Genomic DNA, 126,196 nt, shown 5'->3' with positions numbered 1-126,196 from the left:
AACACAAAGCGCGGACCGCTGAAACATCAGAATCAGCGAGCTGTCGGCTTTCACCCGACCGTGTCCGTGCAGTTGTTGTGCCAGAAAGTGATTGCCGTCCGCGGGAGCGCGCACACAGCCGCTTAAAGCTGCAGCGCCCGTCGGGTGAGAAAGGCGACATCTCACTGATTCTGATCCGCGTAATCGCGCTGTGTGTTTATGTCCTCTCATTTACTGTCTTAGCTGTTTGGTGGTTGTTGAAATTTTGTGAGGTTTCACCTGAGATTCTGGCGTTTCAGGCAAAATAAATTTATATTAAAAAATCGATTCAGGATTTTAATGAATCGATTTCACGTTATCCAAGACAGAATCAATTTTAATCGATGAATCGATTATTAAAACCCACCCCTAGTGCCAACGTAGTGGAGCTGTGTTTGCTCATTGGTAAGAAGTCATTTCTACGCAGTGTGAGATTATTATATTATCTTATGCCATGTTATATCCCTGATTAATGATTGTGAAATTATTATGTAGTTTTAGTTTGTTTTATTCTCCTGAAGAGGTGATAACTATTAGATTTATTAAACTGATTTGTATTAGATTAGACTGCTGATTTATTGTGAATGAATGATATTGTTTTATGATGCATTATACTGCTGAGTTATAAGAAATACCGTTTTCAGAGAGTCATGGCCTTATTTGTCTGATTAGAAGAGAACAGAACATACCGGAGAGGTTTTCTACCCCATCTCATCAGGAGATAAAACAAGGAGCCGAGGTCATAACTTAGGCGCCGTGTGAGAGAAAGAATGTGAATGTTTAGATTTTTACGACTAGGTGGGGGCCACTAGAGGCTATAAGAGGCTGAGTAACCCTCCACCAGTTTGAGACTTGCTGTGACCCTCTGCAGGCAGGTCTCCCCATCATGATGGTTCTTATGCTCTTAAGTGTTGAATTGTATGGAAATAAAATATTGTTGATTGAGCATTTATACACCGAGTATTGTCCTTCCTTCAGCCCAAAGATTAAAAGAACTGGGAGATTTTAACAGCAGCTTAGCTTTGATTTTGTTCCAACTCTGTCTGCACGACCTGCTCAGAGAGGGATTTGCTGGCGTTAATGTAGCTTACTCACTCGGCAAGATGTCGGGGCAACGTCGCTAACCTCCGCTTCACTGAAGCTTTCTCTCTTTGTGCGACTCTACCTGGGTAGCATAAACGCAGCGAATCCCCCTCTGAGTGGATTTATGAGGAAGGTGAAAGGTAGTCAGAACTGTGACAGCGAAACAACATCTTACTGATGAGTAACCACATGTCTCCGCTACATAGTGCCTCGCACTACAGCAGATATACATCAGCAATATGTCAGTGAGCTGCATGGTCACAATCAGTGTTGGTCAAGTTACTTGAAAAAAGTAATCAGTAACTAATTACTGATTACTTCCCCCAAAAAGTAATCCCGTTACTTTACTGATTACTTATTTTCAAGAGTAATTAATTACTTAGTTACTTAGTTACTTTTTAAAAACACGATTTACCACCTGAATAGGTGATAAAGCGATAGATCTTTCAGCCCAATTCTACTTTTTCTGCATAATCCATCATACAAAATGTAATCAAATGGAAACGTCTCTTTTTAAAACTTGTTTTATTAGTTTTAATCTTTTAACTTTATGCATCAAGCAAAAATTAAATTATATGCAACATTCTCTGACTGGAAGAAATTTGTTCAACATTTAAACCTATTTTCTGCACATTCCAGCACATAAAATAAAATATTTTTTGTGTTTACACTCACTCTTTCAAATAAATGCAAGTAAAACACAGAAAATAAATAAAATCAAAGACTAGCGGTCCTGTTGCTCTATTTTCACCTGTATAGCAGGCGGATGTTTGCCCTGGTGCAGGTGTGCCGCAGCGGTCAGTGGAAGAATCCGCGAGTTTCTCTGTGAATTTCCCGTGGCAGCGCACTCGGTGTTTGCTCGGAAGTTAAGGGGTTTTTTCGCTGTAAAAAGAAGTTTTCTTCCCACGCAGTGAACAGCGGACACTAATGTTTTTGTCACTTTTTACGGAATCAAACTCAAAGTAAGGTCAGTACTTCCTCGCTTTAAACGCTGCACGCTCATACTCTCTCCACACTCGATATATTATCCATTGTTGGTCTGCAGACAGCTGTTGCCACGAACGTCGCACTCGCTTACGTCACTGTCATGAGACACTCTCGCAAAAAAATCACGGTTTTAGTAACGCAGTAACGCAGCGTGCTTACGGGGAAGTAACGGTAATCTAATTACCTTTTTTGGAATAGTAATCCCTTACTTTACTCGTTACTTGAAAAAAGTAATCTGATTACAGTAACGCGCTACTGCCAATCTCTCGTCACAATGCCAATCAAATCAGTGGTAATAAGTTTATAACAGGCACTTAAATGAAATTTAGTCTTTGTGTTAACTAGAATATTTGTTCAGCCCACTCTCAGTTCACTTTACTACAATAACGCTCTGTAATACCCAGAAAGTATTAAAGATGTACAAATACTTCAGTGGTTAGTTTTACTGTTAGCATATCCACTCAGTGTTACATTAGCAAACTTGCTAGTTAGCTAACTTACAGCCAACTGGCTATGATGGTCAGTGTTGGTCAAGTTACTTGAAAAAAGTAATCAGTTACTAATTACTGATTACTTCCCCCAAAAAGTAATCCCGTTACTTTACTGATTACTTATTTTCAAAAGTAATCGATTACTTAGTTACTTAGTTACTTTTTAAAAACACGATTTACAACCTGAATAGGTGATAAAGCGATAGATCTTTCAGCCCAATTCTACTTTTTCTGCATAATTCATCATACAAAATGTAATCAAATGGAAAAGTCTCTTTTTAAAACTTGTTTTATTAGTTTTAATCTTTTAACTTTATGCATCAAGCAAAAATTAAATTATATGCAACATTCTCTGACTGGAAGAAATTTGTTTAACATTTAAACCTATTTTCTGCACATTCCAGCACATAAAATAAAATATTTTTTTTTTGTGTTTACACTCACTCTTTCAAATAGATGCAAGTAAAACACAGCAGAAAATAAATAAAATCAAAGACTAGCGGTCCTGTTGCTCTATTTTCACCTGTAAAAAGCAGGACTGGGGTAGGCGGAGGAGGTTTACCCTGGTGCAGGTGTGCCGCAGCGGTCAGTGGAAGAATCCATGAGTTTCTCTGTGAATTTCACATTACGTCGTAGTACACTCGGTGCTTGCTTGAAGTTTTGGAAGTTTAGGGGTTTTCGCTGTAAAGAAGTTTTCTTCCCACGCACAACGGACACTAATGTTTTTGTCACTTTTATGGAATCAAACTCAAAATAAGGTCAGTACTTCCACGCTTTAAACGCTGCATGCTACACTCTGTCCCGCACTCGATATATTATGATCTGCAGACAGCTGTTGTCACGAACGTCGCACTCGCTTACGCCACTGTCATGAGACGTTCTCGCAAAAAAAATCACGGTTTTAGTAACGCAGTAACGCAGTTCCTACGTGAAAAGTAACGGTAATCTAATTACCGCTTTTGCAATAGTAATCCCTTACATTACTCGTTACTTGAAAAAAGTAATCAGATTACAGTAACGCGTTACAAGTAACGCGTTACTGCCCATCTCTGATGATGGTTAATTCATAACTGTACTTTCCTGTGGCCTCACAAAGAGAAAGCTCACAGCTCATTCTGCAGATCCTTTTCACCAGTCTAACATTAATGACGGAGTCCATTAAACAGAAATCAAGTTTATCTGAAAATCTGTCCCAAACTGAGTTAAAGACTTAAAACAAGTCAGTTAAAGTCACGACTGAGTTCTCATTAAAGTGTGAAAACTTTTAGTAACACACACCGAAAACATTAGGATTCAAAGATAGTTTTTTAAAATTCTGATTTACAAATTCTGAGTTTTCAGATGCAGTCAGAAGCTAAAAACGTAAAAAACAAAACAGAACAACATAAAAGTCATACTGACATCTTTAGTGTCATACAGACGTTTCCAGCATGCCGACCATCTGTAAACGCAGCGCTGGATGCAGGTGAACTCACCTGAAAACACACTGTGTTTTGAAGACATGCAAACTGTGTCTTTGTTCTCTAAGAACTTAACGTCGTTGGTGTGAGTCAGGATTCTCCGAAGTACAAAACTATTTCCGGCATTCGTCCTACAGTTCCAGGAAGAAACTTTGTAGAACTGCGTTAACGGCAGACATTAAAGTCACGGAGAGGAATCTGATCTGATGTTATGAACTCGACCACACTGTTATAGGTGTTTGTTTTCTTTTACCAACTGGTTATCTGTTTTTCTCGCACCTTCAGGTGCTTTATACTGACATGACAATAATACAGCGAACACCTCAACAATCAGACGACCCCACCGAGCAAGCATTTGGTGACCAAGGACAAAGTCCCTTTGAACAGGAAGAAGCCTCCAGTAGAAGCAGGGAGGGGCGGGCACTGGTTGGGTTTAAATTAAAAATGAAAAGGTCCTGGTCATTTAACCCTTTCACCATAGTGGTCCCTACAGTGCACGGCTATTCCAAGGCTGTTTTCTTGTATTTGTGTCAGTGTTGATGGTACACCTGCACATAAACCACTATATTGGACACTGATGGGTCACTCCATACTCTGACACCTGCTGGACATTTAATGTTACTACAGATGTATGACGTGTTTCATTGTAATTACGGTTATTTAACCCTTTAAGTATTTTTATTTATCTTTTCCTGCCTAAAGATGAATAAAAATACGATACGAAAAGAATCCTGATTGAGGTTGTCATAATTCATGCATGACAGGGTTAAATGGTCAGACTGTCAGAGCCACAGCGTTCACAGGAAAACTCTTCTTTCCAGTGCAGTCTCCCCAAAACCAGCAGATCCAACCTTTATGATCCAGAAGCATCTGAGACAGACGAGTGTCCTCAAACCGCCCTTTAACTTTGACCCAGGAGTTTTGGAGCAGAAATGCTGCGTTTCTTTTTACCTTGCTTCACCGACACATCTGTAACACCTGGAAAAGTGAAACCACAGCGCTGTGGACAAACAGCCGGGACACTGGTGATTTTTAAAGCAGGTGGACACCTGTTGAAACATCATCACCATGGTAACCTTAAAGTGGTGTTATGAAACCGTTAGCGGCTGTCAGCTGTTAATGGTTTCACTCAGTTGGCATCAGCAGGCTTCCGTAGATGCCGCTGCCCAGCAGGAATGATTTGCGATCAGTGTCCACGAGTCATGTGACCTTCTTCAAACAGGTTCAGAGTAAATAAAAAGCAGATTTGAGACAAATGTTTATTATTTCTTACATGAAAAACAGAATCAGAATATTTATGTTTCTGCTGAAGCTTCACACCAGCGTGCGTGTCAGAAGTAGCTCTGCAGCGGCTCTCCCAGGATGTTCTCCATCTCCTGGATCACCTTCTGGACCTGCAGCTCCACCTCTTCACACTCGTCTGCAAAACAAACAGCAGGTTTGAGGCTACGGCGTTTCCTGGCCTCACAGGTGGAACAAAGCTCCACTGAAACATGAACGTAATATTTTACTGCAGGTCTCACTCATTCTGTTTGCATTTTATCGTCTCTGATGTCCTATTTGATTTGAACCTTTACTGACATTTCTCCATGATGGTGAAAATGCGTTTCATCTGTCATGCTTTTATTCTGAAACATCTGGATCTAGATGTTTTCTCTTGTCAGAGATGTGCTGCCCTCTTGTGGCCGACAGCTACATTACATCTTAGAGGCAACAGTTAATACGAGAGGTGTGCATGAACAGCTGTCTGTGTGTGCGCCTCACCCTCCATGAGTTCAGCCAGGAAGGGGATGGTCTCCGGCAGCAGCACCATGTAGTTCTCCTTCAGTTTGGACGCCACCTCCATGAGCATCAGCAGAGAGGAGAAACGCACCTGTGGAGGAGGAGGAAGCTGCTGAGTCAATAACTAACACCAACTCAGAGTCTAATTTAAAACTCCTTGCATTACCATCAAGAATCGATTAACTCTGCCTGGCTGAGATCAGACAGCGTCACAGAGTGAAGCTTGACCGACTTCTCGGGGCTCAGGGGAGCCCGTCAGGTGTGCAGGTGAGCTTACCTTGGCGTCAGAGTGCCTGGCCTTCAGGAGGATCTGATAGTTGAGGGTCTTCCACTGCGAGTCGTCGGCCATCGCCACAGCAAACTGCCCGACGCAGGGCACCAGGTGCTGGGTGACGCGCTGCTGGTATCGCTGCTCGCCACCGATTCGGTTCTCCAGCTGGACACAAACACAGAAACCGTTAAAGTTCGATGTCACTGATGAAACCACGCCCAGCGGGTGGAATCATGCAGGTTAGGACAAACATTACACCCTCTGAAGTGTCACCTGGTCTACGAGCGGGCTCAGCAGGGCGTCGGCTCGCTCGCGGCTCAGGAAGCGCTGCGAGTCGTACAGGAAGATCTTGTGGAGGCAGTCGAGGACGTACTGCAGCAGCAGGCAGCTCTTCTCCTCGCCATCGTCATCGGAGTCGAAGAGCAGCGACTCTGCAAGAAAGAAGCAAATCCACCGTCAAAGTTGGACAGCTGGGAAACGGCTGCTTTACCAACAAACAGCTGTTTAAATATTAACGTTTACATAAACATAAATGTAACAATTTACAGTTAAAAATCAATTAAGAGAAAAAGTTGTGGATGAGGTCAGACCTGTGCTGGAGCTGTTGGTTTGTCTCAGCAGGTCTGCGAATGGTTTCACCAGGTTTCCTGCGAACAGCACGAAGAGTCCTTTGAGGCGGTCGGCGATGTGGTCGGACAGCCGGTAGAAAGTCAGCAGACGATCTTTACGCTCTGATTTGCTCCAGTCGAAGAGCTGCGGGACAGACGCACAGACACACAGTTATTGCTGCACGGGGGGAAACTGGGGCGGCGGTTGAATCCTAGGCACGGCGGCGTTACCTTGAAGAAGAGCGGCCTGAATGTGACCTCTGACAGCTTCATCACCATGGCGATCAGGCAGTCGATCACGCAGCCCTCAACCTGCGCCGTCTTCTCCAGATCGCCCTGAAGACAAAAGAGACGAGTGAGAAAAGTAAAGTAATCTAAGTACATTTACTCAATCACCAGCTGAGCGGACCTGGCAATGCTCGGAGCGGAAGTCGAGTGCGGTGAGGAAGAAGGTGGTGAGCTCTGATTGGTGGAAGCTGAGTTGGTCTTTCTCCATGTGAGCGATGTGCTCCTTGAGGATGCTCAGCAGCGCCCCCAGCTGACTCTGCGGGGAAATGACAACGAGACGTTAACAGCTGAAAACCATCGGGAATCTCACAGAGCGGGACTCGACTGGACGCCGATGATGCTTGACCGATTATCACTGATTTCTACTTTTAACGTTTTTTTCTGGCTTGAAGCACAAAAACGTTAAATTACAGGATATTACTGCTGCTGTTTGATTTTAGACATTTAACAAAGTTCAGCGTGAGAATTTGGAATTTTAAGTCCCTGATTCCACTTTTCGGTGGATGTTTGATTTCTTTTTGTGGAGCCATTTTAAACAACTGAATCCAAAATTAAGCATATCTGTCTTTGGATCATTCTGGAAAACTTTAAGCCAAGGCGCACACACAAACTTTGAACTTTACCGGCTTCAGTAGAAAACAGTAAGCACTCCTGAAGCTCGACTCTCACCTTCTTATCGACCACCATAGTGTTGTAGCACCTGCTGATGGTGGACAGTAGGACCCTGGGGGGCAGTTTGGTGGCAAGGGTGCTCCTCAGGGAGGCGAGACGGATGGAGAGCTGGGCAAAGGAGGAGGAGGAGGAAGAGGAAGTCTCCATCAGCCGGGTCAGCCGACACACCTGCAAGAACGAATAGGAATAATGAATAATAGTTGGAGTCCCTGTGATGCTCGCGTCGCACCCCAGGTGACCTGGGACCAATCAGCACGTCCCATCAAAGCAGCAGCGACATCGAGCCGTACCATTTCAGATAAAAACTGAGGCGCTAGGAAGAGCGCACAGCACGATCCAATCAAAGCACAGCTCCACTACAATCCTTTATAGCCTTTGTTTTGTTTTTCTGACGCACTCCGGTGTTCGCGTGGCAGCGTTACCTGTAAGGTGGCGTCGTGCAGGTATGGGCTGATGAAGTGTGGCAGCGTCTCTGCGACCCGCTGCAGGGCAGTGACAGCGCTCAGCAGGTAGATCTCGTTGATCAGAAGCTCCTTCCTGTTTGTGAGCGCGTGCAGTACGGCTGGCATCAACCTGTGGAAATAAACACGAGTCAGCTGACTGGCGGGCGGCTTCCCCACATGGTCGTGTGAAGGTGAAGGATGGGCGTGACAGACCTGGGTAACTGCGGGATGGCGAGGGCCTTCAGTGTGCTGACCACCTCGGCGATGCAGAGCAGAGCGCTGCCCGTCACGTTCTTCTCCTCCTCTGCCGCCGCGACGAGCTCCACGGTTTGCAGCAGCACGGGCACGAACGTCTCCTGGTGGTCAGAGCCGAAAGTGCGACAGAGCAGCTTGAGGCTGAAGAGCGCCGTCTGGCGGTTGATGGCCTGCTCCGCTCCGTCCGCAACCTTCCTGTGATCTTTACCCACAATGTTCAGCAGGTCGCCGATCAGCTGGAGGAGCACGGTAACCTGAGGGCAGACAGGAAAAGTTGATGTCATCGTTTCATACTGAAAACATGCTCGGCAGAGAACGCTGACATCACTTCCGGTTACCTGCTGTGCATCCCACTGTGTTCTGTGCTGCAGTTTGTTGTTGAGCAGGTCCATGGCCTTCCTCCTGACCGATGCCAGCTCGTTTCCCATCAGGCCCCTCATCACCGTGATGAAGGTGTCCGTGGGCAGCAGCGCGTTCACCTGGACAAAGGTGAGCAGGTTAGAGCGCCTCTGCAGGGCGGCTTTCACTCCAGCAGCAGAAGAAGAAGAAACTGAGTTTAACGGTGGATGACCTGCTGTTAATGTTAACGAGAGGAGTTTAAATATAACTGGATTCAAACCTTGTCCAGGACGTCGTAGGCTTTATTCAGCAGAACTCGCCAGAACTTGGCGGTGGGTTTGTCGGCGTTCTCCTCCACACAGCGAGCGACGCTGTGGATGTAGCGCAGGATCTCCTCCAAGAGCCTGAAACACAAACATGACATCACCTTCAACGCCACCAAACGCTCACATAACAACATGACATCACCGCATCACTCACCTCTGCTGTAGTGGCTGCAGAGATGCGTCCATGTCATCGTCACTGTCCACGACCTGAAACAACAACAACAACAAAAAAAACATCAAACATTTACTGTTGTCGCACTCCTTACCACCTGACCGTCAGTCGCCCACCTTTGCGATGAAGCTCGCCGAGCCGAGCAGCTGAGCCGCGAATGACACGGACAGGAACTTGAAGTGTCGCAGCTCTTTGCCACTGTGAGCGTCCACGCTGAAGATCAGCTCCTCCACCTTTTCCTCCTCCTCCGTCTTCTTTGCTCCTCGCCGGGCGGCAGGCCGTTTCACTGGAGCTACACAAGACAAACACCCAGAATTCCATCAGACTACGGAGGACCAAATACGCCAAAACTCTTTATACAGAATTAATGACTGATGGGTTCAAATATTTATTTCAATTTGGAGTAACTTGTGTACTTTCTACAAATTAGTTTATGTTTCAATTTAAATACTACATTTTAAATGAAAGACAAATTTAAACTGTTACAAAAATTAACCATATTTACTTTTATGTACATGTTTTCATTGTCATTGTCCTTTGTGGTAACATTTCTGTTTCCTTTCTTAATAATTTACCTGTTTTTTTTCAAGTATTTTCAAGTACAATATTTTACTTTATTATTTATTTATTTGTTTATCTATATCGTCCTGCCTTCTTAAATTTAAAATAAATGTCCAAAATTTGAGTCAGAAATAAAAGCAGCAAATAATTTAATTTACCTTGATGTTCATTATTTTAAACATTGTATTTTTAATGTATTACTTTAATGAAAGATGATTGGCTCCTGGGTCTTTCATCTGTAACAGTAAAAATCTGCCAAATGAAACACTCGGAGCGTCTTGTGATAATATGCGATTCTCATTAATATTAATTAAAATTTAAATTAAGTAAACTGATAGAAGAATCATAACAAAAGAAATAAATCTTAAATCAGTCTGTTTTACATTTCAAAAATACGATTGTTATCACTTTTTTTCTTTAGATTTGGCACTTACAGTCCTCCATACCAAAAAACATGATTATATTATTGATGATTTAAAACTTTTGTTTTGTTTTACTGTCGTCTTTGTCGTCTGGCAGCTGCAGCAGGAAGTTCAAGATGTTGATGAGCGAGGTCAGCTGATCGCTGATGTCAAACTGACAGCACAGAGAAATCCAGAAGTCCACGTCTCGCTCCAGCGCCGCGTCCTGCTCACGAAAACACAAAATAAACTACGTTAAACACGCAGAGACGCGAAACAAGGTGGTAAGCTCTGCAGAAACAGAAGCAGGCGATTGTTACCTTCTCACTGGTGGAGCCGGCGCTCTGCGTGGCGTGCAGTTTGAACAGGAGGAGCATTAGGACCCAGAGGAAGCGGGCGGGACCCAGCGTGGTCACCAGCTGACACAGGATTGGCAGCCGCCGGTGCTCGGGCACGTGAGGCAGTGCGTCGCCAAACACGTGCATGATCTTCGTCACTACGGCCATCACGTGAGAGGCGGAGCTTCCATCAGAAAGCTGCTGGGCCTGTTGGGAGGAGGAGCAACGAGGGTTATCGCCACGCCACTCGTGTAAAACGGGCACGTTTGTCGGCTCCGACGCCGCCTCACCTGGATCAGGGGAGGTATGACCATCTGCACCGTCTTGTCGATGACTCTGAAGCTGTAGGCGTCGTCCAGCCGCATGATGCTGGCGCCCATGAAGGTGAAGATGGGCATGATGTTGTGGAGGACCTTCTCCTGCAGGAAGAACACGAACGCGTTTGTTTTCTGGTTATTAAATAAATCTTTAATTCCCGTATTTATGTATTATTGATTAATTTCTTTCCTTTAATTCTTCTCTTCTAAAACAAATCTGATATTAAACGTATAAAATATTAAATTACTACTTTATTTCATTTATTTGTATCAGTTGCTGTAACTACATCACCAACTGCTTCTCGTGTTTCCTTCTTTGGGTTCATTAAACTACAATTAAAAGTAAAAATAAACAAAATCAAAACAATCGTCTAATATTTGTTTAAAATGTCGGCTGCATTGATCCTCCGTATCCATCAGGACATCGATATTTTTACGTTTGTTTAAACAAACACTTCTGCCGCCATGATGTCATCACAGATGCACAGAGGGGCTTCAGTCTCAGGGGGCGGGGCTTAGACCGCTCTTTGTATCAGTGACATAAAACTCTCAGCTGCAGACAGACAGAGGAGGAAGAGGAGGAGGAAGAGCAAAGGTGGTGATGGACAGACGGAAGAGGAGGCGGAGCTCTCACGGGGAAGATGGCGGCGGCGGTGCCCAGCAGCAGCAGGGCGTGGTGGTGAGTCTGCGGCATGTCGGACGTTCGGATGCACTGAACCACGAGCTCCACGCTGAACTTGTCTTCATCCAGGATGTCTGCACAGAGCAAGGAGAGCACAGTGAAGCAACACACACAAACACACACCTTCATCATCATCCTCCTCCTCCGACACCCACCTGCAGCCACAGCTCCTCCACCTGGAGCCAGTTTGTGGCAGATGTTGAGCAGACAGCTGAGCAGCAGCTGCTTGGTGTACTCCATGTTGGCGTTATCATCGGAGCACGGCTCCATACTCCTGACGACAGACGGAGTTATTATTACTCAAATGTTTTTGTTTTTCTTTTGTTATTTCAGTTACATTTCCATGTTTGAAATAAAATTCTATCAATCGATTTTTCATCTTTTTGTTACTTCTGTCTTAAACAAACAGAAGAAGAAATAATTTCATGCAGCAGAAGCTCCACTTTTAGACTGGACCTCTCTGCAGCCCGGAGTCACAAAATCCTGCTTCTACTTCCACACGAGTCCAAACACGGATCAAATCCATGATGATGATGATGATGATGAAATCCACACGAGGTCTTAATGAGGACTTTTACTACAGCCTTCATTCTTCTTTCAGTTTAAACAAAATCACAAAACATCAGAAACTTGACGCGCTGTAAAACGTGGCGTTTCCTGTCATGTTACCTGGCGAGCAGAGAGAACAGAACCGGCACCAACACCTGGGCTCTCTTCAGTTTCTTCTTGTGCTGCAGCAGCTCCAGGATCAGCGCGACTCTCTGCCACGACACAGCGCCCCCCGCTGGAGCCGCATCGCTGCTCTCCTGAGGTTTCCTGAACACACAGCAGCGGTTCACACCGATCACTCATCGTGGACACTCCACACTTTCAGACTCTGAGGCTGCTTCTGGAAAATTGTGGCTCATTTTTTAATTTTTTGCAACTAAAAGCTGAAATGTTCTGTTCTGAAACTATCAGAAGGAAATCAGATCTGTTACAGTGTGAAAGTGCTGATCAGGGCCTGCAGGCTGCACGGACGTTAAACAGGTGACGTCAACCTGTTTAACCGATTTCTATCAACTTCTGTTCAATAATTACATCAATAAAATGGAAGAGAAACAAGACAACAGCGCCACCATCAGAGTGAACTCTGAACTACAACTTTGTTTCAAAATAGATCGTAATCAAAGATCTGTAAATAAACACAGGAGCAAATCATTCATATTCATTCATGTCACGCTGCACAGAATAATCACAGCCTACAATTAATTTGATTGTTTTAAGCTGCAGAAATCCGTTTTTGTCTGAAGGGAATCTCCTGCAGATCCAACTGGTCCGATCACGTGACCTCAGCAACGTTTCAGGGCGTATATACCTCTGCGACAGTCGGCTCCGCCGGGTCTGCTGCACCGTCACGTTGACTTTGGGTTTTTCTGGAGGAGCGAGCTCATTGGCCAGCAGCTGACAGTCAACGACGACCTGAGGCAAACGCAAAGGTCACACGTTCAGCGATTCATCCCGAAACAAACGACCGTTTCATTATCAGTCATTTTTCTTCTTTTACGAGAAAGAAAAATCTCCATTTAAATGTTGTGCAGACGATCTCGGCTCACCGCTTTGAAGACACTGCTGATGGTGTTGGCCACCGCCGGACTCCTGCTCTCCACCAGCAGGTCAAACATGGTCGACAGCAGCTTCTGCTGCACCGCCTCGTCCCCGAGGGCGGAGAAGAAGGGCTTCGTGATCTGCAGAGACACGCAGAGACATCTGAACACGTTAAATCATCACCGGTCACTCAGACTTTAATCTGGGTTTTAATTAAAGACTGTCAATCAAAGATGCACAGCATGACTGTGAGTGTGCACTCGGGTAGGGTTAGTCCCCGTCCCCCGATTGGTGGATTTGTCCTCCTGACCTGCTCCAGAGCGATGATCTGGCAGCTCGGGATGCCGGCGTGCTGCTGCGTGGAGGTCTTCAGAGCTCTGATGAACAGGTCCAGGCAGTTCTGGTCTTTGGCCAGCAGGGGCGCCGACGCCTCATTGTACTTCCCCACAACGAGCTGCAGGAGCTGTGCCTCGGCCCGCAGCAGGGTGGGCGTGTCGGGGCCGGTCTCCAGGAGGCGATCGAGGACAGGAAGCAGGCTGGAGAGCGCCGACTGAGAGGAGGAGGAGGAGGAGGAGGAGGAGGTGGTCAAACGAGACACAAAGCATCGATCTTTAGACGAGGACGACATTTAACCCGATCAGACTGGAGTGTAAGGTTAGATAACGGATTAGCACAGGAATCAATGATCTGATCGCTGCATGAACACCTGCACCAACAATGCGTCACAGCGCTCACGACAACGCCGCTATCAAACACGACACAACAGGAAATGGAAACTGTTCAGCTTCAAAGATCTGAGACTGACTCTAAAACAAAGACGTCCTGTCAGCGGTGAACAAACAGGCGAATCCCCCGTTTCAGGTTCAGACGCGTTCCCGCCCGCTCACCTGTCCGTTGACCTCGCTCAGCGCTCTCAGCAGGGCGGCAGCGATGTATGACGGGCAGCTCGGAGTCTGAACGCTCTGCAGCAGCAGCTGCATCGCCGCTGCCAGCTTCTTCTGCTGCGGCTTCGCTTTACTGCATGATGACTCATTGTGCAGCACGCCGAGAACCTGCAGGCAAAACAGGAAGTCAGAACAACAAATACAGGAAGTCCAGATTCAAACCAATCAGCTGGTTCAGAGTCCTCACCGTCCTGAGGTAAGACGGGTCGGCGACGATCTCCTCTGATGTCGACAGGAGCTTCTCTGTGATTGGCTGGAAGGGGGACGTGTTGGCTGCCGATAGGCTCTGCAGGACGCTGAGCGCCGCCCTCCGGACCTCCCGAACCGGAGACGTGAGACAGCAGAGCAGAGACGGGACGACTGAGGCGCACACGCACGCACACACGCACACACACGCACACAAACAGGTGTTTTATTAACCTCGTAAGGAAAATTATTCTTAACGTTAGTTTGAGGTTTGTTTACGTTACCCTTAATTTTTAAATGATTTGTTACATTTTTGTGATTTTGTTTTTATTTGTTATCTTCTATACTTGTAAATATTTGTAATATTTGTATCTCACCTGGTGAGTTGGCGGCCGCAAGCTCCTTCAGCTTGGAGGCGGGTTGGGTGCTCAGCAGAGCTCCGCCCATGTACAGCACCTGCGTCTGCAGGACGGCGCCCACCTTCACATCCAGCTGGTCTCCATGGTTTCTGGTGTATCCCCACAGCATGCACAGGAACCTGAAGAGCACGTTCGGCTCGCGCAGGTGGACCTGAGGTGACGGTTTCTCAGGTTAGCGGCTCGTTCCATCACGCTGAAACATCACGTCTGCTTACAGGAAATGATGTCATACCTGGACGAGCAGCTTCATCAGCTCTCTGAAGCTGTCAGCCGTCGCTCCCTCGGCGGCGCCGCTCATGATGATGCCGAACAGGCGGCAGATCAGACCCAGGTAACAGCAGGTGTTTGTGTCGAGCTTCTCCGGGTTCCACCACGCCGCCCCTGGAAGACAATCATGTGACCAGTCAGCTGACTGGTTCCCTGTTCTACCTAAGCTCTCGCCTGCTCTGGGAGTTTTTACCTTTGAAGGAGGCGTCGTGACACTTGAGGCAGGAAATGAAGTCTCGGAGCAGAGCGACGAGGACGAAGCCGTACTCTGAGTCCGGCTGCTGTCCCTGAGCACACCTGCTCAGGTAGAGCGCCGCCGCCTCAGAGAAGGAGGTAGGCACGGAGACGGGACGCTCAGCTTCCTGTTCAGAACCAACACAATCCATCAAAACCTGCTGCTGACATTACCCACAATGCAAGTGGGCGGGAAGCGGGATGTTAAAGGCCGACCGACCTGTGACGCGTCGCTCCTTATGACCTCCAGCAGGGGGCGTTCCAGGAGCGCGTAGACCCTCTGAGCGGTGAGCAGGTGCTGCGTCTCGCTCAGCTCGCCCAGACCAAGCAGCAGCGTCCGGGTAAGGACCAGGAACGCCGCGCGCTCCCTGAGGCCGGAGCATCGCTGCTGCTCCACCAGCACGGCGAGGTTCTCCAGCTGAGTGCGACACACACGGAAACCATCAGCTGACACACTCACAACAGATCAATCCGCTGCTGAAAGTAGTCCCAACAGTACGGCTAACCCGCGACTCAGACACATTCACGCTTGAAAACGTTCACGTGAGCGACACGAGGAAAGGCGTTTGCACTCACCGCGTCGCGCCTGGAGAAGTGCTCCATGTTCGCCAGGTTCTTCGTCAGCACGGAGACCAGCCGCTCGTTAGCCACACCCACAAAGTCGGGCTCAACGCTTCTCTTCATCACGTCATCGAGCTCTGTGTGACGCAAAAAGTTTCAGACACTGACGAAATGATGGACAGCACTGCTTTTATTATGAAAGCGCCACAGGAAATGGGTGTGTTACCTCGGGCCCAATTCAGGGTGAGCGGGTGTTTGGCGAGGAGGGGGGACCGGGCGATGCAGCGGGCGAGGTCGAGCTGGGTCGAGGTGACGACCAGGAATGGCAGCAGCCTCCAGCCCGTCCTCGTCACCAGCTCGCCGTCCCCATTTCCCATCCGCGGGTCGGACAGTAAACGCACCACCTCTGTCAGCACGGGAACCCTGGAGGAAGGAGTCTCAGATTTACAGGAGGTTCATGAAGGCATCATTAACAGCAGGGAAAATAAGCTTTCACTGACCATCGCTCAGACTCCGGCAGATCGGCTCTGTGCAGCAGAGACAGCAGACACGAGACGGCGTCCTCGCGGTCTACAACGTCAAACACCACCTGAAACACAACGAAACACCGCCATTAACCACAACGCCATCAAGCAGAACGCCATCAGACCCGTTAACCATTGTCTCACTGACCCCCAGGACTTGGAGAGCGGCGGCTACGACCTCCGGTGAGTCGTCCTTCAAACGCTCCGTGACGGCGTCTTTCAGGAAGTCCTCATCCAGACTCTGCTGCTCAGAGGAAACACGACCACAATGTGTGGTTAAAAATGTCAGCCGGCTCGTTTACACGCTCGTGATTTCAGGTGTGTCCTCATCAAAAAAAAACAATCACGCTTCACAGATTTAAAGCCTCCCTGAAGAGAAGAGGACCCAGAGCAGAGCCCTGAGGTGCACCAAAGCTACACAATTACCTGCCTCAGAGGTCAAAGTTCACCTGAATGAAACAGACACAGAGGATTAAACAGGAAGTCTACCTGTCCAGCGGCGATGACGTCCTTCAGGTGCTCCATGGCCGAGACTCTGACCGACGGCTGAGGGTGTTTCAGGCTGAGCAGCAGCGACGTGTCCGAGTCACCTAAAATCTGTCGACACAGATCGAAGACTGTGAGCTCAGAGAGACGAAGACCGCCACAGTTCACCTGAGCGACGCCGTTTTGTAGCTCACCTGATGTTTCCCGCTGCTCAGCGACAAAGACAGAAACCGGTGGAAGAGCTGTTTCTGCTCCGTGCTGCCGATGTCGGTCACATGACCTGCGAGGACGCTGTCCAAAGCTGCACAGTACCTGATGGAGGAGAAAACTTAAGCACGGCTCCACCCTCTGTACCCCAGAACAGCTGTGGCTGGCAGCCATGTTTTCACTGCTGTTTGCGTGCAGACTCGTTTACCTGAACACGTTTCTATGACAACTGCGCTAAACGACATAATATTTACTCGTACGTACTTGGACTCGAACAGGCGCACCAAAGGCAGCAGGCGCTGGTCGAGGGCCGACAGCTCTTCAGGTGAGCGCTCGCTCTGACTCAGATACTCGTCCAGCAGCAACCTACGGGACAAACACGGCAACAGTGAGAAGACGTGTCGTGTGATTGGCTGCATGATTGGCTGAGAGGAGGTTTACCGGGCCGCGGTGCGGTCCAGGTCTTTGGTCAGTGGGACGGATTCCAGGATGGACTCCAGCACTGCGAGCCTGTCCGTCTCACCTGTAACACAAACACTCAGGTAAACTCCACCTGCGACGCTGTAAAGCATTAGACGTACATGCTGCAGGCCTCACCTGAGCTGCTGATGAACACGCTTTGGACCAGGGGAGGCAGCAGGTAGCGGAGCAGAGGGCTGACATCGTGAACCGCCGCCATGACCTGCAGCGTCGGCACCAGCGCTGCCATTGAGCAGAGACGGCTGGCGGCTCTGAGCAACAGACAGAAAGAAACAGACAGGTGAGAGGACGTCACGCCTGGACAGAGCGTGTCCGAAACATCACGACCAGGCGGCGTCGGTCCTACCTGGGCCCCACGGCGCCCTCCTTCTGGTTCTGCAGCAGCACGATGAGGCACCCCACGCCCTCCTTGGCGAGGACGGGCTCTTTGATCAGAGACTTGCTGATGTGCACGGCGATGCTGTCCACCAGACTCGCCTCCATCACCACTTTCACCGCCAGCTGGCACACGATCATGTAGGTGGCGGCTTTGTAGTCCGCCAGCGACGACTTCAGACCCTGAGGAGGCAACGAAACGTGCGAGGTTAAATCTCACGTCACCTGTCGGGTCGGGGTCATGTGAATAATAGCGCACGTTACCGTCTGCACGTATGGCAGCAGCTTGGAGATGATGGTGTTGGACACTCTGTCCACGGCGTCCAGGGCGGGGACGATGGTGGAGGCGTAAAAAGAGAAGATCACTCTGAGCTGGGAGCAACTTCCCGAATGTCCGGAATACGCCTGAAGACGAGAAGGAGAGCAGTGAATGCAGGTAACTGTCCAGGTGTCCCGAGAGCCTCTCTGGGACGTCGACAGGTAACAGGAGGGGTCAGGGAGGTCACCTCGATGGACCGGGTCACCAGGCTGCAGATAAAGTCCATGAAGCTCAGGTCAGTGTAGCAGTGAGCGATGAGAGTTCCTCTGGATAACGGCACGCCGGGTTTCTGAACAAACAACGACAAATAAAAAGATTTCACGTCACTCTGATCAGCAGACGGACCTCACAGGCGCTCCAGTTCAGGCGAGTCACCGACCTGCAGGCCGTGCAGCCAGTTCCAGCGACTCGTGGCGTCGCTGATCTTGAGGAGCTGCAGGACTCTGACGAACACGTTGGTGTCGTGATACGGCAGCGCGCAGGCCAGCAGGCTGTCGGCGTTGTACAGCTGGATGTGGAAGCTGAACACGGGAAAACACGGGAATCATCACCGGAGTATAAAACAGGAAATACAGAGTGTGAAGGAGCGTGCACATTTAAGGTTTGCTGCTTCACAGATCACATCTGTTTAACTAAATAAATATGAATAATAATCGTCAGCGTTGATATAAACGTGTTAATGAAGCGTCAGCGCCTTAAAGCTGCCGTTTCCTGAAGGACTATTTGCTCCATAAATCAGCTCCACACTAGGAAATGACCAAATAACAGGTTATTGTCATAATTCAGTGAAGAAATATCATCGTTAGACAGCAGGCTGATGGAATATGACAGTGCTGCGTTTAAAAGGGGACCGTGGTCCATAAATTAGTTCCTGATTACAGCCAGATTTCAACTTCATACAAAAGTAGCGTAAACACAACATCGGCACACAGTAATATTCCAGATCAGCAGGAAAAACTTAAATCTGCTGTTTTCTGAAAGGACTTTTGCATGTAAATCAGCCTCAGACCAGAAAACTAAAGTGAAAAGTTAATGAGTCACGTTTTAAATTCAAGACATGTTAATATCTGATGATTACAGAAAAACTGTCTGTTTGGAAAGGCAGAATGAAAATCTGTAGTTAAATGACAGCCAGATGGAGTATTTTCATGCTGAATTTCAAAGTGGATCCTTCTGACTTCTGAAGTGTTAATGGTCCCGTCATACAGACGTGCCATTCATACACAGTGAAATCTTAAATCAGAAGTTTTCTGAATGGAGTTTGGCTTGTTTTCCATTTCTCTAATGATTCACTGTTCAAACACAAAGTGTCATTTTCTGTATTTTTCTTGAGAGAATAACTGAGCTGCGACGCCTCAGCGGCGTACCGGTGAACGAGCCACTCGATGCACTTATGAGCCGGTTTGAGAAGGAAGTATGGGCAGAGGCGGGTGAGGAAGAGCGAGATGCCGGCGTCCAACTTCTTGTTGACCTCCTTGGATTGGATGCTGCGCTCCAGGGTTGTCGAGGCGGGACTGAACAGGGTGCTCTGAAACTCCAGGAATGCTGGCTCGATTCCCAGTAGCTCCTCCAGCCCAGTGCATCCTGCACGAGGAAGAGGACAGACAGGCTGAAGGTCAGGGAGGAAACGGGCTGGAACAGGAGACGAGGAAGAGGAGGGTGGGACTCACCGAGGGCGTAGAAGGTGCTCCTGTCCATGGACGCCGCCTCTTTGGGGTCGAAGAGGAGCGAGGCGACCTCCCTACGGGTCAGCAGGTTGGCATCGCTCTGAGGCAGCGCGAGCCTCTTCAGCTGGTGAGCTAACGACGTCATGATGTACGATTAATCTGACAGAGACACAAAAACAGCCAAATCCTGGCATCAGTCTGAGGCCTCTGCACAAAACTTTATTTAAACAGCAGGAAAACAGACAGTTAGATTAATCTTTAATAAAAAAAAAAAAAATCAACATCAGCTCCTTTTCCTCTGTGTTTGTCTCAAAGGGGGGAACGTTAAATCTGCAGATTTTTAAAGGGAGTTTGGAATGTAAATTACACAGAAGATGAAAAAGGTTCACACAGAAATTCAGAAACAGCAGGTTTGAAATGTAAATGTTGGCTCAATATCACGGTACACGCGATCGAACCAAAATAGCATAATGAACAGCAGCTGTGCAAAGAGACATCTATTAAAACCAAACAATTAAATAATAACTTTTTTCCTCACGAATTTCAGAGTGACTGCGCTTGGAAGAACTGGAAGTTAAGGCCACTTTTACACGCGGTACACTGTCTTTTAGACAAGAAAACCTTAAATCTGAAGTATTTTTAACGAAGTTTAATAATCAGGGAAACGTGGTTCCTCTGCAGCTGCGCGTTAATAACAGAGTTTCTACACCATTTAACTTTTCAACATCAAAGCCACAAAAACTCCGGATTTATTTATTTAAAAGTCAGAAAATCATATTTAAGCTGTTTATTGACTAACTCGTTCACAGCCGACATTAAAAGCAGATGGTTTCTGTTAAAATACAGAGTTTAATTAAATGTTTACATGGGTGGGCACGTCCTGACATGAGCGGAAACGTTAAATCTGCCGTTTTCTGAATGAACTTCTGCATGTAAAATAACTCGAAACTTAAACGTTATCTCGCCTCCTGAGCACTGTTTTCGGACTACGATCCAGATTAAATGAAGCTCATAGAGAGTTTAGACTTATTCCGCCCGCAGTAACACGCGGAGCTTTTATCGGGTCGCAGATGGACCCGCTGTGACCTCTAAGGCTGCTCTGACCGGAAATACGCGTCACACTTCCAAAGAGTCTCAAAGGCTCTCCAACACTTTCAAACATTTCAACATTTCACCGAAAAAACCCAAAACTCAAACCTGAGTCCTCAAACTGCACCGACACACGTGCGTACGGTGCTGGACGTGACCGGGATCCTTCTACATCCGGTTCACTCCGGATGTTTTCCTTTTTTTCTCAATCTTTGATGACGACGCGAGATGATTCACCCCATCTACTTCCGTAAACTTGTTTTTAACAATCCGAAGAAAAACGCTTTAAAATCAAATTCAAATATATTGAATTAAATAAATAAAACTGAATCAATTTTCATGTAAATTTGACGGGAAATAATCAGAGAAAAATAAAATGATTCTATAATTAAACCAAAATTATATTATATTATAAAGCTCTACATATATCACAAAGCAAATCATTATAATGACATAATTATGTTATTATTAATTATTATGATGTAAATAATAACAATATTATATTATTAGTCTTTAATGATTTGATTTGATTTTAAAGGTAGGTTTGGATGACTTCCGCACTGAAAGCGTCACTGAAGATACTTTAAATGTTAAAAACATTTTGCAGCTAAAACCTGATTAGAAGAAGAAAAGCTAAACTTGCTGCCACTTCCTGTTCCACTCGGCGTCTTCCAGCGTGTTCCCACACAGACGAGCAGAGATCAGGTAAATAAGAAGTGCTTTATTTACAGATAAATAACAGAGGGATCAGAGAAAAAACAAACATGTTTCCAAATGTTCTTCAGTGGACTCATGCCGTGGTGAAGGCGGTTCCCTCAGTAACAGTCGGCGTGGATACGTTAGAGCAGTTTCCTCTTTCCTGCTCCGCGTCCTCAGACGGGGCTCAGGTCGGCGGGGACGGGGATCCGTTTGAGTTCGTCCACGTAGGTCGAAGGCTCCTTAAAAACTTCTTCAAACAGGAGCTTCATCAGCTCGCTCACATATTCTGGAAGACATGGAAGTCACTGTAAACCACACTGGTATCAATAAAGTTTCAACACAGGAGCAGTTCAGCTTCTCCTCTGTGTGTGTGTGTGTGTGTGTGTGTGTGCGCGCGCGTCACTCACTGGGTTTGGGCTCGCTCTGCTGAGTCTCGGCGGTGACCTCTGAACTCCTCTCTTTGTGTCTCTCTGCGTCCTCGTTGAAATGCATGGCGGCCAGGTACAGCCTGGAAACAAGACCTACTGTCACACAGGTGTTTAAGGCTGTGACATCAGAGCTAAAGCAGCAGCGTTTACCTGCAGAGCACGCCGACGAACGGGAAAGCGACGTTCTTTGGTGCGAAGTGGCACACGAGCCGGTGGAAGCGCTCCAGCGAGGACGCCTGGTGGTCGTGACTCAGTTTCCCGACGTCGGCGAGAATTCGCTTGTTGAGCAGGAGCTTCTTCAGTTTGTGCAGAGCCACCGAGTCTGCAGCAACACAGGTGAGCACAGACACACCCACAGGTAAACAGTCAGCCAATACCAAGGCAGCAAAGAGCAGCAAAGAGTTAAGCCACGCCCATCATAATAAATCAAATCATTAAACAGTTTGTTAATTGCCCTTTTAACGCCCCTCCCCCTCAGCTCTGAACAGCGAGTGGGTGGAGCTTGTGTCTAAGCTGACTGTATCAGGGGCGTGCTCTCTGTGATGTCAGCAGGGTCTGCAGGGAAGACTCATCTAAGCGCTGAGCCATGATTGGACACTGAACAGCCTTCAGTGTTATGAATGTGGACGTCACACCCTGCTGGACACATTGGAAAGGCCAGCAGTCACATGACGTGACCAGAGGTTTATGACATCATTATGTGCAAGAGGTCAAAGGTCAACTGTTTACAGCAGGTTAATTTATTCGTCTTTTCTCTGCGTCTTTGGAGCTGAGCTGAGTCATGCTACGTCAGTGTCTGACTGCCCGCGTTATCGTGGACACCGCCGCTGTGATGTCACAGGCTGGTTAGCCAGGTAAGCTGCTTCACCTGTGATAAAGTGTCAGCCAATGACTGGACTGTTTAATAATCATACATTTTATTCGTGGGCACCTTCCTAAAGCCCAGACTCTCCACCTGAGGTCCACGTGCACAGGTGTGACTGGCTCTGATTGGCTGACACTCACCTGGCTGGAACCACTTGCTGGGATCCACGGACACGCGGTTAGGATGCGCGCACGTCGGGAACAGCGGGTCGTCGTGAGTGTGGACGTTCTGGATGTGGTTCACGAGGGATTTCCACTTCGCCACCTTCTCGGGCGCGGACGTGGAGGTCGTGGCGCTCCAGTAGACGTGGTTCCTGATGCTGGGCAGCCACCGCCGCACCAGCAGGCACTCTTTACTCTTCGCCAGCTTCTTCAGCTTCCTGGACAAACCTGCGGAGAAAAACGTGTTAGCGTGTGTCTGACGGCTTATCGTCACGTGACCGCGCCGTACCGACCCTTCTCCAAGTGCTGGATGTTATAGTAATGGCAGACGTTTCGCTCCCTCAGGTATTTCTGCACGCGCGTGCGGCGGTCGGTCACGATGTGGTCCACGCTCAGGCGGTTGACCTGGAGGAGGTCAAGGCCTCGCCGCAGAGCCTCTGTCTCCACGTGCGAGCTGCCGCTGACCCCGGCGCTCTGAGAGGATAACCACAAACAGTCACGTGATCGGCTCTTACTTCCTGTTGGCACAGAGCGAGCGTTACCTGAATGAGCTGGATGTCGATGACGCTGCTGCTGTTCAGGTGCATCAGGGTGTAGCTGCCCAGCTTCCCGCAGTGTCCTGTCAGAGGAAATGACATCATCAGGCCAAAGTAACCACAAGGTGACAAAAACAAGACACTAATGATGGCGTTCGCTCACCCAGCAGGTCCGCCCTCATCCGCCCTCCCACCGCCACGCTGCCCTCACCCCTCAGGCGCTCCATCAGCACCTGCTGGTCCCGCTTCCACTTGTGGTTGATGGCGGGCTCGAGGAACATGCGGGCGTGCCTCCTGAAGGTGTCGGACTGGAACACCTGGAGGTTCATGGCTCTGCACACCTGCAGGTGACGCACAGCAGACACGCGCCGTCATGGAGGACGTCTGCACGTGCGCACACTCGGACAGTGACGTCAGAGTTTTACTGTCACGTGTGCTCAGGTCAAAGGTCAAAGTTACCTTCTCCACCTGACTGAACGAGCCTCCGGTGAAATAAATGGCCGCAGACATCTGCAGGTTTCCTAGCGGCGTGCTTCCCGCCACCGGCTGGCTCTCCCACTTCCTGCTGTAGTCACAGCTGGGGCACAGCTGGCTGAAGTACACAAAGGTGCCCATCCGCCCCCGCCGCACCTCGCAGCTCAGCCCGCACACGGGGCAGGTGAGGAAGAGGTCTCTGAGGCAGCTCTCGAACACGATGTATTTGGGGTCGTTGTAGTGGGAGGGCGTGGCCTCCGCCTCGCTGTGTGGGTGGAGAATAACAGGTCCCAGATCAGACGTTTGCTGCACAGACAGACAGAAACCTGCAGGAGGCGCCGGCACCTTACCGGCTGTCGGGCGGCTCGCTTGAGGACTCGTCCGGCTCATATGGCTCGCAGATGGGGTCGTACTGGTCGGACGCTTCAGGGAGATCTGTTTCCTCCTCTGGCTCCTCCCCCTCCTCTTCTTCCTTCATTTCCAGACGTGGTCTCTTCGCTGGTCTGACACCCGGCTGAATCCCCGTCTCTGATTGGGTGGTCACCGTTCCCACGTTACAGTGCGACACCGAGGCCTGTGTGGCTGAAACGCACAAAACACGTTTTACACTCTTTAAAACTGAACAAAGCTTCCTCTTCATCACCAACAGAAACTATTTCTGAATCTCAGTCCAAAACCTGCAGTTCCTCCACCGACCAGCAGGGGCCAGCAGTTAATATGTGGCCATCTTTTAGTAACAGTGCGTGGCTCTCATACCCACCTTTGCTTCTCACGTGCTGCTTCAGCGTGTTGTAGGACAGCTGGGTGGCGGCGCACCTCGTAGATGGCGAGTAGGACGTCTGCGTGCCCACCGACACCATGTAGTGACAGAACTGCGTCGCCACGGAGACCTTGGGTTCAGGGTCGGTCTGACAGGCGGTGTTTCTGAAGCGAGTGAGGGGCAGCAGCACCGGACTCTGCTCACGGGAGAGAGGCCAAATGATATGTAATGCACTACGGAGGACACAAGGTGCCAAAATAAGTAAATGACTCCATAATGATTCATGGAAAATTCGATTACAACTGTAGACGTTAATTTTATAAATATAAAGGACTCAAAGGGGAAAAAAAAAAATCAGAGACACTGGCCCACATGTTGATGGCGGTGCATAAAACAGTTTTGGCTGTCGTCCATATTTATGAATTTCATGTGGCTAACTGTTCAGAGGAGGCGCCACGAGGAGCTGAAAATCTTTAAAACAGCTCAGTTAATGTTTCTATTTTTTATAATTAGAATGTTGTTGTTTTCCCTCAAGCAAAAGCAGAATACATTACAGTAACGTAAACAAAAATAAATATTAATATTATCATTACTGTCAACCGTTTATTTTTAAATTGATCGGCTTCATCGCAGATTTCAAATGTGTAACTGCTGACATGATTCCTGCTGATTCCAACTTCTTAAATTGAGACTTTCCCCCGCACTGCAGGAGGTTCCAGGAGCTCTGCGGGGCACAGGTAGAGGTAACGGACAGCAGACGAGCCGCTGCACGCTCACCTTCACCTTACAGGTTCAACCTCTGCACACAAAAGCAGGAGCAGCAGATTCATTTCAAACAAATAGCAATGACTTCCATCATTCCCCAGCATGTTTAAAACATCAGCAGAGAGCAGGACATCCACCTTTCGCTCTTCTTCACTCATCTCCATAATTTTTCCTCTTCTCCGATCCTTTCACTGCTCATACCGAGGCTCAGAACGGCTTTGTTCATGTTTGATGATGTAACTGAGACCCAACCGAGCTGACAGACGAATGCTCAGAACGCCTCACCCTGCAGGTGTGACTTTGTCATAAATGCTGATACTGATATATCGATACAGTGAAAGTATCGGTCAGGCTCTAATAGCACTGTACTGATGTCCAGCAATGATTATGCAAAATATTATGATACTACCACTGTACTACATTTTGTTAACTTTCTTGTGAAGCACTTTGTGACATGTCTGTGAAAAGTGCTATATAAATAAACTTTTACTCACTTACCAACTCTAAATATTAAAATAATTAAAGGAATTTTGTAAAAAATATTTAGTCGTTTCTGTTATTTTGGCCGTTTTGGTGTTCCATATAAACTAGCTGCTGATCAGATCAGATGTTGGAGTATTTTTAAAATTAATTCTGTTTTTTAAAGAAAAAAGTTGAGGTAATGCAGCTCGCTGATTTACTAACACTTATAAGGTGGCGCTTTTATGAAAGGATGTAATGACACTTAAAGGTTTGTTTGACACCAAGTATGGCCAATAAAATCATAGCTTACTGTAGCAGTATACGAACATTTACTGGTCTTCAACAATACAAGCTTATTTACGGAGTAACGGTCTTATTCTTATTATTAGTTTTTGGCATGTTTAGACCTCCATACAGCGGTTACGGTTTAGCCGTTTCTGTCGTTATTTTCAGGCTTTTTCTGATAAATTCGGTCTTTATTTTGTTTTTTTACACGTTAACTGAGACCGTTAGCCCGGTTAGCCATTTTTCTTTTGTTTTGATTTTTAATCCCGCCGGTGGATTTAAACCGTTTCTACCGTCCGGTGATCCGGGACTCGGCAGCTACTCGCGGCGGAGATCCCCGGGTTAGATTGAGGCTCACCGCCGCCGCTTTGGACTCCTCCACGTCCCCGTGGATGAACGGCAGCGCCCCGTCCTTCAGCAGCAGCCTGGCCGAGAAGCCGGCGTCATACTGGGCTTTGTTGACGAACGAGTCCTCGGAGAAGTGGCGCGAGCAGACGTACACGGTGGCTTTGGGCGGCCGCTGGTCTGAGAACAGGTACTGGATCCATTGCTGCCGGATCCGCTCCTCTTTGGGCAGCGCGAACAGGTTCAGCTTCCCCTCGCAGCCGAAGATGCATTTCTTGGGAGACATCCTGGTCCGAGTCCCGCTCCTGCACACGGAGCTGGAAAACTTCCCGAGTCCGAGCGCGAGGAGGAGGAGGCGGAGCCCGCTCCCGTGACCATATAAGGAAATCCCCGCCAGTTAAGTCCACGCCGCCAAGAGGGAAAAAACGGTCGGAGCAGGCGCAGGGAGTACTCAGATTACTCACCTACATGTTACTGATCTCGTAACTGAGATTCAGGCCTTTTTTCATGTTCCCGCCACCACTTTAACACTGTGAATGTGACAGCAGCTCAGGCTGAATATCCAAAAATGTATTTTAAAGTAGTTCCGTTTAACAAATGATAACAGGAGAAATCATCTGTTAATGTGATGTTTTCTGGAAAATTTTTTTTCTGTTTTCTAACGTTCACTCACTGCAATAAAACAACATTTTAATGAAAATGTCTCGGCATTGAACTAGGAGTGAACCATCTCAAATCAATATATCATCTTTGTCATAGAGCGGGTCGCACCTCCGGCCACAGGGGGGCGAAAATCACTGCTGGCGCTATAAAATGCCCCCACTGTAAACCGCTAGTGTTAAGTCTCCTGCCTGTTGTTAGTGTGAATGTGAGTCCCTGAGAGGAGCTTTCGGAGTTTGCGTTCATCGCTACGCTGCTAACCGGCGAATTTATAACGGGAACACCTTTTAACTGTCTCCGCCAGTTCTATCTGACGCCCGCTGGCTGCTAATAGCTAGTGGCAGCTTGTGGCCGGCGTCTCTCCCTGTCTGCCCCCCGCTGCGGGTGAGCACAGCGCTTTTTCCTCTCTGTACCGTCCTGATTAACTTTTATTTTTTTACTGTTATATTCTGTGAGCACTAACGCTGACGTTAGCAGAGCCACGGTTCGTTTTTCGCGGGGGTCCGCCCACTGCGGGATTTGATTGGTCACGCACAACGTCATTTACGTGAGCTGACCGCGGATTGGTTGGAAGCTGACAGCTTGCAGTTAAAAGACTGTACATGTGGGCTCAATCGCAAACAAACAGAGCGGACACGCGCACGCGGGTGTAGAAGGGCGATTATATGTAAGTAGAGTAACGATGGTGATGGAAGGAACAATAAAGACACAAGAATTAAAATGTTGGTTTGTGTGTTTACGTGTTTCACCCCGCTGTGCAGTTTATAACCACCTAAAACACACGATCTTATTTTCCCATCAGCCTCTCAGGTGAGGGCGCTCTCAGCAGGTGAAGGGGGAGCACTGCAGCGCCACCTGACAGCTCAGCAGGAAGTCGGCGTTTACCTGAAGGTGAGGGCTGCTGGGTAACTGAGTCTGAGGTGGCAGCTGGAGGTAATAGATGATCCTCCTTTGTCTCGTCCTCGCTCTCTGTGCAGCTCCTCATTTCATTCTCTGACGCGCTGTTTTAAGACCGCTTTCTTCTAACTGGCAGCTCCTCTCAAACAGAAGGTTTGAGGGGTAGGTGGGTGGGGCTCTACAGTGAAATAATGTCCTCCTTTCTAAACCCACTCTCTTCTGATTGGCTGACGTCTGGACTCCAGCACCCAGTTTGACCACATAAAGAGATTTTTTTTTTTTTTTCTTAGTTTTGGAGTAACATCCTGGTTATTGGGGGGGGGCAGCAGGCTGAACACCATGTGGCGGGAAATATCTGACTTTGATATTTTTATTGAATTAAATAGTGTCCTCACAGAGATAGAGGTGTGCGTGCGTGTGTGTACGAGCAGCTGACTGACCCCAAGACAGGAAGTGTAAGCAGGTTAAAGGTGAACTTCAGCTGCTGGCTGGATCTGTGTGTTTGTTTGTGTGTGCGTTAGAGTTGGTGTTGGTGTGAGTTGTGTTTGTGGCAGCGTTGTTGGCGGCTCTGCCGGCTGCCATGAGTGACGAGGACCTGCAGAGCTGGGGCTGGACGGACCTGTGTGTATGCTCGGCTTCTTTCTCTGCGCTGTTGTATGTAGGTCAGGTGTCTGATAAGGTCGCAGGGATTTAGTTTGTGTGTGAGTGTGTGTGTGAGTGTGTGAGTGTGTCTTCCTTCAGTATTTCAGGAAGAAGTGGTTTCTGTGTTTCTGCTGAGTTGCTGCAGCGTGTCTGCAGGTTAACACTCGAGTTTAATCATTAAGCTGAAGCTGCTTTTAATTCAGAGTTTAGTGAAGGAAACGAGAGCGAGTATCTGCAGCTCGCTGTTCGTCTGGTTAACACGACCCCAGACCTCCATCAATCTGCCTCCATATCACAGGAAATGCATCTCGGAATTCTAATAACATTCCTCTGTACATGCTGCCAACTTTAACATTTTTAATTTTATCAAACTGCATTCTATGGTTGATTTAGTGTTGTTGTGTGTGTGGTTTTTTTTTTTTTTTTTTTTTTTTTTTTTTTTTTTTTACCAAAAACGTGTACTAAAGTTTCAATGTTTTCTCTTTATGTTCTTATACATTTTATATATTTCTTAATATATTCTGTTTAAATGGTTTTGCAGGTTTATTTGATCAGGTTTAAAGTTTTCTGTCATGTAACATTTTCAGAATTTGTTTTCGTAAATGAACACTCCTCTTCCTGTTCCTGCTCCCTCATCTTCCACGCCTGTCTCCTCAGCTCCACCTACTCCTCATCGGACTCTGAGAAGGAGCAGCAGGTCGTCTCCTTCCTTCGGGCGAGGGTCATGTCGAGACGCAGCCTGCGGCTCGATGAAGGCCTGCTGGACCGAAGTCTTCCTCGTGGCAGCGCTTCCTTTAGTGCGGGAGGAGGCGACTGGAGGAGCAGCAGGTCGGTGTAGACGTCTGCTGGAGGTATGTTCTGTTCAGGTCTGCTCCTCCTTCACCTCCTGCCTCCTTCTGCAGGTCGCTGAGGTCCCGTCGTTCCCAGCAGCACTCGGTCTCCTGCTCTGAGTCGCTCCTCGATGCGCCGCATAAACCTGCCATCATGGCACTCCACAACAGCAGCCTCCACAGCGTGGCGTCCGACGCCTCCCTGCTGTCCTCCCTGCAGAACGAGTCCTCCATCCAGGAGCAAACGCAGGTTGATGCGTTCTGGGGTACGATGCCTCCTCATAGATTTATGATGATCTGTTTACAGAGCGCTTTCTGTGGTGCTTTTCCATGGCAACAGCACAGGTCATCAGATCCACGGATTCAGTATTCTTACTTTGATTACTTTGGTCTGATGTTTTCAGTCTAAGGAAATGACCTGGGTTCAGTTTTGGACTCGTTACCCTGCTATGTTGAGTTTGGAGCATCTGTGAACACAAGGCTCGCCTTGTTGAACGGACCTGCTCCGCCTGAGGCAGACTCTAGTTTAATGTTGATCTTCCTCCTCAGGTTTGGACCACGACTCGGATTCCAAAGGTGAGCCTGCGCCCCCGCCCGCCTGCGCCCCCGCCCGCCTGCGCCTGACTCATACAGGCTTTGATAAGGGGACATGATGAGTCAGTTTCATCGTGTCCTTGTCTCTGTCTGCAGAAAGCACCATCATCGCGGAGCAGAGCAGCGTCGCACTGAACAGCACTCTGATTGGTCTAGACGCCCTCTGCACCAAACACCCGGGCCAGGCGCTCAGCAGGGTTTACTGTAAAGACTGCAGCGCTCTGAAATCTGAGCCGCCGCTGGATGAGGAGGCGGCCGGCTCCTCTTCCTCCAAATACACCACAGACACCTCCTCAACACTAATGGTACCGGGACCCTCAGAGTGCGAGGAACCAGAACCTTCTACCATCTACTACAGAGACAGAAGCCGCAGGAGGAGGACGGGTGAGGCAGACGGGCGTGACGGTCTTTACTGTGTATCAAAATGACCACATCAGACTCTTTTTCTTTTTTTTGTCTGTAACAAGATTATAATGACAGCAAAAACGTTCTCGTATTCAGAAAGTAACAAAAACAAATCGATCTGTAGTAAAAATCTTTTCTCGTCATTCCTGAAACATTTCAAATCTCCAGAATTAAGACAAAGCAACACTTGAGTTTGTTCCTCTCAGTCACATTTTAATCAGTGTTGTTACAGATTAAACCACGCAACCTTCTCGATCAGTGCAGCACAGGTTTGCCGCAGTCACTGCTCTCCATAGCACATGCTTTATCAGGACGGGGCACCGTCTGCTGCTACCAGTGTGTCCAGTTTGTCTTTGGTTCTGGTTCCGCACAAACGTAACGCTTTAGAGCCTCCATCAGCTCCTCTCTGCTGCTGACGCCTTCCAGGAGGTTGGGGTTGCTGAGGAATTTGATCTGATAAGTTTGGAGTGATAAACATAAGCGCTGAATGTAAATCAGACTGATAAAGTTGAGGGTTGGTTTATATGCAGACGATTTATTGCCACCCTCAGCCTGTGAATACAACCTTACCCACCACTATGTGACCCTGGAGTGGGACGAGAAACAAACACTAACGTTTGGTTCTGCAGTGAGGATGTGACGAGGTTTCATGTACAGCCGGATATTTGAGGCTTAATTCTGATTATTGTGTCACTAAATTATCTGCCATTTTAGGCATTTAAAGGTTTTTGAGCCTCAGCGTTTGTCTTTACATTTTCTGTAGATTTCACTGTAATTACTCATTTAATGACACAGAGTGAAGCTGCGTTTGGTGCTGAGGTGATCGGATGGCTGTTTCTTTGACCTGCCTGTTTTTCAGCAGGTGTGAATCTCGCCGCTCGCTCTGCTTCACCTTCAGCAGGTCGAGCAGCTGACGGTCACTTATCAACTTTTGGGGGGGGGGACGAGCGCGAGCAGAGACTGACTGTTTGCTCTGAGGCACCTGGGCAGGTGCTGGGGGGCGGGGCTCGTGCAGGCTTCCACTTTCATGAAGCTGTGGTTTGTTTCCTGGATTTAAGAATCAGCTGAGCATCACTTCCTGTTCTGTGGCTCTGCTGGCGTGTTTGTGTGCGGCGAGCTCGCTCACAGGTGTCGGGGTGAAGGTGCTGCTCGTTGACTCGTTGTGGTTTGGCTCTTCCAGATGTGCTGCAGCTGTGGCTCGACTCGTCTTTGCTGCGTATCAGGAGAGTCGCTGCCTGCTGCGTGTCTGCGCTGATGCACACCTGGCAGGTGTGTCGGGGGTTAAAGGTCAACATACAGGCTGATAACAGAGGTACTGACTGTCTGTTTACAGCAGGTGGTGGAATTAACCTGTGCACCTTTCTTCTTCACACACTGGTGTAAAACACATCTGCTTCACCTGAGCGGGGCCACCGTCCAATGAAAGCACCCAAAATCACCTCAGTGACCAAAAGACCCCGTCTGAGTGGTCAGCAGGAACCAGACTCCCAGAATCCCCTCAGCTCCCTGTGAATGACCCACAGCCACCTTTACCTGCAGAGGCAGCATTGCGTTACCTAAAGTGGTGCTCTTATGAGGAGGTGGTGTGAACGCTGTCCTTCAAGCTTCAGTACCTTTGACCTTTCTCACCCTTCACTTAACTGCGTTAGCTCCGCCTACACGACCCCGAGGATTGAATAAGATCACTTTTTAGAACTTCTTAAAGGAGAATCTGCCAAAGTAGCCCGAGATCAAAGATGTCTACCAACGGCCTTAATGTTGTTTGGATCTTCAGGAAGAGGGCCTAATGTCCTCCTCGAAGCACAGGCAGGCTTCATTAAACACAGAGGAGGAGCTCCTCCACCCTCACGTGTCTCTTCTGTGGTCATTAGACCTCAAAGGGTTTATTTCCATTTATTTTTAGTCACCTGACGCCTCCTCGCTAAACATCCCTGACTACTCATGAGACCAGAGTGTCGTCTGGATCTCTGGACCTGTCCTACAGGCTGCAGCGCTGGCACCACCCTGCAGTCGCTGTGCTTCTTTGCAAATAAACAAATGGGCTGCACCTCTTCACTTTGGCTGTTTCCCTGGCAAAATGCAAATCTGCCCTCCGCCTGCTTGCAGCGAACATTCAGGCCTCGGCTCGGAGGTCGACGGTGGTGATCTGCTGTTCTCGGTGAGTCCTGACTCTGTTTCCTCTGTTTCAGCTCGACCCGGCCGCGGTGGAGCCATGAGCCTGACGGAGTCCAGCCAGAGGGAGCTACAGCCCAACGGATCTCTGTGTGAGCAGCACACACACCTCAGAGGGTTTAATCAGCCTGCTCTTCACTCATTCATGATGCTGATTATCATTTACAAGAGAGAGAGAGAGAGAGACACACACACACACACACACACACACACACAGTATTTAATGTTGGACTTGTATGTGATGATGTGCATGGCAAGAATCAGAAGCTGAATGAAGGGTGTAGCGTGTACAGACAACAGTCAGTGTGTGTGTGTGTGTGTGTGTGTGTGTGTGTGTGTGTGTGTGATGATTATGTTGAGGAGAGAAAAGATTCAATTGAACTTTATTTATAAAGCACCAAATCACAGCAGGGTCCAGATTTTTCTCTCAAGCCGACTCTGTCTGTAAATGTATCGTCTCCACCTGCTGGTTGCCGTCTCTGTGCAGGCAGCAGGTGGAGTCTCACCAGAAAGCTCCGCTGCTGCACCAACACTGCCTCTGAAGTGGGCGGTGCTCATGTTATAAAAAAGCTGTCGCCAAACCCGACCTCGCCCTTTAACACTAACGTTGAAACTGTGTTGGTGGAGTCGGCTCTGAGCAGCTTTGCTGCAGCAGCGTGTTGGGAAGAGTCGGTGTGTGACTGAAGGGTCACAGTGATCACCTGATACAGAGGTCGCCGTGTGCACGCTCAGGTGTTCTCCGTAAACCTCGAGGCTCCACAGCCGAACTCGGAGCTTCCTGTTTGTAGCAGCGGTCACATGGTTCCTGTGTAGATGTGTCTCCTGTGTTTCGTGTGTCGGTTAAATGCTCTGCTGACACCTACAGGTAACGACTGCAAGGACAGACGGCGCTCGCCGATGGATGCGGTCACGTCTTCTTCGTCCTCGTCCTCGTGGTCCTCCCTGGTTTCCTGTTTGTTGGGGTTCACATGGAGCGCTGCTCTTTTCACAGGTTCAATACCCGCTCCAGCAGTCTGAGCTGCAGGCGTCCCATCGGCCCGTGCAGATCGTTTTATTCATGTCCGCTCCGAGCCGTATGTGTTCAGTCGCAGTGTGAGGCCACAAAGTGATTCCCAGTATGTGTAAAGAATCGTGTTGGCCTGTGAACAGCAGCACCGTCAGTCTCTTCTGTCTTTAAGTGTTTCTGAGCAGCGCAGCGGAAATACGAGTCATAAAGATGCTTCAAAACACAATTTATACATCCTGTTGACTTCAAAGGCAACACACACACACACACACACACACACACACACACACACACACACACACCCCAGCATGAACAGAAAGCTGTGACGGTTTAAATTTGAATCTTATTTAAATCAAATAAACGCGCTCCTGAGTAGATTTGACTTTGTGTTGCCGTGACGACCAATCGGACTCAGCAGCAGGATTGATTGGCTCAAAACCCAGAAACTTAGTGATGTTAACAGACTGTATATAAAAGATGGGTGTAATATGATGTCACTTGATGGTTTTTTTATTTTTTTTTTATTTTAAGATTTATTTTATTTTTATTTATTTATTTTTTTTTTTTCCTCGTCTCTGCCATTTGACTAATTATAACAAAGTAATTTATAGAGAAAATTGTATGTATTTATTTTGTGATGAACTAAACTTGAATTGGATATCAAATGTTTACGTTTCCTTATTAATGACTCGGTCATTTCTGTTGCTGTTGTAAAAGTCGAACTCAACATTTTTTCCAGATTTGTTCGTGTTGCATAACGTTTGAATCGATCTGCGTTGAAGAAACCGTGACAGAAGCGACCGGTAATAACGGCGTGCGAGCGCAGCGCCGTGTGGACGTGCTGCGGAGTCTCAGGCGCGTCCACACGTTCTGTTTTTTAAGGACTGAGCTCACCGGAGCGTTCGCTTTGGTCAGGCCTTAAAAACCAGACTGACTTTGGCCAAAATGGGCGTGGCCTGAGAGCATCCTTAGCCGCTTCCCACCGTGCTGACTGACCTTCCTCCTCTCCTCCTGCAGCTTCGGTTCTCTTTGACCTCGCTCAGCGAGCGGCTCAGGCCCTCGGGCCTCTGAGCAGGAAAGCTGGTTCTGCTTCCTGGAGCGCCGCACGGTCTGCAGGTTAACGCCGCCGTGTGTGCGTTTGATTTGTCGCGTCTTTGCTCCCTGACCCGACCCCCAGCTCTGTGTGTGTGTGTGTGTGTGTGTGTGTGTGTGTGTGTGTGTGTGATAGCTGGTGAATAAAAATCCCTCCCTTCCCCCTCCCATCCATCTGAATCTGTGTTCTGATTGGTTTTATCGTTCTGTGTCTGCAGGTCGGACAGCAGGCGATGCCTTCAGGTGGCTCGACACACGGTGGCGTCACATGACCACAAACACACAGCTGAGTTGGCAAGTTTGAGCTGATTCATTACGGGTTTTTTTTTTTTTTTTTTCATTCTGGAGTAACTCATCATCAAACCTGTTCGACCGCTCAAATACATTTAAGCTTAAATGAGTGGAAGGAAGGCTCCCTGTGATTAAAACATGGCTGATGTCTCTGCAGGTTTCCTGTCCTCCTGGTGGTTCTTTCTCTGCTGTTTCTCCTGGTCGGTGAGTTCATTGAATTCAATAATCTTAAATTAAATCACCGTTTTAACGGCAAACGTGGACAATTCTCCTCGGATTCCTAAAATGCAGCTTCTGTGCGGCTGACAGTTGGATTTAAAACACAGTCCTGCAGAGTCTGGTGCTCAGGAGTAGACAGGAAACCCAGCAGTCACATGATCACAGCTGACTTTCAGGAAGTGATGTAACTGGACTCCTCCCTCCTCAGGTCTGGGCTGGTTTGGTCCAGCTGTTTTACAATTGCTGTTTCCAGCTGTTAACGTCACAGAGTGGAGGCCGGCGGTCTCCAACGTCCCCGCTCTGTCCTCTAACAGCTTCCTGTCCTCTGAGAGCCAATCAGGAGAGGGCGACGTAGATGAGTCAAAGGAGGCGGGGCTGCTTCACAGCGAACCTCCACCAGTGGAAACGGCAGCAGGAGAGGAGGTATGACCTCGGGCACCGTAACCAGAGGCTTTCAGCGGCAGCAGATGAGGTTTACGTTTGGTGGTTTATGCATTTCAGTGAATTTAGGGGCGATAACCAAAACATTTGTTTTCTGTAGGGCGCCGTCACGCTCTCTCTCAACCAACCTTCATCTTCTCAGGCGTTACCATAATGTCACTGAAAAGCACAGTCACTCCTTGATTTACAGGAGTTGCGTAGGGCTGCCACGATTAGTTGACTATCAAAATCGTTGACGACTAATTAAATAGTCAACGCGTCGTTTGAAGCTTTGTAAGATCCCAAAATACTCATTAATAAGTAGGATTTAAGAGTGTAATAGCGGATTGAAACAGCAGATGGCAGCACTGCATGTACAAGGATGCCAGCTGCCGTTAAACCCCGAAGGCGAAGAAGCTGTGTCCAAATTCAGGAACCGCATCCTCCTGTGCCCGCATTTGTAGGCCAATTACGTTACAGCGACACGACGAAGCCTGTCCAAATTCCAAGACTCCTCCAAATGTGCCCTTCATTTCCCCAGATTTGAAGGATGGGTCGGGCGTATACTTCGTGCCCCAACCTATCCCAGAATTCATAGCGCGGCCCTGCTCAGTTTCCAATAATGGCGGCAGCTAGTTAGTTTTAATATTACTCTTACTATTATGTAGCTGTGTAAACTTCAAATATCTGCTCAGTTTATCAAGACACCACATATTTTCAAAAGCGCTCCGACGTTTTTGGAGACGTCTGTTACCCACCAGCTCGATAGCGAGCCGGGGTTCAATGCTCACTAGAGCCGGCGAGAACACCGGACTCCCGGCAAATCGTTTTCAAACCCACCGCCGTCTTTCGCTACTCAGGTTAAACATGATATATAAGTCACTTAGATAACTTAAAATGTTATTGTTTGGCTTTTTTTTTTTTTTCTGTGTTTTATTTGTTCCTGAGTAAATCGGTTTGGCTGAGATTAAAGTTATAGTTTTTACACAGCTGAATAAACGTCAAGCAGACAGCTGATTATCAGAAGTGTGAGATGCTCGAGAAAATACTCCGGTGTGCTGTTATATTTTAGATAGCAAGGAGCAGACGGCTGAGTTTATTAAAGTCCACCGAAACAATCTGCAGATTTCATTAAAATTTCATAAACTATCATCTCTTTAATTTTAGTTAGCACATACCTTAAACACTTCAAGCTGTAAGCTAATGATAGTTATATAAGAGCAGATGCATGCTGGTGCAATAAGCTGTACGTTTTACGTCCAATGGATGATGATCTGATTAGTCGACCATCAAAATAATCGTTTGTGGCAGCCCTGGAGTTATGCATGTTTATGGGAGGGAAAAAAAAAAAACTGCAACAAAACACGTACCTGATTACAAATGTGGTTGTTACAGGAAGTGGGGGCGATGTCAGAAGATGCTGAGCGGCTCATTCGTCTGGAGCAGAGTCTGATGGTGCTGTGGGAGCGTGTGGAGGCCGGAGGACGGCGGGCAGAGCAAAGACACAGAGAGCTGCTCCGGCTCTACACCGGCCTGCAGCAGCTCTCGTCTGCTCAGCGCGACGGCGTGGAGGCGTCGCTGAGTGCTCTGCTGGACCAGCAGCTGTCCGAGCTCAGGAGACAGCTGGACGAGGAGAGGCAGCAAAGGGAGGAGGTGAGGGTCTGCAGCACCGACACTGTGCAGTTAGCTGAGCTGAAGCTAGCACGCAGCAGTAGCACCATCCACCTGTCAGTCAAATAGGCCACACCCCTAATGATCCAAACTAACCCTTACTACAATTTAAACAGTTATAAAATGCAGATGTGATGGAGGCCCTTATCCAGAGACCAGAACAGTTTCTGTATCGTGCTGTGAACGTTTAACACGGACTCACTGGAGCCCCCGCTGGACGCTGGAGGAACTGCACTTTACCGAAACCTTTGTTAAGTTGTCTCGTGTTTGCAGGTTCGCCGGGAGGATTTGTTGCAGCAGCAGACGCAGACGTCTCGTCTGGATCAGCTCGAGCTGCAGCTGCAGAAACTGGTGGCCAAAACGAAGGTGAGTCACATGACCTGAGACGAGCCTGGCATCGTGTTTCACCTGTAAAAGCTTCAGAAATAAAACTTCACTAAAACTGCAGGAGGTTCAGTGGAGACGTGAAGCTGCTGGATCTCTCCTCTCACCCTCGCCGACCACGCTTCCTGCTGCTGTCAGGTAACCTTCGTCCTCTTCATCATCACCTTCTTCAGACCACTGTAGGTCTATCTGGACCAAAGAGAAGCTGATGCTGGTGCGACTCCTTCGTGGCTGACGTGTCTTTTTCCTCCTCCAGTGTTGACCGGCAGTCCCATGATGCCTTGCTAGCGGAGGTGGTTCGGTTGGAGGCGGCTCTGGGGGATGTCAGGCGGGACGTCGAGCTTCTGTCCAGATGTCAGGACAGCTGCCAACAGCTCGCCACAATCCAGCAGGCGGTGAGACACTCGTTTTAGCGGTCTCCTTCACAATAAAAGCCTCACTGAATGGTTGCTTTTAATGTGAAGGACCAGTTTCCTGTTCTGACTGTCCTTTTCTGTAGATTCTGGGTCAGGTCTCTGCTCAGGTGCGAGAGGAAGTTCAGGCGCTGCTCTTCAGCAACCAGCTGACAGGGGGCGGAGACGCCGCCGCCCTCCCAGAGTCGCTCCTCCAGTGGCTCTCTGAGCGCTATGTGAGCGAGACGGACCTGCAGGCGGCGCTGGCCTCTCTGGAGCTCAGCATCCTACAGAACGTCAGCCTGCAGCTGGAGCAGCGGCGCGGCGAGGAGACGGTCAGAGAGCCCGTCCTGCATACTGCCGAGGGCGTCGGGGCCACGGTCACCCAGGAGGTGAGGAGGCGGGCCTAAATGTAACACCTGAGGATGAATTTGATAAACCTGTCTAACCTTCTGAGTAATGACCTGTCACGTCTGTGGCTGGTATTCAAAGAGACTGTTGCTTATTCACGCTGTAATAATCGCCACTCACGCCTCCCTCGTATCCTCAGGATGTCCGTGCGGCGGTGAAGAACGCTCTGCGGCTGTTTTCTGAGGATCGAACCGGCCTGGCAGACTACGCTCTGGAGTCTGGAGGTCAGAATCCAACACTGACCGTCTGTGATGTCATGAACCTGCTGTAACGATTTACCCAGTGTGGTTTCTGTGCTCGTCCTGCAGGGGGCAGCATCCTGAGCACTCGCTGCTCGGAGACATACGAGACGAAGGCGGCGCTGCTCAGCCTGTTCGGAGTCCCGCTCTGGTATTTCTCTCAGTCTCCCCGAGCTGTGATCCAGGTAACTCACCTGTACGGAGCACACAGCATCTCCTCTTCCTCGTTTTTGACTCTGTAATAGGACTTTGTCCTCCTCTCAGCGCTCCTCCAGATGTTTTTGCTCAGACTGATGAAATCGCCTGATGTGAAATCTGTGCTCTCTGCTGCAGCCTGACGTCCACCCGGGGAACTGCTGGGCCTTCAGAGGCTCCACGGGCTTCCTGGTGATCCGGCTCTCCATGAGGGTCCTGCCCTCGGCCTTCACCCTCGAGCACATCCCCAAAGCCCTGGCCCCGAGCGGGATGCTGCACAGCGCCCCCCGAGACTTCGCCGTCTACGTAAGAGAGCGATGGCGTGCGTTCATAAAGCCGCTGCTCTGTAGTCTCTGTGTAACCTGAACGCTCTTTCAGGGTCTGGATAATGAGAGCCGGGAGCGAGGCAAGCTGCTCGGCACCTACACCTACGACCAGGATGGAGATGCTCTGCAGACATTTGCAGTTTCAGTGAGTCATGGGGCGGGGCTTGTGGTTGTAGCCTTCCTTAATGTTGGCAAGCCAGTCTGTCACAGTCATTAACACTCAGCTCTCTGAGACAGTCCAGCTGCAGAGGGCGACAGAAGCCTCTCAGATACCAGCTGCTTCACTTTGTTTCTTTAAATTTGTTCTTGTTTTTAAAACCGCAAGAACGAGACGGCGAGGCTGTCACATGACTGCAAAATATGACCTCACAGATCTAAATCTGGACACTCGACCCATCAATGGGGAAAAAAAACCCACCAAACGAATAATCACAGGCAGGTTGGGGGTTAGTTTTGCAGAGCTGCTGCTGAGATGAGCAGAATAATTAATTGATCCAAATTTAAGTGTTTTCTCATCCGAGGCAGAAAACGAGTTTCTTTTTCCTGAAGTTCTCAAATATGCCGATGACGCTCTGTTTGTGTCCCGTCAGGAGGAGAACGACGAAGCCTTTCAGATCATCGAGGTCCAGGTTTTATCTAACTGGGGTCACGAGGAGTACACCTGCATGTACCGCTTCAGGGTACACGGGACGCCCAGCGACGTCTGAGCGCGCTCATACAGTCGAACTATTAGAATCGCGAGCGGGGTGGAGGCAGCGCAGAGGACGTTGTCATCGTAGCTCTGGTTCAGACTCGCCTCCTGCCCTCGCCACAGACATTTCCATCTGGAAGTGATCAGAGTGTTTCCTGTGGAAAAACAACAGTGTGTCATTTTTCTGTCAATAGTTAATATTTTTCTGTCAGTGTTTTTGTTTGAAGTCCTGGTTGGCTTTCCTGTTTTATGTCTTTTATTGGTCCCTCGAGCGTCTCTACTCTGAGCTCAGGCGTTCTCACAGGGCGACCCGTGGACAAGCTGCCATGTTGATGCAGCACATGAACGATTCATGGTCCTGAAAACGGCGCCGATCCACAGCGACGCGTTTACGGTCTCCTGGAAAAGCAGCGAGTCGATCCGTGCGGCGCAGGCGACGTTCCCGCTCGAGCAGAATCGTTTAAAAGGGAATTTGAGCTTTTTTTTGCACAGACTGACTGAAATGTTTGAACCTGTGAAATCCAGCTGCTGTAATGTTCTTCTCATTTTGTCTTCAGGTTAATTTGTGTTTTAATTTGTGGTTTCATATTGGACGCTTCTAATAAAGATTTTCTTAATATACACTGTTTGTATCAGATGTTTATGTTTGAGAACGAGCTCATCACAGCTGCCATCAGCGGTTCCCTCTGAGCCCTGCAGCTCCCAGTGAAGTGTTGGTTTCATGTCTGAGCTGAACCTGATCTTAGATGGAGGAATACTAAAATAAATGGTAAACCTAACCTAGAGACCAACTGAGTTAACGTTATTCTGAACTCTGAGCTAGTTTTGTGTGTATCTTCAGGAGTACTTTTCCAACCTTTGGATGTTTCTGCCTTCTGTTCTGTCGGGATGATCCCACACTGTTTGGATGTGACTGTGAGGAGTTGTCTAGTAATGATCACCGAGCAAGCAGTGTATGCTCCAACTGTACGACGAGGCCCGTGTGCAAAGATGGATTTATTCAGCTTTTTGCCAGAACACCAGGGAGTACCTGGACAAGGGTCACCTCACAGAGATCATGAGGAGATGGTTACATTTACTGCAGAGTACCAGACCATGTTTTATTGAGGCTGATGCTGCAAAAGCTTTGCACAACGTGCTGTGAGATGCTGATGGAGGACCCCACGTTTATGACTCCTGGCTCATATCATGTTGTATGGACAAGTAAAAATTACATTAATATGTAACCTACAGACAAAGCACTGTAATCAAACATGCATGCTGAAGTAGCGAGCAGAAAGTGGGACCATGTTTTGTGGATGGATCTGACAGCTCCAGTGGAACGTCTTTGCTGTCATGCTGAGAATGAACTTGATGAGAACAGTGTCCTGTGGGGAGATCCACCTTAAAAGGTTTAGTTCACCTGTGTCCAACCACAACACCAGCTCACACCTGCCCGACGTGTCTGATACCATCAAATGTTAAACTTTTTTTTCTTAAGAATATAATATAAACGCAAAACTAATAATCACAACAATCATCACAATCCCGATACAGCATAAGCAAAAGTATAAATGATACTGTGGTTGTTCTTCATGTTCACACTGTGGTGAAGGATGCAAACACTTCCTCCACCATGTGGAGGCGCTGCTGAGCTGCCTGCCTTTCTGGACACTGCCAGCTTTAACCATCCAGCTCCTGGTCCTCTGGTGGGCGGGGCTTCTGCCTCCCGGTGACCTGCAGAGACACAGCAGCACACAGGTGTGAGTCAGCGAGTCGCCGCTCTCTTCCAACGGGCCGAGCGCTTCGTTCCACAGCGTCCTCTGATCAGCAGACGTGTGCACGCTACCTTATGGCTGAAACAGACGGCAGAGATGAAGAGCAGCAGGCTCAGCAGCAGGAGCAGCAGTCTGATGACAAACACTGTTGGATCTGATGAGACACATTCAGCCGTCACATTAGATGTTAGGAGAACAACAGCTGGCATCAAACACAAACATCAGGTAGGCCCCGCCTACATCTCTGACTCCATCTGAGCCTACGTCAGGTGGGACCTGCTGCTGTTTCATACTTGAGCTCCACTCTGCTTCAGCTCACCTGAGACAGTGAGAGACAGCTGACGGCTCTCAGAGGAGAAGTTACGAGAAAACACGAAGACGCGATAAACACAGCTGTAGGTTCCTTGGTGGGCGGGCTCTGCAGCAGGGAACAGGAAGTGGGCAGAGTGATTGACAGCTGGCTGGGTGTAGTTGTTGGTGGTGCTGGAGGAGGTGAAGGTGAGCTGGAAAGAGCCTCCTGGGTACTGAGGCTGGATGGAGCAGCTGATGGTGAAGCTGGAGCCTTTTAACACCCAAGAAGACTCCTGCTGCTGGACCTGGGAGTCCCGTCATTGGACGAGAAGGACGCTGAGATGATTGGCTGAACCAGCAGGTCTGTAAACAGACAGATGATTGGCTGAACTTTACTCGACTCCTTTAAGGTTAAACTCCGTTGGCTCACAGCGACTCCCTTACCTGAGCAGATGAGCTCCAGGACGGTGGGTGACTGGGATGATGTGGCACACTCCCTCAGTGTAGATCCAGATTTAACACAGGCAGGTTTGATCTTCCACGTTGGTCCATCCCAGGATGCATTTCTGCTTCCTGTTAAAACAGCAGAGCCACAGTCCAGCTCTCTGCAGGCTACAGCTGCATCCATCAGGGTCCAGCCTGAGGCCTCCACAGATCTCCACAGTCCCTGTTTCACCTCCAGTGTACCTGCACAGCGACTGGCTCCTCCCACCAACCTGACAGGCTCTGACAGAAAGCAGAGAGTCATCAGTCACAGAATAAAGTGAGTTTGAACCAAAGCTGCAGCTCCTCTTCTACCTGAGCAGGTGAGTCCAGCAGCTTTGCCAGGTGAGCAGCTGCTTCTCACTGAGCCTGAGCTTCTACAGTCCAGGAGAGCAGACTCATGGCCTCCACACTGGAACTCTCTGCTCCACACTGGAGCCTCCACTTCTCCATAGAGTGCCCCTGGAGGAGCGAAGGGAGGCCCACAGCCAAGCTCCCTGCAGACCACCTCTGCATCCTGCAGGTCAAAGTCATCTTCACACACTGAGGACCATCTCTGGTTAGACTTCACCTGCAGTCTGCCTGAACACAGACTGGAACCCTTCAGCAGCCTGACAGAGTCTGCAGAGAGGTAGAGGACAGAGAGCTTCATCACAGGGTGTGTAGCTCATGTGCTACTGTATATGACTGTAGGCTTGTATTTAGTTAAACATGTATACTTATTTGTTATATGTCAAACTCTGAACATTGATTTGCAAATTATAAAATTTGAAATGAACAAATTAGTGTAAACTTCATCTTTTACAGATGTAGATTTATTCATGACAACTTGTCTTTACTTTGTTTTTTGTGTTTAAATGTTTTTTCTTGTTATTTTAGTTATATGTACAAGTTCAAAATAAAATCTATTCTATTGTATCCTGAAACAAACATTATAAAATCATCAGCATGTGTCAGTCGTTTCTTCTCTTTCACCTCCTCAACCCTTAAATCACATCTTCAGTTAATCCATAAAGACTAAAGTCAGAAAGTAAATCCATACTTAACCATCCTCACAAAAATCAACATTTAAAAGACGACTGCTGCTGCTGACCTGAACATGGTCTCCTCCTAAAGTAATCTTTGCTTTAATATTAGCTCAAATTTGTATCCTCCGATCTGCTGGTTCATGTCTTTGACAGTGAAAAGAGGAGCAGGTCTGGTTATTGATGAAACTTGAACAGGGTCAGGTGATGGTTTAAGACCTCAGCTGCATCCTGAGATGGACGAGGTCATAAAAACAAAGCCGAGCGTGTTCAAAGTTTCCACTGTGGAGCTGTTTCTGGAGACACAGCTAAAGCAGGAAATAACACAAAGGTGGTTTATTGGACCTTTGCAGGTCTTTATATATCTGTTCTTGTGTCAGTGTCAAAATTGTACCTGAGTCACAACATTTTAAGTCGTGTATCTGAGATGAAAATAAGTCTGATTACGGTGATGTTCTAAGAACCTGTCGGCATCAGCATTGATATGATCTCTTACCAGATGGTCTCCAGGCAGATCTGGATTCAGAAGGAATCCTGCAGATTCATCGAGCACCTTAAACTTACTAAAGGATACTAGAGGCAACGTCATGAATATTCAGAAACAAGGCGGTGGGTTATTTTACTCTTAGACCAACTGATGATGATGAAGGAAGGACTGACAACCAGACTGTGGTGTCTCAACATTCCTACCAAACGAGGAGACCATGAACACGTCCAGTGAACTTCTACCATGGTCACTGTCACAGAGGAGACAGGTAACGAGAAACTTCACCATCCTAGATGATGTCTGTGACAGACTTACCTGAACAGGTGATATCAAGGGTGGAGGAAGAGCGATCTGCTGATGCGCACTCTTTCAGAGCATATCCAGCCTGAACACAGTGTGACTCCACCCACCACACCGACCTCTGTGAAGAACTCTGTGTATTTCCTACAGAAACAGCAGAACCACAGTTCATCTGTCCACAGACAGCAGCTGCATCCTTCAGGTTCCAGATTTCCATCGCCACTGGTCTCCACTCTCCTCGTCTCACCTCCAGTGTACCTGCACAGCGACTGGCTCCTCCCACCAACCTGACAGGCTCTGACAGAAAGCAGAGAGTCATCAGTCACAGAATAAAGTGAGTTTGAACCAAAGCTGCAGCTCCTCTTCTACCTGAGCAGGTGAGTCCAGCAGCTTTGCCAGGTGAGCAGCTGCTTCTCACTGAGCCTGAGCTTCTACAGTCCAGGAGAGCAGACTCATGGCCTCCACACTGGAACTCTCTGCTCCACACTGGAGCCTCCACTTCTCCATAGAGCGCCCCCTGGAGGAGCGAAGGAGGCCCACAGCCAAGCTCCCTGCAGACCACCTCTGCATCCTGCAGGTCAAAGTCATCTTCACACACTGAGGACCATCTCTGGTTAGACTTCACCTGCAGTCTGCCTGAACACAGACTGGAACCATTCAGCAGCCTGACAGAGTCTGCAGAGATCAGAGAAATCAAACAGAGATCCAGTAAGTCACAGAGACTGTTAGGAATAAAATGATTAAGTAAAGCTGTTTTTTATGATTTTTATATACATTCTGCAATTGTGCTCATTAAAGACTTGGCACTCCATGTAATAAGGGTAAAGAGCATCACTTCAGTATAACTGAATTGAACATTGAGGCTGACATGTTGAGCCGCAGAGGGATTTACAAAGATTCTGAACAGACTGTCCCAGACTTAGATAATAAGTAGAAAACAACAGGCTGAGGATTGCCAGATAATATTAATACAGGAAGGTTAGGGAGGGAGGTGTTTTTCTTTCTCCATCTTTTTCCAGGAAAAGAAGCAGATGCAAGAGAAGGTCAGACGTGGATGAAATGCAGGAGAAGATCCAGTTGGGAGACAGCAAGACCGGCCACGTTGTTTCCCAGATAAGGAGATAGACATAATAATACTAGTTTTTGTTTTGATATAAAATTGTATTGCCCGCTTACAGGGTCATCCTTTTTGTGTAGCAGACCGTTGGTTCACATTGAGGTCCAGCACTCTAACTTGTAATTTCAACTGCTGAAATGAATTAAATCTTTTAAAAGGTAGGCACTCTCCTGTATTTTTTTAAAGAAAGAAAACGGACACTAACAAAACACAATTTAAACTGAGATTAAACCTGGACTCAGTGTATGCTGACCGTGTCCTTATAGAACCATAAAAACAATAACCACTAGAGTAAAGGACACACACACACACACACACACACACACACACACACACACACACACACACACACACACACACACACACAGAGTCTTAAAAGGCTTATACATGCACTGGACAACTGACCAGTGGTGCTGACAAGCATCAGTGTAATGAAAGAATACTTACCTAACACATTAACACTGTTAGAGAAGTCGATGGTGAATGTGTTGTCCTGGAGAGAGTCAAAACTGTTGGCGAAGTAAACTTTATCCGGATCAGAGCTGATCAACAACAGTTCCCTCAGACTGGCGTATTTCACACCTGGAAGAAAAATGAGTTATTACTGTGTCTGAAAATGTGAGCTGTGTGGCATTTTTCATGTATTAGATCATTATTTTGTTCCAGTGTGTGAACAGCACAACTCCAGCATGAGGACAAATGAAGCCAAAGTCATTCTCAGTTAGCTTTGCTCTGATGCCACCACAAAACAAACCATCAGGATATGACTGAGGTTCAGGCTTTCAGCTTTAGTTTAAATAAAGTTTGACATGAACTGTCCCCATTTTCAGAGTCTCGTCAGTGATTGGACAAACCTTTATCATTTCCAATGTAAGGACTTGTAATGGTTTGGTTAGTCCTCACTTTTAGATTTAGGTGTTTAGAACTTCACTGTAGGATTTTTGTACAACCTTTATTATTTAGATGACGCTTGTATGTGTCAACATGACCTTAACAATGTTCCACTATGTTATCTGCTAACTGTTTTGCTCAGTAGGACGAAATTCCCCAAGATGACCAGTGCCAGGATCTTCCAGGATCTGTCTGACCAAAAGACTGTAACTAAAAAAATACAGAGAGTTGTGTGCAAGAGAATAAAAGATTCCTGTAACATCTCAAGGGCAGTTTGATGTTTGATGTGTGTTCGCTCTCCTGCATGCAGTAACCTTGACCACAGCTGACCATGTTTCAGACTTTATGAACAGAAAATTCCACAACAGACTGTGTTTAATACGTTCACAGCTGCCTTGGCAGACGTGTGGATTGGAGAGAAATAGGACCCAAACGCAGACACTGACAACTAACTTAACTGTGAATGAGCTTTCATTTGCAGCGGGGACAGAAAACAAACAAAAGCAGAAGGTAGCAAAAACTAAACAGAACAAAGACCTAAACTGGGAGGTAACTATGGAGAGTAATACTAAGGAACAAAAAACCTGAGAACCTGAGGGGAGACGTGGAACACGAGACATGAAAGCCTGAGTCGAGGAACGTGGAGCAATGACATGGAGGAAACGCAGACAAACCAGCAACAGAGGAAGACACGGGGCTTTATTACACAGAGGGATAACGAGGGAATGAGGAGACACAGGAGGAAAGCACAGCTGAAAACATTAACAACGAACACGTGATTATCAAAGTAAAACAGGAACCATAACACAGGCACAGAGGCATGACTGACTGGAGACCAAGAAAACATGGAACACAGACACAGCACAAAAACCAAGAGACTCGAACTTCTAAAATAATAATGGAAGCAAAGACTATAAATGATTCAAAACACAAAACACTGGGTCACCGACCCACGACCGTGACAAATACTTGGATCAAAATCCTTTGCAGTCGGCCTCAAGAACTCGCGGACATCGCCACATGCTGCGTCTCCTCCTTTAGATGCTCTGCAGGTCTTTACTGCAGCTACTGCTGGTTTGTGGCTCTCTGCCTTCAGTTTTCTATTTAATACCTGAAAAGCTGCTCTGCTGAGCTGAGATCAGCTGATTGATTGAATATCTGGTTTCTTTGCCTTGAGAAACTCTTGGGTTGCTTTTGCAGTTTGGCTCATTATCGTCTGCCCTGTGTGGCTCTGTGTGATCACTGCTGTAGCATCAGTGTGAATCTGAGAGCAGTCACATCATCCATGAGCACCACAGACATGTTGACATGTTTGAGATTTTATGAATCAGGTTTTATTTCCACTAAGTTATTACAGAAAAATGAGCCATGGTGACATCACTGTGAAAAACACTTTCAAACTCAATAAATACAAGTTTTGGGAGATGAAGTCATCTAGTACTGAGTTACCTGTCCTGTGCAGAGGTAGGGCATGCATGGGTTGGTGCATCATTGACTGTCTCATCTTTAATGTTGCACACCGAGGTGAGCAGGTGATGCTAGCCATCCAGGTAAAACAGAGCAGATCAGGTTTGCAGTAGCCACTTCTCACATCAGAGCCTCTCCAACAATAAACTCTCTTATCTATTCATATTTATTAAAAATCTGAGTATATTTTTTATTATAATGATCAGAGAGATTTAGCTGATATGGCCCCTCCATATCAGCATTTACATGTCTGGAACTTGCGCCTGTCACAGCTGCGGCAGCAGACGTGTGGTGTGTGGGAGAAAGGACCCAAAATGCAGGCAAAGGCTGAGATGCAAACGAGTGTTTATTTACAAAATGTGAGACTACAAACAAAAGTGATGATGGCCAGAACGGAAACTAAGAAACAAACTGAACTGGGAGAGCTAGATATACAAACCTGAAATATTAATTCTCTGGGACAAACACGGGATGACATGCAGGGAGAATCACAGGGAGGGGAAGCAGAGAAACGCAAACGAACCGACAATGAGCACAGGCAAACACACACTACAATTACACACAGAGGGGAATGAGGAATGTCAAAACAGGAGGGAGGCACAGCTGATCCTAACTGACATGATGAGACAGAGACACAGACCTTCAAAGTAAAACAGGAAATATAAACAGACAGCAAACAGAGAACCACATGGGGAGGGATGACTCGTCACTAAAGAGACACAAAACCAAAATCTAATTAGGAAAACTTTAACAGAATATATAAACAGATCACACGATAATAGTCATTGATACAAAAGCCCTGAGTCAGGCCTATGACAGTGTTAGCATTTAAGCATTAAAGCCTCCTGTAGGATAGAAAGAGGCTGAACAGTTTCCCTGTGCTGCCTCTAAAATCCTGTCAAGAGTCACTTCGCTGCAATGTACTTACTGACGAAAATCCCACTTTTCATGCAGCTGTGCATGAAAAGTTTCTAGGATTCATGCCTATTAAAATGCTACAGTCACAGCAATGCAGCACTGAAAACACAGAGTCCAGTGAACAGATGATGCTCTGTTAACAGATTCATTTCATCACAACACTCAGCTGGAACCTGACATCGTCTAGATTTGGACAGCAGTGAAACTACTGTCCCAACCACTGACTCTGTGTTTCAGTTTGAGAAACTGAGGTTCAGGAGATTTAATAAAGCAGGAGATGCATCAGGATACGACACCGTCAATTCAATTCAATTCAATTCAATTTTATTTATATAGCGCCAAATCACAACAGAAGTCGCCTCAAGGCGCTTTATATTGCACAGTAGATCGCACAATAATACATACAGAGGCTCTCGGCTCAGGCTTCCAGTTCCGGTGCACGCGGGTGATGGCAGCTTAGGAAGAGAGCTCTCGAGCAAAATTGACTAAAACTGCCCCATATAAATTAATAAACAATCTAAGTGCACCCAAAGAGGAAAAAGGGGCATAAATGACATCCAGAAAGAACAAAAGAGTTAAAAAGTTAACGCGCGAAGGCATTGAAGATGACAATGTGCAGCTAACAGAAGGGGCTAACATTAGCCCTCACGGGGCCAGCCGAGGATACTCTCCCACCTCTAACCGCGATGGCTCTGGGACAGAAGATGAGGACAACTCAGTAAGTTTGACGCTGATATTGAAGGAACTGAGAGGCGTTGGTAAAGAGGTGAAAGAATTTCGAACAGACGCGAAAGTGCAACTGCTGGAAATAAAGGGCGAGCTGGACAAAGTCAACACGCGGCTCAACGAGGTGGAAACCAGGGTTGCTGAACACGAAGACAAGCTCCAGAACACAGATGAAATTTTGTTAGAGATATTAACAATGCAAGAAAAGCTTCAAACAAAACTAACATCACTGGAGGCCTACTCGAGGAGGGAGTCGCTCAGAATATACGGGGTGCCGGAGGGAGCTGAATCGGGAGCTCCATCTATGGCTCACTTTGTGGAGAAGCTACTCCGGGAGAACCTTGCCATCCCACCATCAACATCGTTACAAATTCAGAGAGCACACAGAGTGATATCATCACTCCCCCCGGACGGCTCTCAACCCAGATCGATCCTGGTAAAATTCTTAAGTTTTACCGTCAAAGAAGAAGTGCTGAGGCTCACCTGGCAAAAGAAAGGTTTTATGTTGAACTCCAGCAAGATCAACCTCGACAACGATTTCCCCTCTGAGATCATGGTTATGAGGAAGGAGTATGCAGAGGCACGAAAGGTCCTAAAAGAGAAGAATCTACGGTTTAGGACCCTCTACCCAGCGCGCCTTAAGGTTTTTTTCGAAGAAGGAGCGAAAACTTACAACACAGTGGAGGAGGCAACGGCAGACCTGGTGAGCCGGGGCCTGCCGGTAAAGGTGATTACACCACCGGCAACCCCTAGAGAAAGACTACAAAGATGTCCGCTGTGGTGGGGAGTTGGTGGTCGGCGCCCGCGTCAGAACCGAGGAGTTGCGGGATACAAAGAGAAGCTGCAAGTATACAGACGTGAAGAGAACTAATTTAACTATATGTATTTGTTATGGACATTACAGTGAAATATGATTACTGTCGAGCTACAATGGGTGGGACTCTTCGTTGTTGTGAGTGCCGTCGTAGTGGAAGGCCCCCTAACTCAGGGAGTAATAAGGGGTTTCCCTTCAAGTTGTGAGGGTGTCAGTGGAAGTGTTCCACTGTCAGAAGCCAGCCTAGGAGCTTTTAAGCTTCAGTTATGTTCTAATGTTTTCTGTGTATTTTCAAATTTTTTCATTTGTTATTTTTTCAAGAGGGGGTTTGTTAGAGTGGATTGTTAAATGTTTGTCATTTTTATGCTTGCCAACTCTGATGAAAGGGATTCCACTGTCCTTCCCCCCAGATTCTCGGGGTTCTGGGTAGGGGGCTGTAATGTTTTATTGCAGATACATCCTATCTGGAGGATCTACTTCTTTTGATGTAAGCTTCCTGCGGTTACGACCCTTTGGTCAGCAGGAGGTCTGCCACACACACACACACACACACACACACACACACACACTCCTACTTACATATAGAAGCTTCACACATATACATACATACAATGCCTTAGAAGCATGTGGGCGTTGCTTTGCTGTGTTTTGTGTGAACTGTCTCTCAATAAAAGCCAGCGAGAGGAGGCCATCATCGGGGTCATTCGTATTGAGCTGAGATACCGACGAGGCCTCCCTTGCAAGTAAATGATCAATCGCTGTTGCCTTGTTTTTCTTTCATGGGAATAAGTCCTGGATACAGCGGGGTCTGAGTTTAGACCCAACAGGGTTGCTTGCTTCTATTGAGTAAGTAAGTAAAGTAAGTAAGTAAAATTTTATTTATATAGCACATTTCTAGATAGAAATCACAAAGTGCTTTACAAGATATAACAGATTAAAAAGACAAAATACAAACAAAGTTAGCAAAAAGTGTGTGAGTTAGGTGCTGTGGCAATTTAATATATTTATATGGGAAGTGAATCAGTGAAAGTAATCTCTTTTAATGTTAACGGGGTTCTGAATGTGATTAAGATGAATAAGATATTGTCCGAACTACGGAAGGAGAAGGCCCAGATTGCACTACTTCAGGAGACACACATGAACCAAGCAGAACATTTGAGATTGAAAAGAAAGGGTTTTAAATATGTATTCTCTTCTTCCATGAAGTCTAAACACAAGAGGGGTGTGGCTATACTCATCTCTGGTACACTTAATTATGAACATATCTCGGAAGTATGTGACGAGGAAGGCAGATTTGTTAAAATAACAGGAAGGATAGAGGGGTCTGAAATTACAATATTAAATGTTTACGCCCCCCCCTAGGAGCGAGTGGCTATTCTATAGGTACATGTTTGACTTAATGGTGGACTCTCGGGGGATAGTTGTCTGTGGGGGAGATTTTAACTTTAGGCTCGATCCCAAACTTGATTCCTCCCCTCCAACCAGTCAGGTAACAGCACTTACCAGAAAGGTTAATTCTTATATGACAGAGATGGGGATAATACAGGGTGGGCCATTTATATGGATACACCGTAATAAAATGGGAATGGTTGGTGATATTAAAGTCCTGTTTGTGGCACATTAGTATATGTGAGGGGGCAAACTCCTCAAGATGGGAGGTGACCATGGTGGCCATTTAGAAGTCGGCCATCTTGGATACAACTTTTGTTTTTCAATAGGAAGAGGGCCATGTGACGCATCAAACTTATTGGTAATGTCACAAGAAAAACAATGGTGTGCTTGGTTTCAACGTAACTTTATTCTTTCATGAGTTATTTAGAAGTTTCTGACCACTTATAAAATGTGTTCAATGTGCTGCCCATTGTGTTGGATTGTCAATGCAACCCTCTTCTCCCACTCTTCACACACTGATAGCAACACCGCAGGAGAAATGCCAGCACAGGCATCCAGTATCCATAGTTTCAGGTGCTGCACATCTCATATCTTCACACCATAGACAATTGCCTTCAGATGACCCCAAAGATAAAAGTCTAAGGGGTCAGATCGGGAGGCCTTGGGGCCATTCAACTGGCCCACGACGACCAATCCACTTTCCAGGAAACTGTTCATCTAGGAATGCTCGGACCTGGCACCCATAATGTGGTGGTGCACCATCTTGCTGGAAAAACTCAGGGAACGTGCCAGCTTCAGTGCATAAAGAGGGAAACACATCATCATGTAGCAATTTCAAATATCCAGTGGCCTTGAGGTTTCCATTGATGAAGAATGGACCCACTATCGTTGTACCCCATATACCACACCAAACCATCACTTTTGTTGTTCCAACAGTCTTGGAGGATCCATCCAATGTGGGTTAGTGTCAGACCAATAGCGGTGGTTTTGTTTGTTAACTTCACCATTCACATAAAAGTTTGCCTCATCACTGAACAAAATCTTCTGCGTGAACTGAGGGTCCTGTTCCAATTTTTGTTTTGCCCATTCTGCAAATTCTGTGCGCCGATCTGGGTCATCCTCGTTGAGATGCTGCAGTAGCTGGAGTTTGTAAGGGTGCCATTTGTGAGTAGCTAATATCCGCTGAAAGGATGTTCAACTAATGCCACTCTCCAGTGACATGCGGCGAGTGCTACGCTGTGGGCTCTTGCTGAATGAAGCTAGGACAGCCACTGATGTTTCTTCATTAGTGACAGTTTTCTTGCGTCAACATTTTGGCAAATCCAACACTGAACCAGTTTCACGAAACTTAGCAAGCAGTTTGCTAACTGTAGCATGGGAGATGGGTGGTCTCGTAGGGTGTCTTGTTTTGAAATCTGCTACAATGACCCGGTTACTGCGTTCACCAGATATCAACACTATTTCGATCGGCTCCTCACGTGTTAACCTCTTCGACATGTCAATGGCTGTGAACAAAGAGAAACTTGTAAATAACTCATGAAAGAATAAAGTTACGTTGAAACCAAGCACACCATTGTTTTTCTTGTGACATTACCAATAAGTTTGATGTGTCCCATGGCCCTCTTCCTATTGAAAAAACAAAAGTTGTATCCAAGATGGCCGACTTCTAAATGGCCACCATGGTCACCACCCATCTTGAGGAGTTTGCCCCCTCACATATACTAATGTGCCACAAACAGGACTTTAATATCACCAACCATTCCCATTTTATTACGGTGTACCATATAAATGGCCCACCCTGTAGATGTATGGAGGGATCGCTACGTATCTACTAGAGACTTCACTCATTACTCTGGTTCATTTAAAGTGTATGCAAGGCTGGATTACTTTTTCATGTTTAAAACTGATAGGTTTAGGGTCAGAAACTGTGACATATTAACAAGAGACCTATCCGACCATAGTCCTATTTCTCTATCTCTACAGGTGGCTAGGAAAAAACGTAAGACACTGTGGAAATTTAATTCATACTTGTTTAATGATCCTGCCATAGTTTCTAAAGTAAAGGAAGATATTAAAGAATTTTTAGAAGTTAATGATACAGGGGAGGTATCCCCAATCATTCTTTGGGACACGCTTAAAGCGGTAATGAGAGGTAAATTAATTTCTATTGCCTCCCACCTAAAGAGAATCAAAGGGCAAAAGTTAGCAGACTTACAGGCAAATCTAAAGTTGAAAGAACAGGAGGACAGAAATACCGCAAATCCCACTGTAAAACAGGAAATCAGGAAAATACAGGATGAAATTAATGATATTTACACCCAGGAGACCCTAAATAATTTAACATTTTTGAGGCAGAAATACTATGAGATAGGAGGTAAATCTGCAAAATATTTGGCACATAAATTACGCAAACAACTAGAGGAAAGTACGATATATCAAATTAAGGATCCCAAAACTAACATTTTGGAAACTAAATTAGAAAATATTCAGGAATGTTTTGAGACCTTTAGTGAACTGTATTCACAACCGAATGCTACTGAGGAGAACTGTATTGATGCTTTTTTAAGTCATTTAGAATTACCTTCACTCCTCGTTTCTCAAAATGAGTATTTAATACATCCCATTTCAGCAGAAGAAATTAATGCAGCTCTTTCCAGATCAAAACCAGGTAAGGCAGTTGGGCCGGACGGGTTCAGTTCTCAGTGGTACCGCACCCTGAGGGCAGATCTACTCCCCATATTGCTGAAGTCATTTAACTATACTCTACAGGAGGGAGAAATCCCACCCTCTTGGAGGGAGGCAATTATTTCAATCATCCCAAAAGAGGGGAAAGATAAACGAGAATGTGGAAATTATCGACCAATCAGTGTCCTTAACCTGGATTACAAGTTATTTACCTCTATTCTTGCTCGTAGACTGGAGAAGTTGCTACATGACCTCATAGGAAATTTAAAATAAATTGGGATAATGAGAAAATCAAGTACCTGGGAATATACCTGACTGCAGACCTCTCGGGGCTCTTCCAGGCAAACTATGAGCCAATATCTGCAAGTATAAAAGATGATCTGCATAGATGGAATCTGGTCCCTTTCTTGAGTCTCAGCTCCCGGATATCCGCAATCAAAATGAACGTGCTTCCCAGACTGCTTTACCTTTTCAGAAATTTGCCAATAGAAGTGTGTGATTATCAATTTATTGAGTGGGATAAATGGATCTCCAGATTTATCTGGCAGGGCCAAAAGCCAAGGGTTAAATATGCCACTCTACAGCTCCCCAAGGAAAAGGGAGGATTGGGCCTCCCCTGCCTCAAGAACTACTATTATGCCGCTCAAATAACCCCTCTCCTATACTGGTGCAACGAAACATATACAGCTAGGTGGAAGGAACTGGAATCCAGCCTAGTGGACCGGCTCCATCTACAAGCTGCTATGGCAGATAAGGGTTTAATGTGTCGGCTGGAAACCTTGGGGAACCCCTGGCTAACTCACACCCTCCAAGTTTGGCAGAGGGTAATTAGCATTTGTGGGATACATAAAATGTTAAAAATTTTCAGGTGGTTTGCTTTCGATTCAGATTTTATCCCAAATAGACATGACTCTAATTTTAAAGCATGGATATCCTATGGCCTTACGACTTTCCTCTCTCTTACTCATAGAAATATTGTGCTCAGATTTGAGGCCCTGCGGGATAACCATTATTTGACAAAATACGATTTCCACAGATATCTACAACTGAGATCATATATTGATCATGAATGCAAATTATCTGACTTTAATGATGTTGAGTCGCATTTTTTCCTTATTCTGAAAAATACCACAACCATGATTCCTACTAAATCCATCTCCAAATTATACAAAGCTCTCTCTAGTGCCAGCGAGGATAATACTTTATACACTAAAGATAAATGGGAAAGGGAATCAGGGATTGTTATTTCTGGGGGTGAATGGGAAAATGTTTGGCACTGCCAGTGGGCTACATCCAGTTCTATGAGCTGGAAGGAACATGGCTGGAAGAATATCATTAGGTATTTCAAGACACCATATCAGGAGAGATACAAAGGGGTCCATATGCAATGCTGGAGACAATGCGGCTCGACCGTGGCTAACCATTTTCATGTCTTTTGGGACTGTCCCAAATTAAAAAATTTCTGGATGGGTGTCCAGACCTCTTTAAGTGCAGTTTTCAATGTCCAAATACCTTTAGATTTTAAGGTTTTATATATGGGTCTGGTCCCCCTTCTGGAGCGTAAGAGTGAGATTAAGTTGGCACAATTACTTTTGGTGGCAAGTAAAAAAACAATCACTAGAAGATGGTTAAGCCCAGTCCAGCCTACACTAGAGGACTGGTTTGGGACTATTCTAGAGATATTTAGGATGGAAAAATTGACATATTTGCTAAGAAACCAAAAGGCCAAATTCTACCAAATTTGGAACAACTGGATACAATTTATTACCCCCACCAGAGCTGACTTCACTTGATTTTCACTGTTACCTGTTTATTATTTTTTTATACTATTATTATTCGTTTATTTATTTACTTGTTTACCATGACAGCAGCACAGACCTCCCCCCAATTTGTGCTTATAGTTCTATGTAATGTGTTCTAACTATCTCCCTTTGGAGAGCAGGTGAACAACTCTCCCAGTAATGGCCAAAGGAGGGTAATATGTATCTATTGATTATTGTTGTTTATCATCTGCTCTCCTAAACTAAATCTAAAAACCTGGAATGGACTCTGCTCACAGTGTTGGGAAGGTTACTTTTAAAATGTATTCCATTACAGAATACTGAATACATGCCCCAAAATGTATTCTGTAACGTATTCCGCTCGTTATCATCTGCTCTCCGGAGGAAAACACGAACACAGTGTACAGTTGAGTCTTAAACTAAATTCTTGGCTAAAAACCTGCTGCAGCACGGACTACACTGCCCATGAGGCTAATGGACTCTAACCATAGCTCATATGTTACTTGTATACTGGTATGCAGATGCCTTATTTTTCCTATCTCTACTTGTCCAATCCAAATAAAGATATAATAAAAAAAAAAAAAAAACATACAGAGAAAAACCCAACAATCATATGACCCCCTATGAGCAAGCACTTTGGCGACAGTGGGAAGGAAAAACTCCCTTTTAACAGGAAGAAACCTCCGGTAGAACCAGGCTCAGGGAGGGGCGGGGCCATCTGCTGTGACTGGTTGGGGTGAGAGGATAGAGCCATTAGGTGGGGACGTTCGTCTGCTGTGATGGAGACAAACGTAAAGGACGCTCAGCAACTACAAGAACTTAATATTTCTGTGATTGCTTCAAACTTGTCAGAGGATTTTTTTTAAAGGTAAACATTAATCAAAAAACTTCACCGATAGTGTAGACCTCGATGCCGGTGTCTCTCAGGTTCTTTGAGGGAAGAAGTACTTCATCGTAGGATTCCCCGTCTGTGATCAGAACAGCAATCTTTCTGGAGTCTGGGCGCATTCCCACAGTGGGTTTAAACTGGTTATGGAGGATGTGTTTCAGAGCTACTCCTGTGATGGAACAAAGAGGCAACAGCAGGTCAAGAGTTTCAAAGCTCAAAGACCAAAACACAACAAATGAAAAGGCAAAACTTAAGTTAGCTATGAGTCTAATATCATATTTCAACAAGAAATATCCATCCATACAGATTCTACTTCTGTATAAACAGTGCAGCATATATATATGTATGTATATATACATATATGTGTATATATACATCGATCACTACGGCCGTCTTCTCCTGTTTGTCTACCACCACTATGTCCGGTTGGTTAGCCACCACCATTTTGTCCGTCTGTATCTGGAAGTCCCACAGGATCTTAGCTCGGTCATTCTCCACCACCCTTGGGGACGTCTCCCATTTTGACCTCGGAACTTCCAGGTTATACTCGGCACAGATGTCTCTGCCGGCCACTTGGTTATGGCGCTCCATGTATGCCCTGCCTGCTAGCATCTTGCACCCTGCTGTTATGTGCTGGATTGTCTCAGGGGCATCTTTACACAGCCTGCACCTGGGGTCTTGCCTGGTGTGATAGACCCCAGCCTCTATTCTTGTTCTTGTGCTGCCATGATTAGTGCCTCTGTGCTGTCTTTCAGTCCAGCTTTGTCCAGCCACTGGTAGGATTTCTGGATATCAGCCACCTCCTCTATCTGCCGGTGGTAAATACCGTGCAGGGGCCTGTCCTTCCATGATGGTTCCTCGTCTCCCTCCTCTTTCTTGGGTTTCTGCTGCCTGAGGTATTCACTGAGCACTCGGTCAGAATACAGAATACAGAATACATCTTCCCAATGTATTCTTGGATGTTCGTTGTCTCATCCTGGACTGTGGTGCTGACACTCACCAGTCCCTGGCCCCCTTCCTTCCGCTTAGCGTACAGCCTCAGGATGCTGGACTTGGGGTGAAACCCTCCATGCATGGTAACGAGCTTTCTTGTCTTTATGTCAGTGGCTTCTATCTCCTCCTTTGGCCAGCCTATTACCCCAGCAGGGTACCTGATCACGGGCAGGGCGTAGGTGTTGATGGCCCGGATCTTGTTCTTACCGTTCAGCTGACTCCTCAGGACTTGCCTGACCCTCTGCAGGTACTTGGTGGTTGCAGCTTTCCTAGCGGCCTCTTCATGGTTCTCATTTGCCTGCGGGATCCCCAGGTACTTGTAACTGTCCTCTATGTCTGCAATGTTGCCTTCTGGTAGTTCGATCCCCTCAGTTCTGACTACCTTCCCTCTCTTTGTTACCATCCGACTACACTTCTCCAGTCTGAATGACATCCCGATGTCATTGCTGTATATCCTGGTAGTGTGGATCAGTGAATCGATGTCTCGTTCACTCTTGGCATACAGCTTGATGTCATCCATGTACAGGAGTTGGCTGACAACTGCTCCGTTTCGTAGTCGGTATCCGTAGCCAGTCTTGTCAATGATCGCACTGAGGGGGTTCAGGCCTATGCAGAACAGCAGTGGGGACAGAGCATCTCCTTGGTAGATCCCGCACTTGATGGTGACTTGTGCTATGGGCTTGGAGTTGGCCTCTAGTGTTGTACGCCACATCCCCACTGAGTTCCTGATGAAGGCTCTTAGGGTCCTGTTGATCTTGTACAATTCTAGGCATTCCAGGATCCAGCTGTGGGGCATTGAGTCATAGGCCTTCTTGTAATCAATCCAGGCTGTGCACAGGTTGGTCAGTCTGGTCTTGCAGTCTCGTCTGATTGTTCGGTCTACCAGTAGCTGGTGTTTTGCGCCTCTGGTATTCTTGCCCATACCTTTCTGTGCCCCACTCATGTATTGACCCATGTGCCTGTTCATCTTAGCCGATATGATGCCTGACAGGAGCTTCCATGTAGTACTGAGGCAGGTTATTGGTTGGTAGTTGGATGGGACCGGTCCCTTCTGGGGGTCCTTGGGGATCAGGACCATCCGACCTTCGGTTAGCCATTCTGGGTGTCTCTCGTCAACTAGCAGCTGGTTCATTTGTGCTGCCAGACGCTCGTGGAGTGCAGTCAGCTTCTTGAGCCAGTAGGTGTGAACCATGTCGGGGCCTGGTGCTGTCCAACTCTTCATACTGGAGATTGTATTCAATCAGATGAAAAAATTACATTAATATGAAAAAATACTATTAAGATCACTAATGAAAAGTCCTCTCTCAGTGTACTTTCAACCAAAAGGCAAATAACCAAACCACATGAACATCTAATAAAAGATATAAATATTGAAACACTGATCCAACATTATCCTTTATTGATGGATCATTTGATCTTACACTTTTACCTGAATGTTGCTCCCTTTTTTTGAAAAAAACGTCCTTATATCCACTATAAACCTGGCTGTCTCTCTGTACACAAACGCAAACACACACACACACACACACACACACACACACACAACAGAAGTTATAAGGTTAATGGGCATTCAGTCAGCATTCAATTAGCTAGTTAGTATCCATTTCAAACAGGACAATGGTAACAACAGTAGGCTACGGACAATTTTAAGTTTTAGATTTTAAACAGGCTGTATACATTTCAACGGGAGCAACAGGACGTTCAAATGTCGCTGATTTTACTACAGAGCAGGATGGATTGTAGGGTAGCAAACATCGTCGGAAAACAAGTTTTCAACACTGCAGGTTACCTGGTGTAATGTTTTTCGGGTAAAAAGAAACATGGTCTGACTCCTATCTAACTATATAAAGAGTAACTGCAGGTTAAATGTAGCTAATATGTCCTGTTTCAGCCAGGCACTTATACCTCTGCTCCGCTGCGTCTCAGAGTAGGGGAGAGGCGAGCTGGAACAAACCATTTTGGGAGGGGGGGTATTTATACTTTTGTTGTTGAAATGTTACGTCTCAACCAAGCACTGTATGCTTTTTATATTTTTAGTAGTGTGTCACAAAAACAGCAAATATTGTCAAAAAAGTAAGAAATCTTTGGGGGTGCTTTGATTCATTTTAGGGGTGCTTCAGCACCCCCAAAAATGGGCTAAAATTGCCCCTGCCCGACACAAAACAGCGAATTTACCCAGGCAACCCAGTCGAAGACGATTCAGCTCAAGCTGCAGGAGAGTTTGAAAGGGAGACAAAAAAATGCCCCGTGACAGCGCGAAGACGCAGGACATCACCGCCAAGATAGCACCAATGATCGCAATGAGTGACCTGCCATTCGCCTTTGCATTCTTATGCTTATGGAGCATGTAGAACCTCGATTTGAAATTACTTCACCGAGAAAGCTGTGCCAGCCCTTTATAAGAAGATTTTTGACAAACTACCTGTCCTGTTATCAGATGTGCCCCATGTTTCGTTCACCACAGCCAGTAGCGGTTTTTGATACGGGCGACATGGGCGGTTGCCCGGGGCGGCATCGTGGTGGGGGGCGGCATCACGGGCATCGGCAAAAAAGAAAAAAAAAGTTGCTCGTACTCATGCTGCCCCGACATCAGCCAGGGCATTTTGGGGATGGCATAGGCAAGGATCGGTTTTCTATCTCCCATTTGCTGGGAGTAAGGGCACCCTCCGTTTGCGAGGTGCGCCTGCTGCTTGCGGCACAGGGAGGAGAGGGCGGGGCGGCGGGGGATTCACTGGCTGGCTGGAGCAGCATCTAATAACCAACTCGTAAAATAAAACAAAATAAAAACATAACAACAAACACGAAAACACCGGACATTATGATACAGACTTATAATTTGCACTGATGTTTTTTTTCGAAATTCTATACGCGAAAAGTGAGCGCGAGAGCCCTCGGTGTGCCTGCGCGCTGCTGAAGTCAAAGTAAACTTTATTGTCATCTCCGCTACATACAGTACAATACAGGTTTCCACCTGCAGTCAGCTGAGACTGAAGAAGTCACCTGGATGAGTGATGAAACGTTTCTCCCACAAAACGCTACGTCCAAATGAACAGAATCAACTTTTGGAGAGACACATGTTGGAAATTCCTCTAACACAAGCTACATTTCACCCGTGTAGCTCGATCTCCCATGTCACGGCCCCCACTACACAGGATGCAGGTAAGATAGTCCCGGGCTCTACAGAGTGAGATTATGGGGAGAACTGGTGGACCAAAGCATCGGTCTTAGTGTTGCGAGAGCTGGGTCTGTAAGGAATGGTGATATTAAACTGGTTGAAAAAGAACTGCCATGTAGCCTGCCGGGAGTTCTTTCTCTTGGCACACTGAATGTATGAGAGGTTCTTGTGGTTGTTCCAGATTGAAAATGGCTGTTCAGATCCCTCCAACCAATGTCTCCACTCCTTTAGGGCCATCTTGACTGCTAGGAGTTCCTGATGATAATTTCACTCAGTGGAGCTGAACCACCGAGAGAAAAAGGCAGGCGGGTGGAGGTGTCCATCATGTTCAGAGCGTTGGGATAGCACTACTCCTGTACTGGTGTTGGAAGTGTCCACCTCCACAATAAACTGCTTGGAGGTGTCAGGATGGGGAAGGATGGTTCTGGTACTAAATAGTTATTGTAATCTTAAAAACGCCTAGCTGGCCTCGGGTGACCACTGGAAGACTTGCATGGGAGAAATGAGTTTATTAAGTGGGAGTGTTATCTGGCTGTAGTTTCTAATGAGCTGGTGACAGAATTAAGCAAATCCTAGAAATCTTTGAAGTTGTTTATGTGTGGAGGAAGCCGGCCATTCTATTATTGCTTGTCCTCACCCGCCCTTTTTCCAGAATATAATCAACCAAAAGAAAATGACTCAACATGGAAATCACATTTCTCAGTCATTACAAACATCTGGTTCCCCAACAGTGAACCTGATGAATATGTTCCTCCAATGACCGGGAAAAAATAAGAATGTCATCCTAATAAACAAATACAAAATGATTCAGAGAGTCCCACAGCACATCATTTACTAACATCTGGAAAACCAGCCATTGGTCAAACCAAATGGCATTACCATATACTCATAATGTCCAAGAGGAGTATTAAAAGCAGTCTTCCACTTATCCCCCTGTTGTATTAAGTGATTTCAGAGGTCCAGTTTTGTGAAAATGACTGCTTCTTGCAATGGCTCAAAAGCAGATGAGATTAGAGGCAGAGGATACTTGTTTTTTACAGTTATTTTGTTAATCCCCCCGACAGTCAATACAGGCAGCTGGCAGCGAGGAGCGAAGAAGACAGGTGAATTAAGCCAGCCTCCAGCGACTCCTTGACATATTTTTCCATGGCTGTTTTTTTGGGACCACAGAGATTGTATAACTGGGTGGCTGGTAGTGGGGCACCTCAATGCCAAGTTGACGCACCAAGTCGCTATCAATCAAATTCTGCCCCAGAATCCAAAAGGGCCTGAACAGAAATTGTACCATGCTGACTGCAAACGGTGTCACGGACTCGGCAAACAGAGGAGGCACCTCTTCTGGCATGAGTCTTGTAAGACCCAGCTGCATTGGTGACGGGCGGAGGTGAGGCATGGGCCGAGAAGGGGGATGGAGAGGCCCGAGGAGTAGTGTGCACAGGGGTGTTCCCACCGAATCCAGCACAGGACCTGCTCCCTTTTTCGCTCTCTCTTTTGCAAAGGCAGTTATTACTTCTTATTGCCAAATCAACCAAATCCTCGAAACAATTTGGTTCATCACATTAGGCGAGCTCATCCTTAATACGTTTGCTAAGAACATTCACAAAAGCACCGTGGAGTGTGTTACGCTACCACTCTGTCTCTGCAGCTTTGACGAACTCGATGGAAAACTCAACGACCGACTGGCCTTAAAATCACAGATGAACTGTGTGTAGGAGAGGGTCTCGAGGGGGTGCAGGGCGAGATATGACTCAGCCCAGCATAGGGGACGGTCACGAACGGAAACAGTTGAGAAATCTTAGTGGAATCGTCAGGAAAGGCCCGGGGAAAACGTTGGAATGGCAGGGCGGATTGTATCAGAAAAATCCCCGCAGCGGCCCAACTCCCCTGTGAACATCAGGAGGGCCGGAGGAGCCGGGTAGGCACCTCAGGTCACTGAGGTCCGACACCTCCAGACTCACCGAGAGCTTCTTCTCTCGGTCATTTCGGTCATTTTGACTGTTAACAAACAATAACCCTGACTGAAACTGACTGAAAGAAAAAGTATTAGTACCATTACCACACCACACAGGCTGTTAGCGAAGTATGAAAAAAGTTCAGACTTTTAAAGTTGAATTCGACATAGATCAGTGTATACAAATTGATGCTAAGATGATTAAAAAAGAGATGAAAAAATCCCTCATATACAAGAAGTAAAATTGCTCATATTCTCCAGTCAGAGCCTCTGGTCCAAAAAACTTTTGTGGCTAGAACCTGTAGACAGGATAATGTGCTGGTTACTCACCTGTGTTGGTGCGTCCACCAGTTTGTTGTAGATCTTCTATGGCTCTCAGCACTGATGATTTGTTCTTGTAGGAGTTCAGGTGCCATGCGGTCCTTGGTAAACCACTGAACAAAGTCAAACCTGCAGAAAACACACAGCAATCTGTAAAACACCTGATCTGGGATCAGTTCAAGGTTGTCCATTCTTACATTTTACTTTCTGATTGTAGATGGATATTTAATTACTGTCACGGGGTAACTAGTGCCCTCTAGAGGACTAACACTGCATGTGTCCCACAACACGCTAGAATAGCAATGGAAGGTCGCTCTGTTCCATGTTGTCACCATCTTGGAGGTCCAGACTTCCAAACAGGAAATGGTAAATTCCAAACCTGTTTATAGTAGGGTGGAACTGAGATTTTACCAAGTACTTGAAAACAGACACTGTATTTAATAGATGTGTTTTTCTAGCTTTTCTTTTAACTGTATAAATATATTCTTTATGGCGGCACAGTATGTGAGTAACGCAGTGTTGGGAAGGTTACGTTTAAAATGTATTCCACTACAGATTACAGATTACATGCCCCCAAATGTATTTTGTAACGTATTCCGTTACGTTACTCAATGACAGTAATGTATTCTGAATACTTTGGATTACTTGATATATTATCATGCTCTTTTACAACTACATGAATGTACTATTGCTGTGTGATTTATTACTATTACTGAAGGTTACTCGTATCGATACCAATACCAACTAGATGTTTAAATCTTAATATAAATGAGTAACAGTAGTGTGGACATTAGGTAAGGCTGCACTTTTTGCAGCGATCTCGTATAGAAAACTATTCCGCGCGTATATAAAACAGGTCTGCGGCTCCGAACCGTAGTAAAGGGACCTCTAATAATAATAATGCATTGGATTTATATAGCGCTTTTCAAGGCACCCAAAGCGCTTTACAATGACATTATTCATTCACACTCACATTCACACACTGGTGGAGGCAAGCTACAGTTGTAGCCACAGCTGCCCTGGGGCAGACTGACAGAAGCGAGGCTGCCATATCGCGCCATCGGCCCCTCTGGCCAACACCAGTAGGCGGTAGGGTAAAGTGTCTTGCCCAAGGACACAACGACCAGGACAGAGAGGCCGGGGATCGAACCGGCGACCTTCCGGTTACAGGTGCCCTTCCCAACCCCCCTGAGCCACGGTCGTAGCTGAAAACTAGCTTTACTTTGTTGTCTGGGTCAACTTTGCTAGCGAGAGACAGAGAGAGGCGTTGAAAGGCTGCTCCAACGGAACTTATTGTTTCGGAGGAGAACACGAACACAGTGTACAGTCGAGTCTTAATAGCTTACTTACAGCTGGACTACACTGCCCATGAGGCTACATGCTTTAGGGCGATGCCTGTAACACTCTGCCCATTGCCTTCATATTAAATAATTTTTGAACACTAAGTTTTAAAAAAAATATTTCTTCATGTCATTATGCGGCTGCAAGTAGGGGTGACATGGGCCACGAGATTGAGACACAGACATTAGAGCCTCTTAATGCGTGTTTTGTTTGGGTTTCCTATGGTGGCCCCTAGAGACAAAGCACGCACAAACTCCAAAACACGTACAAAATCCAAAACACATGCAAAATCCAAAACACGTACAAAATCCAAAACACATGCAAAATCCAAAACACGTAAAAAATCCAAAAGACAACGGAAGTGCTCCAGGACGCAAGGGGCAGTGTTGAGCTCGATTTGCAAATGGGACGGTCTAGTCTCCGTCGCGCTGCCCAGGTTGCCTAGCAACCATGATACTAACCGCTGGAAACGTGTCATACAACTTTGTTTGACAGAAATGAAGGAGAACATATTTTGTTCATTTGTTTGTTTCTACAAGAGCTTTGTGTGATTTGATAAGTATCTGAGGCTGAGACCACAGGACTGTAAAAACATGATTTTTGGGCTTCATTTCTGTACTTCTTCATCCTGGCGTTGTTCCCGCTGGTGCAGGGTCCGCTCTTCGGCAAAGTTTTCTCCATTTGGTTCTGTCCAAGGCGTCCTCAGGTGATGCGTTGATGGTCTTAATGTCCTCCTTTATTTTGTCCATCCACCGTTTCTTCGGTCTGCCTCGGGGCCGGCATCCTTCTGGGTCGATCATCATTGCCGTTTTTGCTACAGAGTTCTCATCGCTTCGAATCACGTGTCCATACCACCTCAGGCGGGACTCGAGCGTCTATTTATTCGTGCTCGGACATCGGAGGTTATATTTCCATCGTAACTGATGACTGAGCCCAAGTAGCGGAACTCTTTTGTCTTCTTCAGCTCTTCGTTGTCAATTATGATGGTGCCATCAGTTTGGGGGCCTCCTTCCAGGTATTCGGTCTTTTTCGTATTGAGCCGCATGCCATATTCATTGAGCCGGGTCTTCCAGAGTTGCGGCTTCATTTCTGTACTAAACGGTCATTTTAAGATTAGCCAGTAAATAACAATTAGCTAATGTTTTTCATGAGACTAAAGTCATATCACTTTGGTAATGTAAATATAATATGGCCAATTTTATAGTTATTATATTAATCATTATTAGTTATTACAGCAGTGAACATGAACTCTGTGTCAAATACTGAGCTTCAGTAAAGATTCAAGTTGCAGTTATTTATATGTCTTATCACCTTAAATCTTCACTCAAAGACAGGTATCTCTGACAGTGTATATACAGATGTATTATATATAAGCAGTGTTGGGTAAGTTACTTTAAATTAGTAACTTAGTTACATTACTAGTTACTTCTCTAAAAAAGTAACTCAGTTACTTCAAGTTACTCGTTACTTTGAAAGTAACTAGTTACTAGGGAAAGTAACTTTGGTTTTACTCAGAATTCTCTTGTTAATGTGTTGCTTCTGTAACTGGATACCCAGCAAGATTGCCAGTCTTCTAGCTTGCTTACTTGGCACAAGTGCACTGTGCCACCTACCAATAGAAAGGAAAAAATAATGTGCACATTTCCACGAGACAAATCCCACGCCTGGACCGTCGTTGACCGCCGCCATGATTCTAGCCTGCTTTTTACATCCAACACAAAAACTGCAGTCGTGGTGCTTTTGATTGTACTCAGAACTTGGAAATTCTGCCTTCTGAATAGGAAGATGTAGGTAACACCAGACTGCAGATGAGCTGCATACAGGGCTGGACTGGGACAAAAAAATCGTCCCGGGCATTTTGACTAGAGACCGGCCCACCATTAAAGGAAAAATCATAAAGCCTTTGAATGAAAATAAACACTGTTGTGACAGTGATGTACACTGTTCTGATGGTATATATGTATCAATCTATCAATTGTTTGTTGTAAGACTCAGATAATTATTTTTTTTTTTTAAAGCGAGACATTTTAAATGAGAATAATAAAGAAAAGTATTTCCTTGTGCCCCCTTTCCCTGTTAATGCCCTACCTGCCCCCTGGCAACACTTTGCTAGATCCACCCCTGCACAGTTACCAGCTGTCAGCTACTTAGAAAAGGATCCTGGTGTTATTTGTCTCTCAGAAACAGTTCATAACTTCCTTCAACTCATTCATGTCACCTAAAAGGTAAACCTGTTTCTACATCACCTGTTCAGCTCTGATGATTCAGTAAGGACATCTCCTGGTTTCATCTTCATGTTTCCCTCTCACCAGATAACCAAACCGATATCATGACCAGCAGCTTTACAGCTGTGGCTCCAGCAAACATCAGCTGATACTAGAAATTAATATTAAATAAATTCTAACAACAGCTGATCAAGCTTAAACGTGCTGCTGTTGTTTAACGCGACATCCGCTGGTTTCCTCTTTCTGGCGCAAAGTGGGCGATAAATAAACAAGAGAGAAAAGCCGATCAGCTGATCATTGATCAGTTTCGTGATTAAAGTAGAAACAGGAGAGAATGAGAGAAGAAGAGGCAGCTGTGCAGCTTCAGCTTTGTGTCTTTTTCATTGTAGCTGAAGTCCGGGACAAACTGTGTTCCTTTTCACCTCAGTATGAAACGCATAATATTTTCTCTGAATACGAGACGATTCTGTTTTTTACGGGACGGTTGGCAACTCTAATAATTAACCTTATGATCAAAATAAAGTTCAACATCAGTAACATAGCACCCACACAGCTGTATACAGTAGAAACTCCGTCATGCTAGCTAGCACGCAGTACGAAAAAGTCAGCATACCGAAAATAAACTCCACCTAAACTTGGTTTATATCTGACTCCGATAGACTGCAGGTCATAACTTCTTACCTGAAGTTCAGTTCACCTGACACGCGGACCGGCGGCTGCCTCGGGTCTCTCCTCTTGCCTCCCTTTTCCTTCATCCACCTGCTGGCCTCCACCACTTGCTAATGTTATTGAATCTGTGGAAGCTCCGCGATATCCACCACACGAAGTAACGAGTAACGAGCCTATCTAAATCCCAGTAACGAGTAACGCGTTCCTGGTTTTGGCATAATAACTAGTTACCGTGCTCGTTACCACAATAATAACGTAGTTACTGTAACGCCTTACTTAATAACGCGTTAGTCCCAACACTGTATATAAGAGACAAATGTTGTTCCTTCAATATGTTGGCATTACTAAATTTGGCTCATTGCTTACATATTTTTATAAAAAAAGAAAATGTACAAGCTGTGAAAACTGTTTCTGATAGAATGAAGATCAGACTGATATATGAAATATTCCTTTATTGGGTGAGAAAATCAGACCATGTCATAACTGCTTTAAGTCATACAGAATAGATATCAGAGCCTTAAACAGGCTGACTTCTGCTAAATGGGTCAAACTGGGCAGAAAGTCTACAAACACATAACATCCTTATAGAATATGATGTAACACTATAGATCAACTTAGCTCAGAATATATAAAGCATATAAACAATTACAGCAATATGATGCAACAAACACAGCAGTGCTACTAATCCAAAATACTCAAAGCTTCATAGAACTGAAACAAACATTTATTTTTAGCTCCATTCTGCTGCTGATACATACTTTAGGTTTCTGAATATTAAACTTGTTGCTGCCTTTCATAGTGTGTAACTTGAAGGCCCTGAGTACTTTCTCCCACACTGAAAACACTGGGATGATAACATTATTTGAACATTACCTAATAAGACTGATTCAGGACAGACAATTAGTTATGTTAAACTTTCCTAGCAGTCCTTCACAAACAGGGAACAGTCTGTCTATTCTCTCCATCTGTCAGCTGCTGCTGGCTCTTCCTCCTCCTCTTCCTCACACACTGCTGAGTTTGTCCTGGTGGATCATCAGGGGTGCAAAGCCTCACAGATGATGTGCAGCAGTGGGTCCCTCAGTCTGTCCTCAGTCTGGACACTTGCAGTTGTCACACATGGAAATCAAATGTGTGATAAGCTGCAGGATTCAAACACAAGTGTAACTTATAAATACATGTTCATACTTTTATTCCACAATCAGAGAGAAAGAAACAGAGAGAGTGCAGGACAGACAGACAGGTGACAGTCTCAGGTGTAATCACTGCTACAAAACAGCACAAGAGAAGGAGGATTTAGTGTTTGTGTTATTACGAGTGCTAAACAAGAAGAGTTCCCAGATGGTGCAGTGGACACATGTGTGACTCCTGTGATTAAAGCATCTTTCTTTCAGCTTAACGAGTGAACCGTCAGCTCGTTCAAACACACGTTAAAGTCCGTTTGGCTCGACACCACCGAACAGAGGCAGCAATATAACATAGCTAACATTAACAGTGCAGTGAATCCTGCTTGTGCCGTCATATTCAGGACTGCAAACCGAGCAGCATCACTGACTTTCAGCTTGTTGTGTTTGTGGATATATGACTGACTTTAATTATCCATGAAATCATCACATTCTCTGTAAGTGTTAGGATCCCTGGGTCGTCGACCCAGTGGTTTGTGTTTTGGTTCTTTGAGTTTGTTATTTCATTATATTCTAGTTTTGCTTTTTGGGTTTTTGGATTATTCTTAGTTTAGGTTCTCTGGGTGGGTTCTGTTAGAGTTTTAGTGTTCTGGTTTTCTGTCTGTGATTCTGAGTTGCTGTCTCCCCTGTTTGCTGTATCCCCACGTCCAGTCAGTGTCTGTGTCTGCCCTGGTCCCACGTCTTTGTTCCCTTTGTTATAATGCCTCCCTGTGAGTCTGTGTTATGTTTCCTGTCTTACTTTGAAAGTCCATGTCTCATGTTAGTGTATCTGGTTTTGCTCTCCTTGTCTCGTTAGTCCTGATTTGCCCCAGCTGTGTTTCCCTCCTGTTGCCCATTCCCTGATTGCTCCCTCTGTGTATTTAAGCCCTGTGTTTTCCTGTGCTCTCTGTCGCGATCTACCGTTTATTTTGCTGTGTGTTTTGTCTGCTCGCCTGAGTTTATTTTTTTTGCACTCTGGAAGTTTGTTATTTTGAGTTCAGCATTAAAGCTGTTGTGAGTTCACCTTTTGACTTCGAGCGTCTGCACTATGGGTCCACCATTCCTGCCTGCACACAGCCTACACTTAACAGTAAGATTAAAGTCAACTATATATATATTTAGAAGTAGAGGCTTTAAAACCAAGTTAGTACAAACATCGCTAATGTCACATAACTTTGCCGACATGTCGCCAACAGTAATGTTTTAATGTTCTTCATTATTGAACATTTGCGCATAAATAAGTGACATAATACTCAGTACTTACTTTTGAAAGTTTACTCTTCAGCCGCTCCGCTTCCACCGTTTTTTTTGGCAAAATTATCCACACCACCGCCGCGCTATGAAGTCTGGGATATGATGGGCCATGAAGGCTACACCGACCCATCCTTAAAATTCAGGGAAATGAAGGATGCATTTGAGGGCCGCATTTCGAGCAGCCTTTGAATTGGGACAGCCTTCGGCGCATCTCTGTGACGTAATCAGCCTTAAAATGCGGCCTTTAAGGCTGCAGACCCTGAATTGGGATACAGCCCAAATCCGGTCATTGGTACGTCCTGGCTTGTGTAGTTACTAGGTAACAAAAGCTCAACACTGCCCCTAGCGTCCTGGAGCACTTCCGTTGTGATTTTGTATTTTGTACGTGTTTTGTATTTTGTACGTGTTTTGTATTTTGTAAGTGTTTTGGATTTTGTAAGTGTATTTTGTAAGTGTTTTGGATTTTGCACGTGTTTTGGATTTTCCAAGATCAAATCATCGTGTTTTGGATTTTGTAAGTGTTTTGCTATTTTGCACTGCGGCTTTGTATTTCGGCAACCCTGTGATTGGTCGTTGTGTATTTTCACAGAGCGTGTTTTGTATTTTGCACACTGCAAAGGCTTTTGGATTTTGTAAGTGTTTTGGGGTCCGTTCTTTATATTACATCATATCCTCTTTCTTACTACGTCCAAGATCAAATGACACATCCAAATGATCAAATCATCGCTAACTTTGAGCTCAGCTAATCCGGTTCTCCCCCTCACACCTGTTGTTGACGATTAGTATAGCTGGATGAAGTAATCTGAGATCACTGGGTGGCTTAAAGGGAGAGAAAGAAAGAAAATAATACCCTCACGCAAATCGATAGTAGAAACATTGATCGGCAACCCTGTGATTGGTCGGCGAAGATGTCGAAGGAGCGCTCAGTATTTCATGGCAGCAGAGCAAGAACTCTTGATTGAGGGATTTCAGGAGTTTCAGATAAGCCGTGGTCTCTCATCTTGATTATACGAAGTGTTTTACTATTACTACTCTAAAATATGAATCTAAAATACTGCATTATCTTTAGCTACATTGATAATATTTATTTATGGAAAACTACGGTGGCCCTGAGAGGCAAAGCACGACAAACCCAAAAAACGCAGGGGAACACTGCAAAGGCTGCAAAAGCAAGGAGAGAGGGCTGGCAGAAAGTTGCTGACAAATTAAACTCGTAAGTGATCCATGATATTACATTATATCATGTGATATTATATTATACCACATTATATTATATTACATCATATCCTCTTTCACATTAGAGCCACAACAGGACCCACTAACATGGGAACAAGTAAAAGTGAAATATAAGAATATTCTACAGAATGGTAATATTTATCACTTATATTGCTTTTAAAGTCTCTTGAAAAGAGACCCAATGAAATAATCTGTTTGTTTGTTTATAACAGCAACCAAGAAAAGGGCAGAGCAAATAAAGACAGGTGGTGGTCCTGCACCCATTAAAACATCGTCACAGCAAAGTTAAGGCTTTTTGTACTGTGACATTTATTGACATTGTGGGTTTTTGTGTGTAGTTTTACATAAACATTCCATCACTTTTACCTGTTCCCATGCAAGGGTTATATTGCTGACTGAAGCATGCACAGTAAGTTGGGATGAGAGAGAGAGAAAGAAAGAAAGAATCACAGGAGTAATACCCTCACGAGAAAATCCATATCTCTTCTCTTGAGCACACTGTCGTCTCTCTGTCTGAGCTAAATAAAAGATCCTGTCTATCCCTTGTGTTTGAATCCTGCATATCCGCTGAATTCTGGAAACTCTCCTTATCAATCTTGCACCTTCCTTGCTCAGCAGTGTGTGAGCGGACAGGACATGGCTGTTCGACAGACTTCCCAAATCCACCTTAGGTAATGTTCAAATTTTATAGCCGTGGTCTCTCATCTTGATTATAAAGGCAGCAACAAGTTTTTTACTATTACTACTCTAAAATATGAATTACATCTGAAATAATCAAATACATGAAACAGAATGATTACTAGTACATTTCGCTTTTTTAGGACATGACCTGTATGTATCTGTATGACATCAATAAAAATATCAAATACTGCATTATCTTTAGTTACATTGATAATATTTATTTATATGACCAACATACTGAAAAACAGTGGAGAAATATCGCTGTTGCTTTCTTTGTGATAACTGAAGCGGACATACCTGAGTGGCAGTATTTGATCTAATCCTGTTTACATAAAGTAAGCCTGCTCCCAAGCAGGTTTATATTTACTTACTGTGATCTGTTGCTATGACAGCAAGTCCCGGATGAGCTTACAGAGAACCGAATGATCCAAGATCACGCATCAAATCGCTCTTGTAACAATCAAATCCAGCTAACTTGCTTCCAGAGGTCATGGTTGCTAGGCAACCTGGGAAGCGCGGACCCTTGGCCGTTTGCATGTGTTTTGGATTTTGTTTGCGTGTTTTGGATTTTGTATTTTGTGTTTTTGGATTTTGCATGTGTTTTGGATTTTTGTTTTGCGTGTTTTGGAGTTTGCATGTGTTTTGTATTTTGTTTTGGAGTGTTTTGGAGTTTGCATGTGTTTTGGATTTTGTATCGTTGTTTTGGATTTTGTAAGTATTTTGGATTTTGCATGTGTTTGAGCTGGATTTTGTAAGTATTTTTGGATTTTGCATGTGTTTTGGATTTTGTATGTTTTGGATTTTGCATGTGTTTTTTTTTGGAGTTTTGCATGTGTTTTGGATTTTGTAAGTGTTTTGGATTTTGCATGTGTTTTGGATTTTGTGTGTTTTGTGTTTTGGAGTTTGTTTGTGCGTGCCTTGTCTCTAGGGGTTTTGGAGTTTTGTCGTGCCGTGAGGTTTCCACCGGCGTGGAATTACCAAAAATAGAGAGGGGACAGCCAAACATATGAAACAGGAAACACCGCAGTGTATTCTGAATATTACCTTTTTAAATGGTAACTGTAATGGAATTGTTAAGGTAAAATATATATTCTTAGTGCTTATTTGCTGTTTATATTGTTTTAGGTAGGCCAGTAGATTGGGAAAGTCAGCAAGTATGCTAAAGGTCACAAAGTACTGTGTAAGACAGGAAACTGCAGGAGACGCTTTATGCAGAGTTGCAAAAGTAGACAGGAAGTGAAACTACACAGTAAAATCTAATTAGTTCCCAGAACTCAAAAAAATTATGGAAACTCGTTGCCTCAAAAAAATTGAGTAAAGCTTAGCTAAAAATGACTAAGTTAGGACAACTTATTTATTTTGAGTACTCTGTACAAGCTCATTTGTTCCCAGAACTCAAAAAAATTGGATCAAGTTTACGTAAGATGACCAAGTTAGGGCAACTTACTCATTTTGAGTACACTGTACAGCCTTGTTAGTTCCCAGAACTCAAAAAAATTATGGAAACTCGTTGCCTCAAAAAAACTAAGTAAAGCTTACTTAAGATGACTGTTAGGACAACTTATACATTGCAAATCTGCAGTATTAAGAATAACTTGATATTTCTGACTGTACAATACTAATTGTTTACCTACTGACAAACATGTTAAGTTCAACTAAATGAAAAAACAATTTGTGGTAACCTGAATATGATTAAAAATAATTAACAACAATTTTTGTAATGATGTTAAAATCAGCCCAACTTTTATTTTCAAACACAACAAAGTATAACAGCCAACATACTGGACACTGTTCTGCTGAACAACAAACAATTATATTGCCGTCACTGTTTTAATCTTACAATGAAACAAAGTCTCAGATGTAATTATTCTGAAAATAAGTTTAGGTCTACCACAGTTTGTTTTGTATTTACTTATATAATCAAAATAAAATATTTATTGTTCTGTCACAAGTGCAGTCTCTAATTTAAACAACACATTTGTTTTCCATTCCAACATGAGCTGGAATGTTGTATTATTTTAAGGATGCTTGTTTCCAGTCCAGGCATTACTGCCTGAATGACTGTCATGGATCGAGGTGATCCAAATGTAGGTGCAGAAGAAAGTCTTCAACTTCCCTTAAGTACAGTGGCACACTGAAAAAAAGGCCATGTTGGATTTACTTGATTCAATAGTGGACATCAGTTGCACACAAATGTTTTGCTTTGGCAGAAACTTAAACAATTGAGTTCAATCAACACAACTTGTTCATATTCAATAAACCTGTGCATTTTGTGTTCATAAAACACAATTGAAACATGTTTAGATGAAGTAAGTTGAGCTCTTGGAATATTTTAATCCTTCCCAATTTTGTCATTTTATTTCAACACTATTCAATAACTTTTACCCCAATACTACTAAATACTACATGTTGTCTTCATATTACATAATATTCAACAAAGTCTAGATCCTGGTTACCATAAGAATTCAATGGATCTACAACTACCATCCTCCTATCTTTATCCTGGTTGCAGGGGGGCTGGGAAATAACGCTGAAGTGATAGGTTTCAAGGCAGGGTACACCCTGGACAGCCCACCAGTCAATCACAAACAACCATTTGCACTTACATTGACAGGTAATTTAGAATCACCAATTAACTTAACTCCAACAACTGCATGGCTTTTAACTGTGGGAAGAAACCAGAATACCCAGAGAGAAACCAGTGCAAACTAGCCAGATTGTGGATTTGAACCCAGGATCTTCTTACTGTGAAGCAACAACACTAACCACCATGCCAACAATCCAGACTTAACAGAAAGCTATGATTTCAAGGCTTGATGCAGAAGTTTTTTGTACGTTTTTGTCCTTGACAGGTTAAACCACAATAAATAGCAATAGCATACACGTGGTGTGTGTGTAGTTGTCTGCCTCTTATAACTCCAGTGATTTTCCTGCAGTTTGACATCTCGTGCGATCTTGTGAATTTCATGAGTTCAGCAACGAACCACTCTTACTAGATTGTATCATGTCATCTCAACAAGGACAAATTAAGTTGTTGAATTTCGTACAGATCCTTCATGATTTAATTATGTTCATAGAAACATGAAATTATTGTGTTTAAATTACAAGTTAGACTTTTTTAATGTAACAACCACCCAATTTACTTTTTTCGGTATACCAAAAAAAAGTAGAAGCGGCTGCTCGATTTGACTGAGATCGAAGCCTTCCTGAAACCACGATCCAAAGCGCACGAGACTGAAAGTTATTGACTTACTTCACTCGAACATGATATGAACAATTTAATCTAGCCTCTCTGCATATCATGTAGTTTCTAGACTATATAGTTACACTTAACTTTAAAGCATGATGCACTTATGTTAAATACACGCAAGATGCTTACGTAAATCCAAGAGTTGGCCAATCCCTTTTTTTCAGTGCAGTGGATGTGGGTTGGAGATGCAATGAGCTTGAACCTGCAGGCAACCATCTTCACTGACCACACCATCTGTGACGGAGGACTCATCTCTCCTGGTGTCCTGCAAGCAAACAATCATATTTTTTGGAACATGAACTTAATTGCTTTCTTAAAACATTTTTTTCTGCATTTGGTATAGAACAGACTCCAATTTAGACGATCTCAGGCTCCCTCCCCACCGGAGAGGTGACATTCAATGTCCCAATTGTCAGTCTGGATAGCCCTGACCACCACCCAACACACAATAATGTCATGAAAGCATCATTTTAAAAAAGGGCTATGCAAACATGCCCAATAATTTTCATTCTAATGATGTGCAAAATGATTTTGGGCACAAAACAGATTTTGCTGTTAGAAAACTTGTAAACTTCATCATGTACAGTGTAGACCCTCTAAACTACGTTTGGGGGATGTGATCTTTCAAGAAATGCAGACCAAACTGTTGTTGTTTGTTTACTTACACAGCATGTCTTGTAGAATTAACTGTGGTCACCAGCAACAGCACAGTGCAGTCATATCTCAAGTCTAATAACAGAAGACAGGAAAAGATCAGTAAAGAGACAACTTCCCCAAACCAAAGCACAAATAAAACAATAAGTAAAACAGGCGGATCTAAAGTATGATTAAAGTTCAGCCTGATTAATATAAATGTCACTGACAGTTGCTAATATATTGGAAAACCAAAATACTTACTGATGTCTTTCTGTCCAACAGCAGGAGTGCTGGTCCCGAGCCTCAAAGACAGTAAGAAGCAAGCAGAGGAGAAAAACAGAACATTTTTCAGAAACTGATTTGATCCTTAATGGCTGTGCAATCATTGTAACATAGAGTTTGCTTATGTTGTTAAATAAAGGCTAGATTTGACATTAATAGATGCCACAGATGTTCAAAAGCTGCCACAAAGCAGGAAAAAAAAAAATAGACGTCTCCGAAAACGTCGGAGCATTTTTGCAAATATATGATGTCTTGATAAATCGAGCAGATATTTGAACTTTACACAGCTACATTCTCGCCTGAAAATATCTTTAAAGTTTATTTTGTGACCCAGAAAAAGTAATAAGTTTTTCAGCGGCGCTCCTCCGCCATTGCCGCGCTTACAAGTACGCACAGGCTCCGACAACCATGGCCGACAAATGCGATCCTCCTTTTCCCCAGACTACCCTTTCTGGGTCACAAAATAACCTTTTAAGATATTTTCAGGCGACAATGTAGCTGTGTAATGCTCAAATATCTACTTAATTTATCAAAATATCACATATTTGCAAAAGTGCTTCCACATTTTCGGAGAGCTCTGTTATCCACCCCCCACATCCCACACCTACCCCACCCCACCCCTAACGGCTGCACCTCCCGAAGAATTTTGTCTGTGCTCTTATCTCACTTATTTATTTCAAACAATCAACAGAAAATTTCACCACATAGTTTTATGTAAGGTTTTTAAGGCTGTGGTGTTAATTTTTAAGTAACATGAGCCCAGCGGCAGCAGCAACGCTAGGCTAACGCTAACTAGCTAGCAAGATTTTAAACCTGGTGCTAAACTAAGAGAAGCCACAAAATCAGTTTGAATAAGAGTAAACATTTACTCACCAAGTCAGTGTATCAGGTAAAGATCCACAGCAATGACAACAATATCTTGAGCTGACGCTTCTCCAGGTTTGCTCAACATATTCCATATGCGACCAAGATGGCGGCGCGTGAACAACGCGAGGCTCAGTGTCTCTCCAGAATCTGCTATTTAGCGGTTTTTTATCTACTTTTAAACGGATTATTCATCCAGAATTGCTGTGCGTTGCTGACCTACAGCAGACAAGAGCTTCTGGACATCTGGACTCATAACTCCAACAGTTTTATCGCCGATCTCCGACTCATCCCAGAGATCTCCAGAACACCGGAGGCTGCCCACTCTACCCTGCCGGGCGGAAGTGCACGCAGACGGCGCCGAGAACGTAAACAAAGGCGAGGTAGGCGCGGAGGGCTACGGGCTAAGCTAAAGCTAACACCACATCGGCTGCCTTTACCCAGTATTTTCCTCGCCAATGTCCGTTCTCTGGCAAACAAAATGGATGAGATACGGCTCTCCATCACTAACAACAGACGGATTATGGACTCAAATGTCATGTTTTTCACCGAAACATGGTTGAACAACAGCTGCCCGGACAATGCTATCGAGTTAGCAGGGCGCCACACACACCGAGCCGACAGGCTAGCAGATGACTCCGGCAAGACCAGAGGCGGAGGTTTGTGCATTTATATTAACAATGCTTGGTGCATGAACTCCACTACTACTGAGAGTCACTGCTCACCTAATGCGGAGTTTTTAATGGTTAAATGCAGACCTTATTATCTCCCCAGAGAACTCACTTCGAACATACTCACTGCAGTATATATCCCCCCCGACGCTAATGCTAGGTTGGCCATGAAAGAACTTTCTGCAGCCATTAACAAACACCAGAATAAACACCCGAGGCTGCTTTTATTGTTGCTGGCGACTTCAACCACACCAACTTAAAGACAGTCCTCCCAGATTCCACCAACATGTCTCCTGCCACACCAGAGGAGACAAGACTTTAGACCATGTTTATTCCAACTTGGCTGGAGCCTACAAAGCAACACCCTCCCCACATTGGACAATCGGACCATCTCTCCTGTTCCTCACACCTAGGTATTCACCACTCATCCAATGTGTGAAACCTGCTGTGAGGACAATTAAAGTGTGGCCAGAGGGGACAGACGCAGTGCTCCAGGACAGATTTAAAAACACAGACTGGAATATGTTCACCAACACAGACCTGGACCAGTACGCCTCATCTGTACTGGATTACATCTCGAAACCACAGACAGTGTCACCACCCAGAAACGGATCACCATGTACCCTAACCAGAAGCCTTGGATGAACCGGGATGTTCGTCTCCTCCTGAAGGCCCGCAACACTGCTTTTAGGTCAGGAGATGCACACGCCTACAGTACAGCCAGGGCTAATCTAAAGAAGGGCATCAAAAAAGCCAAACACCACTACAAAAAGAAGGTAGAAGAACACTTCTCCAACTCCAACCCCCAACGCATGTGGCAAGGACTCCAGACCATTACAGACTACAGGACCATCAAACCCTCCCCCGCATCCTCTGATGTCTCCTTCCTCAACGAGCTCAACAACTTTTATGCTCGTTTTGAGCGAGGGAACCCCACGACCACAACCAAAACAGACACGACGCCAGACCACCAACCTCTGACTCTCTCCCCCACCGATGTAGGAGCGGTGCTGAGCAGGATCAATGTCCACAAGGCTGCAGGTCCTGATGGCATCCCCGGGCGTGTTCTCAGAGCGTGTTCTGGGGAGCTTGCAGGAGTCCTGACAGACATATTCAACCTGTCCTTGGCCCACGCTGTGGTACCGGCCTGCTTCAAAACCACCTCCATCGTCCTGATACCCAAAAACTCCAACCCATCTAGCCTCAATGACTACCGCCCAGTAGCACTCACCCCCATCATCACTAAGTGCTTAGAGCAGCTGGTCTTAGCACACTTCAAATCCTGTCTCCCCCACCCTGAACCCCCACCAATTTGCATACCGCCAGAACAGGAGCACAGAGGATGCAGTCTCCATCGCACTGCACTCTGTCCTCTCACACCTGGACAACAACAACACCTACGCCAGAATGCTGTTTTTAGACTTCAGTTCAGCATTCAATACAATCCACCCTTCACAACTCATCAGGAAACTGACAGACCTGGGCATCAGTTCCCTCATCTGCAAATGGTTACTGGACTTCCTGACCAACCGCCCTCAACATGTCCGACTGGATAACCGCTGCTCATCAACAATCACAATGAACACCGGTGTACCACAAGGCTGTGTGATGAGCCCTTTCCTCTACTCCCTCTTCACCCACGACTGCAGACCTGCTGATGGTTCCAACACCATCATTAAGTTTGCAGATGACACCACGGTGATTGGCCTCATCAGCGACAACGATGAGACCGCCTACAGAGAGGAGGTGGATCATCTGGCTGAGTGGTGCGACACAAACAACCTGCTGCTTAACACCGAGAAGACCAAGGAGCTCATCGTGGACTACAGGAGGAATGCTGACCCACATCCACCCATCCACATTAAGGGGACGGCTGTGGAGCGTGTGAGCAGCTTCAAGTTCCTGGGAGTCCACATCTCCGAGGAGCTCACCTGGACGACCAACTGCTCCAAGCTGGTCAAGAAGGCTCACCAGCGCCTCTTCTTCTTGAGGACTCTGAGGAAGAACCACCTGTCCTCAGACATCCTGGTGAACTTCTACCGCTGCACCATTGAGAGCATCCTGACCAACTGTATAACAGTCTGGTACGGGAACTTCTCCGCCTCGGACCGGAAGGCGTTGCAGAGGGTCGTGAAAACTGCCCAGCGCATCGCCGAGCACCACTTCCTGCCATAAAGGACATCTACAGGAAGCGGTGTCTGAAAAGGGCTGGGAAAATCATCAGAGACCCCAGTCACCCATCACATGGACTCTTCACCCTCCTGCCCTCTGGGAGGCGCTACAGGAGCCTCCGGACTAAGACCACCAGGTACCGGAACAGCTTCTTCCCCACAGCTGTCAGACTCCTGAACTCTGCCTCCTGACATCTGACCCACGTTAAACTCATGGACTGAACATACACACACCCACAACCACTAGCACTTTATCACTATCACAATTATCTTAACTGCACTACTGTATAGTTCTGTGTGAATATCATTCTGTACATATGATAATTTTCAATCCTACAACTGTTTATAACTTGCATAGTTCACATTTCTGTATAACTGTATATCTCAGATTTCTGTATAGTTTTTATTTCATATTTATATCCTCTCATAGCCTGTACATAGCTTGTACTCACTACAGCCTGTACATACTTATAGTTATAGAATATTCATAACATACTTCACACCGTGTACATTATAACATACCATAATAGACCCATTTCTGTAATATACTTACACATCTATATTATTGCTAATATATATTGTAATATATCTATATCACGGCTAAAGCACTTCTGGATGGATGCAAACTACATTTCGTTGCCCTGTACCTGTGACATGTGCAATGACAATAAAGTTGAATTCTATTCTAATTCTATTCTATTCTAAAAAATGCACCGTGAACATGCGGACTGATCCGAGAGGGAGGAGGACGGTAGTCACGTGGCATTTTCAAAACACATCTTTCATCCTTCCGCACTGAGAAGCAAAACTTCCAGCTTACTTAGTTTTTCTAAGTTCAGACAGCTCAAATAAATGGAGTTTATCAGCGTTTTTGCATAAAAAGTACTGGTAACTTATTTAAATTGAGTTCTAATAACAAATTGATAAAAATTGAGTTCAGCCTATTTAATATTTTTAATTAAACACAATATTACATTTTACAGTGTAGGCAGAGTGCACTGCAGAGTTGTTTTGATCGAAACTATGTGTGACGTATGACTGATTATGTTGTGCGCAGTTGGCTACTAATGCTTCAGATCAGGATTTAGCCTGTGCACATCCCTTTCCGCAAAGTAATGCTTGAATAAAATAATTATAACGTTTTGACCACACTGAGTCGGGTTTTTCTCTGTCAGTAAAAGAATATGAAAGAACCGGATTTTGATAATTGGTGCCGTGAACCCGGATTCTTCGGTCCTCTCAACCGATACGGCTGAGAGGACAAATTTGGCCTAAGGTGGGATCGTGAAATGAGGTGAACGGAGGACCGGTCCGATAGAATTTAAAGGTAGGCATCACCTGTTAAAGCAAAGGGTGCATATTGGATGAATTCTAAATTATCTGTTCGCTGAGTTGACGAACCAGATTTTGATAGAATAAAACTCATATTTTGTATTTTAAATACCTAACGGCGGTACATGTATTCCATTACTCCCCAACACTGGAGTAACAGGTTGATGTGAGAAGGATGTCACTTAATGCTGCAAATGACATTTTGTGTTGAAAGTAGAAAAAAAATGGATTTCTCCTCCTTTTATTGAGATATTTTAATACTTTTACAGACAGTGTGGAGCTCTCTCTCTGATGATACATCCCAATCAAAAGTTTAAGGCCACTTGAAAAATGGCAAAAAATCACATTTTGCATGGTTGGATCTTAACAAGGTTCCAAGTAGAGCTTCAACATACAACAAGAAGAAATGGGAGTAAGACAAAACATTTTTTGAGCATGCTATTTACTGAAAACAACGCTTAAACTGAAACAGGCTGGTATTGTAGGGATCTGTGACCTGCTCAAGTGTGCCATTTTTACTTTTGAAATAAACAGTATTAAATATAATGGTGCTGGTATGAATCACAGTAGAAATATTACCAATCTGGACTGCGTCAGTGCTGATGTTGAGATTTTGGACGAAGGCAGCAAGAAACCTTTGAATTGTGTAAAAGTCTTTATTGCTAATGCTCCCAGACTCATCCACCAAAATCACAAGGTCGACTTTTCCAATTTCACACTGAACACCTGAAAGAAAGCAAAGATTGTGGGCTGTAAGAGAAAACTCCTCTACGATCCTCGCTCTTGGTAAATGTAGGTAGGTAATTAGATTAGTGGGGCAGCACGGTGATGTGGTTAGCACCGCTGCCTCACAGCAAGAATCAGTCTGGGGCCTTTCTGGGTGGAGTTCACCTCGTGTCTGCATTGGTTCTCTCCGGGTACTCCGGCATGCCCCCACAGTCCAAAGACAGTCGGGTTAGGTTAGGTTAACTGGTTATTCTAAATTGCCCATAGGTGTGAATGTGAGTGGGAATGGTGTTCTGTCTCTCTGTGTTAGCCCTGTGATAGGCTGGTGCTTTTTATTTAAGCAATTTAGTGACAGAAAAGCAAAAGCTCAATTAAAAAATGATAAGAGTAAGAGTAATGCAAAAATAGTACTAAGAATCAGTTAATAAAATAACATATGAATTTCATCTAAGCATAACTGAACTACTCTATGCTAATGCTTATTTCTGATACTGGTCCTCAAATGAATGAGAGAGATGAGGGAGTACAGCACAGGCAGCAACGCAATCCTCTCCTGGCCACATTTGATAAAGCCCAGATGAGGAAGCACTGACTCAGTACAAAGTCCTCCAACTCCTTTGAGACTATAATCCAACAGGGCGAAAATGAGCAGAGAAAAAAAAGATTGTAATTCCAATTCTTAAGTCCACAGTGGTTGGGCTTATCGCTAAAATCAGATCAGATGTTGCTACACTTAAATTTCACAAAACTGTACACACTCAGCTTATTTCACTGCATCAGTAATTAAAGTTATGCACAATTAATGATCAGCAGAATCTGATACTGGACGTTCACCACTTGCTGCAGGACGAAAGCAAATACCTAAACTGATCCCAAAAAGTTTTGTTCATCTGGACGTTTTCAGTGGGAGAAACATTTCATTATCATCAGGTGACTTCTTCAGTCTCAGCTGACTGCAGGTTTCCAATCTTATCGTCATTGCATAATGACTGAAACTAGCATCACTGACAGAACAATGGGCTGGGAGGTCAGTTTCATGATCATTAATATGCAAATTGTCATGACTATTGATCAGTGGCCATGAGTACCATTCACAGAGAGTTGGGGAATGGCTGCAATCACAGCATTTGACCGTTAGGCTCCCTCCTCGATTCAGAGACGGTCTTTCCCTTTTCACATGAATGGCCTCCTTGACTCTCAGCTCAAACCAGCGTTCCTCCCTGTCCAGGACCAAGTGTGTCTGAACTGTGTCTTAATTCCACCTGTTTCACATACAAGGGTCAGTTCTTCAGGCAGAAACATGGGTGTGCCATGGGCTCCCCAGTTTCACCCACTGTGGCCAACCTATACATGGAAGAAGTAGAAAAGAGGGCTTTGCTATCCTACCCTGGAACACCACCAACTCATTGGTTCAGGTATGTGGATGACACCTGGGTGAAAATCAGATCTCATGAAAAGTGGCAGGTTAGCCTTCTTAGACTGTGAGATCTCGATCAGTAATGGGGGACATCTAAAAGCTGACGTGTACCGTAAACCTATGCATATGGATCAGTATTTAAGGTTTGACTCTCATCATCCACTGGAGCACAAACTGGGTTGCATCAGGACGCTCTGCACTCTGCTTGGGTGAGCTGTCTGTCAGATAAATCTTTCACCCCATTGTCCCCATCCTCGGTGCTCCATCCTTCTCTCTTCTGACCACTGAAGACACTCTCTGTATTTCACTGTGCTTTCCGAAGCACAAAAAGTAAATCCAACTTCCTTTGTTGCCTTAGACTTTTCATGCTGTGCTAGACGAGCCTTCTCAGTGAAATTAAACACCTTTTGAAGAATATTCTCATCTAGAAGCATTTTAAGTCTCTTTGAATTTTAGCACATAGATGGTAAAATTTGTTTGTCCCACCCGTTCACTGAGCTGCCTTCTGGAAGTTTTTGTTGCTCAGAGGCCTCTAACTGAAGAGCTCATTTGCAGACTTTTGGGGTTAATCCTCTTTTGTCTGCATCTGAGGCTGATAATTGTATTGATTATTACTGTAATGATTAATAATGATAATAATCTAACTCAATTCAATTTTATTTATAAAGCGACAAATCACAACAGCAGTCACCTCAAGGTGCTTTATATTGTAAGGTAGACCCTACAATAATATGTACAGTGGCTGCAAAAGTATTCGGCCCCCTTGAACTTTTCCACATTTTGTCACATTACAGCCACAAACATGAATCAATGTTATTGGAATTCCAGGTGAAAGACCAATACAAAGTGGTGTACACGTGAGAAGTGGAACGAAAATCATACATGATTCCAAACATTTTTTACAAATAAATAACTGCAAAGTGGGGTGTGCATAATTATTCAGCCCCCTGAGTCAATACTTTGTAGAACCACCTTTTGCTGCAGTTACAGCTGCCAGTCTTTTAGGGTATGTCTCTACCAGCTTTGCACATCTACAGACTGAAATCCTTGCCCATTCTTCTTTGCAAAACAGCTCCAGCTCAGTCAGATTAGATGGACAGCGTTTGTGAACAGCAGTTTTCACATCTTGCCACAGATTCTGGATTGGATTTAGATCTGGACTTTGACTGGGCCATTCTAACACATGGATATGTTCTGTTTTAAACCATTCCATTGTTGCCCTGGCTTTATGTTTAGGGTCGTTGTCCTGCTGGAAGGTGAACCTCCGCCCCAGTCTCAAGTCTTTTGCAGACTCCAAGAGGTTTTCTTCCAAGATTGCCCTGTATTTGGCTCCATCCATCTTCCCATCAACTCTGACCAGCTTCCCTGTCCCTGCTGAAGAGAAGCACCCCCAGAGCATGATGCTGCCACCACCATATTTGACAGTGGGGATGGTGTGTTCAGAGTGATGTGCAGTGTTAGTTTTCTGCCACACATAGCGTTTTGCATTTTGGTCTCATCTGACCAGAGCACCTTCTTCCACATGTTTGCTGTGTCCCCACATGGCTTGTGGCAAACTGCAAATGGGACTTCTTATGGTTTCCTGTTAACAATGGCTTTCTTCTTGCCACTCTTCCATAAAGGCCAACTTTGTGCAGTGCACGACTAATAGTTGTCCTATGGACAGATTCCCCCACCTGAGCTGTAGATCTCTGCAGCTCGTCCAGAGTCACCATGGGCCTCTTGGCTGCATTTCTGATCAGCGCTCTCCTTGTTCGGCCTGTGAGTTTAGGTGGACGGCCTTGTCTTGGTAGGTTTACAGTTGTGCCATACTCCTTCCATTTCTGAATGATGGCTTGAACAGTGCTCCGTGGGATGTTCAAGGCTTGGGAAATCTTTTTGTAGCCTAAGCCTGCTTTAAATTTCTCAATAGCTTTATCCCTGACCTGTCTGGTGTCTAAAACCAATCCAGAATCTGTGGCAAGATCTGAAAACTGCTGTTCACAAACGCTGTCCATCTAATCTGACTGAGCTGGAGCTGTTTTGCAAAGAAGAATGGGCAAGAATCAGTCTGTAGATGTTATTGAGAATAGAAATATTTTACTGCTATTATTTGCTGCTATTTTTATAATCATCATTAACATTTCAGTATTAATAGTGATGTTGCATTTAGATGCATTCAGATGCTCAAATATATGGTTATAGTCTTTATTACAGGTCCAAGAAGAACCACTTTAAACGGTTGAGTTGAATCTATAATTTAAATGTTTTTAATGCTTCTATGATCTCAGTGTTTCTGTGTAGAGGGCAGAGACAGGAAGTTATATGTCTTTGAAGTTGCAGGCTTTTGCAGAAGTGAAACTGAAAGCAAAGAGAGCATTTAAGGGCGAGACACACATACAGACACATATAGTACGAGAGGTCACGACACGTACGCAGTACACAGCATGCACGCGCCCTCGCACGTGTACGCACACACATATTTGATAGACTCATGTAGGTAAGAGTTTATAACTGCAAAGTCGAGGCGTACGTGGTAGTCTGTTACAGGAAGTGCACCTGATGTTCCAGGAGATAAGCAGATAAGCCTGGGCAGGATGGAGACAGGAAGCGCTTGGCGTCGACCCGAAGAAGATGTTCTGTTTTAGACTATGTTAAGAGTCATTGTGGTTTTGGAGTGACGTATGCTTTGTTTAAATCTGCCTAGCAACAGAAAAGGGGGCTGTACTATTGTAACCCTATAAAACCGTTGTCTGAATATGGTAAAGACAGTTCAATACTGATTGGGTTGTTGAACTCACACATGTGTTTATTAAAATGCTGTCTAATTGCACACCGGACCAGATCTGTGGTTATTTATGGATTCCTCTCTCAACATTGAACCTTAACATTTGGGGGCATCGTCCGGTGAGAGAGAGGGAATTTTGGTGTAGACGGAGAGATCCGGGGTCCGTGGTAATTGGACGGTGTTAGGGTTCAAGGTTGAGAGAAGAATCCATAAAAACCACAGATCCAGGCGTGTGCAATTTAGACGGCATTTTAATGAACACATGTGTGAGTTCAACAACCCAATCAGTGTTGAACTGAACTTACAATCATGAGACAAGGTTTTATATGGGTACAATAACAAAGCCCCCTCTTTTACAAAAATAGACAATAGTACAGCTTACGTCAATCCAAACCACAAAATGTTCCATGACCTTTAACATTGCTCTAAAAACATTGTCTTGGTCGGTGCTTCCCTCTTCGCTGTCGCTCGTCGGGTGCACTTCCTCTAAGTACTTGACACACTTCTGCATTTCTGCCCTACCAAAATAGATCTGTTATGGTGTGTGTGTGTGTGCGTACACGTGCAAGGGCGCGTGCATGTTGTGTCTGGCGTGCGTGTCATGACCTCTCACTATTTGTCTGTCTGTACTGCATCTGCTTTTCTGAACCTTAGTTGACCTTAACTTAAGCAACTTGAACTTTCCCCTATCAGTGATCCCTATAGGTGTACTCTACTGAATTAATGTTTTGATCAAAAGCCTCTACTAAAAGCTTAAATCAAAGATAAATGCATACTAACTCTTTGGCTCTTTGGCTTGCACTCGCTCTGCTTTTGGTTTCACTTCTGCAAAACATGCTCTGCAGACGCGTTTTCGTTTCCTGTCTCATTTTGGCACAGAGAGTATTTTCCTGTCTCTGCCCTCTACACAGAGATCATAAAAGCATTAATAACTTTTAAATTATAGATTCAACTCAACCCTTTAAAATGGTTCTTCTTTGGACCTGTAATAAAGACTAATATAATACCAATATATTTGAACATCTGAATGCATCTGAATGCAACATCACATGAAATGGTAATGATGATTATAAAATAGCAGCAAATAATAGCAATAAAATATTTCTATTCCCCACACTCCCACTCTCGACCTCTGGACCACCAGAGGTCGCAATACATTTATGTTGGGTCACTCCTTGGCCCATTCAACTGTTTCCCTGTCCACCCCTGACGTCATGGACATTTAGGATCACTGTTCTTAGCTCTGACCCTCTCTTGGCATCCTGTGACTTAACAAATCAGACAACCTCATGTCATCTAGGTGGTCTTAGCTATAAAATGCCCGCTCCCACTTGAGAACACTTCATGCTTAAGTGGTCTCTGCTCCTCTTCTGGGTCCCACTCTGGTGGAAATCTGGCCACCTGCAAAGGAAACAGAACACTTCCTCCCTAGTACGGCTTCCCTGCCTTATGTCCCTCAATTGTCTTCTTTATTCAAACCTAATGTTACTCAACCTAATGTTACTCAAAACATGAACCTAATTACGTATTTGGTTTTTCGACATTTATTTTCATATCTCATTCAACATTACTCAGCATTTGTGAACCTCTGAAAGCGTTGTCTTTAAGAGGATCAAAGGAAGCATGTCTCTGCATGTGCTTCCTCTCTGCTCCTATCTGATCATCAACATCCTGTGCACAAACTGTCACTGCTGCAAGGGCCTACCTCTCATCTAAGTCACCTCTCACAAGCAAAATCATCATAAAATCATTATAAGGGCTTATTCTACTAAAAGGATCAAAGAAAAAACAACCACTTTAATCACTAAGTGTAAGCACCTAGTTAATTGCTCCTAGATAAACTTCATCATAGCTAAAAGCTGAACTCTAACAGTATTTTGAACTCCCATTTCCTGGGTGATAACCTGTTTGAATCTATCATTTTATTTCATTTTGCTGCTTTTAATGTAATGGTACATTCTAATTATATTTTATCAGTCATTATATTTTATCAGTTTTAACCAAAATACATAAGCTTTTCCCCCCTTGGACCTGGTTTAAAGCAAAAACTTGATCCCTTCAACAAGTATTTGTTATCCTGTAACTGCATTTTATATAAGAGGACTAATTTAGAACTGCATGTGTTATCTCCATATTTTACATGTCACCCAATTTAGTTACAAACGAAACTCCTATTCAGTTAAATGCTAAATGGATTTCAGGCCTTTTGCCTGGAATCAATACTGTCAGGTCTTAATGAACTCTATATGTCTGTAAGCGTGTGCAATCCTTCAATAACTCAGGTCATTCTCACAGTAGATTGGCTAATCATAACGTTAACCAAAAGTTTATGACCCTCAAGAGACGACTCTCTGAGCCACAACTCCGTCAAAGGCACCAAAATGCAATGTGTATGAAAAATCATTTCTACATATATAATCTCCAATATTATTCATTTGAGTCAGCGAGACTTTTAACATCCTCATAAAAAGCTCTCCTCTACCCTAAAAATAAATCTATTTACTATCTGTTTCTAAAGCCTACATTATAACAACATTCTAGCATTATGTCACTGTTACAACTTATCCTAAAAATCAAAAAGAAATCACACATTTTCTACTCATAAAATCGTCACTATCTTCCCCAAAGCATATCCTTTATTCCCACAATTTCCCCTTTAAGTTTGGTGTACAACTTCTTATTAACCCCAGCAATTTATCTCCTAAACCTAATTCAGTTCATTTTAATCCTTTCTTTTAACAAATCCTCAGTTTTACTATATCTAGCTTATCAAACAACCCCAATCATTATAGAATCCTAGTAAAACCCCTTTCAAATTAAACAAATTAAATCTTAAATCCCTCTCTTTTTTGACACATCTCATGTGGCAAAAAACTCAACATGCTCCACCCAAGCTTAACAAATCAAAAGGAAAAAAGGTTAGTCATTTCATTTCTCAGAACAGCTCAGCAATTCTCCTTTCCGGTGTTTTGCTCCAGCCCTAAAACCTGTGTTTAAGGAACAAAATCAATTCAATCATCATGTCAAATCTCCTTCAACTCGTTGCTCCATGCAAGGTCTGGATCCTTGGAACTTCCTGGAAACAAAACCTGTGCCTTACATTTCATACTCAACTCTCCCTTTATGATCTAGTCTGTGTCATGACACAAAATAAACTTAAACAGAACAGTTATTAATCATGTGTTACCTCCGTTAATGGTAACTTGAGTTACATCAAACAATGTTTCCCTTTTAGCATTTTATAATGTAATAATATGGTCTAACCCAAATCAACAAAGCAGAAATTCACCCAAAGGAACATCAGCATCCCCAGATTTAAGTCTTCCACTTCTCCTGTTTGTCAACCTTTTATTTATTTCCCCCCTTGGTCCAACCACTCACATTCACTCCCATGCATTCACACATGATATTTTTTGCTGATCTGCAGCCTTCTGCGCACGTCATCAGATGCTCCACATCAGCAAAATGAGCTCAATCATTCGTTTTATTTCGTTTTCCTGTTTAGGAAAATAGTTCTCTATACTTTTGACTGGATTGAATCGATACAATCCATTTTTAGACAGAGACTTGCCGCCAATCAGTCTCTGATTGTAATCAATTATAATTCTGTAATGCCCACCTGATATTCGTACTTGGTAATTTTGTCAGCGCCGTCCGTTCACTCTCTTCCAGGCCTGCTTAGAACAAAAATGAAAAAAGAGAGCTGATTATTAGCTCATCAAAGTACAAAACAAACTCACCTGACAGGTTTTTTCCTGAGTGCACTACTACAAAAAATTTTTGGGGCCCCTCTCAGACATATCCATGTCTTAATTAAACACCCTCTCTGGAAATAAAACAACAGCCTCAAAAATCTGAAACAATCTTAAATTTCACCCGTTCAACACACCGAAAACCTCGTCAAAAGATCAAAGACCGTTTGCACAATGTCACCCTTCCTCACTTTACCATGTGTTCATTCAGCACAAGATAAAAACCAATTTCAACCACATATCATCCTTAAATTATAAATTTCCTGTCCAAATCTGCCCCTCTGAACAGACCTGACCACCGTAATCAACTATCCTGATACTTTACCATTATATATTTCTCCCAATACTCTTCATCAGCCCCGATCTCTCTTGAACTGAACAGAAAGCCTCCGACACACACACACACAGGAAGTGTCTCTGCTCCAGCTAATTTGCATAAACCCACAGCTCAACAGCCAACTTAACAAGAGGAATACATGTTTAAACCTTGTCACATTATTGAATTATTTTCATTTTCTTTCTATACTAATCACTTACTTTGATAAATCAGTGCAAGAGCACTCCTGAGTCACTCTTATAGACACTTTTCTTTTGTTTTTGTTTTTTTTCCATAACTCACTCCCTTGTCATACAGCTTCTTTTGAGTTATTCCACAACAACTCTATTTTATCCAAGTGTGTTTTAAGTGTATTTTCTTCAACATTCACACCATTTTAACACTCATGTAATTAGCAGGCTGATTTAATTACATATGTTTGTGTTCTTAGCCAAGTTTTAATCACTATCTATGCATTACTCTTCATGAGCTTGTCTCTGTAAGGTTAGTGCATTTTCTGTTTGTATGTGTGATTTTTATAAATGTTTCTTTATGATCTTTGTGATCTTGTAAATGTTTCTTTTGCAGTGTTTCAAACTCCTTTTGACAGGGTGTGTTTTCTCTCTCTGGCTCATCACTGGTCATTGTTAATGACATTTCCCTCGCCTGTGCCCAGTGGCCTTACCTGTTAAATCCGTCTCCTCCAGTGACTCCAAGGTCACTCCGGGACTTAGGTTCAAGCAATCGTGACTGCGCCTTGCCTTAGGTTGTCCCAGGGTTTCGAGGTGGGATCTTACCCGTCATGGGCTGTCCAGCCTTCCATGCCCGCCTACTACAGGGCCAACTGGGCAAGGGTGTTATCAGATCTAGGGACACACTGGTTCTGGAAATTAAAGGAGTGTAAACTGCTTTCTTTATTAAACTTTCAACAATAATTTCACATGTAACAGTTTGTGTACGTGCGTTTTCAATTCATTAATGTAATTGTTAGTTCATGTATTTATTTCTCTCGGTCTGTCTCTTTTCTAAAACCTGTAATTAATATAATTTTATTACTTTATTACTTTTTCTTAAAACATGCATCCGCTTCATCTTCTTAGAATTTAACTCTGTCTATTTCTCTGGGTGCTCCCCTGACATCATCAGTCACACACACCTTCCTCTTGCACACACTTTTAAATATTCTAACCTCTTTCAGACGCCATGACTCGTCTCACACACTGCCTTCTCTCTCTCAAACTTCCATTTTCCACTCACTCAGACAAATCATGCAGAGTCACTCAAATCAAATACTGACAGCATTCACACGGTTAAAATCACACAACATACGCTTTCATACGAGTATTTTGGACATGCCTTCCTTGATCAGAAAGAGCAAGTCAAAAGGAAAAAGAAAAAGAAAACTGAAACCTCTCATCATCTCGCAGCTTCTCCCCACACACACATAACTGAAAATAAAACACACCAACATTTATGGCTCACGAAATATACATCTATCAAAATTCAGTCATTTACTATGCATCCACACTAATATATTCACACTGTATTTACCCTCTCATAATAAGCAAAACCAACCTCTTATATACAGGCATTTAGCAAAAGCTCAGTCCTCTCGAAAACTGAAACCACCCTCTCTGCGGCGTCACTGCTGCTCATTTGCATTTACACACACAATCAGTGCACATCCGGCTGTGCATGACTGACACAGAGACTGATCTTACTCATAGATCTCATATTTTATATTACAGACGTCTTATTAATTACAACTGCACAGATTTTTTAGGCCTTGTCGCTCCTACAAATTTCGAAAATTTTCCATAACCGACTCGAACGGGCAAACCTCAGGTTTTTGCAATCAATTCACCAGACCAGACTCGAACTGCTCTGTCCAGATTTCTAGCCCTAACTTAATTTACCGGTAGCCAAAAAGCGCAAGAATAGGGACTTGAACCCCTAGCAATTTCGGAGTTTCCCAACCTCTCCCCCGCTGTCGACGGTACTATCCCTACTGTCCAGTAGGTCTAAGATCAGCGTCCTGTCTTAGCGCAAGCGTTACCAAGGAGAAAATGCGCTTCTTAACAGACGCCGCTGTCGTTCTAGAAAAATTTACAATAATTTGAAACAACAATCCAAGCCCAAAACAGGATTAAGATTGAGGCAGATCTACCTTTGTGGACATAGGGGACTTGAACCCACGAGATGACCATCACAAGATAGACCCAATGTCCAGCGGGACTTGAACCCACAGAAATGACCAATTTCCTACTTTCTACATTTCTTTGGGACTTGAACCCATTACTTTTACTTATCACTTATCATTACTTCATCCAGCATGCTCATGAAATTCCCATCAAACTCAAAACAGACCTTCACCAGTAATTACAGTGACCAGGCTTTTAATTTGACATGCCCAATGTGACACCTTTTGAAATATATTTCAACAGGCAGTGTCTTACCTTTAATGCCCGGGAATGCCTACTCACTTTCACCACTGATTACCGTCTGCCCGTCCAATTACCACGGACCCCGGATCTCACCAAAACCCCAACATTATTCCCTCTCTCTCACGGAACGAGCCCCAAATGTTAGGGTTCAATGTTGAGAGAAGAATCCATAAAACCACAGATCCAGGCGTGTGCAATTTAGACGGCATTTTAATGAACACATGTGTGAGTTCAACAACCCAATCAGTGTTGAACTGAACTTACAATCATGAGACAAGGTTTTATATGGGTACAATAACAAAGCCCCCTCTTTTACAAAAATAGACAATAGTACAGCTTACGTCAATCCAAACCACAAAATGTTCCATGACCTTTAACATTGCTCTAAAAACATTGTCTTGAATCGGTGCTTCCCCTCTTCGCTGTCGCTCGTCGGGTGCACTTCCTCTAAGTACTTGACACACTTCTGCATTTCTGCCCTACCAAAATAGATCTGTTATGGTGTGTGTGTGAGTGCGTGCACGTGCAAGGGCGTGCATGTTGTGTACTGGCGTGCGTGTCATGACCTCTCACTATTTGTCTGTCTGTACTGCATCTGCTTTTCTGAACCTTAGTTGACCTTAACTTAAGCAACTTGAACTTTCCCTATCAGTGATCCCTATAGGTGTACTCTACTGAATTAATGTTTTGATCAAAAGCCTCTACTAAAAGCTTAAATCAAAGATAAATGCATACTAACTCTTTGGCTCTTCGGCTTGCACTCGCTCTGCTTTTGGTTTCACTTCTGCAAAACATGCTCTGCAGACGCGTTTCGTTTCCTGTCTCATTTTGGCACAGAGAGTATTTTCCTGTCTCTGCCCTCTACACAGAGATCATAAAAGCATTAATAACTTTTAAATTATAGATTCAACTCAACCCTTTAAAATGGTTCTTCTTTGGACCTGTAATAAAGACTAATATAATACCAATATATTTGAACATCTGAATGCATCTGAATGCAACATCACATGAAATGGTAATGATGATTATAAAATAGCAGCAAATAATAGCAATAAAATATTTCTATTCCCCACAACGGGCAGACGGTAATCAGTGGTGAAAGTGAGCAGGCATTCCCCGGGGCATTTAAAGGTAAGACACTGCCTGTTGAAATATATTTCCAAAAGGTGTCACATTGGGCATGTCAAATTAAAAGCCTGGTCACTGTAATTACTGGTGAAAGTCTGTTTTGATTTTGGTGATAATGAAAGTAATAAAGTACAGTACTGAGAAAGTTAAAAGCGGTTGGAGCCGCTGAGAGAATTAAAGCAGTTGGAGCTGCTAATTTAGTGTGGTAGGGAATTTGGTTGTTTTGTGGGTTGGAGCCCTATTGGTCATGGACTCTATTTTGTGATGGTCATTTTGTGGGTTGGAGCCCCTATGTCCACAAGGATAGGTCTGCCTGATTCTTACTCCTGTGTGGGAGTGTAGATTGTTGGTTCAAATTATTCTAAATCTTTGTAGAACGACAGCGGCGTCTGTTAAGAAGCGCATTTTTCTCCTTGGTAACGCTTGCGCCTGGGCAGGACGCTGACCCTTGACCTACCCTGAAGAGTAGGGATAGTACCGTCGACAGCGGGGGAGAACTTGGGAACCTCCGAAATTGCTAGGGGTTGGAGCCTCTATGTTGCACTTTTTTGGCTACCTGTAAATTAAGTTAGGGCTAGAAATGTGGACGGAACGGTTGGAGCTGCTCCGGTGAATTGATTGCAAAAAAGTCAGAGACTTTATCGGTTGGAGCCGTTATGGCAAATTTATCGAAATTCGTAGGAGCTAAGAGGCCTAGAATCTGTGCAGTTGTAATTAAAGACGTCTGTAATATAAAATATGAGATCTATGAGTAAGATCAGTCTCTGTGTCAGCAATGCACAGCCGGATGTGCACTGATGGTGTGTGTAAATGCAAATGAGCAGCGGTGATGCGCAGAGAGGGTGGTTTCAGTTTCGAGAGTATTGAGTTTTATAACTATTGTTTGAAAATATTGCTAAATGCCTGTATTTAAGAGGCTGGTGTTGCTTATCACGAGAGTATAAATACAGTTTGAATATATTAGTGTGGAGGTATAGTAAGTGACTGAATTTTGATAGATGTATATTTCGTGAGCCATAAATGCTGGTGTGTTTTATTTTTCAGTTATGTGTGTGTGGGGAGAAGCTGTGAGAGTGATGAGAGGTTTCAGTTTCTTTTTCTTTTCTTTTGACTTGCTCTTTCTGATTATGGAAGGCATGTCCAAAATACGCGTATGAAAGTGTATTTTAAGTGATTTTAACCGTGTGAATGCTGTCAGTATTTGATTTGGGTGACTGTGTGATTTGTCTGAGTGAGTGAAAAAGGGAGAAGTTTGAGAGAAAAGGCAGTGTGTGTGAGACAAGTCATGGCGTCTGAAAGAGGTTAGAACATTTAAAAGTGGGTATGAAATATATTTCTTTTGTGATGTAAAGTAGGATGTTTTAAAGTTTGAAAGTGCTTGTAATTCAAGAAATGCATGAGTGATGGTATGAGAGGCTGAGTTTATTTTTATGTTTGAAAGAGCTCTATTTAAAAGTGTGTATGAAAGGAGGGTGTATTGTTTTTAGACCAAGACTTAGTAAAACTAAAGAGGGTTTGTAGACTGTAAATATGAAAAAACAAGTGTTTGATTAATCTGTAGAAACAGGAAAGAGAAACAGGAAATACTGTGCTGCTGTGTGTGTGAGAGGAAGGTGTGTGTGTGTGACTGATGATGTCAGGGGAGCACCCAGAGAAATAGACAGAGTTAAATTCTAAGAAGATGAAGCGGATGCATGTTTTAAGAAAAAGTAATAAAGTAATAAAATTATATTAATTACAGGGTTTAGAAAAGAGACAGACCGAGAGAAATAAATACATGAACTAACAATTACATTAATGAATTGAAAACGCACGTACACAAACTGTTACATGTGAAATTATTGTTGGAAAGTTTAATAAAGAAAGCAGTTTACACTCCTTTAATTTCCAGAACCAGTGTGTCCCCTAGACCTGATAACACTCTTGCCCAGTTGGCCCCTGTAGTAGGCGGGCATGGAAGGCTGGACAGCCCATGACGGGTAAGATCCCACCTCGAAACCCTGGGACAACCTAAGGCAAGGCGCAGTCACGATTGCTTGAACCTAAGTCCCGGAGTGACCTTGGAGTCACTGGAGGAGACGGGATTTAACAGGTAAGGCCACTGGGCACAGACGAGGGGAAATGTCATGAACAATGACCAGTGATGAGCCAGAGAGAGAAAACACACCCTGTCAAAAGGAGTTTGAACCACTGCAAAAGAAACATTTACAAGATCACAAAGATCATAAAGAAACATTTATAAAAATCACACATACAAACAGAAAATGCACTAACCTTACAGAGATAAGCTCATGAGGAGTAATGCATAGATAGTGATTAAAACTTGGCTAAGAACACAAACATATGTAATTAAATCAGCCTGCTAATTTCATGAGGGTTAAAATGGTGTGAATGTTGAGGAAAATACACTTAAAACACACTTGGATAAAATAGAGTTGTTGTGGAATAACTCAAACGAAGCTGTATGACAAGGGAGTGAGTTATGGGGAAAAAACAAAAGAAAAGTGATTAGTGTTTATAAGAGTGACTTAGGAGTGCTCTCGTACTGAGTGATCAAAACCAGTGATTAGTATAGAAAGAAAATGAAAATAATTCAATAATGTGATAAGGTTTAAACATGTATTTCTCTTGTCAAGTTGGCTGTTGAGCTGTGAGTCTATGCAAATTAGCTGGAGTGAGTGAGTGACAAAGACACTTCCTGTGTGTGTGTGTGTCGGAGGCTTTCAGTTCAAGAGAGAGCGGTGGCTGTTGAAGATTATTTGGCGAGATATGTAATGGTAAAGTATCAGGATATTTGATTACGGTGGTCAGGTCTGTTCAGAGGTGGAGATTTGGACAGGAAATTTATAATTTAGGGATGACACATTGTTGAAATCGGTTTATATTTTATGCTGAATGAAAACATGGCAAAGTGAGGAAGGGAGACATTGTGCAAACGGTCTTTGATCTTTGACGAGGTTTTCGTGTGTTGAAAGGGTGAACTTTGAGATTGTTTCTGATTTTGGAGGCTGTTGTTTTATTTCAAGAGAGGGAGTTTGATTAAGACATGGATATGTCTGAGAGGGGCCCGAGAAATTTTGTAGTAAGTGCACTCAGGAAAAACCTGTCAGGTGATTTTGTTTTGTACTTTGATGAGCTAATAATCAGCTCTCTTTTTTCATTTTTGTTCTAAGCAGGCCTGGAAGAGAGTGAACTGACGGCGCTGACAAAATTACCAAGTACGAAAATCAGGTGGGCTTTACAGAATTATAACTGGCTGAGGAGGAGACCTGATTGGCGGCGAGTCTCTGTCTAAAAATGGATTGTATCGATTCAATCCAGTCAAAAGTATAGAGAACTATTTTCCTAAAAAGGAAAACGAAATAAAACAAATGATTGAGCTCATTTTGCTGATGTGGAGCATTTCATTATTTGCGCAGAAGGCTGCAGTATCAGCAAAAATATCATGTGTGAATGCATGAGTGAATGTGAGTGACTGGACTAAGGTGGGGATGAATAAAGGTGGACAAATTTACCATGTGAGGAAAAGAAAGGGGATGCTTTGTTTTGCTTTTGCCATAAGCAGGACAAGTGGGAGACTTAAATCTGGGGATGCTGATTTTGGGATGTTGATGTTTGCTTTGAGAAAATGTCTTTTTTACTGGGGTTAGATTATGGGATTACATTATATTGTGGGGAGAATGCTAAATGCTAAAAGGGAAATATTGTTTGATATAACTCATGTTACCATTAACTGAAGAAAGACAGGACTGATGACAGTTCTGGTTAAGGTTATTTTTGTTATGACACAGATTGGATCATACAGGGAGAGTTGACTATGAAATGTAAACAAAGGAGTTTGCAAAGAAAAGTGTCTGGACTTCTTTGAGTTGCTTGAAGACGTTTCACCTCTCATCCGAGAAGCTTCTTCAGTTCTAAGGTCAAATGGCCGAGAGTCCCATTTGACCTTGTAAAGCACAGGTTTTGTTTCCAGGAAATTCCAAGGATCCTTTGAAGGGAGCAACGAGTTTGAGAAGATTTGGCATGATAATTAAATTGATCTTATTCCTTAAACACAGGTTTTCAGGGCTGGAGCAAAATACTGGAGAGGAGGATGGCTGAAGTGTTCTGAGAAATGATATGATATGACTAACCTTTTTCCCTTGTTAATTTGTTAAGCTTGGGTGAAGCATGTTGAGTTTTTTGCCACATGAGATGTGTCAAAAAAGAGAGGGGTTTAAGATTTAATTTGTTTAATTTGAAATGGGTTTTAGTATGATTTTATAACGATTGGGGTTGTTTGATAATTTAGATATGGTAAAACTGAGGCAGAGATTGTAAATTCTTTAAAGAAAGGAGTAAAATGAACTGAATTCTGTTTAGAAGATAAATTGCTGGTGTTAATAAGAAGTGGTATATGAAACTTAGAGGGAAACTGTGGGAATAAAGGATATGCTTTGGGGAAAATAGTGAACATTTTATGAGAAGAAAATGTGGGATCTCTTTTTGATTTTTAGAATAAAGTTGTTATAATGTAGGCTTTAGAAACAGATAGTAAATAGATTTATTTCTAGGGTAGAGGAGAGCTTTTATGAGGATGTTAAAAGTCTCGCTGACTCAAATGAATAATATTGGAGATTATATATGTAGAAATGATTTTTTCATACACATTGCATTTTTGTGCCTTTAACGGAGTTGTGGCTCAGAGAGTCGTCTCTTGAGGGTCACAAACTTTTGGTTAACGTTATGATTAGCCAATCTACTGTGAGAATGACCTGAGTTTTTGAAGGATTGCACACGCTTACAGACATATAGAGTTCATCAACACACAGGACAGTATTGATTCCAGGCAAAAGGCCTGAAATCCATTTAGCATTTAACGGAATAGGAGTTTCGTTTGTAACTAAACTGTGTGACATGTAAAATATTGAGATAACACATGCAGCTCTAAATTAGTCCTCTTATATAAAATGCAGGTACAGAATAACAAATGCTTGTTGAAGTGACCGAGTTTTTGTTTAAAAACAGAAGCAAAGGGAAAAAGCTTATATATTTTGCTTAAGTCTGAGAAAGTATAAATTAGAATGTATCATTACATTAAGAGCAGCAAAAATGAAATAAAATGGTATACCAAAACAGGTTATAACACAGGAAATGTGAGTTTTAAAATGAAGTTAGTGTCAACACACAGAAGTTGTTCTTAGGGAGCTTTTAGCTATGATGAAATTTATCTAGGAGCAATTAACTAGGTGCTTACACTTAGTGAGTAAAGTGGTTGTTTTTTCTTTGATCCTTTAAGTAGAATAAGCAGTTATAATGATTTTCTTGGTATATTTTCTTGTGATAGGTGACTTTAGATGAGAGGTAGGCCCTTGCAGCAGTGACAGTTTTGTGCGCAGGATGTTGATGATCAGATAAGGAGCAAGAGGAAGCACATGCAGAGACGTGCTTCCTTTGATTCTCTTAAAGGCAGTGCTTTTAAGAGTTTTACAAATGCTGAGTACGGTTGATTAAGATATAAAAATAAATGTCAAAAACTAAACACGAATACGCAATTAGGTTCATGTTTTGAGTAATATTAGGATGAATCAGGTTTGAATGAAGAGAACAATTGAGGAACAGAGTAAGTTAGAGCCGTAGTAGGGAGAAAGTGTTTTCTATCCTTTGCAGGAGGCCCAGAAGAGAGGGACCCAGAAGAGGAGCAGAGACCACTTAAGCATGGAGTGTTCTCAAGTGGGAGCGGGCAGTTCATTACTAAGACCACCTAGATGACATGGGGTTGTCTGGTTCGCTAAATCACAGAATGCCGAGAGAGGGTCAGAGTGGGAAAAGTGATTCTAATGTCCATGACGTCAGGGGTGGACAGGGAAGCAGCTGAATGGGCCAAGGAGTGACCCAACATAATGTATGGCGACCTCTGGTGGTCCAGAGGTCGAGAGTGGGAGTATTGAGAATAGAAATATTTTACTGCTATTATTTGCTGCTATTTTTATAATCATCATTAACATTTCAGTATTAATAGTGATGTTGCATTTAGATGCATTCAGATGCTCAAATATATGGTTATAGTCTTTATTACAGGTCCAAGAAGAACCACTTTACACGGTTGAGTTGAATCTATAATTTAAATGTTTTTAATGCTTCTATGATCTCAGTGTTTCTGTGTAGAGGGCAGAGACAGGAAGTTATATGTCTTTGAAGTTGCAGGCTTTTGCAGAAGTGAAACTGAAAGCAAAGAGAGCATTTAAGGGCGAGACACACATACAGACACATATAGTACGAGAGGTCACGACACGTACGCAGTACACAGCACGCACGCGCCCTCGCACGTGTACGCACACACATATTTGATAGACTCATGTAGGTAAGAGTTTATAACTGCAAAGTCGAGGCGTACGTGGTAGTCTGTTACAGGAAGTGCACCTGATGTTCCAGGAGATAAGCAGATAAGCCTGGGCAGGATGGAGACAGGAAGCGCTTGGCGTCGACCCGAAGAAGATGTTCTGTTTTAGACTATGTTAAGAGTCATTGTGGTTTTGGAGTGACGTATGCTTTGTTTAAATCTGCCTAGCAACAGAAAAGGGGGCTGTACTATTGTAACCCTATAAAACCGTTGTCTGAATATGGTAAAGACAGTTCAATACTGATTGGGTTGTTGAACTCACACATGTGTTTATTAAAATGCTGTCTAATTGCACACCGGACCAGATCTGTGGTTATTTATGGATTCCTCTCTCAACATTGAACCTTAACAATGTGCAAAGCTGGTAGAGACATACCCTAAAAGACTGGCAGCTGTAACTGCAGCAAAAGGTGGTTCTACAAAGTATTGACTCAGGGGGCTGAATAATTACGCACACCCCACTTTGCAGTTATTTATTTGTAAAACATGTTTGGAATCATGTATGATTTTCGTTCCACTTCTCACGTGTACACCACTTTGTATTGGTCTTTCACCTGGAATTCCAATAACATTGATTCATGTTTGTGGCTGTAATGTGACAAAATGTGGGAAAGTTCAAGGGGGCCGAATACTTTTGCAAGCCACTGTATGAGCAAGCACTTTGGTGACACTGGGGAGGAGAAGGAAGACTACAAGCTAAGCTAAGCTAGCTCTAAGCTCCCAAACAGTCTTTGATCAGTTGTTGTTGATCAATGGTTATGACAATTTGCATATTAAAGAAGGCCTCCCAGCCCATTGTTCCTTCACTGGGCTGGTTTCAGTCATTATGCAAATGTACTGTTTATAAGATTGAAACCTGCAGTCAGCTGAGACTGAAGAAGTCACTTGGATGAGTGACGAAATGTTTCTCCCACTGAAAATGTCCAGATGAACAGAATCAACTTTCTGGGATTTCCCTTGTGATTGAGAATGCATCAGGACATTCCAGTGGAAAGGTTTGTGATAAAAAGCAGCTCTCACTGCATAGGGTGACCAACCGTCCTCTTTATTTGCACTTGTTGACTTGTAAAAGCCTATATGACATTTTTTATTTCACCATTCATTAACAGCAAAGAAGGCATCATTTAAATATGTTAAAGTTTTCTTTAAACAAACAGTCTTCTTAAAGTTCTTCATTACTGGGCCAAGTGTCTCTTTTTTGGAAGTTAAAATATGGTCACCCTACCACTGGATGAATCCTGCTGAGCTGTCAGGTTTATGCAGAGATCACACACACGTATCTTTTTCAGGTTTCAGTGTCTAATTTTGTGCTTCTAATGTGCCTAGTGTTAAATGACGCCTCCGTGACTTACAGATTTCATCTCTATCTACAGTCGGGTGCAGTACAAACAGGACAGGCTGTTGTCTAAGCAGCTGGGAAAGAATCACAGATTTTAGCCCTATGGGAGTGTTAGACCCCCTATAGATCATCTAAATCTGGAACTCTCCACCATTTGACCCTTGAACTGAAGAAGCTTCTCAGATGAGAGGTGAAACGTCTTCAAAAACTTAAAGAAGTCCAGACGCTTTTCTTTCCAAGCTCCTTAGACTACAATGAGCTGGATGACTGAGAACCTTCACAGACAGGGCAGGCTGTTGTTGCAGAGTCCTACCTGAGCCCCACAGCAGCAGCAGAACCAGCAGCAGGTGATCCATGTCAGGTCCACGTCCGTCTCCTCTCGGTCTGTCCGACTCTTCAGCTCTCTGCTAATAAACTGCTGTTTCCTCTTCATCTGTTATCTACTTATCAGCCAACTGTTTCTTTCAACTGAAACACCACAGATTAAAGATCAGCTGTTCTTGCATGGATCGATTTCATCATGCCAGACTCTGAGATGTTGACTCAACTGTAACGATGTGAAGTGTTCGGGGTCCGATGTTCTGACCCAGACTGTGTCGAGCTCGGTTTAACAATCACATCAGGGGTGACACATATATGCTTCAACCGCACAGCTGCTTCACACACCTGAACGTGACGTTTAATAACACACAGCATCTCCTCATGTTAAAGCTAAATAACCACTCTTCTATTTTCTTCTTCTACATGTTCCTGAAATGTGTTTCAAAGGTTGTTGTTAATGTAGTTTACAGGAATGATCTCAGCCTTCTGGGGTGAAATTTGCTGCACTTACACAACATTTCAGAAAAAATGTTTCTCTTTTTTAAATTTATATATTAACAATAATAAAAAAATTATAATTTGAAGAACTTTTGAAAATCATTTGCAGAGTTATCTGTTCATATCCAGACATGCACACAAGTTTATTCCTCAGATACCTGAAAGTCACATCGTCCTGCTTTTATTGTCTTTTTTTAAGAATCTCTTTCTCGTTATTCAGACTTTGCTGTCATCAGACACAGACAAGAAGATTTTTATTAATTTAAATATTTCTTTGGACGCGTCAGTGAAAGTTTTTTTTAGCCTAAAATCACAGGTTTAAGATCCAGAGCAGATTTTAAAGGGTTAACCTTCATAAAGTGTGTGACAGCTACAGGAAAGATCTGACACATTAATCTGATCACACAGATGTTGAGTTTAGCTGCGGTCAGTCGGCTATCTGAAGTTGTATCATCTGTAATCTGATTGGTCGGTTTTTCACGCAGCAGATTAAAACAAACTCAGGTGAGTTTGGTTGAAAACTCTCTTTCAGGTTCTCCTGTTTCATCCTCTGGTTTTAAGTTAATGCTGCTCAGCGCGTAACATGATCCACGTCAGCTGTCACATGACAAAGCTGCTCAGAACTTCCTGTCAGAGAGGAAACACACGAAGGTGATGAGGAGATAAAGAAGGAGAGGAAACATGAGTGAGGACACTTCTCCTGTGAGTCACGTTAGAGTTTGTGTGGAAACACTGGGACACCTTTAATGAACAGTTTAAAAACAACATTTATGATATTTATAAATATTTATATGTGATGGAAACAGTTTTGGTGGTAAAATTTCTTTGACGTCATTCAGTTTTGTGTTCTGATCAAACAGATGTGCGACAATATCGACTGTGTTTGAGTCACAGGCTGTAATATCTCAGCCTTTCCACATGTGGCCTTTATTAGAGGAGCCGTGGATTACTCACAGGGAACGCTGGGATGCAGGAAAGGTGGCGCCAGGATCAGAGCAGGGACGCATTTCATGTTTCCAGCGTGTAAAAACGCAGCATTGGTACAAACCCAGCACATGAGCTCATCTCACTGACGGCCACATCAGTGTGTCAGGAAGAAATGCAGCATGCAGACTCTCAGCATACAAAAGAAGCTTTATTGATCAAAACAATCTGAACAGAAGACGCTGAAGAACAGGAGATCCTGGAAATCCACCAGAGGAGGAAACTAACCTGAAACCAAGAAACTAAACTGAGGAGCAAAGAAGGAAACAGGAAAAAACAGGTCGGAGCAAGAAGGCGACCAACTTCACATAAAATGTCTCACCTGTCCCCAGCTGGGAGCAGAGGACAGGTGAGACAGTCTGCAGCTGCACACGGGAGGGTCAAAGGTCACAGAGCAGAGCCAAAATACACCAACTATTTTTCACTGTTTGGAGAGTTTTGACAATCTGATCAATCAGTTAATTATTTATGAAACAGTCACATGTTGATCGATCAGTGATGATTAGCTGCAGTCATTATTTTAGGGATACAAACAGGACTGGAAGAAGCTGGAAGCAGTAAATATAAACAAGTATTAATGCTCACACTTTAATACAGGAGTAACACATGACCTGATGATGTAATATACAGAATACTGTGGTTCTACATCATGTTCACACTGTGGTGAAGGATGCAAACACTTCCTCCACCATGTGGAGGCGCTGCTGAGCTGCCTGCCTTTCTGGACACTGCCAGCTTTAACCATCCAGCTCCTGGTCCTCTGGTGGGCGGGGCTTCTGCCTCCCGGTGACCTGCAGAGACACAGCAGCACACAGGTGTGAGTCAGCGAGTCGCCGCTCTCTTCCAACGGGCCGAGCGCTTCGTTCCACAGCGTCCTCTGATCAGCAGACGTGTGCACGCTACCTTATGGCTGAAACAGACGGCAGAGATGAAGAGCAGCAGGCTCAGCAGCAGGAGCAGCAGTCTGATGACAAACACTGTTGGATCTGATGAGACACATTCAGCCGTCACATTAGATGTTAGGAGAACAACAGCTGGCATCAAACACAAACATCAGGTAGGCCCCGCCATCTCTGACTCCATCTGAGCCTACGTCAGGTGGGACCTGCTGCTGTTTCATACTTGAGCTCCACTCTGCTTCAGCTCACCTGAGACAGTGAGAGACAGCTGACGGCTCTCAGAGGAGAAGTTACGAGAAAACACGAAGACGCGATAAACACAGCTGTAGGTTCCTTGGTGGGCGGGCTCTGCAGCAGGGAACAGGAAGTGGGCAGAGTGATTGACAGCTGGCTGGGTGTAGTTGTTGGTGGTGCTGGAGGAGGTGAAGGTGAGCTGGAAAGAGCCTCCTGGGTACTGAGGCTGGATGGAGCAGCTGATGGTGAAGCTGGAGCCTTTTAACACCCAAGAAGACTCCTGCTGCTGGACCTGGGAGTCCCCGTCATTGGACGAGAAGGACGCTGAGATGATTGGCTGAACCAGCAGGTCTGTAAACAGACAGATGATTGGCTGAACTTTACTCGACTCCTTTAAGGTTAAACTCCGTTGGCTCACAGCGACTCCCTTACCTGAGCAGATGAGCTCCAGGACGGTGGGTGACTGGGATGATGTGGCACACTCCCTCAGTGTAGATCCAGATTTAACACAGGCAGGTTTGATCTTCCACGTTGGTCCATCCCAGGATGCATTTCTGCTTCCTGTTAAAACAGCAGAGCCACAGTCCAGCTCTCTGCAGGCTACAGCTGCATCCATCAGGGTCCAGCCTGAGGCCTCCACAGATCTCCACAGTCCCTGTTTCACCTCCAGTGTACCTGCACAGCGACTGGCTCCTCCCACCAACCTGACAGGCTCTGACAGAAAGCAGAGAGTCATCAGTCACAGAATAAAGTGAGTTTGAACCAAAGCTGCAGCTCCTCTTCTACCTGAGCAGGTGAGTCCAGCAGCTTTGCCAGGTGAGCAGCTGCTTCTCACTGAGCCTGAGCTTCTACAGTCCAGGAGAGCAGACTCATGGCCTCCACACTGGAACTCTCTGCTCCACACTGGAGCCTCCACTTCTCCATAGAGTGCCCCCTGGAGGAGCGAAGGAGGCCCACAGCCAAGCTCCCTGCAGACCACCTCTGCATCCTGCAGGTCAAAGTCATCTTCACACACTGAGGACCATCTCTGGTTAGACTTCACCTGCAGTCTGCCTGAACACAGACTGGAACCATTCAGCAGCCTGACAGAGTCTGCAGAGAGGTAGAGGACAGAGAGCTTCATCACAGGGTGTGTAGCTCATGTGCTACTGTATATGACTGTAGGCTTGTATTTAGTTAAACATGTATACTTATTTGTTATATGTCAAACTCTGAACATTGATTTGCAAATTATAAAATTTGAAATGAACAAATTAGTGTAAACTTCATCTTTTACAGATGTAGATTTATTCATGACAACTTGTCTTTACTTTGTTTTTGTGTTTAAATGTTTTTCTTGTTATTTTAGTTATATGTACAAGTTCAAAATAAAATCTATTCTATTGTATCCTGAAACAAACATTATAAAATCATCAGCATGTGTCAGTCGTTTCTTCTCTTTCACCTCCTCAACCCTTAAATCACATCTTCAGTTAATCCATAAAGACTAAAGTCAGAAAGTAAATCCATACTTAACCATCCTCACAAAAATCAACATTTAAAAGACGACTGCTGCTGCTGACCTGAACATGGTCTCCTCCTAAAGTAATCTTTGCTTTAATATTAGCTCAAATTTGTATCCTCCGATCTGCTGGTTCATGTCTTTGACAGTGAAAAGAGGAGCAGGTCTGGTTATTGATGAAACTTGAACAGGGTCAGGTGATGGTTTAAGACCTCAGCTGCATCCTGAGATGGACGAGGTCATAAAAACAAAGCCGAGCGTGTTCAAAGTTTCCACTGTGGAGCTGTTTCTGGAGACACGGCTAAAGCAGGAAATAACACAAAGGTGGTTTATTGGACCTTTGCAGGTCTTTATATATCTGTTCTTGTGTCAGTGTCAAAATTGTACCTGAGTCACAACATTTTAAGTCGTGTATCTGAGATGAAAATAAGTCTGATTACGGTGATGTTCTAAGAACCTGTCGGCATCAGCATTGATATGATCTCTTACCAGATGGTCTCCAGGCAGATCTGGATTCAGAAGGAATCCTGCAGATTCATCGAGCACCTTAAACTTACTAAAGGATACTAGAGGCAACGTCATGAATATTCAGAAACAAGGCGGTGGGTTATTTTACTCTTAGACCAACTGATGATGATGAAGGAAGGACTGACAACCAGACTGTGGTGTCTCAACATTCCTACCAAACGAGGAGACCATGAACACGTCCAGTGAACTTCTACCATGGTCACTGTCACAGAGGAGACAGGTAACGAGAAACTTCACCATCCTAGATGATGTCTGTGACAGACTTACCTGAACAGGTGATATCAAGGGTGGAGGAAGAGTGATCTGCTGATGCGCACTCTTTCAGAGCATATCCAGCCTGAACACAGAGTGACTCCACCCACCACACCGACCTCTGTGAAGAACTCTGTGTATTTCCTACAGAAACAGCAGAACCACAGTTCATCTGTCCACAGACAGCAGCTGCATCCTTCAGGTTCCAGATTTCCATCGCCACTGGTCTCCACTCTCCTCGCCTCACCTCCAGTGTACCTGCACAGCGACTGGCTCCTCCCACCAACCTGACAGGCTCTGACAGAAAGCAGAGAGTCATCAGTCACAGAATAAAGTGAGTTTGAACCAAAGCTGCAGCTCCTCTTCTACCTGAGCAGGTGAGTCCAGCAGCTTTGCCAGGTGAGCAGCTGCTTCTCACTGAGCCTGAGCTTCTACAGTCCAGGAGAGCAGACTCATGGCCTCCACACTGGAACTCTCTGCTCCACACTGGAGCCTCCACTTCTCCATAGAGCACCCCCTGGAGGAGCGAAGGAGGCCCACAGCCAAGCTCCCTGCAGACCACCTCTGCATCCTGCAGGTCAAAGTCATCTTCACACACTGAGGACCATCTCTGGTTAGACTTCACCTGCAGTCTGCCTGAACACAGACTGGAACCCTTCAGCAGCCTGACAGAGTCTGCAGAGAGGTAGAGGACAGAGACGGAGGATTATGGTGATGAACAGATAAAATATGAATATTGTCAAACAGTTTTTATGGAATCTGAAGATTTTTGACTTTACCAAAGCTTCACTTGTGTTTGTTATATTAGAATGAGCTGGTGAATCGGTTTCAGGATATCCTAACCTAGTAATGTCATAGACCGTTCACCTGTTGCAGATGTGCCCCGCCCCTCGCCCTAGAAGGGATGGATAGTAGGGGTGGGTTTTGATTATCAATTTATCGATTAAAATCGATTCTGGCTTGGATAACGTGATATCGGTTCATTAAATTCTTGAATCGATTTTTAAATATAAATTTATTTTGCCCGAAACGCCAGAATCTCAGGTGAAACCTCACAAAATTTCAACAACCACCAAACAGCTAAGACAGTAAATGAGAGGACATAAACACACAGCGCGACATGCGGATCAGAATCAGTGAGATGTCGCCTTTCTCACCCGACGGGCGCTGCAGCTTTAAGCGGCTGTGCGCGCTCCCGCGGACGGCAATCACTTTTTGGCACAACAACTGCACGGACACGGTCGGGGCTGAAAGCCGACAGCTCGCTGATTCTGATGTTTCGGCGGGTCCGCGCTTTGTGTTCACGCCCTTTTTGCGCTGATTCTAAAGCTGTTAGTTTGATCTCTCTCCAAACAATATTGACCGAACCAGCAGCAAAAGAAGATCCAAACTACGCTTCACATAAACATCGTCATGAATGGAAATGTACTGATGCATGATCTGAATTATAATATTTCTGACTGAGGCAAAATTTCCCTGATTCAAATCGAATCAAATCGTGGATCGAATCGATTCTAGAAATCAGTGGCAATATCCAGCCCTAATGGATAGTCTCCAGCTCTCCTGAAGAAAAGGGTTCAATATTTAATCCTTTTTTTCCTAAAACTTGAAGGTGCTGTTAGCAGCACACGTGTGTCTATTATTCTGGTGACAATAAAAATGAATAAAGCAGCAGCTAACTCAGACTAGCCTGCAGGTCTGTAGCCAGACTGCAGTGATGCCTCTCTATGACAATCTGACTTTCATGAAAGTGTTTGTGAAGCAGTGTTGAACCCGGTTGTAAGGAAGCATATAGAAATGGAGTAGAAAAGCTCTGTGTGAGAAGCAGCCCACTAAGAGAAGACCTCAGCAGAGAGGTCACGTGTCACTGTAAACTGATGAAGGACTCTTACTGTACCTAAGCTGTTAGCGCTGTTACAGAGGCTCATGGAGACATTCTTGACCAGAGCATGGAGAGAACTGAAGCCCTCTATAAGGTACATGTGATCAGTATCAGAGGCGATGGACTTCATGTCCCTCTCTGGGGCAGCCCCCACACCTGAAAGAGGAAAATATATTTATACTGAGAAAATAAATAAACAAACAAAGAAAAAGAAAAAGAAAACTGGCATGAAACCTGGATGACACACCAAATCCACTCTACATGTATCATTAATGTTTTCAGCTGGTCCTTTTTTTGGTCTGTCACACATGTGACGTGTTTGTCACATGTGTGACAGACCTGTGAAACACGCGTATTACACATATACTCCTCACCCTATCTCTAAGGGAGAGGCCATCCACCCTTCAGGGAAAGCTCATTTCTGCCACTTGTATTCGCGATCTTGTTCTTTTAGTCACCACCTAAAGCTCATGATCATAGGTGACAGCTGGGACGTTGATCGACTGGTAAATTGAGTGAATACTCCTGAATCCAAGGTTTGGCTAACGGACATATTCTCCTTCCCAGCACCCTGAGACAGACTTTCCACAGTGTGATGTCCTATAGTTGCAGTACACCCTCTGGTCTAACAGTCCAAAGGTACCACCCCCTCCATGCAACATTGTCAGTGCAACACCATCACCACCACACTGTTCAGACTAAATCAATCAATGCAGAAATCATTCACCAATAGCGTAGACCTCGATGCCTGTGTCTTTCAGGTTCTTTGAGGGCAGATGTATGTCATCATTTGCTGCTCCATCTGTGATCAGAACAACGATCTTTCTGGAGTCTGGACGCATTCCCATATAGGGTTTAAACTGGTTATGGAGGATGTATCTCAGAGCTTTTCCTATATGATGGAAAGAGAACAGGTAACAACAGGTGTAGATTTACAAAGTTCAGGGATTCAAAACAACAAACATGAACACAGACATAAAAACTACTGTAAGAAACATCCAATCACGGAGATTCTGATTCTGGGTTTAATCCTGATGTGTTTCTACTGCGTTTCTTTGAAGTAGTAATTTTCCTTTAATTTAAAAATGACTGACCATATCAAACTGCACTCAGTTTCCTTCCCTCATTTAGAGAAACTAAACTTGGTTCCCATTTCAGCTCTCACAGTCTGTGGTGACAGTCTGATGTAGACTGGACAACATGCTGCTTCATCACCTGTGTACGATGGTCCCAGAAGTTGTACTAATCTTTTTATCGCCTCTGTCAGGGAATCCTTGGTCAGATGGGAATTTAAGTACCACTCAGCCATTGGTGCTCTAGCGAATGATGTCAGACCTACAGAAAGCACACAGCTTTGTGTGAAACAAGTACACAGTTACACAGAAAAACAAAAAAAGAGAGATCAAAGTCTCTAAAACATGATAATTATGAGCATTGTCTATAAAATTACCAAGAGATACTTTAATCACACTATTAAAAACTCTGTAAGTACTAGTATTACCAGCAGTATGAATAACAATAAAATCTTACCAATCTGGACTTTGTCCGGGCCGATGTTGAAGTTTTTAACGATCTCAATAAGAAATGACTTCATGACTCTAAAGTCGACACTGCTGATGCTCCCAGACTCATCCACCAACATCACGAGGTCAGCTTTGGCTGTTTCACACTGAACACCTGAAAAAAGCAAAAGAGTGTGGGATTAGAGAAGAAGAGAAGACCTACCATATAACTTCAGTCCAGATTTTCTTTTCTTTAAACTTTATTTGACAAGGAAGAATAAGAAAGTCTTTCATGAAAGCATGAGGAGAAAAAGCTGACCTCCTTTCTATGAGCGTGCTAACCACAGAGCCACCGTGCAGCTTTTACAAAGCAGTATACGTTAGCATGAGGCTACAGGCAGAAATAAAAAACCCAGATGGGCGTTATGAAGCTGATCTGATAACGAACTGCATATTTCTGAACACAGACCAACACAATCTATTGTGAAATGACCGGTTTGGATTCAGACAGCATCTCTGAGTGAAGTTATCTCTGAGTGTCTGACAAGCTAAAACTGGTTTAATGTTTGGAGATGTTTGGGATATAAAAAATTCTCTCAGATATCTTAAATCTAAAGTCATGAGCCTGTTTTGAAAATGCACAGAGTAGAAATGACAGATATTTGCATTAAACTGTAGGATGTGAAAACAGCTTGATCCCCCTGGCTTCAGATTCTCTGGTGTACCTCTTCATGTTCTAGTCACTGGCTTCCTGTTTATCACAGAATTCATTTCAAAGTCCTAATGTTGGCTTATAAATGCCTACACAGTCTTATCCTCCACACCTTTGTGCTGTACTTCAGCCTGATATTCCCTTAGATCAGCCAACCAGACGATTCTGCTTGTCCCAAAAACTAGGCTGGAACTCAGAGGAGAACTTTTTCAGTTGTGGATCCCAAACTTTGAAATACGTTGCCTTTAAATATTAGACAGACTTCCTGTTTTTAAGTCTCTTTTGAAAACACATCTTTTTTCAATAGCGTTTGGACAGGTGTCAGTTTGATTTCAGGTGTGATTCTCTTTTTTTGTTTTATGTGAGTTGTTTTATCTTTTGCTTTATCTCTTGTTTGGTTTTTGTTCAGCACTTTGGGCAAACTTTCTGTTTTTAAATGTGCCATAAATTTGGATCTGGAATTAAATCAAGCATCTCAGTAATCACTGTTGCCATGAGCAACGTCCGGACCAGTATGATATGGATTTTGAGCTGATTGTATTTTGTACTTTTTGCAACACTTGTCACACCTTTATACCTGCTGTGAGTGGGAAGACACAGGTCACCTGACCACAGTGTGTCCACAAAGAAAGCACTTCTATGTTTTCCCCAAGAAATGCTGCCAAATCTCACTTTATCTGGTGATAATTTATTATATAATCACTAAATAATTCTACAAAAGGCAGAAAATTATCTGCCACTGACCTACAGTCATATTTCATTTATTGTAAATGCTGGCAGCAGTTTTTAAACACAGAAAGATGGTCACACTGTCTCAGTGATGATCTGTTTCCTGTGCTGCTAATCAGGTAATTACACAAATGTCTAAATAACTACGAGGTTTTGCTCATCAAGAGAAAGCAATGACAACTATCAGGAAAAGAGGAAGTGACATCGCCTCCGATGTCAAACCTCCATCTTTACCTGCTGAGTCGTGGTTTCCTTCAGCCCAGAGTCCTGAGGAGAAAACATCAAACAAGCATCATCATGAAGCACACACTGATGATCGAAACAACTCAATCTGCAACCTTCATGTCACATTAAGGCTACATGAGCTAACGTGTGGCCAACTCAAGGTTTACCATAAACTCCTTACAGTGTGGAAAGAGTGAAGGCGTGTCACAGCAAACAAAGGATTTTAAAGGAAAAGTTTGCTAAATCTGAGCTCAGCGTTCATGAACCTGAATATCAGACAAGGAGGAAACGGTTCATTAAAAGATCATAAACGGCACAAACTCACTGCTAGTGACAGCTGTTGCAGACGAGGTTTGTTTCTCGCTTGAATGATGACATGTTAGCAGTTTAATGTTTTATTTCAACTGTATTCATCCTGAGAGGAAGCTGATATGACACCAAACTTTAAATGACCTGAATTAACAGACGATGGTCAAAGTGTAGTGTGAAGAACGGTTTAGACATGTTCCTCCTGCCTCCTGACAGCCAGTCAACATCAAGCATGAACCCTGAACATGAATAACAGACATAGAGTTTTTCTGTTTGACTCTAATCCCAGCTCAGTATCAGACATTTATAGTAAGATTAACTTTACGCGCTCTGTCTCTTTAATCCCTCTGAAGACCAGAAGACCATCTTAAAATAAGATGATTCCATTTATTTCGACATTTTCGAGACGAGGGTTTTGAGTCCTACCTGAGCTCCACAGCAACATGAGCAGAACCTGCAGGTGAGCCATCTCTGGTTCCTTCTGCTATGTCCTTTGGTCTTGTGAGCTGTCCTCTGCTTAGCAGCTTCTCAGAAATGAGGACACTAACATCTTAAAGATGAACTAGATAACAGAAACACAACATGGCTCTCTTCACCTCTGTAATGCTGTAAGGCCTGTGGTTAACCCTGCCTCGGCCCTTTTCTGCAGCCCACAGCCTTGAGTGAGCTTTTAAGAGCACAAACTACAAAAAAACTACAGCTGTGGTAGCTCCTCAGGTTGCTCCAGTATTTCACTGTTTGTCTTTAGTCATTGTTTTATGATTTCGTTATCAAAGTGATAGCAAAGTGCCCTCCTGCTCATGGGCATTGATACTCAGCAATCTGTTTTTCAGCAGGTTGTCTAAACTAAAGCAGACAGTGGAAAAAGTAGAGGCAGTGATGCATGTGTCCAGAGGAGCACAAGGAGCAGAAGGAGAGGAGGTGATTGGTCAAATTAAAATCAGATTTAAATTAATTAAATTAATTGTGACTTCCACTCTTCTAATCTTTTCTGTCATGGTAAGCCACAAAATGTCCAAGAACCTCGTTGAAACTACAAACATGCATCCTGTAGCTGTCTGCAGTTTCACATTGATTCAGTGATTATCTGTGTACCCATCAGATATCCGGTTTATGACTTGCCACTGAGATGAGTCTGCCTAGCAGCAGATTAGTGACCACATTTCCTGTACACAGTGGTGTGAAAAAGTAAATGGCCTGCATTTGTATAGCACTTCACTTAGTCCCAAAGCGCTTTACACTACATTCACACACTGGTGATGGCAAGCTGCATTGCAGCCACAGCTGCCCTGGGGCGCACTGACAGAGGCGAGGCTGCCAGACACTGGCACCACCAGTAGGCAAACATGGGGTTAGTATCTTGCCCAAGGATATTTGGCAGCCTGGAATTGAACCACCAACCTTTGGATTAGCAACTGACCTGCTCTGCCACCTGAGCTACAGCCACCCAGTCTTTGCTCCCTTCTTGATTTCTAAGTTTTTTGAATATTTGTTGCACTGACATGTTTCAGCGCCATCCTATTCAGGGATGCTGGAGCCTTAGAGGTGAGAGACAGGGTACACCCTGGACGGGCTGCCAGTTGGACTCAAGGCTCACAGCATGTGTTTGGACTGTGGGAGGAAGCCTTGTCTCTGTGCTCCATGTTTGCTCTGTCCTCCCTGTCAGCCTTGTCTCCTTGTCAGCGTCTCCGTGCCTGTCCTGTATTTTCTCTTTTACTTTGATGGTTTTGTTTTCAGTTTTGCTTCCTCCCTGTCTCGTTTGGTTAGATTAGTCCCAGCTGTGTCTCCCTCCTGTTTCCCATTCCCTCGTTATTCCTGGTGTATTTAAGTGCTGTGTTTTCCTCTGTCAGTTGTTGTGTTGTTACCCCGTGTGCTGTGAATGTTTCTCCGAGCGCCTTGGCATCCAGGTTACTTCAGACTCCGTTCATAGTTCCTTAGTTTTCTTTTCTTTTCCTCTGTTTGTATTATTCGAGTTTGCTGACACAGCATTAAAGGTGCTGTTCACTCCTTTGTTTTTCACGAGTTCTGCATTTGGATCCTTCATCCTGCCTGTCGCAGCAGTACCATGACAAACGAGAGGATTAACAGATTTAGAAAATCATGGTACTCAGGTGTATTACTCATAATTTTTCATTTCCTTGAATCAGATCATTTCTGTGACTGCTCAGTGACCTTAAAAGCATCAGTTTCATAGAGAACCTGCAAAGTTTTAATGGCAAGCTTGCAGACTCAGTCATTACCTACAAAGAATACGAGACAGTTATCCTGACATAATTACAGTTATGGTCAACAGGGTCAGGGGAAATTATAATGTTATTACTATGATTATTATTATCAGGAGTTATTACTGTCCTGCCACATTTATGGTTGGTGGTCATTGCTATCATGGGCAGTGTGATATTTTTATAGCCAAAGGAAAATGACTGTTGTGACATATTTATGAAAAGGTGCGTGTGTTCAGACAGAGTTCATCCAACTCTAACCACAAGTACTGATTCCAATAATAAATTCCACACAAAGTATGTAGTTTGAAATATAGATGAAGTAAAATAAAGTGTAGATATATTGTATAACATATATATTGGTGATAAGGTGCAGAGCATTCATGGTTCAGGGTTACTTTATTTATTCTCGTAGGTAAATTTGCTTTACAGAAAAATGACAGCATTTGGCATCCCCTGACAAAACACACCTATTTAGTTTAGTTTACCTATTCTATTTAGTTTGGTAATTAGACAGTTCTTACTGAGTTCAGTGACAGCAGCAGGACAAAGCTGTTTTTATTTTATTTTCTTTTATTTTATTTTTTTTTTCAACTGCTTGTTTTGAGTTTTATTGTATGCAACATGCTGCTTATTTTCTTTTCTTTTCTTTTTTTTTTTTGTCTGTCCCATTTGGTTCTTAAGCCGTCAGAATTGTTGTCTGAAGACCAACAAGGATACCAAATGGATTTATTCTGCCAAATGGATCATCATGGCATTGCCGTATTGATCCATTTGATCAAACTTTGTTGTTATTATTTATTTTATTTTCAGTTGTTACAGATGGGACAGACATGACTGGGGGATAGGAAAGGGAGAAAGAAAGAGAGGAAGGAAAAGAAAAACAGAAGGGAAAAGGGACAGTGAGAAAGGGCACTTACAAAGACAAAGACAAAGAGAAAAAAAAATCTCCTGGATCACCTGTTGAGAGAAAAAGAAGAGAAAACAAGCAAAAAAAACCAAACAAAAACAAAGCAACATACTAAACACAACACCATCACGTTAATCTAGCTGAGTGTGAACAGCAGTAAATACTAAATATTGAAAGTTGTTGTGCAGCACGCAGGACAGACAGCGCACAATGTGCTTTGAAGTAGCAGCTAAGAAAGGTGTAGTTTATGTCTACGAACAGTGAACACCCGTGTGCACACCTGTGTGGATCAACGCGCTTGTATACAAAAGGTTTCCCCATGTAACGGTCTGCTAGAGGGTGTGGAGGTGTTTTTATAACGCTTCGTCCTGCAACTTGGGACTAGAAACCTCCGTCCAGGGGAAAGAAGCTGAAATTCACCTCACAGAGGATGGGAACCATAATTGAACATTGACAACTGAGTTGACACCACTAAACAAAGTCATCAATGACTGGACCGTGGCTAGTTTCACCCTCTTTCAGTAAGCTGACAATAACAGAGTCATCTGCATATTTAATGATGGCCCTGTTTCCATATCTGCTCTGACACATGTGCTGAGCATGTTTCAGTTTCTGTTTCAGGTCCAAAACATCCTCGCTAAAATCAGAAGAACTAAAACGAGAATAAAACAAATTCAAGGCGTTCGCAAAATCTCTGTGTGAGTTAAAACCATCTAAGTTGATCTGACTGCTGCTCTGGGGATTTTGAAGCCCTGCTGTGGTTTTCATACATGTGCAGGAAGAACCACGATTTTTTGCAGCAAATTTGCTTTCAAGAAGGATTTTGTAACTCAGTTTTGCTTTCAGGATTTCAGTTTTCAGGTCTTGGGTGGCTTCGTGAAAGTCAGTAACAGCTCCCTCTTTAAAAGCCTGGCTCTTTTCCTTAAACATGATTTAACACTTTTGGTGAGGGTGGCTTATTTTTAGGGTAAATTTTAACATGCTTACAGGGTACAATCATGTCTTAAAAAAACTGCATATGAGCTACAGTAACATCCACCAGAGCGTCAAGATCATCTCCACAGGAATGGATAAAAACTTTGTAATCTGTACAATTAAAACATTCCTGCAAAATAAGCAAAGATTCTTCTGACCATATGTCAACATCCTTAGTCCTTCTCTTGTTTTAAGTCCTATAGATGGGCAGAAGATGCCAGAGGAGGAAGCGGGAGGGATTTAAGCGTTCTCCACCGATCCGTAATGAAGGTCCAAGATCTTATCCCATCTGGTAGGACAGGATTCACACATAAAACATCAACTTCAGAAAATAAACCACCTAACATATTTTGCCTTGATGCATGCTCAATCATCCAGGAAAGTAAATCTCCAAAAGTTGATTCTGTTCATCTGGACGTAGCGTTTTGTGGGAGAAACGTTTCGTCACTCATCCAAGTGACTTCTTCAGTCTCAGCTGACTGCAGGTTTCCCCAAACGTTTCTTAATAATAATAATAATAATAATAATAATAATAATGCATTGGATTTATATAGCGCTTTTCAAGGCACCCAAAGCACTTTACAATGCCACTATTCATTCACTCACTGGTGGAGGCAAGCTACGGTTGTAGCCACAGCTGCCCTGGGGCAGACTGACAGAAGCGAGGCTGCCATATCGCGCCATCGGCCCCTCTGGCCAACACCAGTAGGCGGTAGGGTAAAGTGTCTTGCCCAAGGACACAACGACCAGGACAGAGAGGCCGGGGATCGAACCGGCGACCTTCCGGTTACAGGTGCCCTTCCCAACCCCCTGAAAACGCCACGTCCAGATGAACAGAATCAACTTTTGGACACCTAAAATATTAATTCAAACAAGCATCTTTCACTATTTGGAGAATTTTCACAATCTGATCAATCAGTTAATTAATTATGAAAATAGTCACACATTGATTTTACAGCGGCCGCTGTGTCGGGTCTCGCATTCAGCCACAAACACGCTGACCTCCACCAGGTTTGGATTGGTGAACACTAGATCGCTGAGTAATAAAACTTTCATTTGAAAGGATTCATTTATGACCCAAGGACTGGATTTCCTCTGTATAACTGAGACATGGTTGAGGGCCGGTGAGTCCAGCGTTTTCATAGATCTTTTACCAGATGACTGCTGCTTTTTAAACTCTCCTCGAATATCAGGCAAAGGAGGAGGACTAGCGGTTATTTTTAAGAAGCAGTATAAATGTAAACCACTGTCCTTATCAACATTACCTAGTAGCTTTGAACTGAGTGTGTTTGAGCTGGGTCGCTCTCACACAGTGCTCTGTGCTGTGGTTTACAGACCCCCAAAATACAATAAGGACTTCTTAAATGAAGTTTTTCTGATCTGTTGGCTGAAATTATGCCAAAATACGATCATGTCCTTATTATTGGAGACTTCAATACTCACGTGTGCTGCCCTGACCAGCCAATGGCAAAGGACTTATTAAATCTGATTTATTCTTTTGATCTTGTGCAACCTGTGTCTGTGCCTACACAAAAATATGGGCACACGTTGGATCTTGTTTTAACTCACAGTTTACCTGTCTCTAACTTAGAGGTTTGTGACACTGTATGGTCGGATCATAAGCCTGTCTTGTTTGAGGTTTCCCTTCCTTGTACCAATGTTAATCTTCCTCCTGTTGTTGCTCGGTGCTGTCGTATTTTTAACCCTTCCTCTGCAGGTCAGGTCTCTATTGTTTTTAATCAGAACTGCAGCCTTCCTGATTCCATATGTAATGATACAGAAGAGTTGAGTACATGGTTTTACTCAGTCTGCCAAACTGTTTTAGATTCGCTGGCCCCCTTTAAGCTTAGGCAAGTTAAAGCTAAATCTGAACCCTGGCTGAATGAAGCCACCCGTGCTGCCAGAAGAAAGTGTAGGAGAGCTGAACGTAAATGGAAGAAGGATAAACTTCAGGTGTCATACCAAATATTACAGAATTACTGGAATTCTTATCAAAAAACTGTAAAAGATGCTAAGAGAAAACATTTTGCTGCTATTATTCAGGCAAATTGCCGTAAGCCTCATGTCTTATTTAAGACTATTGACATTGACATGGTCCTTCATGCTCCACAGCCTGTTGGTGTCGAGTCCTCTCAGGAAATCTGTGAAAACTTCCTACACTTCTTTACTGATAAGTCAAGTCAAGTCAAGTCAAGTCAAGTTGGCTTTATTGTCACTTCAACCATATACAGTTTGTACACAGTGAAGCCAAACAACGTTCCTCCAGGGCCAAGGTGCTACATGCAACATAAATTTACAACATAAATTAACAGAAAACACTAAACTAGCTAACTAGAGACAGGACAGACTGACCTAACATAAATTACAACATAAATTAACAAAGAACAAAAACTAACTATCTAACTAAAACTAACTATCTAACTAGGTAGGTAGTGCAAAGGAAACCGTAAACATACTTGGTATGTAGGTAGTGCAGGAACAGTAAACATAAAAATATTGTGCAAAAAGAGCATTTACAGGTTGATGTGTAAGTCCAGTCTCAATGCTTTGAGGTAGTTGAGTTGAGCTGAGTGATAGTGTGTGTGTGTGTGTGTGTGTGTGTGTGTTTATCAGTCCAGTCCCTTTTTGTTGAGGAGACGGATGGCTTGTGGAAAGAAGCTGTTGCACAGTCTGGATGTGTGTGCCCGAATGCTTCGGTACCTTTTTCCAGATGGCAGGAGTGTGAAGAGTGTGTGAGAGGGGTGTGTCCAATCAGCCACAATGCTGGTGGCTTTGCGAATGCAGCGTGTGGTGTAGATGTCCTTAACAGAGGGGAGAGAGACCCCAATGATCTTCTCTGCTGTTCTCACTATCCGCTGTAGGGTCTTGCGGTCCGATATGGCACAGTTCCCATACAGACAGCTGTATCACTGTCTGTATCACAGACAGTGATACAGCTGCTCAGGATGCTCTCGATAGTTCCTCTATAGAAGGTGGTCACGATCGGTGGTGGAAGCTGGGCCTTTCTCAGTCTTCTCAGAAAGAAGAGACGCTGTTGGGCTTTCTTGTGCAGGAAGCTGGTGTTGAGGGACCAGCCGAGGTCCTTCTCCAGGTGGACGCCCAGGAATTTGGTGCTGTCGACGATCTCCACAGAGGAGCCGTTGATGCTCAGCGGTGAATGGTCGCCTCGTGTCCTTCTAAAGTCAACAACCATCTCTTTTGTCTTTTCAACATTCAGAGACAGGTTGTTGTCTTTACACCAGTCCGATAGCCTCTGCACTTCCTCTCTGTACGCTGACTCGTCGTCCTTGCTAATGAGACCCACCACGGTCGTGTCATCAGCGAACTTAATGATGTGGTTTGAACTGTGTGTTGCCACACAGTCATGAGTCAGCAGTGTGAACAGCAGAGGACTGAGCACACAGCCTTGTGGGGCCCCAGTGCTCAGTGTGGTGGTGCTGGAGGTGCAGTTCCCGATCTGTACTGACTGAGGCCTTCCGGTCAGAAAGTCCAGGATCCAGTTGCAGAGGGAGGTGTTCAGGCCCAACAGGCTCAGCTTTCCGATCAGTTGTTGGGGGGATGATCGTGTTGAATGCTGAGCTGAAATCTATGTACAGCATTCGAACGTGTGTGTCCTTCTTGTCCAAGTGTGTGAGGGCAAGATGGAGTGCAGTGGAGATGGCGTCATCCGTTGAGCGGTTATGGCGGTATGCAAATTGCAGTGGGTCCAGTGAGGGGGGCAGCAGGGTCTTGATGTGTCTCATGACGAGCCGCTCGAAGCACTTCATGATGGTGGGTGTAAGTGCAACAGGACGGTAGTCGTTGAGACAGGACACAGAAGACTTCTTGGGCACGGGGACGATGGTGGTGGCCTTGAAGCACGTGGGAACGACGGCACTGCTCAGAGAGATGTTGAAGATGTCGGTGAGAACATCTGCCAGCTGTTCAGCACATTCTCTGAGCACTCTGCCTGGGATGTTGTCTGGTCCAGCAGCTTTATGTGGGTTGACTCTGCGTAGAGTTTTCCTCACCTCAGCTGTAGTGAGACACAGCACCTGGTCATTCGGAGGAGGGGTGGACTTCCTCGCCGCCACGTCGTTCTGCCTGTCGAACCGAGCATAGAAGTTGTTCAGCGCATCTGGGAGGGAGCCGTCACCATCACAGGCAGGTGATGTCGTCCTGTAGTTAGTGATGGCTTGTAAGCCCTGCCACATGCGCCGTGTGTCGCCGCTGTCCTTGAAGTGGTTGTGGATTCTCTGGGCGTGTGCACGCTTCGCCTCTCTGATGGCCCGAGAAAGTTCGGCCCTAGCTCTACTAAGCGCCACCTTATCTCCCGCTTTGAAGGCAGAGTCTCGGGTCCTCAGAAGTGCACGCATAAGTGCACTGATAAAGTGCTATCTGTGAAAGCGCAGATTTCCCAGTCCGTTCTCGACCCTTCTATCCCTGTCTTTAACTCTGCTGTCTTTGACAGCTTTGAGCCAGTTTCTTTGCTCCGTCTGCAGGAGTTGGTTTCTCACCTGAAGCCCTCAGGTTCCCCTTATGATGCTCCCCCTCCTTGATTTTTCAAAGAGGTTTTCCTCACTATAGCACCATTTGTACAATTCATAGTAAGTAGTAGTTTGTCCTCTGGTGTTGTACCTGTGAATCTTAAACATGCAGTGATTCAGCCTCTACTTAAAAAACCTGCTCTTGATCCTGATAAAATTGCAAATTACAGGCCTATTTCCAAACTGCCTTTTATCGCAAAAGTTCTTGAAAAGGTAGTTTACAAGCAATTAATGTCCTTTTTAGAAGAACATGGTATTTTAGAAGTTTTCCAATCTGGTTTTAAGCTTTACATGGTACCGAATCTGCTGTTTTAAGTGTTTTTAATGATGTGTTTTTAGCAACTGACTCAGGTGACTGCGATATTATTGTGCTGTTAGATTTAACTGCTGCCTTTGATACAGTGGATCATAACATTTTAATTTCCCGTTTAGAGCAGTTGGTGGGTGTTGGGAGTACTGCACTGCAGTGGTTCAGATCCTATTTGGCAGAGCGAACTTTCTCTGTGAAAATTAGTGAGTTTGTATCCTTTGCTGCTTCTCTTCAATGTGGGGTCCCACAGGGTTCAGTTTTAGGCCCACTTCTTTTCTCCCTATATCTCCTACCCCTTGGCTCTATTTTCAGGAAACATGGGGTTTCTTTCCACTGTTATGCCGATGACTCCCAGATTTATTTCCCACTTAAAAAGATAAATGGCTTCTCAGTAGACCCTCTGCTCAGATGTCTTGATGAAACAAAGGCCTGGGTGGCTTTGAACTTTTTACACTGTAAAAAAGAAAATGTTGAGAAAACGTAAAATTTCAAAGCAACATGATGCAAGAGATTTGAGTTTTTGTCATGAAACGCTATGTGGCAGGCAGGAATTGGACCCAAAATGCAGGCTCGTAGACACAAGGGATGAACTCAAAACCACAGCTTTATTCACAGGCCGGGAAAGCATACAAAGTAAACTAAACTGGGGAATAACACACTAAACTTACAGGGAGACACCAGGAGATCCACACAGCATGAGGGTACGACGCGACACTGGGTTGAGGAAAACACAGGGCTTAAATACACAGGGTAGTAATGAGGGAACGGGCAACAGAAGGGAGACACAGCTGGAAGAGATCAGGGCTGACGAGACAGGGGAACCAAGCTTCACACACCAACATAAGACAAAGACTTTCACAATAAAACAGGAAACATGAACCCAACACAAAGACGCAGACTTGACACTGAGAGACAGACAGAAAATGACACCTAGCACTAAACCCACACAAAACATGAGAACACAAATCCTAATCACAAATAAACAGAAACATGAACCAAATAATCATCATGACCACCACCACCACAATCAGCAATACAAGAGAATGAGAAAAACAATCCAAAACACCAAGATAACTGAAACACAAAGTACCAGAGAAACAAAGAATAATCCATCATTCAAAATATAAACCAAAGCATAATAAACTCAAAATACTGGGTCCAACAGACCCAGAACCGTGACAGTACCCCCCTCTAAGGGCTGGCTCCCGACAGCCGCAAACAAAAAAACAGAAGCACGAAGGACACCAAACCAGGGCGGGCGGAGGGGTCCAGGACGGAGGGCCCAAACAAAACACAAGGAGCACCAGTCCAGAGACAGAAGAAAAAAAAAACAGATCAAAACCAAAGCAAACTAGACCTAACATGAGTCCATGAAAAGTCCAGGAGGCCGACCGTGCGAACAGCAACGACAGGAAAACAGTTCTGGTGGCCGACCGTGCACACGGCAACGGTGGCGACGGGCAAACAGTTCCGGAGGCCGACCGTGCACACGGCAACGGCGGCAGCGCAGGCAAAACCAATCAGGAGGCCGACCACTAGGAAGGCAGTGGCGCCACTGAACAGGTCCGGAGGTCGGCCGCGAAACCAGCGGCGGCGACAAAGTCTTTCAGGAGGCCGCCCTCGACGGCCATGATGCCAACGTAGAGGCCTGGAAAACGGCCGGCAGAGGCGAGGCGGAACAGGTCGAGCTGGCTCTGACGGCGGTGTTGCAACCGCAGGGCCAGACGAGGCAGGGCCAAATGATGGCGGAGCAGAAGCCGGACCAGGTGTGGCTGATGAAGCGATGGAGGCTGCACCAGGCGAGGACGATGCTGGACCAGGCGATGGAGGCTGGACCAGGCGAGGGCGATGAGGCTGGACCAGGCGAGGAAGATGAGGCTGGACCAGGCGAGACGATGAGGCTGACCAGGCGAGGATGAGGCTGGACCAGGCGAGGACGATGAGCTGGACCAGGCGCTGAGGCTGGACCAGGCGAGGACGATGAGGCTGGACCAGGCGAGGATGATGAGGCTGGCGAGGCTGGACCAGAGCGAGGCGCTGCAGCTGGCGTGATGAGGCTGGACCAGGCGAGGCGTGGAAGCCGAGGCTGGACCAGGCGAGCTGGCGTGGATGATGGCGCTGGACCAGGCGGCGGCGTGGAAGCCGGAGACGAGGCGCTGGAGCAGGCGAGGATGATGAGGCTGCAGCTGGCGGCGGCGTGGCGCCGGAGACGGAGACGCGCTGCAGCGGGCGTGGATGATAAGGCTGCAGCAGGCGGCGGCGTGGAAGCCGAGACGGAGGCGCTGCAGCTGGCGGCAGCGCGGAAGCCGGAGAGGAGGCGCTGCAGCTGGCGACGGCGTGGAAGCCGACGCAGGCGCTGCAGCAGCGAGATGGTGAGTGCAAGCCGGAGACGCAGGCGCTGCAGCAGGCGACGGCGTGAAGCCGGAGACGGAGGCGCTGCACCTCAGGCGACGCGCGTGGAAGCCGCGAGACGGAGGCTGAAGCAGGCCCCTGGACCTCCAGCGAGGCGCTGGACAGCGGAGACGGGCGCGACGGCGTGGAAGCCGAGAGAAACGGCGGGCGCTCGGACCCTCCAGCGGAGACGGGTTGCTGAACGGGCCTCGGACCCTCCAGCGAGACATGCCGGAGACGGAGGCGCCCTCCAGCGGAGCTGGCGCTGAACGGCGTCGGACCCTCCAGCGAGACGGAGGCGCTGGACCCTCCAGCTGGCGGCTGAACGGCGTCGGACCCTCAGCGGAGAGAGACGGAGGCTGAGCGGCCCTCGCCCTCCAGCGGAGACGAGATGGTGAGGCTGGACCTCCAGCGGAGACATGGCGGGCGGAACGGCCCTCGGACCCTCCAGCCGGAGGCGCATGGGAGCCGGGAGTGCTGGATGGGCTCATCAGAGCTTCCAGCAGCGCTGATGTAGAGCCAGAGGCGGGGACCCCTGGCTCAATGTTACGCTGGCCAGAAAACTGAACTGCTATGGAGCGGGTCCTCGGTCCCTCCAGCGGTGAAAGAGGGGGTGGTGCTGAACGGGCCCCTCGGACCCTCCAGCGGAGACATGAACTGGTGGTTGGCCGGAGCGGTCCTCGGACCTCCAGCGGAACTGGGTTGCTGAACGGGCCTCGGACCTCCAGCGGAGACATGAAAGGCGAACTGCGGCCGGAGCGGTCCTCGGACCCTCCAGCGAGACGGACTGGGGAAGGCGAACTGCTGAGGCGCACTGGGCTGAACTGGGCCTCACTGGGAAGGCCGAACTGCTGGAGGCTCCAGCGGGGAGGCCGAACATGGAGGCGGCACTGGGAAGGCCGAACTGCGGCACTGGGGAAGGCCTCGGACCACTCCAGCGGAGGCGGCACTGGGAAGGCCGAACTGCTGGAGGCGGCACTGGGCCGAACTGCTGGAGGCCCACTCGGACCTGCTGGAGGCAGCGGGGACATGCTGGAGGCGGCACTGGGAAGGCCGAACTGCTGGAGGCGGCACTGGGAAGGCCGAACTGCTGGAGGCGACCCTCCAGCGGAGCTGGGCGGCACTGGTTGCTGAACTGCTGGAGGCGGCACTGGGAAGGCCGAACTGCTGGAGGCGGCACTGGGAAGGCCGAACTGCTGGAGGCGGCACTGGGAAGGCCGAACTGGGAGGCGGCACTGGGCCGAACTGCTGGAGGCGGCACTGGGGAAGGCCGAACTGCTGACCACTCCAAGCGAACTGCTGGAGGCGGCACTGGGAAGGCCGAACTGCTGGAGGCGGCACTGGGAAAGGCCGAACTGCTGGAGGCGGCACTGGGGAGCGGAGACTGGGGAAGGCCGAACTGCTGGAGGCGGCACTGGGCCCCGAACTGCTGGAGGGGACTGGAACTGGGGAAGGCCAACTGCTGGAGGCGGCACTGGGAAGGCTGGAGGCGGCACTGGGCCGAACTGCTGGAGGCGGACTGGGAAGGCCGAACTGCTGGAGCGGCACTGACAACTGAGAGGCGGCACTGGGAAGGCCGAACTGCTGGAGGCGGCACTGAACTGCTGGAGGCGGCACTGGGGAAGGCCGAACTGCTGACGGCACTCCCGAACTGCTGGAGCGGCACTGGGAAGGCCAACTGCTGGAGGCGGCACTGGGGAAGGCCGAACTGCTGAACGGCACTGGGAAGGCCGAACTGCTGGAGGCGGCACTGGGAAGGCCGAACTGGCTGCTGGAGGCGGCACTGGGAAGGCCGAACTGCTGGACGGCACTGGGAAGGCCGAACTGCTGGAGGCGGCACTGGGAAGGCCGAGGCTGGAGGCGGCACTGGGAAGGCCGGGCGGCACCCGAACTCTGGAGGCGGCACTGGGAAGGCCGAACTGCTGGAGGCGGCACTGGGAAGGCCGAACTGCTGGAGGCGGCACTGGGGAAGGCCGAACTGCTGGAGGCGGCACTGGGGAAGGCCGAACTGCTGGAGGCGGCACTGGGGAAGGCCGAACTGCTGGAGGCGGCACTGGGGAAGGCCGAACTGCTGGGCTCATCAGAGCTGCTCCAGCAGGAGCTGCGGCACTGGGGAAGGCCGAACTGCTGGAGGCGGCACTGGGAAGGCCGAACTGCTGGGCGGCACTGGGAAGGCCGAATGCTGGAGGCGGCACTGGGAAGGCCGAACTGCTGGAGGCTGCTGGGAAGGCCGAACTGGGTCAATGGGTCCGAACTGCTGGAGGCGGCACTGGGAAGGCCGAACTGCTGGAGCGGCACTGGGGAAGGCTGGGAAGGCCGAACTGCTGGGCACTGGGAAGGCCGAAGCTGGAACTGCTGGAGGCGGCACTGGGGAAGGCCGAACTGCTGATGGCGGCACTGGGGAAGGCCGAACTGCTGGAGGCGGCACTGGGGAAGGCCGAACTGCTGGAGGCGGCACTGGTGAAGGCTGCTGGAGCGGCACTGGGAAGGCCGAACTGCTGGTGGGAGTAGGCGGCACTGGGAAGGCCGAACTGCTGGAGGCGGCACTGGGAGCGGAACTGCTGGAGGCGGCACTGGGAAAGGCCGAACTGCTGGAGGCGGCACTGGGAAGAACTGCTGGAGGC

General features: G+C 45.1%; 5 protein-coding genes and 1 long non-coding RNA gene across 10 annotated transcripts; 1 reads left to right on the top strand and 5 right to left on the bottom strand.

Annotated features, from left to right (window-relative positions):
• Positions 1-5,284: 5,284 nt before the first annotated feature.
• Positions 5,285-21,035, bottom strand: heatr1 (HEAT repeat containing 1). The gene is made up of 45 exons (XM_031733718.2): positions 20,948-21,035; positions 19,754-19,909; positions 19,451-19,667; positions 18,463-18,604; positions 18,271-18,372; positions 18,029-18,169; positions 17,736-17,947; positions 17,507-17,640; positions 17,351-17,432; positions 17,174-17,275; positions 16,897-17,014; positions 16,706-16,813; positions 16,365-16,460; positions 16,193-16,281; positions 15,919-16,115; positions 15,708-15,829; positions 15,352-15,549; positions 15,091-15,259; positions 14,863-15,011; positions 14,589-14,781; positions 14,213-14,385; positions 13,969-14,133; positions 13,392-13,631; positions 13,090-13,221; positions 12,852-12,955; positions 12,164-12,310; positions 11,650-11,768; positions 11,447-11,568; positions 10,786-10,914; positions 10,478-10,702; positions 10,254-10,383; positions 9,312-9,487; positions 9,178-9,230; positions 8,978-9,101; positions 8,697-8,837; positions 8,317-8,612; positions 8,083-8,233; positions 7,658-7,828; positions 7,110-7,244; positions 6,932-7,036; positions 6,683-6,845; positions 6,366-6,523; positions 6,099-6,257; positions 5,804-5,912; positions 5,285-5,459 (listed from the first exon to the last, which is right to left on the bottom strand). The coding sequence occupies exons 2-45, from the start codon at positions 19,893-19,895 to the stop codon at positions 5,371-5,373; spliced, it is 6,429 nt and encodes a 2,142-aa protein (XP_031589578.1). The 5' UTR covers positions 19,896-19,909; positions 20,948-21,035; the 3' UTR covers positions 5,285-5,370.
• Positions 21,036-21,540: 505 nt separating this feature from the next.
• Positions 21,541-26,937, bottom strand: LOC116315422. 3 transcript variants are annotated; one of them, XM_031733717.2, is made up of 11 exons: positions 26,633-26,937; positions 24,763-24,958; positions 24,353-24,584; positions 23,988-24,267; positions 23,692-23,869; positions 23,535-23,611; positions 23,286-23,466; positions 22,972-23,220; positions 22,117-22,288; positions 21,946-22,046; positions 21,541-21,824 (listed from the first exon to the last, which is right to left on the bottom strand). In XM_031733717.2, exons 1-11 carry the CDS (start codon positions 26,903-26,905, stop codon positions 21,712-21,714), a joined length of 2,052 nt encoding a protein of 683 aa, XP_031589577.1. In that variant the 5' UTR covers positions 26,906-26,937; the 3' UTR covers positions 21,541-21,711. The 3 variants fall into 3 exon arrangements, with proteins under 3 accessions (XP_031589577.1, XP_039472203.1, XP_039472204.1); XM_039616269.1 differs by having other exon boundaries at positions 25,419-26,773; XM_039616270.1 differs by having other exon boundaries at positions 24,763-25,561; positions 26,633-26,766.
• A 1,743-nt stretch (positions 26,938-28,680) lies between these two features.
• Positions 28,681-40,779, top strand: LOC116315421 (SUN domain-containing protein 1-like). Of its 3 annotated transcripts, XM_039616266.1 has the most exons (22): positions 28,684-28,797; positions 29,476-29,646; positions 29,721-29,914; positions 30,198-30,224; positions 30,339-30,626; positions 31,828-31,959; positions 32,837-32,911; positions 33,685-33,810; positions 34,843-34,941; positions 35,136-35,211; positions 35,366-35,412; positions 35,636-35,850; positions 37,243-37,500; positions 37,792-37,884; positions 37,967-38,040; positions 38,159-38,297; positions 38,402-38,686; positions 38,845-38,929; positions 39,014-39,129; positions 39,278-39,445; positions 39,518-39,610; positions 40,056-40,779. In XM_039616266.1, exons 1-22 carry the CDS (start codon positions 28,757-28,759, stop codon positions 40,170-40,172), a joined length of 2,919 nt encoding a protein of 972 aa, XP_039472200.1. In that variant the 5' UTR covers positions 28,684-28,756; the 3' UTR covers positions 40,173-40,779. The 3 variants fall into 3 exon arrangements, with proteins under 3 accessions (XP_039472202.1, XP_039472200.1, XP_039472201.1); XM_039616267.1 differs by lacking the exon at positions 31,828-31,959 and having other exon boundaries at positions 28,685-28,797; XM_039616268.1 differs by lacking the exons at positions 31,828-31,959; positions 33,685-33,810; positions 34,843-34,941 and having other exon boundaries at positions 28,681-28,797.
• Positions 40,780-41,146: 367 nt separating this feature from the next.
• LOC120441369 lies at positions 41,147-42,510 on the bottom strand. Its single transcript, XR_005614024.1, has 3 exons — positions 42,233-42,510; positions 41,985-42,067; positions 41,147-41,872 (listed from the first exon to the last, which is right to left on the bottom strand). It is a non-coding gene; the product is annotated as an uncharacterized LOC120441369 (long non-coding RNA).
• An 11-nt stretch (positions 42,511-42,521) lies between these two features.
• LOC116315414 (scavenger receptor cysteine-rich type 1 protein M130-like) lies at positions 42,522-66,047 on the bottom strand. Its single transcript, XM_039616760.1, has 9 exons — positions 65,882-66,047; positions 63,629-63,748; positions 57,184-57,348; positions 46,064-46,198; positions 44,869-45,174; positions 44,515-44,796; positions 43,003-43,308; positions 42,649-42,930; positions 42,522-42,553 (listed from the first exon to the last, which is right to left on the bottom strand). Exons 1-9 carry the CDS (start codon positions 66,045-66,047, stop codon positions 42,522-42,524), a joined length of 1,794 nt encoding a protein of 597 aa, XP_039472694.1.
• Positions 66,048-102,924: 36,877 nt separating this feature from the next.
• LOC116324054 (scavenger receptor cysteine-rich type 1 protein M130-like) lies at positions 102,925-112,754 on the bottom strand. The gene is made up of 13 exons (XM_039616759.1): positions 112,665-112,754; positions 111,939-111,971; positions 110,292-110,438; positions 109,977-110,096; positions 109,489-109,653; positions 108,777-108,917; positions 107,249-107,554; positions 106,895-107,176; positions 105,385-105,690; positions 105,031-105,312; positions 104,614-104,949; positions 104,369-104,451; positions 102,925-104,256 (listed from the first exon to the last, which is right to left on the bottom strand). The coding sequence occupies exons 1-13, from the start codon at positions 112,705-112,707 to the stop codon at positions 104,203-104,205; spliced, it is 2,298 nt and encodes a 765-aa protein (XP_039472693.1). The 5' UTR covers positions 112,708-112,754; the 3' UTR covers positions 102,925-104,202.
• Between the last annotated feature and the right edge of the window lie 13,442 nt (positions 112,755-126,196).

This window comes from Oreochromis aureus, linkage group 8 (assembly GCF_013358895.1).
Source record: "Oreochromis aureus strain Israel breed Guangdong linkage group 8, ZZ_aureus, whole genome shotgun sequence".
Taxonomy (NCBI): domain Eukaryota; kingdom Metazoa; phylum Chordata; class Actinopteri; order Cichliformes; family Cichlidae; genus Oreochromis; species Oreochromis aureus.
This window is presented reverse-complemented; position numbering and strand designations above follow the sequence as displayed.

Coding starts and splice junctions, on each gene's coding strand:
- LOC116315422 (XM_031733717.2), bottom strand. CDS start 26,905: ATGTCTCCCAAGAAATGCATCTTCGGCTGCGAGGGGAAGCTGAACCTG. Junction 24,585..24,762: donor GCAGCACGTGAGAAGCAAAG/GTGGGTATGAGA, acceptor TGTGCGTTTCAG/CCACACAGGCCTCGGTGTCG. Junction 23,870..23,987: donor CGTTCAGTCAGGTGGAGAAG/GTAACTTTGACC, acceptor CGTCACCTGCAG/GTGTGCAGAGCCATGAACCT.
- LOC116324054 (XM_039616759.1), bottom strand. CDS start 112,707: ATGGCTCACCTGCAGGTTCTGCTCATGTTGCTGTGGAGCTCAG. Junction 110,097..110,291: donor CCCGGACAAAGTCCAGATTG/GTAAGATTTTAT, acceptor TGCTTTCTGTAG/GTCTGACATCATTCGCTAGA. Junction 104,950..105,030: donor CCTGGAGCTCATCTGCTCAG/GTAAGGGAGTCG, acceptor GTCTGTTTACAG/ACCTGCTGGTTCAGCCAATC.
- heatr1 (XM_031733718.2), bottom strand. CDS start 19,895: ATGACGTCGTTAGCTCACCAGCTGAAGAGGCTCGCGCTGCCTCAGAGC. Junction 18,605..19,450: donor ATCGAGTGGCTCGTTCACCG/GTACGCCGCTGA, acceptor TCCCGTGTTCAG/CTTCCACATCCAGCTGTACA. Junction 12,956..13,089: donor TCAGCAGTGTCTTCAAAGCG/GTGAGCCGAGAT, acceptor CGTTTGCCTCAG/GTCGTCGTTGACTGTCAGCT.
- LOC116315414 (XM_039616760.1), bottom strand. CDS start 66,047: ATGAAGCCGCAACTCTGGAAGACCCGGCTCAATGAATATGGCATGCGG. Junction 57,349..63,628: donor TGGTGGACGCACCAACACAG/GTGAGTAACCAG, acceptor GTTCCATCACAG/GAGTAGCTCTGAAACACATC. Junction 42,931..43,002: donor TGCTGGACTCACCTGCTCAG/GTAGAAGAGGAG, acceptor GCTTTCTGTCAG/AGCCTGTCAGGTTGGTGGGA.
- LOC116315421 (XM_039616266.1), top strand. CDS start 28,757: ATGAGTGACGAGGACCTGCAGAGCTGGGGCTGGACGGACCT. Junction 29,647..29,720: donor GGCGACTGGAGGAGCAGCAG/GTCGGTGTAGAC, acceptor CTCCTTCTGCAG/GTCGCTGAGGTCCCGTCGTT. Junction 30,225..30,338: donor CCACGACTCGGATTCCAAAG/GTGAGCCTGCGC, acceptor CTCTGTCTGCAG/AAAGCACCATCATCGCGGAG.